Below are 144,179 nucleotides of genomic sequence, written 5' to 3'. Positions count from 1 at the left end.
AGGGGGTACAAAATTGGACTGGGCCAATTTTACTAGTGTGCGAAAGCAAGTCGATCGTGCAATTAGGAGTGCTCATAGACAACATGTTTCCTCTATTCTTGGGGGAGAGCAACCCAAGGCTTTTTGGAGATATGTGAAATCCAGACGGACAGACAACACTGGTGTCCAGATGCTTAAAGTGAACAACTGTCTGATCACTGAGGACCAGGCGAAAGCAGAAGCTCTTGCAAACCAATTTCAACACGTTTTCACCCGGGAAGATGTGGAGCCTTCATCATTTCCAGTCCTTCCGCCCAGCCCATATGCTGATATGCCTGCTATTAAAATTGAGGTTGAAGGTGTCAAGAAGTTATTGCTCAACATTAATACCACAAAAGCAATTGGACCAGATCAGATACAGAATCAAGCCCTCAAGATCGCAGCCGAAGAACTGGCTCCAGTTTTGCAGTTCATTTTTCAACAATCACTTGACTCGGGCGATGTTCCGCTGGATTGAAGGAAGGCCAACATCACTCCTCTCTTTAAGAAGGGTTCAACCACCAACCCAGCGAATTATCGTCCTGTTTCACTAACAAGTACTTGCTGCAAATTGCTGGAGCATATCATTGATAGTAATCTGATGCGTCACGTGAGCAAACATAATATTCTTGCCGACAACCAACATGCATTTAGGAGGCATAGATCATGCGAGTCTCAACTTATCCTGACGACAAATGACCTGGCCAAGCACCTTGACAGTAACGTCATCATGGATTTAGTTGTGCTGGACTTTTCTAAAGCATTTGATGTCATCTCACACCAGAGACTGCTTCGGAAGCTTGACTTCTATGGTATTCGTTCCAACACGAAACGATGGATTTCCAGTTTCCTGACAAAACGTCTTCAGCGTGTGTGTGTGAACGGAAAGTGCTCCAATTGGCATCCAGTGTTGAGTGGTACACCCCAGGGCACAGTACTTGGCCCACACCTATTTTTGCTTTACATAAATGACATCCATGAAAAAGTCGCAATTACGACCAGACTATTCGCTGATGATTCTTTGCTGTACCGTCCAATTAAGTCAACTGATGATGAAGATGCTCTCCAAAAGGATCTCGATACTATGGTCGAGTGGTCACAACAATGGGGCATGCAGTTCAACCCTTCCAAATGTGAAACCATGCGTGTCACCAGAAAGAGGAATCCAGGCGTCACATCCTACAACATACTTGGTGTCACCCTTGAAGAATCCAAACTAACCAAGTATCTTGGCATCAAATTGCAGAATGATCTGCGTTGGAATGGTCAGACTCATGATGCAACAGTGAAAGCAACAGGTGTCCTAAACTTCCTGAGGTGCAACTTTCATCATTGTTCAGCTTCTGTCAAGGAGAAGCTGTATTTCACCCTCGTTAGACCTCATTTGGACTACACAGTTGCAGCTTGGGACCCATACACAGATAAAAATATTTCATCCATCGAACGTGTCCAAAGACAGGCCGCTCGATTTGTTACTAACACCTATGAGAGAGAAGCAAGTGTCACCAAACTTCTGAATTCTCTGGGGTGGAACCATCTCCAAGACAGACGTGAAGCTCACCGTTTGACCTGTTTTTACAAAATGTTAAATGGTCAGCTAGACATAGATCACAAGACCTACACCAACCCCAAACCAATTAGGAGCAGACGAGGGCATTCGATCCAATTTGTGATCCCAGCTCCAAAGACAGATGTGTACAGCAATTCGTTCTTCCCACGCAGAATTAAAGTATGGAATAATCTCCACCAAACTATAGTTACCCAACCAGATGCAACTAAATTTAAAGTAGCACTTTCTTCCCAATAACCCTTTCTGGCTTAATCCCTCCCTTCACCACCTCCAGTTTAAATTCCAGTTGGAATATTTTGGAGGACCAAGTAACCAAGAACCAAGAATGGAGGCATCTAAAAGCTAAGAAATAAGATAAATTGATTATAAAATAATAGTAAACCATAGCATTGAAAGTTCTGGAGAAATAGAATTGGAAGAAACATGATACAACTTGAGTGGAACTTCAGTACTCGGTTTGATTTAATTATAAATAGTGTGGGTATCTTCATGAAATGAACATTGAGAAACAAATGATGATAAAATGTGTAATTATGAAAGCGCACAGGAGTGAAATTGATAATCCGATTGAATGGTACCAGAACAATAATCTCGCTCTCAATGTCAGCAACACCAAGAAGCAAACTATTGACTTCAGATAGGAAAAGCTGAGGATCCACAAACCTGTCTTTATCAATGGGGTGAAAGTGGAGAGTTGATGGCTTCAAGTTCCTGGGCATGATTATCTCTGAAGATCTGCCCTGGGCCCAGCACATTGATGCAACCACAAAGTAAGCTCATTAACGCCTCTATTTTTCATAGAAGATTGAGGAGATGCAGTATGTCAGCAGATACTCTATTGGATCTCTGCAGGTTTATAATGGAGTGAACATTGACTGGTTGCATTATGGCCTGTTTTGGTACCTCCAACACCCAGGAATGAAGATGAATACAGAGAGTGGTAGATGCTGCCTGGTCCATCACAGGTAATGACCTCCCCATCATTGAACGGATCCTCAAAAAGACAGCCAATACCATTAAAGATCCACATAATCCTGCCTATAATCCTCATTTCGCTCCTACCATCGGGAAGAAAGAACTGGAACCTGAAAATCGTGTACATCAGATTCAAAAATAGCTTCTTCCCAGCAACCATTAGGCCCTTGAAAATTATGCAACACTAACGTCAGCAACTATAGACTGCACTATGGACTTTTTTTGTTGCATTAGTATTACGGGATATATTGAATTTTTATTTGAGCTTACAGGCTGGATTTAGTAAGAAATTAAGAATTTCATTGTTCCATTGTTGGTACATTTGACAATTAAATGACTCTTGACTTTTTATGACTAAGCAAAAGATATTTACTAGAATTATACTAAAGCTTAGAACTCATAAACTGTCTGGAATCTAGTGTTCAACAGTCTTTTGGCTTTTCTTTGGTAGAACTGTCTTGAGATATAATATAATAGTACAGATATATAGGCATTTCCATGTTGTTGTGACCTGATCTAAATGCCGTAAATGTATGATAATACATAATCCAGTAGTGAATTTTAGTGATTCAATTATTTAGAATTGTTATGGTGTAGAGCATCATACTTTGGAAATGTTGAAGCAGTATATGCAATTCCAAGAAAACCAAGCATATGAGAAAGAAAGGAGTGGAAAATGTTGCTAACAAACAAATGAGAATGGGAGCAAACAATTAGAACATGTCAAGATGGATTATTGGACCTGAATCACATATTTCTGGATTATATCCCATGCAGTTGAGGATAAAAAAGATCTGATGCTCTGCTTTGGTATTTCTGGGAATCAAGGGAATTGGAAACTATTTGTTTCCATGTGGCAATTTGAGAATAAACGGATTCATGTGCACTTTCATGCAATTTTTAAACCAACTGTATCAGTTAGTGACAAAATTAAACCACTCCTTTCAACCTGAAATCCATAAACAACTAAAGGTTGTGAGTAGACCCCATAGCAAAATGATTAGATTTCAGTTCAAACGAAACATCAGTTGATTTCTGATACTTTGGTCAAATGCACTTGAATAAAAACGGTTTGAAATGGTAGTACAATTTTCATTTCAACAGCCACCTTGCATTTTTTTTTAGTTAATCTGTAGTGCAGATTTTTGGAATCATTGTATTTTTTGCTACCAACAATGTTACACTTCTGGTACTTGTTTTTAACAATGAATTTTATATTAAAAAAAATTAAAACAATTCGGTACTGATGGTTGCATGTATCTTATTTTTTGTCTGACACTTAAACTTCTTTAGTAACTGAAACCAGCTTGCAAGTGAACAGATAAGATAAAGTTAGAATGACTATAGACAATAGAATAATTAATGTAGATTGTAAATAGCTGTGGTCCCAGCACCGAGCCTTGTGGTACCCCACTAGTCACTGCCCGCCATTCTGAAAAGGACCCGTTAATCCCTACTCTTTGTTTCCTGTCTGCCAACCAATTTTCTATCCATGTCAGTACCCTACCCCCAATACCATGTGATCTAATTTGAAGGTTTTAAAAGTAACATAGGCAAATTTGCAGATGACACAAAGCTGGGTGGCAGCGTGAACTGTGAAGCGGATGCTATGAGGATGCAGGGTGACTGGGACAGGTTGGGTGAGTGGGCAGATGCCTGGCAGATGCAGTTTAATGTGGATCATTGTGAGGTTATTCACTTTGGTGGAAAGAGCAGGAAGGCAGATTATTGTTTGAATGCTGTCAGGTTAGGAAAAGGGGAAGTACAACGAGATCTGGGTGTCCTTGTACATCAGTCACTGAAAGTAAGCTTGCAGATACAGCAGGCCATAAAGAAACCTAATGGCACGTTGGGCTTAGCAACAAGAGAAATTGAGGATAGGAGCAAAGAGGTCCTTATGCAGTTGGACAGGGCCTTGGTGAGACCACACCTGGAGTATTGTGTGCAGTTTTGGTCTCCAAATTTGAGGAAGAACATTCTTGTTATTGAGGGAGTACAGCGTAGGTTCACGAGGTTAATTCCCGGGATGGCGGGACTGTCATATGTTGAAAGAATGGAGCGACTGGGTTTGTATACACTGGAATTTAGAAAGATGAGAGGGGATCTTATTGAAACATATAAGATTATTAAGGGATTGGACATGCTAGATGCAGGAAACATGTTCCCGATGTTGTCCAGAACCAGGGGCCACAGTTTAAGAATAAGGGGTTGACCATTTAGAATGGAGATGAGAAAAAACCTTTTCACCCAGAGATTTGTGAATCTGGAATTCTCTGCCAGAAGGCTGTGGAGGCCGATTCTCTGGATGCTTTCAAGAGAGTTTGATAGATCACTTAAAGATAGTGGAGTCAAGGGATGTGGGGAGAAGGCAGGAACAGGGTACTGATTGTGGATGATCAGCCATAATCACAGTGAATGGCGGTGCTGGCTCGATGGGCCGAACGGCCTTCTCCTGCACCTATTGTCTATTGTCTATTGAATTTTAGGTTGGAGATCCTTTGTCAAAACATAAGGGAATACATTTGAAAGCTTCCTTTCAGATTTCAGCTGGGAACCAAAGGGATCTTTATGGATCACAGGTACAGATGATTTTGGAAACCGGAATAAAGGTATAAATTAGTGACGGTTGAAGTGGTTGTATGGATATTACTATGGAAGACTGCTGAAGAATATCATATCATATCTATCATATCATATATCTATATACTTTTAAAACTCTGTCGGTGTATGTCATTTTGCCTTTGAAACGTATTTCCTCGAAAACCAGACGCAAAAACGAGGAGATTTTTACAATTTCGGCAGGGATTTAACATGATTTCAGAAATCCACTCCTCTCTAAATTCGGTCAATTATTTCCCCAGATTTTCAATAAAGTTGTTCACAAAACTCACTTTTTCAAAAATAATCGCCGCTTGCCAGCTGCTAACATCACAATGCCCACATGCCCACCAATCCAGGCCCACCTGCCTCCTGGCCCTGCCCCCCCGCCGCTGTGGATTAATACAGCTGCTGTCAACGCGCATGCGCAGTTTTCCACGAGGCACATTCGCCCACATTTCAAATGGCGCAGAAAGATCGAGAAAGTTCTGCAGAACAAAGATTCTACAGCTCAGCTATAGGATCTTTGTTCTGCAGATCTCGGTGAAGCCCCGCCCCTCCCATCCCCCGCCCACCTGCCCACTCATTCCAGCTGTGGGTTTCCAGAGAGTCAGAAGCCGCTTCTGTCTCTCTGCTCATTTGGCAGCCCACTCACTCGCCCGGCTCCCCTCCACACCCCCCCCGGCTCCCCTCCACACCCCCCCCCCCCACCTCTTCTCCTCTCCTTCCCCCCTCTCTTCCCTCTCCTCTCTACCAAAGATGCTATACCGCTATAGGATCTTTGCTCTCTACCCGTCACAGGGGACGACCTCTCCAGAGAGGCACGATCGTCTGGTCCCCCCGCTGCTTTTCACCGTCCTCAGATCGCTCCGTGCATCGCTCGGGCTGCCGCCCCCTCCCCTCTCCTGTCTTTCTCTCTGTCTCCCCCCCCTCTCTCTCACTCTCCCCACCTCTCTCTCTCTCCCCCTCTCTCTCTTCCCCTCCCTCTCTCCTCCCTTCCTCTTCCCCTCCCTCTCTCCTCCCGTCCTCTCCCCCAACCCCCTGCCCTCCCCCACCCTCCCTCTCCTAAATCCCCCCCACCCCACCCCTACCCCCTTCCCTCCACACCCTCCCCTACCCCCTTCCGCCCATCCCTTCCCACCCACTCTCCCCCCTTCCCTTTCCCCCCTCTCTCTCCTCCTATCTCTCTCACCCCTCATCCCCCACCCCCCCCCCCCTCAGCCTCCCTCCCTCACCCACCCACCCTCTCATCCTCCACTCCACTCCCCTCATCCTCTGTCACTTGCCCTTCTGTCTCTGCCCCTTTCTCTCTGTCTCTCCCCATTCTCTCTCTGCCCTCACTCTCTACCCCCCCTCTAGACGCGCCTGCGAGTTGGGGGCTACGCGTCAGTGGATAGGGCGGTTATGGGGTAAAAGGAGCAAATTAATAATATTAATATAATATCAAGGGGGGTAGTAAGTGTGTGTGTGGGGTTGGTTAGTGTGTGTGATACTGCCCCACCTCCCCCCCTCCCGCAAACGCACGTTGGGGGAACAGACCCAACGGGTCTGCACTTGGTCTAGTATCTATTAAAACTGTGTGTGTGTGTGTGTGTGAGTTTGCATGTGAAACGTATCTCCTTGAAAACCAGACGCCGAAACGGGAAAATGTTTATATATTTCAGTAGAGATTTTCCTTGTGATTTTAGAAATCCACTCTGTACATTTGGTACATTATTTTCCTGACTTTTTTATTGAAATTGTTGACTAATCTGACATTTTTTTTAAAATCTGACCGCTGCCCTGCTGCTGCCGTTACAATAACAGTGACATTTTTACATCTTCTGGTAATAAAATTCCTTATGATTTCAAAAATCCAATCCTCTATACATTTGGTCAATTATTTCCCAAGATATTTACAAAAATTTATGACCAAACTAACATTTAAAAAAAATATTAAGGTTGCTCAGCTGCTGACCTCACAATGCCTTTGCACCTGGCCCAACTGCCTCCTCGCCCGGCCCCGCCCAGCCTGCCATGTTGTTGATTGCATTGTTTTTCATTGAATTGAATGTAATGATTTCTCACTTAACATCACTAATTCTTAACATTGACTTTTAATTTCAAAGACAGTTGAAAAAAAAAAAATTTGCTGTCTTCATTGACAGTTTAGATCGCACCCGCTGTGTGTGTGTGTGTGTGTGTGTGTGTGTGTGTGTGTGTGTGTGTGTGTGTGTGTGCGCGCGTGCGTGCGCGTGTGTGCGCGCGCGGTAGGCTCCTCCCCCAAATGCCATAGAGCTGCCGACATCTTTCGTGCATGCGACGCGTACGTTTCATTCCCAGAACATTCTGAACGCGTGACGCATGGTTTGACGCACCCACCCACCTACCCACTCTCTGTCTCTCCCCCCCTCTCTCTCCTCTCTCTCTCCCACTCTCTCTTCCCCCCTCTCTCCCCCCCCTTCTCTCTCACCCCTCCCTCTCTCCCCATTCCACTCCCCTGCCCTCCCCCACCCTCCCTCCCCTAAACCCCCTCCCCATCCCCTCCCAGCCCCCCTCTCCCTCTCCTCCCCTCTCTCTCTCTCCTCCCATCTCTCTCACCCCTCCTCCCCCACCCTCTCCTCCTCCCCTTCACCACCCCTCTCCCTCTGTCTCTTGGCCTTCTGTCTGCACCTTTCTCTCTCTCCCCATTCTCTATCTGCCCTCACTCTCTACACCCCCCCCCCCCTCTAGATGCGCCTACGAGTTGCGGGCTATGCGTCAGTGGATAGGGCGGTTATGGGGTAAAAGGAGCAAATTAATAATATTAATATAATATCAATATAATATCAAGGGGGGTAGTTAGCGTGTGTGCGGGGGGGTAGTTAGTGTGTGTGTGTGTGTGGGGGTGTTTAGTGTGTGTGACCCCCCCCCCGCACGTTGAGGGGAATAGGTCTAGTATTAAATATTTTTGTAGAATAGCTATGTAAATGGCAGATAAATCACAATCAATATGAAGTTATGCTTTTAGTAGGAAAAATATATGTATTCTTTGGAAAAGTAAAAGACAAAACTAGTTTGGCTGAGAGGTAGAGATTTACCAAATCATATAATTCATAATTTAATGCAGTTTAATAAGGTAGTAAAAAGGTCAAACCCGTTATGATCGTTTTACTACCTTGTTAAACTGTAATAATTATATGATGCATCATATTGATCCGTCTTTGAATTTCCATGAGGAAACATTTTTTCCAATGTCTAATCTATCAAACACGTTTGATGCATTCAAAGAGCAATTTGTTGGAATATTTTACTTGGTGAATTCAGAATGGTGAATTCAGAATGTGGGACTTTGATAACAAAGGATTTGAAGTAAATAAAACTTCTTGAAAGGGAAAATCAGATAAGTACAACAAATAATTGAGAGTGTTAATAGAGTGGGAAGAAATAGAATGGCCAAGGCTTGTATGGATTCAAAACTTTGACATACTCAGCTGAGGCAATTGTACTGGCAATTTTGTGCTATTCCTTCAAAGAACTGGTAAAAAATAAAAACAGCTTTTAAAACAATGTGATGGCAACACAGGCCATTTATGTTAGGAGGCGTACATATGAGGTTACCATCTGCCTTTTGGATGACGTGTGGACTTGTACCTTTTAGTTTCTATTCAACTTCATTTTTCTATCAGCCAAGACATTTCAGTCAAGTGTCCAAATTAGATATTGATTCAATGAGAAAATAAATTAAAAAAATGAAAACTTTCCATTTCCCTCCACTTTGTTTTTGTCCATCATTTTTTAAGATATCAGCAGGTCAGGCAGCACCACTAGAGAACATGAATGTTTTGTGTTGGGACCCTTCGTCAAATCCAGATGGGGCACAGGGAAGAGTGTTGGGGGGGGGGGGGGGGGTTAGTAGGTTAATTACCTGAAATTGGAGAATTCAGTGTTCTTACTGGTAAGTTGTAATCTACCCAAGTGAAATATGAGTTGCTGCTCCTTCAGTTTGTGGCCAAACTGTGGCAATGGAGGAGGCCAAGGACAGGAAGGTCAGTATGGGAATGGGAAAGGGAGTTAAAATGGTTTAGAACCAGGAGATCTAGGCAGTTAAAGTTAAATGTTTGACGAAACGGTTTTCCAGTCTAAGCTTGGTCTCGCCGATGTAATTGAGGCCACATTGGGAACACCGAATGGAGTAGATGAAGTTCGAGGTGTACGTGAATCTCTATTCCACCTGAAAAGACGACTGGGGTCCCTGGATGGATGTGAGGGTCATCCATCCATGGACCCCAGCCCCTGGGATTGCCGGGGAAAGTAGATGGGAAGGAGGTGATTTGGGTTGGAAGGCATGAATAAATCAAGGAGTTGTGGAGGGAGTGAAAAAGTAGAAAGCGGTGGGATGGGAAGATGTGACTGGTGGTGGGATCACATTGAATGTGGCGCATTTCTCGGAATGATATGTTGGCTAATACGGTGAAAGGTAAGGTTCGGGGATCTCTATCCATGTTCTGTCTGGAGGGAGGGGAGCGAGAGCAGAACTATGAGACACAAAGGAGATGTGATTTAGGGATCCAGCTTTGACAGCAGGGGGGAAACCACGTTTACTCAATAAATAATTTAAAGTGTTTAGGTGTTGAGTTGACTGAAATTCTTCAGCTCTGGATAGCAATATTTTTATATTGAAATTTTAGGAAAAATTATAGAATTTCACAATGTTTTCTGGGAACATTGCACTTTTGTAATTGAGGAATATCTATGAGGTATTGAAGTGTACGTGCACCTTATCAACTCTAACCTTATATATGGGGATATTAATATTTAGTTATGATATCACCCTAATTTCCTTTTTTCTCTTGATTAGATTATTCAAGATATCCGGAACCGTACTCTTCATAGTGTTTGCAAACAGAAGACAATGCCACATAGTATCTTGGATTTAACCGCATCCCAACGACGGACTTTGCTAAAACACATCCTAGTTAATGATGATTATAAGTTTTTGTATTGTTATGTACCCAAAGTTGCGTGCTCTAACTGGAAACGTGTTATTAAAGTACTAGGTGGTGCATTGGATAATGTGCACGTGCAGATAAAAATGGACCACAAAAATGATTTGGTGTTCCTTAGCGATTTAAAGAACAGTGAGATTAAATATAGGCTGAAACATTACTACAAGTTTATGTTTGTTCGAGACCCAATGGAACGATTGCTGTCAGCATATAGAAATAAATTTGGAGAAATGTTGGAATATCAAAGGAGATATGGAATGGAGATAGTGAGAAGATATAGGAAAAACATTGGGCAGTCCAAAGGGGATGATGTTTCTTTTTCAGAATTTCTTCAGTATTTGGTGGATGAAGACGTAGAGACGATGAATGAACATTGGATGCCAGTTTACAATCTGTGCCAACCATGTGCTGTGATGTATGACTACATTGGTTCCTATGAACGATTGCATAGTGATGCACACTATGTACTTCAAAATGTTGGGGCCTCGGACAATGTTGAGTTTCCTGAAAGGCAAGCATGGTATAAACCCGTCACGAAGGAGATCTTGCATTACTATCTATGTAAAGTGCCTCGAGAACTTTTGCATCAACTTCTACCAAAGTATATTCTAGATTTTTCATTATATGCTTATCCTCTCCCAAACGTCACACATGAATATTGCCGGCATTGAAGAGCATTGTTTCCATCCATATAGAGGAGAATGTGTTTTGCATTTTAATTTTTTAATTTGCGAAGTTGATGGAATCATTGGCATTCTGATAACATTCTATTGCTGCTATATTTTATTATATATGCTTATAACAGTATAACCTTTGCCTTACTGGGAGGGGATGGATTTGCCCCCAAATCTCATTTCCACCACCAAAGTATGACTTGAAAATTTTCTGTGATAAACTCTTGATACAAATTGACTTGTGTAACTTCCCCAGGATCAGTATTACACTAACTGTTTTTGTCTTGTGTGTTTATTCGCAACAATTTTTGTAGCTCTTTTCATACTTCTATTATACCTCAGCTTGCTGTTCTGTTCCTTTTCCTCTTCATTTATTTAGTTTGCTCTTCAATTTTTTTTTGCTTTTTTAAATTTGGAGATTGCAAATAGCGATGCTATTCCCACTGTGTGGAGATAATTGATTAATTCCACTGGCAATCTTTTTTTTGAATCAGTGGTATTTCTTGCACTTGATCGCTTATTTATAGACAATAGGTGCAGGAGTAGGCCATTCGGCCTTTCGAGCCAGCACCGCCATTTAATGTGATCATGGCTGATCATCCCCAATCGGTACTCCGTTCCTGCCTTCTCCCCATATCACCTGACTCCGCTATTTTTAAGAGCCCTATCTAGCTCTCTCTTGAAAGCATCCAGAGAACCTGCCTCCACCGCCCTCTGGCAGAGCATTCCACAGACTCACCACTCTCTGTGAGAAAAAAGTGTTTCCTCGTCTCCGTTCTAAATGGCTTACTCCTTATTCTTAAACTGTGCCCCAACATCGGGAACATGTATCCTGCCTCTAGCGTGTCCAATCCCTTAACAATCTTATATGTTTCAATGAGATACCCTCTCATCCTTCTAAACTCCAGAGTGTACAAGCCCAGCTGCTCCATTCTCTCAGCATATGACAGTCCTGCCTTCCCGGGAATTAACCTTGTAAACCTACGCACGCCCTCAATAGCAAGAATGTCCTTCCTCAAATTAGGGGACCAAAACTGCACACAATACTCCATGTGTGGTCTCACTAGGGCTCTGTACAACTGCAGAAGGACCTCTTTGCTCCTATATTCGATTCCTCTTGTTATAAAGGCCAACATGCCATTCACTTTCTTCACTGCCTGCTGTACCTGCATGCTTACTTTCATAGACTGATGTACAAGGACCCCAGATCCCGTTGTACTTCCCCTTTTCACAACTTGACGCCATTTAGATAGTAATCTGCCTTCCTGTTTTTACTACCAAAGTGGATAACCTCACATTTATCCGCATTAAACTTCATCTGCCATGCATCTGCCCACTCCCCCAACCTGTCCAAGTCACCCTGCATTCTCATAGCATCCTCCTCAAAGTTCACACTGCCACCCAGCTTTGTGTCATCTGCAAACTTGCTAATGTTACTTTGTATGTCACCTGCAAACTTGCTAATGTTACCTTGAAAACTTGCTGTTACTTTGGAATGACAGAAATTCTAATGTTGCATTACAAATTTGCTGTTCTTGATCACTCTGTATGTATATGGATTTTATGCTTATTTTTTTAAACTGTACATAGAATGCGCTAGACTGTTTCATCTAGATTATGATGTTTTTGCTTGTCTCGCTAATGGTATGGAACATCATGTTTTACAGAACATTGGAAAGTCTAATGTATGTTATATATAAATTTTAAAGACATATGAGTAGCTTAGAATAGAGTTCATTTGGAACTAGTAAGGCTGGTAGCACATTTTATAAAGGTATATTTTTATGAAGATGTTACATTTATAAGTCAAATAAAATATTGTCACCTTGACTATATTAGTTTTTTCACCCACTTGTGTTTTAATTTTAAGTAAGCATTTAACTAAACGTTAATATGACTACCAGGATTTGTTACTACACGTTTTAGTGGGTTCATTGCCATCTTGTAATCAGTGTATTTTCCCAAGTGTTAGCTAGATCAGATATGAAGTAAAATATCAATTGTTTTATTCAAGTATCCAATTCAGTTCTTGAGATTTTTTTACAAAAAGCTGGAATTTTAAATATTTGCAAGTGGCTAAGGTTATAAGAGTAGTGTAGTTTTGTTTCTGTTTCATAAGAAAGCAGATGTATTGATGAAAATATTTGAAAATTTTGCAGTTCCAGGATCCTACCGACCACAGAGGGTTAGTATGGACAATAGGCTGACAATTTATTAATGCAATGTGGGTATCCTTCCAAGACCAATATTTATTACCCATCTGCAATCAGCTCACAATTGGTACACATTTGCTTCAACTCCAGTTCACGACATATTGAAAACAAATTGTTATGTCATTCCATGTTGTGTTCAGGGATAATTATTCAGAATTTGAAGGCCTCTCCCTTTTAAATGGCAAATTTGGAAGTTTCATAAAAGCTGGAGTAACTCAGTGGGACAGGCAGCATCTCTGGAGAGAAGGAATGGGTGACATTTCGGGTCGAGACCCTTCTTCAGACTGGTTTAGATAGAAATAAGCAATTGTTGGCTTTGTCCAATACGTGACATTGTTAAAAGTACATCCTTATTGCAGTTGAAAAGCATAGGAGTTCTGGAGTATTGATTTTTTTCAATTTTTTAAAAGACCACAATTTATTAACTTTTGCGAAGGTGTAAACTCCACGCAGACAGCACCCCAGGTCGGGATCGAACATGAGTCTGGTGCTGTGGGAAGGAAGAGCAGCTGCACCACTGTAGGCTTGAGAGATGCAGACAAGTAGGACGTTGAAGGCAGTAAATGGATGCTTACATTCAATATCTAGGGTATGGAAGAGAAGAGCAACATAGCCTTGTAACTCTCACTTGGAGAGTAGCTAGTAGAGGCTTAAGTTTAAAGTAAGGGGATCTGTGGAAGAAGTTTTTCACACAAGGTGTTTGGAATCGAATGCAGGCTGAGAAAACAGTAATGCTGGCTGCACATAACATTTAATTTTTCTGGGGAAATATTTGAATCTCCAAAGTACAATAGTCTGTTAACTAAATGCATTGAGTATAGTTCACCATGGAATTGGCAGGCCTGAGGGCCCATTTCTGTGCTGAATGAGCAAAAATCCACACTCGTAATTGCAGCGCAACCATGGTCATTTAGCTTAGTTTAGAGATACAGTTGTGTGCAGGGAATCACTGTTTAGGGTTACGGATTAGGTGCAACTCAAGTAATCTGTTTTGTCCAGGATGATCTCAAGCTTCTAAGTGTCAGGTGCTGCAGCAATGTGTAGGTGCCTTTACAGCTCTGAGGACCTGGAATTGATCCTGACTTCCAGCAGCCATCTTTCTTTGTGCAAAGTATGACTAAATTATTTTCCCCATGATTCCCAATTGGCTTCACTTTTACAGAGGTTCCTTGATATTACACTCATTGCACTGGAATTCAAGCTTCTGGGCCATACTTGGGCATCTGTGATAAAATCAGGATTGACCCTGGTGAAACCTCCAGCTGTGGCATCAGCAATTGGTGAAAATAAAGAGCTATATACAACAGTCAACATGCTTCCCATCACATTGCTATGCTTAAAGGATCTGGGTGGAATTAGATAAATAGATTTATCCAGCTTTTGAGGACAGATCAGAACTGGTCAACATCTCACATTACGGCTGAACGCAAGGCTAGCTCTGGAGCAGAGACCTCTAGTCCTACAGTTGTGATTTTATTGAAGATGGTAACAATACATGGGCTCTCCTGGTTAATTAGCTGTATGATTTTAAAGGTCATCCCTACTTTCATATCACTCCATGGATGTGTTTTTTCTCGAATCGTCTTGACTGCTATAGCTGCTTTTCAGATTCTATCTCCAAGCTCATCCTTAAATTTTGTTGATCTGTGCCAGGACTCGGTGTTATGGAATTCCCTGCCAAATCACTGCAGCCATATCATTATTTTTCATTTGAAGGTGTTCCTCACAAACCATCCCTTTAGTCCAATGCTCAAATATCTTGCTGGTTCCCGCACTGCACCTTGCAATGATTTTGTATGTTAAATTCACAATATGGTGGAAAACATATCTTCACTTATTTGATTTGTGACCAGAGAATGGTCAAGGAAAAAAGGGAAATGTCTAAATTCCTGTATAATTGTAAGGCATATGTGAACTTGTTAATATTGGCTAAATTAAAGACACATTAAAATGGAGGATCACTGCACTTGTCAGAATTGCTTAACCCATGTCAGCTAAACTTCACAGGCTTTGATTGGCGCCAGCCAGTCTATGCTCAGACTGATATGCAGGATTGGAAGGAGTCCAGGTGTTCTCCATGTTTCTCTTAAATTGATAACATGTATAGTGGTTTTGCAAACTAACTTTAAATGCATCATTTCTATTGGGTCTCTGCAAAAGTATTATAAACAGTATAAATAATGTTACAAGACAGTCATCCTCTTATTGATGATTAGTCGAACAGTTGAGTCTTGGAGAAATTGTTTGAATCTCGGGGCACATGTTTCAATGTTTGTTCTTGTTAGCTTGCTTCAAGAGCTTTCTTTCTTATACAATGCATGAGCAATAATGTTGTATTATTGGGTTAGGGAAATGTCTGTTATGTATGGGGTTAATCGATATCTGTAATTCGGTTATTAAGAGACCACCCCCGTGTGGTTCGACCCCTCGAGGTCCCGGGACATATAAAAGTCCGCTACCACGAGGCTCAGCATCGATCTTCTGGGAGAACGCTTGGGACTGCGTGAACGTCTGGAGTGTCTCTGTCTGAGCGAGGCCTAGAGGGGTGATCAGGCAGACACGAGGATCGAACCCGTGGTGGGATAAGTACAGTAGTTGATCTGTAATGCACTTTTGGTAAAATAAAGATTAGTTGATTCATGCTTGATTCAGTGTTTTTCCTGAAACTAGGCTGGGGGGAAGCTTAGAAACGAGCAATAATCAAACTACAACAAAGGTCTTGAATGGCCAAATGTTCTTTGCTAACCTCAACAAAATGCTCCATTGTTATTTGTCTCTTTCTTTCATGAGCCTGCCAGGAATTGCTAATTTATAATGAATTGTGGATGTTATTTTCAAATCTTAATCGAATTTATAGGAGTTATGGAAAACAAGTGGCAAACTTACCTTATGCAACACCAGGATATTCCAAAATGTATCACATCTGACCATTTGGAAATGTGACTGCAAAATTGTATGTGGCAAAAATTCTGTAATCAATTCTGGGGATGTTTATTGAGGGAGATAATTACCAGCACACCCAGAATAATTCTCCTGGTCTTCATCAAAATAGCAGAGTTTGGTTTAACATCTCATCCAAAAGGTTATACAATGCTGCTAACTCACAACAATGCATTGGAGTTTCAAGCTAGATGTGACTTTTGGACCCGGTCAGGTTGAACATTTCAGTCTGAGTTGGATTTAGGTTTAAGTTAAAAGATTAGTGGAGAAGACCAATGTGCTACTTGGCCCTTACATAGTCCTACAGTACATAGCCCTTTCATAATTCAATACATTAGGACTTTATTTATCCCAGGATATTTATCAAGTGATAAAAAAACACAAAATACATGAAACATGAAATTCAAGTGACGAGTGAAAAGGCTTGGGGATGTGCAAAGATGGGGGGTTGGGGAAAGGGGGAGTCAGTCTCAGTCTACCCCATGACAGAAGGGGGAGATGTTGCAACGTTTGACAGCCACTGGGAAGAAGGATCACCTGTGGTGTTCTGTCCTGCATCTTGGAGAGCATGTTGGCTAGTTACATCATGGCCTGGTTCGGCAACTTGAATGCGCAGGAGCGAAGAAGACGGCAAAAAGTTGTGAACACTGCCCAGTCTATCACGGGTTCTGACCATCAATGGGATTTACCGGAGTCGCTGCCTCAAAAAGGCAGTCAGCATCATCAGAGACCCACACCACCCTGGCCACACATTCATTTCACCCCTGCCATTGGGAAGAAGGTACAGGAGCCTGAAAACTGCAGTTTCCAGGTTCAGGAACAGCTTCTACCCTACAGCTATTAGGATATTAAACATTACAACCTCAAATAAGCTCCGAACTACATTGACTATTATTGTTTATTTATGTGTATGTATGCGTGTGTGTATATCCACACACTGAACTTTTTTTCTCATTTATTATATTGTTTAGAGTACTATGTTTACATATTCTATTTTACTGCTGTAAGTAAGAATGTTATAGTTCTATCAGGGAAATATGACAATAAAACATTCTTGACTCTTTGCTTAAATGCACTGAAATGCAATCTTTCTCCACAAGAAGTTGTTACTTAATCTATTTTTGGGGCATACAGTGCATTCAGAAAGTATTTAGACCCCTTCACTTTTCCACGTTTTGTTACGTTACAGCCTTATTCATTACACAATACCCCATAATAAAAACGTTTTTTGTTTTTAATTACTTTGTAAAAATTTCTAAACACCTGTTTTCACTTTTTTATCATGAGGTATTGTGTGTAGATTGATGATAAAAAAAAGAATTTAATCCAGTTTAGAATGGCTGTAACGTAACAAAATGTGGAAAAAGTGAAGGGGTCTGACTACTTTCTGAATGCATTGTGTAGCATTGGCTATAGCATGTTAGCCAATTAGAATGCTTAGTAATTATAACCCTGCCTAATTGTAACATTCATAGTATAAGATCCTGCCCGCTGCTTGCTAGTCTGAGTAGCAGTGTGAACATGTGATGACCTGCTGTGTAGTTGATGACCTGAACAATAAAGATGCTTGTGTTTCAACCCGTGTGAGTTTGTACTCTTTACATGGTGTCAGACTGGGTCTGCCCCGCTTCTGTTTATCGCCATTTATTTAGTTTACCAGTTTTTATTTAGTTTACCAGTTTTTATTTTTCATGATTTGGGAAGATGGCTAGCTCTTGTCGAAAGCCTAGCCCGCTTGTGCTTGATTCTGATATCGCCGAGTGATGGAGAATGTTTGAGAAAGATTCTCTCATTATATACGCATCGTTCACCGCAACGATCCCGACGATTTGAAGGCTTCGCTACTGTTGAATTTAGCAGGTCCGGAGGCTATGATCCGCGCTGACTCGTTTGAATTTGCACATGCCCAACTGAATGCGAATGGACAGGTATTGGTGCCAGCAGAATCTATAGATAACTTGATGGTGTTACTGAGAAAGTTCAGAGAAGTTCTATTAGACCTACCGTCTAATAGAATCCTTGAGAGGACAAGATTTATTGCCCGAGTGCAACAGCCTGATGAACCTGTGGAACGATTCATCAGCGACCTGAGACACATCAGTTTTCGATGAAGATTTGATGAAATAACAAATGAGCTTGTTCGAGATAAAATTGTGGGAGGAATGAGTGACCGAAAGCTGCGAACTGAATTATTACGAAATGTGGACCTGACTTTAGATCAGGCTATTCATGCTTATTGGATGGCTGAGACTGTGGCACCACTGGCTAATTATGATAGCGCGAATGCTAATCAACAACTAAATGTAAATATGGCTAGTTACTCTCCGCAAAGATTTCTTAATGCATCCAGCAAGGTTCAGAACATGCCTAACACGAGGTGCACAAACTGTAACTATTTCCACCCCAAGGGGCGCCAATTTTGCATAGCTCATGGGAAAGTATGTCATAATTGCAAAAAACCCAACCACTTTGTTAATTGTTATCGTTCTAGTGGGAGTACAGCTCCAAGGTGCACCTGATTCAACAAGAACAGTCAGATTCAGATTATCATGAACAAGACGAATCTTCCCATGAGAACGACTCTGATAGCTCAGACACTAAGCCTGCCGTACTTTCCCTAAACCTGCGCACCACAGGCAAAGTTACTGATCCTGCTGTGACCACGATGGTCAACAACAAACCACTGATCGCCAAGGTTGATACTGGTGCCCGTGTGAATGTCATGTCACTCAAAGTGTTCAACAAGATAAGAACCACTCAGCGCATGAGAAAAGACCTCCACTTTACATGCTTACGGAGGGTAAATTCTTCACCCACTGGGCAAAGCCCATCTCAAATGTACCATCAATGAACAGACCAAGGACTTGTTATTTTACATTGTTCAGCCATGTTCTGAAACCCTGCTAGGCATCGATGCGTGCCATGACCTGGGTTTGGTCTATTTCGAGCGTGCTGTTCACAAACTCTGTTTGACAGAGGGACCACCAAAACAGGTGCTATCCAACTATAAAGATTTGTTTGACAACCAACTCGGCAGACTGCCTACAACATACAAGATCATTGTCGACCATGCAATCATCCCGATCGTACGTGCCCCTCACCGTGTCCCGCATGGTACACGTGAACAAATACATGATGAACTTAAACTTATGGTCTCCATTGGAGTTCTTGCCGAAGTCAGCGAGCCCTCTGATTGGGTTTCCACCATGGTTGTCACCATAAAGAAAGACAAGAAGGAGTTACGCATCTGCATCAATCCTAAAGATTTGAATAAGCAATCAAACGGCAACAATATCCTATGAGGACCATTGAAGATGTTGCAGCAAAAATCGGTAACGCAAAGGTTTTCTCAGTCTTGGATGCAAAAAACTCATTTTGGAAAATCCCGTTATACCATGCATCATCGGCATTAACAACATTCGCCTCCCCGTTTGGACGTTACCGGTTCCTAAGAATGCCCTTTGGCATCAACTCTGCCAGAGAAGTCTTCCAGCGTGCAATGGAACAACTGTTTGCAGAATTCCCCTGTGCTATCATAGTTGACGACATTCTGGTTTATGGCCACGATGCCACCAAGCATGATGCAAACCTACGTAAAGTACTGGACCGTGCCAGAGACATCAACTTAAAGCTGAACCCACTTAAATGCAAGTTCAGGGTTCCCGAAGTCACTTACGTGGGTCACGTGTTCACTAGCAACGGACTAAAACCAGATCCATTGAACACTGCAGCAATCAACGAGTTGCCGTTACCAACTGACTTCACCAGCCTACAACGATTTCTAGGTATGGTTAACTACCTGGGGAAGTTCATCCCCAATCTCAGTGAACTTTCAGCCCCCCTACGTCAACTAACTCATAAGGACAACTCTTGGTCCTGGTACCCAAACCACCAGCGAGCCTTCGAGACTTTAAAGCTACAGCTCGATAGTGCACCGACTCTGTCTTACTCAACCTCAACCTGCTGGTTACAATCACCTGCGACGCATCACAGTATGGGCTAGGCGCTGCATGTCGGCAGACCTCTTTCAACGGCGATGTTTTGCCGGTATCCTACGCTTCCAGAACACGAACAGATACCGAACAGCGCTATGCCCAAATATAAAAAGAGCTGCTTGCCATGGTTTTTGCCTGCTCCAAATTCAAAGACTTCATTTTTGGCAAAACCTTCACGGTAGAGACTGATCATCAACCTCTGGTTACCATAATGAGCAAGTCGATCCATGCTGCCCCAGCAAGGCTTCAACGCATGATGATGCAGCTTCAACGGTTCGACTTCCATTGTCCACAAAAAAGGTAAAGACATGCACATCGCAGACACTCTATCACGGGCACCACACGCCCCCAGCGAACAACATCCTTATGAACGCGAGGAATTATCCATTCTAAAGGTTTCCTTCGTTCCAACTGACCGCCTTCGCCGCCTCGCTGAACACACTGCCATGGATAAAACCTCCCAGCTGCTAATTTCAGTCATTAAAAGCGGCTGGCCAAACAAACAATCCAACACTCCCACCGAACAAAGACCCTACTTTCTGGTACGTGACGAGCTTGTGCTACAGGACGGAGTGATTGTAAAGGGCCATAAGACGGTCATTCCCCCCCTCTTTACGTAAGGAATACTAGGAGGAGATCCACGGTGGCCACCCTGGCATTGAAGCCACCCTACACCGTGCCAAATAAATGATTTACTGGCCCGGAATGACCAGGTACATTCGGGAAAAAACGGAGTAATGCGTGATCTGCAATAGGCAAGCGCCACACCAGCAAAAACAACCGCTGCTGTCCCAACCGGCTCCACCCCTACCATGGTTGTCTGTGGCCGCTGATATTTTCGACTGGCACAGGAAACACTATTTTGTGTTGGTGGATTCGTACTCGAATTGGTTTGAAATTGATTACCTACCAACCATCTCCTCTGAATTAGTCATCCTCAAACTTCGACACTTCTCCGTATTTGGCGCTCCAGCCCACCTTCAGATTGACAACGGGACACAATTCTCCAGCCAAATGTTCAAAGACTTTGCCAAACGCTGGAACTTTAAACATGTCACCAGCATCCCAGAGTACCCACAGTCCAACGGACTTGCCGAACGCGCTGTTCGCAGCGCTAAACAACTTATGGAACGTTCCTTCCTGGCAAAATCTGATGTCTACCTAGACCTGCTGAATCTGAGAAATATTGCCAGAGACGGTGTTTTAAGCTCTACAGCCCACTCTACTGATGTCCCGGCGGACAAGACCCCCACTGCCCGTGACTCAGGATCACCTAAAGCCTAAAGTTGGGGCTCATCCATAGCCCCACAAAAGAACCACAATCCTACCTTGTCGATGTCGGCGGCACCATCTATAGACGCAACCGTCAACATATCCTTCCAGTGAAGGAACGACGTCCAGCATTCCAGGGTCCTGACGCTCCTCCGCTGAACTTTAAAGTGATCGCTGTTCCAGTCGTGCCAGTGCCTGCAACTGCTACCCCCCACCAGTCCCCGCGTCGGTCTACGTCCTCACCCCCCCTTGTACCCAGTTCACCGGTACCCCCGCGACGGTCTTCCCCTACGGTGTTCCCCCAGAGCCCCGTTGGTTCACCCAGACGTGTCCTTAACTTTTCCGAGGAAAAGGTTGATGAGGCAGCTCCCTACCCTACGTGGTTAGTAAGCCGCCTGATAGATACGGCGACTATGTTTAACTTCATTATTGTTAGATGTAGTGTTTTGCATTTAACAATTTATTTACTTATCGCAGTGATAACGCTGTATCTACTTTTCATCTATAGAAGAAGAGATGTAGCATTGGCTATAGCATGTTAGCCAATTAGAATGCTTAGTAATTATAACCACGCCTAATAGTAACATTCAGACAAATAAAGGATTCAATTCAATTCAATTCAATTCATAGTATAAGATCCTGCCCACTGCTTGCCAGTCTGAGTAGCAGTGTGAACATGTGATGACCTGCTGTGTAGTTGATGACCTGAACAATAAAGATGCTTGTGTTTCAACCCATGTGAGTTTGAGCTCTTTACACATTGTATGTCTATATACCTGGTTTATATACCTATATGGGGTTTCAAAATGGAAAAGGTTCAGGGATTTCTAGTCCACCTCAAGAGGGAAGAAGCAATGGTCTTCCTCCCAAGAGTTAATGATCATAAATGTCACTTTCAGTTTAAATTTATTTTTTCAGAGTTGCAAGAGTTGTGGAGGCTGATACAACCAGGTCTTACAGGTATCAAATGTGTTGTGAAGCACCACTGGAATTGGAACATTTAGGTTTTTCATTGGTCCCCATCCACAGGTTCAAACTGACATGACTGAATTACTTTAGCTTAGTCTAGAGGCCCATCAGCCCACTGAGTCCGCTCCGACCAGCGATCCCTGTACACTAGTTCCATCGGACACATCCTATCCTAGGGACAATTTACAGAAGCCAGTGAACCTACAAACCTGCATGTCTTTGGAATGTGGGAGGAAACCCACACGGTCACAGGAAGAAAATACAAACTCTGTACATACAGGACTCATTGAACCTGGATCTCTGGAATTGTAAGGCAGCAACTCTACCACTGCATCACCGTGCTGCCCTTTAGATAAGGTAGATTAAATGAGGGAATGAAAAAACATTAATCCACAATTACAATAAGTTCAATAATCACCATTTTTATTTTTCATAAATAGATAATTACATTTGGCAAAAGAAATCATGCACTCTGAACTAAATATAAAACAATAAGTATATCTAAAATAGCTCTTAGTAACAAAGCATGCGCTGAAGATATTACTGTTGTAAAAAGTGACAAATAAGAAATGCTTCCTCAGAAAAAGGTAATACCATCATTCATGTCAGTTGCTAAATACATGAAACAGCTGTACCACATACAAGGCAACCAAATTATTATACTTCTGGAATATCACAATTGGCCATCTGTAGTGGGCAAAAGGTGATTTGAATATTTTAGTGAAGAAAGCACATTTTAACAATTTAAATGATCTTCATTTAAATTGTGTAATTCCACAGGGAATTCAATGCACATGGACTAATCAGCAAAACAAACTTGATCTAAAAAATGTGATCAAATTGATACTCATAAATTACTCTCAAAAATTCACTGCTCATTTCCCACAAGCTTATGCTGATCCATCAGTTGTATACAGCCCATCTGTGCATTTATTAAACATGCTGTAAAGATACACGTCTAGAGAATTTTCAAGATTTCAAAATTTGGTTTACATTGTATGGCTGACCATCAAATGATAAATCAACAACAGTTATTAATGAAGGACAATAGGTAGCAAAAACAGTTTTAGATACCGACAGCAGACATCAATAAATAATTTATAGTTAACATTGAAAACCTAATTCAATATAAAAATATCTTTACAGAATAAAAATGTCTTCGCAACCATTTGCAGTAGAATACAGATATTTACAGCACTGTGTGGGCATATCAGCTGAGAGTCTAAGTAGCCCATTTTGTTAGTATGTTTATGAAAGTATGCGAAAAAAATTAAACAGAATTGACCCAATTTTCAGGTTATATAATTTTAATCTCCACAGTTTAAAAGCGAATGTTCGTACTTTCCGCCAGCTTTTTCTTGAACTTTTACCGTAGCAAAAGTAAACCCATTGGTAATGTGGTTCACTTGGCATCACTTTAATATACTGTATTTGATCTGGTGAATTAAATGTAATTTTCTGGTTAATGAATATCTTAAGAAATTTTGAAAATTAGTCAAAATCAATATATAATTGTAATGCTTCAATTATTGCAATATTTAAAATTTCTTGCCAACTTATTGTTTTAGTGCCACGTATTATACAAGAGAAAGGAGTATCAAAGTTATTTATATACATTAATACAGAAAGCCAAAGATTGAATAAGTGCTGAGAGATACACAAAAATGCTGGATTTTCCACCATCTGCAGTTCCTTCTTAAACTCTTAAGTACTGAGAGATGTTCTTTAAACAAATGGAAAAATGCTTGTATTTTAAGAAACTAAAATGACAAAATTAAGGTAGACAAAAATGCTGGAGAAACTCAGTGGGTGAAGGAAATGGAGCGAAGGAAATAGGCAGCGTTTCGGGTCGAAACCCTCTACAAAACGAACGCGTGTGTAGAATGGAATAATGAACCAGCCAATTAATTGAATTATCATGGCTCACTCCAGGCCCCCAAAATCCAATAAATAATCTTGCTCTGAAATCAAATTTACTTTATTTTAAAATTATGCAAACAATGATTAAATTAATACTGTAAAAAATCTAACTTCTGAAAAGCTCTTTTGTAGCCACATTTGTGATTTTCAATTGGATTGCATGGTCTACTTAAAGTAAACAGTTAAAACTGGAAAGAGTTACAAATATCTCAACTTTAAATGACGAATGAGGCAGTTAGTTAGATTATTTAGTTTGTGTTGGAAAAGGTAAGCTATTAACCATTATGCGTAATTGTTTCCATTCTCTGAACTCCTTTCGATCTTTAATAAACATCACGTTATCCAAGCTCTCCTACCCCAGATGTTGGCAATCTTCTCATGGTCTCTCCTGTTAATCCACGTAGTCTTCTCTTGTGGAATACTTCGTGGAGACAGACGGCGATAACGCAAAACAAAACCAAGGATAGGACAATGTCTGAGTGTCACAGCCCTGAGCGGGCGGCAGCTGCCGTCAAAGGCAAGGATGCTGGGATACTACAGTCGAAGATCTCACCAGTGCTAAGATATCCATCATTGAGCAGATAGCATACGCCAACAAAGCAACTGTCATATTCCTGCAGGAGACACTGCGAAACAGTGGAGAAACTCGCAATTCCTGAATTCACACTAGCTACTTTCACACCAAGTAGTAAATATGGTCTGGCCACTTTCATCAGAGATGTCACGGATTGGGCTACAGAAGGGCAGTCTGTAGAAGACTCAGATCTGGAATGGCTTGCAGTGAAGGTTCAGGACGTCACCATCATCAATGTGGACAAGCCTCCCCCAGTGCGTCTGGCTGCAACATCCATACCAGTGTTCACCCCTCATGGGTATACTCAGGTGATTTCAACTGCTACCACACCGAATGGGGCTACTCAAGATGTAATAGGGATGGAAACGGCCTCAGATTGGGCATCTGCCAATGACCTCACGCTTCTGTATGATCCAAAGGAGCCAAACAGCTTCCATTCAGCCCGCTGGAACACTGGTACAAACCCAGACCTAGCATTTGCCAGTAACACAAAGAACCATCAGCCACCAACGTGCCGGGTTCTGGAGAAGTTCCCACGGTCACAACACCGACCATCACTCATCACCACATCACCACAACACCACTGGTTGCACCAACATCGAGCAAACCTGTGAAGCGGTGGAATTTCCGCAAGGCCGACTGGGACAAGTTCCAACAACTTACCAACGCAGTCACCTCGAGCCTTCCTCCCCCAAACAGTACCAACCTGGACTGTTTCTACCAAGACTAGTGCAACATGCTTATCAGTGCAGGCAAGTAAACCATCCCCCGTGGCTACCAGTGGGATTACAATCCATGTTGGGATGATGATTGTCAACAGCTATACGAAGATCATACTGCTGCTGGCACCAAAGAGGATTCTGAAACCACTGCCACTACATTGCTCACATGCTTGGATGGGAAATGACAAGAACGCTGGATTGAGACGGTAGAATCGATCGACTTCACCCACTCGAGCCGAAAAGCATGGCACACAGTCAACCGCCTGACCGGCAGAGCTACATCCAAACCCGGCAAATGCCCAGTGACCGCCAACGCAATCGCATCTCAACTAGTCAAGAATGGTCGATTCACAAACTCTGACCGTGATTTCTCGCGCCAAGTGAGCAAAGAAGTGGCCGAGTCATGGAAAACTGAGAGTGGATACGGACCCAACAATGGATTTCACCTCAGAGGAAATGGCAACAGCACTCAAGATGTTGAAAGCAGGAATGGCCCCTGGACCTGACAGCATATACCCAGAGTTTCTACTACATTCTGGAGATGCTGCTACAAAACTGGATCCAACAGTACCTTTCGACCTCCATGGAGAAGTGCAAAATCCCAAAGATCTGGCGTCATGCAACAGTCATCGCTCTCCCGAAGCCGAACAAGCCAAAGGATGATCCTAAAAGCTACCGGCCCATCTCGCTGCTCTACATCCCATACAAACTCCTTGACAGGCTGATCCATGGGTGTATCAACCCCACCATAGACCCTTGACTACCCCACGAGCAGGCTGGTTTCCGCCATGGTCGATCTACTGCGGACCAGGTAACCTTCCTCACCCAAGACATCGAGGAGTGCTTTGAGGCAAATGAGAAGGCATGAGCTGTTCTTACAGATCTGACAGCTGCCTATGACACCGTGTGGCACTGGGGACTAACTGCAAAGCTACTTTGGGTGCTGCCAGACAGGCGCATGGTACGCTACATCATGGAGATATTAAACCGCAGCTTTGTGCGTATGTCCAGTGAGGGACAGCAGAGTAGGCTACGAAGACTGAAAAATTGCGTCCCACAGGGATCCTTCTTGGCTCTGCTGCTTTTCAACGTGTACATCCATGACCTCCCAGAGACCATCGCTAGAAAGTATGGGTATGCTGACGATCTAGCCATCCTGATGAGACACATAGAGTGGAAGACAATCGAAAGCTCCTTGAGTCAAGACTAGGGGACGTTGGCAGTATACCTACGACAGTGTCATCTAAAGCTGAGAAAAGCCAAACAGCATTCCATCTAAACAACAAGGAAGCTAAGCGAGAGCTAGCTGTCTTCGTTAACAATAGGCGCTTGGACTTCCAAACACCCACTTACCTCAGCGTAAAGCTGGACAGGTCGCTTACATTTCGTCAACACCTGGCTGGTCTCCGCGACAAGGTCATGGCACGTAGTGGCCTCATCCGACGCCTGGCAGGAACAAGTTGGGGAGTCAGTCCATCAACTCCTCGCACCTCTGCTTTAGCTCTTGTGTATGCTCCAGCTGAGTACTGAGTATGGAGTAGAAGCAGACATACTAGCCTGGTAGACCTTGCGAACCATCACTGGGTGCCTTCAACCCACTCCAGTCGAGCAGCTCCCTATTCTTGCAGGCATTCCGCCTACAGGGATCCGAAGGCAAGCAGCAACTCTGGCACTATCTCATCGTGCCATGGACCTAGATCACCTCCTCCATCAGGCTATCAGCAGAGAGCGGAGGCCACCCCGACTGAAGTCCCGTCACCCCTTTGCTCCACATGGAAAGCAACTCCTAGCATTCACCCAGCCAACTGAGACAAAAGCACACTGGATAGCCACAAAGTGGTCACAGGAGTGGAAGGCAACCTCATCTCCATAACACAGCTACATCTCTTCACTAGATAAAAGCTGTCCAGGGTCTGACCTCCCCAGAGGAGCATGGGTGAAGCTCAACAGACTTCATACTGGAGTTGGGCGTTTCAATGCCAGCATGTGGAGATGGGGACTCCGCCATAGCCAACCATGTCATCTCTCAGTGCCCGCTCTACCACCCACCAAATGGAGCTCAGGGCCTGGCAGACATTGACGCAGAGACAACAACCTGGCTGCTCAACACTCGGCTTGAGATTTAATTATTCCTTTGGTTTATTTCTGTTTCATTCGCAAGAAGAAGACACCCCAGTGTAGGCTGATTGCACATTATAAAGATAGCTTGCCCTGGATAGACAACCTCAAAGAACTAAAAGCTAGGACACAAATGAGCAACCTGTACTTCATTGATTAACACTCCAATATGAGCTCTTGTACTAAACTGAGAATATATCTCTTGACCCAAATGAAGGTTGCAATCACCTGCATAAGTGGGGAATGACAGACAGCCCTGCTTTCGACTGCGGACATCCAGACCAGACCATCCCACACATCGTGAATGACTGCTCACTGAGGCTTTTCCCTGGTGGCATCAAAGCCATCCACCCAGTAACTGATGCTGGCCTGGCCTGGATGTCTACCCTTGATCTACAACTTTAGGCTGTGCACGCCACGCGAAAGAAGAAGAAGTGCAAGATTCAATTATCACCTTAGTTCTTTTAGTAAATCGTGTTGTTATCTTTGTAGAGGGTGGGGTAGATCTGTGCTGGGTATGAAAACACAAGAGAGAAAAAGAGAGAGAGAAAGAGAGAGAGAGAGAGAGAGAGATGAAGCAATGGGCAGAGATTACCAGAGAACCGGTTAGCATGTGCACTAGATTAGAATTCCACGTTCTGTGCATTGAATGAATATATTCTGATAATTAATGTTTTACTTAAATGTGGGAAGTATCTTTATTCAGGCCGTCTCAAAAATGTAGAAAAACTTTAATTTAAATAAATGATACATTTAAATTACTTCAGATTTTATTAAATACCCTAAACTACTCACTTGCCATTTAACAGTCAGTGGAACATTCTGATACTCCTTTCGGGGAGCAAGCATCCTGGGAACGACAAAGAGGACTCATTGATGTTCTAAGTGGTGACAAAGAAGTGGCGGTAGTCGAAAGACCATGGTGACGCATTTCCTGGATTGCACGTTCTCTATAGAATCAATAGATAAAAAGACAAAGAGCATTTTATCGTCTGTTAAGACTATATGTGTCCTAGAAATAAGAGATTATTTAGAATAGGTGCTCAAGGGACTATCAAAAATAATGTTTTGTCAACATGTGTCTGAATGCAACACTGACAGCTAAAATATTATAAGTAGCTTTAAGGAAGTAGCCAAATGATTCAGTCACCCAAAGCAACCAATGTAGCAAATATTAGGTCATGCAGAAAGGCAGCTTTCACTATCCAATCAGGATAAACTGCCGTTCGTCAGGTTATTAAAATAGCCTAAAAATGTTAAATAAAGAATGCATATATTTTTCATACTGTACTAGAGACATTACCTTTCAAAACGTTCTGTCGTGAGTTGCCGTTTTATGAGATCAAGCTCAGATTGAAGCTGTGAAGATTTAGTCCGAAGTTGAATTAATTCTCGATTTTGATTTGATCTGTGAAGAGTTAGTAACATTTGAGAAATGGGATACCAGATCATCAAACTTCAAACACAGTGTTACTTTCAGGATTTAATGGCAGTGGGCCTCCATGGAAAACGTGTGAGGAACCAAAATGTTAGTGTTGCCGAGTTTCATAGATTATGCTATTTATTGCTGAAGCTACAGTGTGCTATATGAAAATGACAACAGGGTACTCGTTCTCCCATTAGGTGTCTTTATCCTTCACTTAAGCAACAATTATTAATTAATTTTCCAATAAGAATCCCATACTATTTAATAAGATTCACCCATATTTCAGTTAGAAGACTGCATTTGTCACAATACATTGGATTCTAACCCTGAATGCAGAGGCAGTGCCTTGCTATAGGAGATGCCACCTTCTCACTTCTCAGTGTCACTCATGTTATGTCATACTTTGCAGCTACGCCCACTAGTTTAACAGAAAACTTCTCTGCCCTTTCTCCCTCATTTTGGAGTTACGTGCTAAAATGAAGTTACCTATGCTGTAACGTTAATAAAGTCTTTGGATCTTAATCACTGTGTGTGGCTTAAGTTATTCCAACAGCAGAAGCTCAACAACGCCTTAAAAAACCCCATCTGCAGATACTGAGAATATGAACAAACAGAAGCTGCTGAAATACTCAGGTCAGGAAGCAAAATTGAAAAGAGGAACAGTTTAAAGTTTCAGATTGATGACCTTTCATCAGAATAGAAGATATTAGAAAGGAAACGGGTGAAAACAAAGAATGTCGATGGTAGGTAGGTTTCTAAAATAATTGAATGATGCAAAGTGAGGTTGTGCTGGACAAGAGAAGATGGCGAAGGCTTATTAGATGCAGATCATCTGTCTGGGGAGAAGGAAGTAGAGATAAATGATGACGGGGAAAGAAGAAGAGCTATGAGATACGTAACACTATAAACATTGAAAATGTGAAAAAGGAGAGATAAAAAACTAAATATTCTTTAATTGGAACTGGTTAATTCTAACACATTCTTGAAAGGCCAGGCATCTCGAATTGTTCAATTAATCGAGCCCTGTGATGTCACTTTAATTAGCTATTAAGGCAGGTACAGCAGGCAGTGAAGAAAGCGAATGGCATGTTGGCCTTTATAACAAGAGGAATCGAATATAGGAGCAAAGAGGTCCTTCTGCAGTTGTACAGAGCCCTAATGAGACCACACCTGGAGTATTGTGTGCAGTTTTGGTCCCCTAATTTGAGGAAGGACATTCTTGCTATTGAGGGAGTGCAGTGTATGTTTACAAGGTTAATTCCCAGGATGGCGGGATTGTCATATGCTGAGAGAATGGAGCTGCTGGGCTTGTACACTCTGGAGTTTAGAAGGATGAGAGGGCATCTCATTGAAACATATAAGATTATGAAGGGTTTGGACACACTAGAGGCAGGAAACATGTTCCTGATGTTGGGGGCTGGATCAAAAAATGTATTAAATTATTAAAAAATAATATTTACTCTACAATAAAACAAGTCAGAACCCACCACCATAATACAATACAATATCATGTGGAATATTACAGTGATCAGACAATCAAAATAATGAAATGGCTCTAAAGAAGTCTGGGTAATGAAAGGCACACCATACTGCACGTGTTCTGTGCTTTCTTTAAGTTGACAGAACTCCCTTTAAGATGCCACACAAGTGCTTATAAAGTTATAAGGAAATTACAAATGGGTTCAGCAAAACACCAGATTTCTACTCCTGTAATGCAAGCAGCATCATTTTGGTAAGCTAGAGTAAACGACTATAAAAGAACCCTGACAGCTAGCCACACCCTCTAGCAAAACCACATGTCAAAAACTATGAATGTTCCCAAACCTTTCTAACTTTAAAAATTATTTCAAAGTTATTAAAAATTGCTTTTAATATTTTCCCATAGAAACAAGGAACTGCAGTAGCTGGTTTACAAAAAAGAAGTCAGTGGGTCAGGCAGCATCTCTGGAGAACATGGATTTTTCTTCCTATTAATATATTCCTCGCAGAAATAAATGCACGGCTCTGCCAATTTAGCAAACACCAGGTTGCTTGAGGGGTTGACGTGCTTCCTACTCCACCCCCCCCCCCCCCCCCTCCAAATGAGTGATGGTGCCTACAACTCTGTGCTCCTACTTAGGGCTCCATTAGAAATCCAGCTTTCAAGGAGAAAACAAAAAAATTGCAATTGTGAAACCATTCAACATTTCTCTGCAAAATTTGGCAATTATAACTTGAAATTATGTCCAATGAAGCAAAGCAGTATTTTTTCATTACTTTTTGAAAAACGATGCACCTCAAATTTTCAATATTTTTAGAATGAGTAATTCATAATTTTTTTAATCAATTCAAGCAGCCTTTTATTTGAGAGAAGTATGCAAAAGCAATCGGTATGTGGACGTGCAGGAATCTTTGCCAGTGGCTTCAGGATATCCAGACTAGACTAAGCATGTACAGAATCCTGAAGTTGCTGTCAGCTTCAATATGCAATCGTAGCAAGCACATGCTGTAATTTTAACAACAAATTTAAATTGGATTTACTACTATGTTTACTGGATTTATTACTTTTGCTGGTATGACAAATGCAATTTATTTTGTGAAATTGAATACAAGAACATGCTCTAATTGATTTTATAAACTTGCATGCCTTCCATTTAAAAGAGCTTCTAATGTTCTCCAAACAATGGATTTCAAGCACAGCTGGTTTAACTCTGAGAAATGCGCTCAGAACCATTTAAGCATTTGGACAAGTCTGTTAAATCATAATATAACCGGCTAATGGCATTAAATAAGAACCACGTACACTTTGCTTTCTGCTAGAGATAGCTTGTCTCCAAGAAGCTGTATCTCTGATTCTATTTCATGCTTGTTCAGGTGACATTGAAGCTCCTTTTCTCGTGTTGATGTTAATAATGTCTCAAGATTCTTAATAGTGACCCGTTCACTATTCAGTTGTTTCTTTAGAAGCTCATTTTCAGACTTTGAATCTTCCAGTTCACTTAAAGTCTGTAAAGATGTTAGAATTTTTTTTCTCAGTGTACAAAATTGCACAATCTATCTGATTCAGCCATTCAAGGGACGATTAAGCAAATCAATCAACATCTTCACTGAATTATCACATAATACTATGTTCTGGCAAAATTAGAATAACATTGAAACATAATTATGTGTAAGCAATTTAGATGGCACATGAGATAATGTTACACCTAGATAGATCAGGGATTATGGTCAACTTGATAGGAAGTTCTCAAAACCAACAAGAAATCTGGAAGGTACACAAAATTGCTGGGGAAACTCAGCGGGTGCAGCAGCATCTATGGAGCGAAGGAAATAGGCGACGTTTCGGGCCGAAACCCTTCTTCAGACTGATGGGGGGTGGGGAAAGAAAGAAGGAAAAAGGGGGGAGGAGGAGGAGCCCGAGGGCGGGCGGATGGGAGGGTGGGAGGAGACAGCTAGAGGGTGAAGGAAGGGGAGGAGACAGCACAGGCTAGCCAAATTGGGGGAATTCAATGTTGATGCCATTAGGCCGCAAGGACCCCAGACGGAATATGAGGTGCTGTTCCTCCAATTTCCGCTGTTGCTCACTCTGGCAATGGAGGAGACCCAGGACAGAGAGGTCGGATTGGGAATGGGAGGGGGAGTTGAAGTGCTGAGCCACCGGGAGGTCAGGTAGGTTATTGCGGACTGAGCGGAGGTGTTCGGCGAAACGGTCGCCCAACCTACGCTTGGTCTCACCGATGTAAATCAGCTGGCATCTAGAGCAGCGGATGCAGTAGATGAGGTTGGAGGAGATACAGGTGAACCTTTGTCGCACCTGGAACGACTGCTTGGGACCTTGAATGGAGTCGAGGGGGGAGGTGAAGGGACAGGTGTTGCATTTCTTGCGGTTGCAACGGAAAGTGCCCGGGGAGGGGGTGGTGCGGGAGGGAAGGGAAGAATTGACGAGGGAGTTGCGGAGGGAGCGGTCTTTGCGGAAGGCAGACATGGGGGGAGATGGGAAGATGTGGCGAGTGGTGGGGTCACGTTGGAGGTGGCGGAAATGGCGGAGGATTATGTGTTGTATTTGCCGGCTGGTGGGGTGAAAGGTGAGGACCAGAGGGACTCTGCCCTTGTTGCATGTGCGGGGATGGGGAGAGAGAGCAGTGTTACGGGGTATGGATGAGACCCTGGTGTGAGCCTCATCTATGGTGGCGGAGGGGAATCCCCGTTCCCTGAAGAACGAGGACATTTCCGATGCCCTGGTATGAAATGTCTCATCCTGGGAACAGATGCGGCGTAGGCGGAGGAATTGGGAGTAGGGGATGGAGTCTTTACAGGGGGCAGGGTGGGAAGACGTGGGAAGACGTCCAGAAATCTGGAATCCAATATTAAGAGCCAATTCAATTGGTGAGAGTTTGTAACTTGCATTGGTTATTGGCCAGGACTATAGATGGAACAGTTGGGATATATTGCTAAATATACCACAAAGCAGGTAATTGTAATGTCAAGGATGTCTCCAATTGGTTGCAGGACATTCTCAAGAGGGAGGATGAGTTGTACACATTGGTAGAGAAAGGGACAAGCTCCCGTGGAGTGAATATAGGGCATGAGATAACTAGCAGATAAGATAAAGGAGAATCAAAAGACATTTTATGTTTATTAAGGTAAAAGGGATAACTAGTGGGAGAATGGTGCCCTTCAAAACCAAAATATTCATCTACGCGAGGAGCCACTAGAAGTGGGCAATGTGCCTAATGAATATTTCTCCTGTTTTTATGACAGAGAAAGATATGAAGATGAGGGAAGTTGGGAAAGTTAATGCGATGTCTTGAGCACGGTCAGTATTACAGCTGAGGAGGTACTGGATGCCCTAAAACGTATGAAGTTAGATAAGTCATGGATTTCTAAGGACACTGTCGTAAGCTAGAGAAGAAATTGCGGGATCCCTGGCTGGAATATATGAATCATCATTAGCCACAGATAAGGCGTACTGGAAGAATCGAGGGTGCCTAATGTTTTAGTTTTAGAGATACAGCATGGTAACAGGTAACACCTGGTCCGTGCCAACCATTGATCACTTGGGCACTAGTTCTATCCTACACACTACGGGAAATATACAGAAAACAATTAACCTATCTAACCTGCACATCTTTGGACAGTGGCACAAAACCGGAGCACCCGGAGAAAACCCACGTGGTCACAGGGAAAATGTGTGAACGCCGCACAGACAGCACCCATAGACAGGATCGAACCTTAGTCTCTCGTGCTGTAAGGCAGCAACTCAATCGTGGCGCTACTGTGCCGCTCTAATTACCCATACCCTAGTTCTACCCTACACACTGGGGACAATTTACAGAAGCAAATTAGCCTACCAAACCTGCACATCTTTACAAAGTGGCATGAAACCGGAGCACCGGGAAAACAAATCCACGTGTTCACAGCGAGAACGTACAAACTCGGTACAGACAGTACCTGGAGTCAGGGTCGAACCCGGGTTTCTGGCGCTGTAAGACAGCAACTGTACCGCCTCCCCACTGTGTTGTCCTATGTTGTGCCTCTATTTAAGAACGATTGCAAAGAAAAATCCTGGGAACTATAGACCCGTAAGCTTAACATCTATGGTAGACAGGTTACTCGAGAGAATTATGAGGGAATGCTGTTTTTGAAAATTAAGAACGTTAATGAGGGCAAGGCTACAGACTTGGCCTCTATGGATTTCGGCAAAACCTTTGATAACATTCCACAATGTAGGCTGCTTTGGAAGATTCGATCACATGGAATCCAGGGGGAACTATCTAACAGGACACTGAATTGGCTTAATGGTAGGAAACAGGTGGCTGGAAGGTGAATTTTCTGACTGGAGACCTGTGGCTGGTTATGTGCTTCTGGGATTGGTGCTGGGCCATTGCTGTTTGTCATCTATATCAACGATCTAGGTGAGAATGTACAAGACATGATTAGTAAGTTTGCAGGTGAACTAAAATAAGTGGCATCGTAGTGAGTGTAGATGGTTACCAAAAATTATCGTGGGATCATGATCATTGGGCAAGTGGGCTGAGGAATGGAAATTGGAATTTAATTCAGATAAATGTTAGGTGTTGCATTTTGGGTTGTCACACCCAGGCAGTTCCTTCACAATGAACTGTAGGGGCAATGTTGTAGAGCAGAAGGATCTAGGGGTACAACTGCTGACAGAAAAGATTAAGGAGAATCGTATGAGATTTTATCAAGGACAAAGGAATAACTAGAGAGAGAGAAAAAAAAAATACAAATACATAGTTTCCAGAAAATGGTGTTTCAGGTAGATATAGTGGTAAAGAAGACTTTTGGCACTCTGGCCAGTTACGGACTTGAGTATTGTGTTCAGTTTTGGTCACCCTGCTATAGGAAAGATGCCATTATGCTGGAATGAGAACAGTGAATATTTACAAGGACATTGCCTGAACTTGAGTATAGCGAGAGGTTGGGCAGGCGAGGACACTTTTCCTTTGAATGCCGGAAACTGAAGGCAACCTTACAGAGATGTATAAAATCATGAGGGAAATAGACAAGGTGAATGCATATTTTTTTCCCCAGTGCAAAGGAATCAAGAACTAGATGTCATAGGTTTAAGGTGAGAGGGAAAACATAGGATCCAGACGGACATTTTGTTTTTCAAACAAAGGGTGCAGGGTGTGTGGAATGAGCTGTCAGAGGAAGTATCTGATGCAGGCACAGCAACATTTGAAAGACATTTACGTAGGTGAATGGATCAGAACGATTTAGATGGATGTGGGCCAAACACAGGCAAATGGAACAGCATGGACGATTTGGGCCTAAGGGCCTGCATCCTTGCTGTATGGCTATGAATAAACCTAGGAAACACACCAGCAACATATTATAGGTCTCAATGATTATGGTAATTTTAATTTAACATATAAAGATCTTAAATTAATTATTACGAATATATCATCAAGCCATACCCTTTCATGTTCCATATTTCTAGTAGTAAGTTGCCGTGACAGAGAGTCCTTATTTGAATCTAGTTGGGCGCACAGTTCTCTGATTGAGGAACAGTCTCCTAACATGCGGCATTTCTCAGCTTGTGTCTGTCGCAGTTCTTCCTCCAATTTGGACATGCTTTTAGCAGAATATGTAATCTCCTTCTCATAAGCTTGTTGGGCGGATATGTGCTAATTTAAAGAAGAATTTGCAATAACGTACACAAGCATGCATATACTTAGCACATTAATCTTGGTACATGTGTAATCTTTAGAATACTTTTACTTTAACTTGCTGACAGCTTATTACTTCATTTAAAAATGAAGCAATTAATAAACTATTTCAAAAGTATGACCATCTATTGAGTAGTTCCTGGGAAGTCATCCCATCTCAAAATGCAGGCAATTTATGGCAAACCTTAAACATGTTCCAAAAAATTAGGGAAAACACAGCCAATAATAGAAGACATTTGTAGTGTGAATTAATAAGGAGCTCATAATAGGAAAAAAACATCAAGATACTAAACAATTGAAAGTATGCTTGAAAACATATACCAATGGGTCATAACATTTCCTCCAACTTGACCCAAAACATTGGTTCCTCTCAGGATGATTGCTCAGTCTCTTGTTCTACTCTCTGTACATCCACGACTGTGTCGCTAATTTCAACACAAACTTGATCTTTAAGTTTACCAATAGTATCACTGTTGTAAACAACACACTTGTGGTGAGTCAACAACACTTTTTGAGACAAAGTACAGAATATAAATTGAGATCCTTGGTCAGTCATGGCGTCAGGACAACAACCCAACCTTTTATATCAGCAAGGGGATGAACACAACCATGTCCTCATCAACAGAGCTGCTGCAGAGATGTCTGACAGCTTCATATTACCTAACCTGGACCCTTCCACTTATGTGGTGGTCAAGAAAACCCGTCAACATTTATTCTCTTAGGCATCTGAGAACATTCAGCTTGTCCACAAGATTTCTCTCACGCTTCGACTGCTGTACTCTAGAAAGTATTCTTAAGGAATGCATCTCAGCCTGGTGTATGCAGCAACTGCTCTTCTCTTGACCACCTGAACCTACACAGAGTGGTGAACACTGCCATCACTTCCTTTCATCCAGTCCATCTCCACAATGTGTTGCATCAGGAATCTGGAACCGTAGTTATGGTTGCCTGTCACCCTAGCCATTCCTGTTTTCTTTGTCAATCTGGAAAAAGATACAGGAGCAAAGAAAGCCTAAATGTCCAGAATTAAGAATAGCTCCTTCTCACTACTTTTATACTCCTGAATCCAACATCTCTTTCGTACCCTTTTTTGGGAAGTGCTGCCAAGTACTCTTACTCTACCTCATTCTGTCATTATATTTTAATATATTTTGCACCACTTCAGATTTCACTGCAATCTTGCCTCTGCTTGTTTGCACATGTCATTTTATTTATTGGTCCATTTACTGTATATATACTGTATACCCTGTGAGGTGCGTGTGCACAATGAATTTCACTGCACAATGGTGTACATTACAATAAACCAATCTAATCATTGAAGTTAGAAAACTTGACAGGTTGAATCAAGAAGTAGAAACAAAGATCCACACAAAGTGCTGGAGTAACTCAGCGGAGCAGGCAGCATCTTTGGAGGAAAATGATAGGTGACGTTTCGGGTCGGGACACATCTTCAGATTCCTTCTACAGGGTCTGAAGAAGGGTCCCAACCCGAAACGTCACCCATTTATTTCTTCAAAGATGCTGCCTGACCCGCTGAGTTACTCCAACACGTTACGTCTATCTCAGGTTCAATCAATGTGTATTTGAACATGTATGGCTTCTGCTGCAAATAACTATTTCAGTCGACTGCAATTTCCTGACAGTAGTACTTGGACTTTAAACCCTTATCCGATTAGCCAAAATTAATTTTTCCCATCAATTGGAATCAGCATTACTTGTTAAAGGAAGACTTATTAAATTCTGCTTTGCTCTGCAGTAATGATTTAAGCGAAAATAAGACTGGTTTTAAAATGGATCCACAACATGAAATATGTACTGACTTGTAGATACTGTCTAAAGGATCTGTCATTTAATAGTCGCCAATTCCCATTTCTAAATCACAAGGAAGGAATCTTAAATATAATTTAGATGTTGGTGTTTATTATGATTTTTTCACAATGACTCAACATGAACCAGTGTTACATGCTAGTGTAAAGTAATATGTTAGCTTAAAATATTTAGAATTTACAAACTTTACTTATATACCTCTTGTATTTCTCTTTCTAGCTTGATCACTCGCTCCTCATGATGTCTCCTCTCTGTATCTATAGACAGTAACTCCAAACGAATTGAATTGCTCTCTCCCTCTGCCTGATGGGCCTTATGCTCCCAGTTTTCAGCTTGGTTAGTTGCCAGTCGGTATTGCTCCAGCATGTGATGAAGCTCTTGTTCCTATTATTTCACAAAATACATATCGTGTTAATACCTCAAGACTGAAGAATACATATGCAGACTTGATTAGCACAGGTGTCAGAGGTTATGGGGAGAAGGCAGGAGAATGGAGTTAAGTGGGGGAGATATAGCAACCATGATCGATGGGCCGAATGGCCTAATTCTACCAATGTACAAATATAGAAAATATTGTTATAATTTCCATGATTTAAAAAAATAAAGCAGGGTTAATTTAACAAAAAACCCTGTTATCCTTCTTCTTCCAGTGTTGTCAACCCACAATTGGCAAGCATATATTGCGAGGACAATACCCTAGCTATTTAGGCAAAGCCTTGAAAATACTTGTGTTACTTATTTAATTTATTCCTTTTTGATAAACAAATGATTCTCGTTCCACCACTTTTTTTGATGAATGACTGATCATAACTACTTGATAGATTATGATCTAACATTTGCTGTCTGAAAACGTGCTGGAACCAGACTTATTTTGCTACATTCAAAAAGTCATTGGGGTACATATATTAATATTCATAGACATTTCTTCTGGCTTCTCACAAAATCCAATCAGGTGCAGGCAGGAAGTATAATTTATATTTCAAACATTTATATCAGGTCCGGGGGGGGGGGGGGGGGGGGGGGGATATGTCACGTTTTCTCATTTATTTTAATCAATTCATACCTTGGCAACCATTAGGCTCTCTATTCTTGCTACCTCATTGATGTAGTTATGTACTCTTGATTTCAAATCATCCTTTTCATGTAAAGCTTGGTCTAGTTCACTGTTGATTGCCTAATAAGAAAATTAGTGAAGATTTTCAATGAGATACAACCTGATTAATGCAGATACAAAATGCAAAATGTTTGCTAAAACCAAAATAATGTTTTAAATGTAAAGCTGTTTGAATGGCATCAGACTGTAGATCTTATTTCATTTATATCTAGATCAACTCGTTTACAAGATAGTCTCTCTGCCAATTGCTTCAAGTTTGAACGTCCGCTGATTACAATATTATGTCCAACAAGACATTTCAAATAAAAATGTGGATGCCGTTAATGTATGCAAATGCAATTGCAATACCATTTGCTGTTATTGAGCTTAAAATATCAGTGAAAGTCCACTGAGTTCAGCATCACAATGAAACCTCGCAGGCCTGGTGTTTGTGATACGAGTGACCAGGCTCCACTGTAATGATACAACCATACATCTCATTAGGACAATTTTATAATTTAGCACACTCCGGCTACTTTAATTTTTATAGAGTTGGTTGCAATTCCCATCTTCAAGGGAATTCAGGCCAATATTTCACGTTTGTGAAAATCTTAGCAGTGATTAGTTCTTATTCTCAGGAACACAAAACACTCCAATGAATGTATTGCTGTCCTGAGATATTGATCAGCTGGGCAAGTGAGCTGAAGAATGGCTAATGGAATTCAATGTAGGTGGAATTCAAGTGTGAGGTGTTGCATTTTGGGAAGTCAAACCAGGGTAGGACCTGTACATTTAATGGTAAGACACTGGGGAGTGTTGTAGAGCAGAGGGATTGAGGAGTACAGGTGCAGAGTTCCTTGAAAGTGGCATCACAGGTAGATAGAACAGAGATAAGTATTTTGGATCGTAGGCCTTCATCAGTCAGGATACGGAGTATAGAAGTTGGAATATTATGCTACAGTTGTACAATATGTTGATGAGGCCACATTTTGAGTCACCCTGTTATAGGACGGATGTCATTAAGCTGGAAAGAGTGCATAGAATATTTATGAGGAAGTTGCCAAAACTCAAAGGCCTGAGCTATAGGGAGAAATTGAACAAGCTAGGACTTTATTCCTTGCAGCGCAGGAGGCGAAGGGGTGATTTTATACGTGTATAAATTTATACAAGTGTATAAAGTCATAAGAGAAATTGATAGGATGAATGTACTGAGTATTTTACCCAGGGTAGAGGAATCAAGAACCAGAGGATGTAGGTTTAAGGTGAGAGGGGATAGATTTAATAGGAACCCAAGGGATATTTTTTCACTTGGAGGGTGGTGGGTATATGGAACGAGTTGCCAGAGGTGGTGGTTGAGGCAGATACAACAATAACATTTAAAAGACATTGGGCGGGTACATCGATTGGAAAGATTTTGAGGGATATGGGCCAAATGACTTAGATGGGCATCTTGGTCAGCATGGACGAGTTAGGCAGAAGGATCTGTTTCCGTGCTGTATAACCCTGTGTTGTTGCGTGTAATGTTAGCAACAGCTCACTGTAGTTCCTGGTTACCACATTATTCCCACCAACAGCTATCTCCAACATAAACGTGAACCACACAAATGTTATCTTGATTTTAAATCAAAAGCAGCATGAATGTTTTGTGCGCAAGTGTTGAATTAGGAGTAAGTTTCAATATGCAGCCTTGGACAGGAACTGAGTTATTCAGCACACTACTTCCCACTTGGGAAGAGTTTATTTAAATCATCAGTAGTCTGGTGGGGGAGGATGGGCGCAGGGTGAGGAGACTTGCGGACTTTCAAGGTCACTCGGGGCTGATGCAGCCAATTACGACTGGAAAGCCCCTAAGAACACAGCAATTTCTCTATAGGGTGCAATGAACAAGCTGTGTTCACTAAAATATCCAATCTTCTCAGTGTATTTTATTCAATTAAGGCAACTTCATGATTTGAAACAATTTTACCTGGAGTGAAAAGGGGAATGTTTTTTAAACTGTGTCAAAGGAGGAACTTGCATTTATGAAAGCCAAACAAAACTCGTAATCTCCAAATGCTGGATATCAGAAACACTCAAGAGATTAGGCAGCATTTGGAAAAGAGAAATAAACATAACAATTAATGTTCCAGCCGCGATACTTAATTCAACAATTTATGCTGTAGTTCATTTATAACAGGTTTATTTTAGTTTATACATTAGCACACAAATGCTAGGCATTTCCTTCAGCTCTGCATTTGACAGGTGTGTTTGTGCTTTCTCTCCAATACCCTTCATTAATCTATTAACCAGAAACACCGTCAACAACTTACTTCCCACAGTAAGCCTGGCCTCGCCCTCTCAGAGCTATCCCCTCTGTCCTAACCATGCCTCTACCACTCTCTCTTCAACTTAAAACAAAATTTTCTCTCTTCCGACAATGGATTTTTAGCCTAAAACGTTAACTCTGATCCTCTTTACACAGATGTTGCCTCACGTTTCCAGAATTTTCTGTTCCTACCCTATTTAAATTGCTTGTTTTATGCCGTTAGGCTGTGTGCCCCAAGCACTCTACAGCCAATAAAGAATTGTCAGACAGTTGTCACTGTTATGATGCAATTGCCAATTTGGGCACTGATAAATCTGAAAAAGATTAGACAAATGGGCCGGCACAGTGGTGCAGCGGTAAAGCTCTTGCCTCACACACCAGAGACCTGGGTTCAATCCTGACTCCAGGTGCTGTTTGTGTGAAGTTTGACATCATTAGGTGCACAACTTAACACTGCGGAAATACCAGCGATGCTACAATGAATCACTTGTTGAAGAGCCCAGGCAATTTCATAATGTGTATGATTTCACACAGAAATAGGTGGGGATGAAATCTACCCTTGGATAGCTTATATGCACAATTTTCACATTCAAAATGTTTGTTAATGGATCCAATTCTTCACCACTGGGTTTTGTATAAGTGATGTTTAAAATGTCATAATTAAAAAAAACCAATTGCATTACGTAGCTGTGAGTTCACAATTCACAGCAAAATATACAAACCAGTCAAAAGATCATTCAAGGGAAGAGGTCTGACAAAACAGACTTGAGCATTGATGTGGCTTATCAAGGGCCTCTGTGGTCAGGTACATTGAGGAATTCGAGGGAAATTTGGTCTTTACTGTCTATAAATGAAGCAGCTCTAAATGAGTGGGAAGGTAACTCTGGAAAAATACTTTGCCCTTTATTCTAGTCTCAAATATTTTCTAAGGTTCAATATAGCAAAAGCACATTTAAGATAAAATCAAGAAAGTATTTCATATTAACTTAAATAACAGATTACAGGTTGAAATAAGAGACCTTTAGGTTAGTTCTAGATAAATGTATCGACCCAAATAGACTTTCACCTGTAAAACTGTTTTCCATCATATACTATGGGCAGCAGTGTTATACCACTATCAGATTTGCACCTTAGTGGGATTTGGGGTGCAATCAACTACAATGATTTGAATGTCACATTCATAGACTATTATATCAAATTTATCTAGCAATCTAACTTAGGATGAAGGAGAAAATTAAGTATTTTATCACCTCTAGGTACTTGCATCCAATGCAAAAATTACAATGAATACACAATTAAGCACTCATAAAGCAGGAATAAAAGTATATTTTACCAAGTCACTTAAATCTAAAAGCCAATTGAAAATTGAATACTGTATTGTGAACATTTTTAGATGAAAAGTATGAATAAGAGGTACAACATTTTGACGATTTTGACAATGATCTCAGTAAATGATTCATTTATACTCATTATTGAGTATAGAAGATGGGAGGTCATGTTGCAGTTGTAGAAGATGTTGGTGAGTCTACATTTAGAGTATTGTGTTCAGTTCGGGGCATGTTGTCAAACTGGAAAGGGTTCAGAGAAAATTTACAAGGATGTTGCCAGGGATAGAGGGTCTGAGCTATAGGGAGAGGTTGAGAAGGCTGGGACTCTATTCCTTGGAGCGCAGGAGGATGAGGGATGATCTTAATGAGGTGTATAAAATCATGAGAGGATTAGATCGGGTAAATGCACAGTCTCTTGCCCAGAGTAGGTGAATTGAGAACCAGAGACATAGGTTTAAGGTGAAGGGGAAAAGATTTAATAGGAATCTAGGGGTAATTGGGGTAACTTTTCATACAAAGGGTGGTGGGTGTATGGAACAAGCTGCCAGAGGAAGTAGTTGAGGCAGGGACTATCCGAACATTTAATAAACAGTTAGACAGAACATGGATAGAACTGGTTTAGAGGGATATGGACCAAACACAGGAAGGTGGGAGTATTGTAGCTGTGACATTGTACACTGTATCACTCTATAAAGAACACAAATGCAAATGCTGAAAATCTGAAATAAAATCACCCAGGATAGAGAACATTTGCGAAATGACAAACAGGTAATCTTTCAGGTTCACCTTCTCTGTCACACGCGGATTTTCACACTTCTAGTTCTGATGAAGGGTCTTTATTCCGAATCATTCATTTCTTTCATTACTCCAAAGATACTGCCTAGGCTGGTGAGTGCTTCAGCCTTTTCTGTACAGATAATTCATTTTACCTGATTTTCCCTTGTCATTTGAGCCAAGTCATCTTGCAAGCAACGATTTTCTTTGTAACCATTATCTCGAGACTGTTTTACTTGCTCCAGTTCCTTACGAATGGAATCATGCTGACGACGCAAGGAATTTATTTCCCGGTCTCGGTTACTCAAAGTGTCGTTCAAAAGACTATTGAGAAATTAAAATATTTTGTAACAGAAATATGTCAATTAAAGGGAAAAAAACACGAGCCTGTATACCAATTCTATTATTTCAACAATTGCACTTACTCTAGTGCAGATTCCAGTTCAGTCACAGTAATCTTCATATTATTTAAGGCCTTTTCCTATCAAAGAAAAAAGTGCATTCATCATTTCTACACACAAGATTACTACACCAGCAGTGCTCAGATCCTCTTAGCTTTTTCTGCACGAAGTAGAAACTGTTAATTTTATTACCGTGTTCAATTCTCAAGCCTTCACTATTACATAGAAACATAGAAAATAGGTGCAGGAGGAGGCCATTCGGAGCTCACCTCAGTCCTAAATGGCCTCCCCTTTATTCTAAGTGTGCCTCTGGTTCTGGACCCACCTAACATTGTGAACATTTTCCTGCATCTAGTCTGTCCAGTCCTTTTATAAGTTTCTATAAGAATCCCACTCATCCTTCTAAACTCCAGTGAATACAAGCCTAGTCTTTTCAATCTTTCCTCATATCACAGTCCCGCCATCCCAGGGATCAATCTCGTGAACCTACGCTGCACTGCCTGAATCACAAGGATGTTCCTCAAATTAGAAGACCAAAACTGTACACAATACTCTCACCACAGCCCTATACAACTGCAGAAGAACCTCTCTACTCCTATACTGAAATCCTCTTGTTATGAAGGCCAACATTCCATTAGCTTTCTTCACTGACTGCACGCCAACTTTCAGTGACCGGTGTACAAAGACACCCAGGTCTTGCTGTACCTCCCCCTTACCTAACCTAACCCCATTGAGATAATAATCTGCCCCCTTGTTTTTGCCACCAAAGTGGTTAACCTCACATTTATCTATATTGTACTGCATCTGCCACGCACCTGCCCACTCACTCAACCTGTCCAGGTCACCCTGCTACCTTCTAACATCCTCTTCACAGTTCACACCGCCACCCAGCTTTGTGTCATCTGCAAACTTGCTAGTGTTGCTCCTAATTCCCTCTTCCAAATCATTAATATATATGGAGTGGAGTGCGGCCCCAACACCGAGCCTTGCGGCACTCCACTCACCACTGCCTGCCATTCACTCCTACTCTTTGCTTCCTGTCTGCCAACCAATTTTCTATCCACGTCAACACCCTACCCCCAATACCATGTGCTCTAATTTTAGTCACCCGTCTCCCGTGCGGGATCTTATCAAAAGTTTTCTGAAAGTCTAGATACACTACATCCACTGGCTCCCCTTCATTCATTTTACTTGTCACATCCTCAAAAAATTCCAGAAGATTAGTCAAGCATGATTTCCCTTTCATAAATCCATGCTGACCTGGACTAATCCTTTTACTGCTATCCAAATGCCCCATTATTACCTCTTTAATAATTGACTCCAGCATCTTTCCCACCACCGAAGTCAGGCTAACTAGTCTGTAATTCCCCTTTCTCTCTCTCGCTCTTTCTTGAAAAGTGGGATAACATTAGCTATCCTCCAATCCACAGGAACTGATCCTGAATCTATTGAACATTGGAAAATGATCACCAATGCGTCCACTATTTCTAGAGCCACCTCCCTGAGGACCCTGGGATGCAGACCATCAGGCCCAGGGGATTTATCATCCTTCAGTCCCATTAGCCTCCCCAATACTATTTCTCGCCTAATTTAAAAAAAAATCAGTTCCTCTGCCCCCTTAGATCCTCTGTCCTCCAGTACTTCTGGGAGATTGTTTGTGTCTTCCTTAGTGAAGACAGATCCGAAGTACCTTGACTATCCCATTTTGACAACCTCCCCCCCCCTCTCCCCTTATTAGTGAAATGTCTGGCATAGAAGAATTTTACATTTTATATATAAAGGTATTACACCTAATCTAGTGAAGATATTTAGTGCAAATTGGTTTTACAACTGATTGCACCAACCTTTTTGGGAAAAGAATAAATAATCGAAGTGCTTTAAATTCAGCAGTGGAATTCAGATTTCACACTCTTCTCTTGGTGCTAACTCTTTATTACCATAATATAAAGGAATCCTATGCCCAGCTCTACTCCCATGGCTTTATTCAAGTGTAAAAAATTGTACTGTCACCAGAAGGCACCGTGGATCAACTGCCCTCTACATAAGCAGAATCAAAAGGAACGTTTGAAAAAATATTAATTAACCATTTGCATTTCCTGTAGTATGAAGGATAATTTTTTTAAAAGGATGTTTTTTCCCTAACACACTGAAGTAGCATTAGATTATATTTTTGTGAACTCATTGGAAGACAGTAACAGTGTAGGGAAATTTATTTTGCAAAATAGAACAAAGATTATTTTAATTCTGAGTTGTGCATTCTACCCTCGCCTCAATTATTTCTTGTTCACGCTCAGAAAGTCTGCATTGTTGCAGACAAAAATGGGCAAGTTAAAGATTTCTGAAGTTTTTTTTAATGCAGATAGTGGCAGATACCTGGAATGCATTGCCAGAAGTAGTGATGGAAACAGAGACGATAGTTGTGCTACGTCCTAGGCACATAAATCCAAGGGACCGGAGAGTTATGAATGCAGCCAGAAGGATTAATTTAATTCGGCATGATGTTCAACAGACATGTTGGGCTGAAGAGTCCTGGTTCCTGAGCGATACTGCCCTATTAATATTCTAATATCAAACTCCTGTCTCTTCCCTCAGGACTATTTCAATTTGTTTTGTTCAGCACAAGTCCACAGTTTTCTCTTTAATCAAAAGTTAATCGTCTGTGTTGCAGTTGAAGTTTGAAATTCATTATTAGAAAATAGAAGGACATTTAATCATTGATGCATTAAATACGTCATGAAGGAAAGACAGACTTGAAATTCTATACTTCTGTTCATGGATTCATGTTTCCCTGAAACACCTTACAGCTAATAATGCAATCTTGAAGTCTAATCACAAATGTAATGTAGGAAAATGTGACATCCAATTTTCACTCAGCAAACCCCCAAAGATATATCTTGTACATAATGATAAAGAACCAAATAAACGTACCTTATATTGAAAACAAAGCGATTAATTTTGGTCAGGATGCCACCAATAGTCCTTGCTCATCTTTCAAATAGTATAAAGCAATATTTTATCTCAGAGGGTAGCAAGGACGTGTTTAACATTATATTTAAAGGCAATAGCACTATGAGTACAGTACTGTACGTCTTGCAATGAAAGTATTAGCCTAGATTTTTGTGCTCGGCACTACTTGAAGTGGAAACGTTATTATCAATGGTGAAATGCTTCAATCACAAATCCAGCAAATCATCACCCCCATCAGGAAAGAGGAGGATACACCAGAGGACATTAGGAATGCCCATCTTCAAAGAAAGACGTCCGGCCATGGTAATTACTAAGGGGTCTCTTGGCAGTGTGCCTCAGGGAATGACATTGCCACGGTACTCCTCAACCACTGCCCCCAGTGGCAAAAGAACTGCTCAGCAAATCATAATGCGGATTCTGTTCAGCTCCATGAAGGAGGAAGGACTGACTGTGGAGTAGCCTCCTCAAATTTGGCTGCCCTTGGACATTCTTATGTTTGCACCATGACTACAAACAAGCCACTATACAAAACCATCTCAATGAAAACTCATCATTGCTCCAACAGTTTCCTCCACCATTCTTGCTATCACATTCAGAACTAATATGAAGTTGTTCAATATACACCAACTAACCTCCGCAGTTAAGAGGCATTATTCAAATGGCATTTGTATTTGGCATTTGTATTTGTGTATGCTTGGCAATCAAACACCAAGTCATTGTCAACTCGAACACTGAATAAGAAAGGATGGGTCTTACACTCAACATCAACAAGACCAGGATCCACTAACAACTGTCCCCATTGCCAATAAAGGTTCACAGCAAAATCCTGGAAAACATGGACTACTCTTCCTACTTCAAGAGTTTCTTGGGGACTGCAAATGATGAAGAAATTCACCAGTACCTTCAAAGTATCAGCACAGCCTCTAGTGGCCTGAGGAAAAGATAATTTAAAAATTAAGACTTGACTTGTCACTAAACTCATGGTTAACTGGGCAGTAGTGATTCCTCCATTCTCCTTACAACAGGCAACTCAAGACACTGGAAACTATGCATGCTACATAGAAACATAGAAAATAGGTGCAGGAGTAGGCCATTCGGCTCTTCGAGCCAACACCGCCATTCAATGTGATCATCCATAATCAGTACCTGCCTTCTCCCCATATCCCTTGATTCTGCTAGCCCTTAAGAGCTCTATCTAACTCTCTTTTGAATGGATCCAGCGAATCGGCCTCCACTGCCTTCTGAGGCAGAGAATTCCACAAATTCACAACACTCTGGGTGATAAGTAAGACAATGTCAGCACCCTCTCCCTGGCCAAAATTCCTTGCATTAATAGCCTGATTACTCATAGCTGACCACACTGGGCGGGCCACATTGATCACATGCTTGATATCAGACTTCTTGAAATAGATCCTTTACTCAAGCTTAGTTGTAGGAGATAAACAGGCAGAGGAGAAAATTGAGCTTCCTTGAAGTGCAACCACCCTACTGGTTTCTGGGAATCACTGGGCCATGACCATTCTAAGTGAAGGAGGAGTTTTTGGAATAGTATTGAGAACCTCAAAGCCATGCAACGAAAGCATACAGAACCCGCATGGCACAAGACTGTCCCCCTTACAAACTAACCAGAGCAAGAAACTGCAGTTCCAACATTGGACTCATTAGCCACTTTGGAACACAGAACCTAAGTGGAAGTAAGATATTTTCAGTCTTTGTCTAAGATGACTGAGGCATGGTTGAGCACAAACAAGTTAAGTAAAGGGACAACATATAGAAACAAGGAACTGCAGATGCTGGTTAATATACAAAAGGGCACAAAGTGCTGGAGTAACTCAGCAGATCAGGCAGCGATGTTGCCTGACCTGATGAGTTACTCCAGTATTTTGTGTCTTTTAGGTAAAGGGACAACTTTTTTGTCAATATGATTTTTATGAAAGTTTAACTTTAGCAACGACCGGCAATCTGCCAGTTATTATGATACATGTTTAATTAATGTTGAGCGGATTCCTGTTCTAAATGAAGATTCATTTAAAAATGAAATGCATTTACCCTGTTGGCAAGATTATCTTCTAAAGTTGCAATTTTTTCAGTTTTGTCATCCATAGCTTCCTGCAGGCAATCCTTTTCTTGGTCCAGAGCAGATATTGTACTTTTTAATAAGCTGACCTCTTCTTGTTGAACAGAAATTTGCCGACTGAACTCACCTGTGCAATAAAATGCAAAAATTATCAAAGACAATTGCGTGAATGCCAGACATCAAATGAAAACAGAAAAATGTTGGAACCCAGCAGGTCCAGCAACATCTGCAAAGGAAAAAAAAGATACTAATTAAGGCCAATGATCTCAAGAAAAAAAATATTAGATTCTGTGCAATCATCCTTCAACAATGGCCCAAATGTTTTGGGAAGAAGCTGTCTGAATTTGCTACTCCCTTGACTATCAGATCAGCACTCTGCCCACAAATTATTGCTGTTGTTGTTTGTCACTTGTTCTTGACAAAGACCATGACACATAGTCTATGGTGTTGCCATGTGTACAGAGGTTTTAACCAATCTGGGCTTGAAGATTCCTTGCACACATGTAACAAAAGTGAAGGGATGATGTAACATTAGTGGCTCTTGATTTTAGAGATTCTTTTTTATTCTTTGTTTTCTCCATTGTACCTTCTTCACACAAATAAGAATCAATTTTTATGCAGGTACGCCAAACAGAACAATCCGATGCTTGTTGTTCTTAGTGTTGTGTCAATGTTGAAAGTGAAACTCTTCAAAAATATTCCAAGAGAGTCTTTGAATCTCTTTTTTCTTTTCCACAGACAGCATCACATGCTAGGACACGAATTAGTCCCATTCACAGATATGCTTTGACAGTTGGTTCAACCACGCACCCTCTCCGAAACATTTATCAATGCCGTTAAATAATCGTTAATGTCCCTAAGGTTTAGAAACCTCACAAATATTACAATATTAAAATTTTAATTTATTTAAGAATATAATCATTAGAACAGTCAAATACATTAAAATGAATGTCTAATTAATATGACATTAGGTAATTTTGATCATTTTTACCTAGCCTTTCTTCATGTCTGCCAATTCGATCTTGAAAAGTTTGCAGCTCCTTAGATTTCATTGCTAATCGATGCTGCATATCTGCAAGAGATTTCTCCAGGTGTTCATTCTGCAACCTGAAGCATTAATACAAAGCAGTTTTTATTAGCGAAGCTCATTTATTGATAGCCACAGATATGTTTTTGATTATATAATTGGCGTTGAAGGATTTGCCATTTTAATTTGGGAATTTGGTCTTTAAAATGATGAGAGGGATAGACAGAGTTGACGTGGATAAGCTTTTCCCACTGAGAGTAGGGAAGATTCAAACAAGAGGACATGACTTGAGAATTAAGGGACAGAAGTTTAGGGGTAACATGAGGGGGAACTTCTTTACTCATAGAGCTGTGTGGAATGAGCTTCCAGTGAAGGTGGTGGAGGCAGGTTCGATTTTATCATTTAAAAATAAATTGGATAGTTATATGGACGGGAAAGGAATGGAGGGTTATGGTCTGAGTGCAGGTAGATGGGACTAAGGAAGAATACGTGTTCGGCACGGACTAGAAGGGCCGAGATGGCCTGTTTCCGTGCTGTAATTGTTATATGATTATATGTTATATGGTTAATAAGGTCTCTGACCCATAAAATAGAGGCAAAATCTTTTCACTAAATAATTAGCATTTTTTGTTATTTTTCTTTCCATCATGCTTCTCTGAATGCATTTGAAAAACCAGCAATCCATCAATTTGACACATCACTGAGTAGACAATGCAGGAAAGTGACTGAAAATACATGGTAAAAGTCTTGATTATTAAATGAAAACCTTATGGTTTAATATTAAAAATTAAATATTTAACGTAGAATGCTTGGACAGACCAATTAGTTGTTTATATCAATGATTTGGATGAGAATGTACAAGGTGTGGCCGCACCTGGTGGTAGGCCACGGGCAGAGCGAACCCGCGGCTCTGGAGGGAGGAGTTAGGTGTCGGTGTGGGAGGCGCAGGTCACGGGGTTGACCCTTGGGGGTATTTAATGTCGGGGAATGCCCGTGCCCATTTGAGGAGTAGGGAGCAGCACTATAAAAATAATAAATACGTTTCGTTCACACAACTTCGTGTTCCGACTGATTCTTGGCTGGGCTCTTGCGAGCCCCGCTATACTAGTGACCCCGACGTACAGGAGTGTAATTCTGGAAACAATTTCTGGGAAAAAAATTGTACCTCGCTCAACTCGCCGCTGCCGCCTACGAGGCTGAATGCAACGCGGTCGCCATGAAGCTCCCTACATTCTGGACCTCGCAGCCGCGGCTATCTTTCCGACAGGCCGAGTAGCAGTTCCGCATCTGCGGCGTAACAGTCGACGAGACCCGTTACCATTATGTGGTAAGCGCTAGGAAATGCTACACTTGTCGCTTTACCTCCCCCCTTGACTCCATTCAAGGACCCAAGCAGTCTTTCCAGGTGCAGCAGAGGTTCACCTGCACCTCCTCCAACCTCATCTATTGCATCCGCTGCTCTAGGTGTCAGCTGATCTACATCGGTGAGACCAAGCGTAGGCAACGGCCAGGAAACGGCCGGTCGGTTCGTGCCTTACCTGGATATTCCAAAGTATACAAGCCTCAAAGAGCTCGGATACTCAACATGAGTGGGCTCAGCAACCGGAGGTCCTCAGCCCTCATGAGCGAGATGCTCACGCTCATGGGCGACCACCAGCCTTGCCTTTTATTCAAATTTACTTTCTTGCAGCAGTTGCCGCGCGACATCCGCCAGCAGCTCTTGGGAGAGAGCTTTGAAGGTCCTCTGAGGCTAGCGGCGCGCGCCGACGAGCTGTGGCTGGCCGACCAGCAGGAAGTGGGTGTTCTGGAGGTCCTGGACCGGATCGATACAGCGCCCTGGAAGGCACAACGGCCTAGGACCACGCCCACCATGAGGCTCCGCGGAGCCGCAGACCAGACAGGCTGCGCAGGAGCCAGGAAAAAGGATGTTTAAGAAGGAACTGCAGATGTTGGAAAATCGAAGGTAGACAAAAATGCTGGAGAAACTCAGCGGGGGTGAGGCAGCATCTATGGAGCGAAGGAAATAGGCAAAGTTTTGGGTCGAGACCCTTCTTCAGACTGATGTGAAGGTGTGGGAGGCGGAAAGAAGAAAGGAAGAGGTGGAGACAGTGGCTGAGGGAGAGCTGAGAAGGGGAGGAGAAAGTAGGGATTACCTGAAATTAGAGAAGTCAATGTTCAGACCGCTGGGGTGCAAACTGCCCAAGCGAAATATGAGGTGCTGCTCCTCCAATTTACGATGGGCCCCACTCTGGCCATGGAGGAGGCCCAGGACAGAAAGGTCGGATTCGGAATGGGAGGGAGAGTTGAAGTGCTGAGCCACCAGGAGATCAGGTTGGTTATTGCGAACCGAGCGGAGGTGTTGGACGAAGCGATCGCCAAGCCTACGCTTGGTCTCACCGATGTAGAGCAGCTGACATCTAGAGCAGCGGATGCAATAGATGAGGTTGGAGGAGGTGCAGGTGAACCTCTGCTGCACCTGGAAAGACTGCTTGGGTCCTTGAATGGAGTCAAGCGGGGAGGTAAAGCGACAAGTGTAGCATTTCCTGCGGTTGCAAGGGAAAGTGCCCGGAGAGGGGGTGGTTCGGGTGGGAAGGGATGAATTGACCAGAGAGTTACGGAGGGAGCGGTCTTTGCGGAAAGCAGACAGGGGAGGAGATGGGAAGATGTGGCAAGTGGTGGGATCACGTTGGAGGTGGCGAAAATGTCGGAGGATTATTTGTTGTATGTGATGGCTGGTAGGGTGGAAGGTGAGGACAAGGGGCACTCTGCCCTTGTTACGAGTGGGGGGATGGGGAGTGAGAGCAGAGTCACGGGGTATAGAGGAGACCCTGGTGAGAGCCTCATCTATAGTAGAAGAGGGGAACCCCCGTTCCCTGAAGAATGAGGACATCTCCGATGCCCTGGTGTGGAACACCTCATCTTGGGTGCAGATGCGGCGTAGACGGAGGAATTGGGAGTAGGGGATAGAGTCCCTACAGGAAGCAGGGTGGGAAGAAGTGTAATCCAGATAGCCATGGGAGTCAGTGGGTTTATAGTAGATGGCGGTCAGTCGTCTATCACCTGCGATGGAGATAGTGAGGTCAAGAAATGGTAGGGAAATGTCGGAAATGGTCAAGGTATATTTGAGTGCCGGATGGAAGTTAGTGGTGAAATGGATGAAGTCAGTGAGTTGTGTGTGGGTGTAGGAGGTAGCACCAATGCAGTCGTCGATGTAGCGGAGGTAGAGTGCGGGGATAGGGCCACGATACGCTTCGAACTAGGATTGTTCGTCATATCCTACAAAGAGGCAGGCATAGCTAGGGCCCATGCGTGTGCCCTACGCCTTTTATTTGGAGGAAATGGGAGGAGTCAAACGAAAAGTTATTAAGGGTAAGGACCAGGTCCGCTAGGCGGAGGAGAGTATCAGTAGACGGGGATTGGTTGGTTCAAAAAGGATGAGGTGCTTTTACCACCAACGCTGGGGTTCAGCGGCCCGCCAATGCTGCCAGCCATGTTCGTTTCCGGGAAACGCCGGTGCTGGCGTGGTGGCCGGCAGGATCCATCGCCTATATGCCTGGGACCGGCGCTCGGGGCTCAGGTTCTTGGTGGACACCGGGGGGGAGGTCAGTGTTTAAGCTGGTCCCCCCCCCCTTAGCCGCTGCGAACGGCAGTTCCATCCGCACTTGTATTGTCCGCACTATTCCGATCATCTTTGTCGAGTGCCACTTCACCTGGCCATTCGTTTTTGCAGACGTGGCCAGCCGCTGCTGGGCACAGATTTCTTGCAGGCGCAATCGCTCCTGGTTGACGTGAGAGGGCAATGCCTCGTCCACGTTTTGACGTTGGAGGAGATCTCCTTGCGTCCTACTGCATCCGCCGTGCCAATCCACAACTGGCCGAGTTTCTGGACATTGTTACCTCGCAGTTCGACTCGGCCAGCCCGAGACATGGTGCCATGCACCATATTCTCACATCAGGTCCACCGCTCCACGCCCGCAGGCTTGTCCCCGACAAGCTCCTGATAGCGAGGGCGGGGTTTCGAAAATGGAGGCCATGGGCATCGCCCGACGCTCCAACAACCCATGGGCCTCCCCGCTGCACACGGTGCCGAAGGGCTCCGGTGACTGGAGGCCTTGAGGTGACTACCGCCGCCTGAACGAGGCAACAACGGCCGATCGTTATCCCATTCCCCACATCCAAGATTTCTCAGCCCATCTGGCCAGGGCTAAGCTATTTTCTAAAATTGACTTAGACCGGGGATACAATCAGATCCCCGTGCGACCGGAGGATGCCCCGAAGACGGTTATTATCACCCCGTTCGGTCTTTGAGTTCCTGTAGATGCCCGTTGGTCTCAAGAACGCCGCGCAGGCCTTCCAGCGCCTGATGGACACCGTGGGGCGCGCCTTGATTTCCTATTTATTTATCTAGATGACATCCTCGTGGCAAGTCGCTCGCGGCAGGAGCACTGCGCCCACTTACGTTTATTCTGCCAGCGCCGTAGTGAACACGGTGATTAACCATGGCAAATGCCAGTTCGGCCTCTGGGCCATCGACTTTCTGGGCCACCGGATGATGCGGCACGGAGCAGTGCCTCTACCGCACAGGGCTGAGGCAATCCGCCAGTTTCCCCGGCCTTCCACATGCGGGGCCTCCAGGAGTTCGTGGGCATGGTAACGTTCTACCACCGGTTCTTGCTGGCGGCCATTCTTTCAGTTGTAGACTGGCAAGAGGCGGGAGGTACAATGGGACGCCATCGCCGTGGCGGAGTATGAAGGGCAAAGGAAACCTTGTCTCGGGCGACCATGCTCGTACATCCGCGGGCCGACGCCCCCACAGCCCTTATCGTGGATGTTTCAGACTCTGCGATCGGCAGCCTTCTCGAGCAGTCAGTCAACAGCCAATCGCAGCCTCTCACCTATTTAGCCGCCAGCTGAACCCTTTGGAACAGCGCCTTGCAGTGCGGCATTTCCGGTATTTCCTGGAGGGCTCGGAATTTCGTAGCCTTCACGGACCATAAGGCCCTCACCTTCGCATTCCCCAAGGCCTCAGATCCTTGGTCCGCCCGCCAGCAGGTGCCAGCTAACATTTATTTTGGAGTTTACAACAGACGTCCGACACATCACCGGTAAATCTAAGCTGGTTGCAGATGCCTTGTCCCGCCTGGCAATTGGAGCAGTTCTCAACCCGGCCTCTGGATGACTACTCCGCCTTGGCTGCGGCGCAGCTGGCGGACGAAGAGATGCCAGTGTACTGCACCGCGATCTCGGGTTTGGTGCTGGAGGATGTGCCGTTGGGCCCCTCGGGTGGTCCCATCCTGTGCGACGTGTCCACGGGCCAGCCGCGGCCTGTTGTTCCAGCCGCCTGGCACCATCGCGTGCTCGATATCATCCACGGGCTAGCCCACCCATCTATCCGGGCGGAAGCAAGTCGGTCACTGGGCCTGGGCGTGCATTCTGTGCCAGACATCGACGGTACATCGACACCTCCGGGCGCCGGTTCAAGATTTTACAGTACCACACTGGCGGTTCGACCACGTGCACATTGACATCGTGGGGCCACTGCCTCTGTCCCGGGGATTTTAGCACCTGTTGACGGTGGTGGACCGTTTTACGCGGTGGTCGGAGGCTATCCCGCTAATGGAGATTTCCGCCCGGTCGTACGCTCGTGGCCTCGTGGCTAATTGGATTGCCCGCTTCGGGCAAAGAGTTTATGTGGAGTTTGAACAAGCAGCAACAAAGAGAAGCAGGGAGAAGAACTGATTGGCTGAAGCCCGTGGGGAAGGTGAGTGGGTCATGGGGGAAAAACAGTTTAAAACTGATGAAATTGGTTTGTAAATTGGTAAATTAGGCAATTTATCAGTCAATATAAGCAAGGCTGCTCTAGGGGAGCGGCATTGTGAGAAAAGTGTGAGTCTTTGGCTCGAGAGTCTTCGGCGAGGAGTCTGAGGGAGGACGCCACACCAAACGAAAGAAGGAGATGTCAAGCAAGCTGATTCAGTGTGATGCTTGTAGTATGTGGGAGGTCAAGGACACTGCTGGTGCCTCTGGCTGCTACAAATGTGAGAAGTGCATCCCGGTACAGCTCCTGAATACCGTGTTGGGGAACTGGAGAAGCAAGTGGATGACCTCAGGTTCGTCCGAGAAGCTGAGTCGTTCCTCGACGGGTCCTACAGTAAGATTGTTACACCTAAGGTACTGGAAGAGAGAAGGTGCGTGACGGTGAGAAAGGGATAGAAACATGGAATGCAAAGGTCCCCGGGTGTTGTACCTCTTGTGAACAGGTTCACCCACTTAAAAGGGACAATAGACGTTAACACACTGAGCGGCGGACTGGCTTGCGAAGCAAAACATACTGTTGAGCCAAAACCAAAGAGGCCAACGTCAGGCAATGCCGTGGTAGTTGGAGACTCCATTGTGAGAGGTACGGACAGGGGATTCTGCGGCAACAGACGGGATTCGAGGATGGTGTGCTGCCTCCCTGGTGCCAGGATACAGGATGTCACGGACAGACTGCAGAAAATCCTCAAGGGCGAAGGTGAACAGCCGGAAGTTGTAGTGCATGTTGGTACAAACGATGTCGGAAAGAGGGGATGAATATTCTGCAGCGTGAATTTAGAGAGCTCGGAAAAGTGCTGAACCAGGGTGGTTATCTCCGGTTTGCTTCCAGTTCCTCGTGCTGGACAGATGGTTTTAAACTAAATAAAGGGGTGGGTGGGGGTGGGGGGTGTCAAATGGGATTGTCAAGGACGGAATTAAAGGGAAAGGGAGTAAAAGGATAGTTAATGACCCCAGAATTAATGGGAAAGAAAGCACACAAAGGGATAGGAGAGTATGGCCAAGTGTAATAGGGATCGATGTGAAAGGTGAGATGCGTAAGGAATTAAAAGTATTGTATTTGAATGCGTGAAGTATAAAAAGTAAAGTAGATGAGCTTGAGGCTCATGAAGTAGAGGTTGGTAGATATGACATTGTGGGGATTACCGAGACGTGGCTGCAGGAGGATCGGGCCTGGGAACTTAATATCTAGGGATATACATCCTATAGAAAGGATAGGCAGGTGGGCAGAGGAGGGGGGGGGGGGGGTAGCTCTGCTGGTGAGGGATGGATTTCAATCCCTTGCGAGGGAAGACATAGGGACTGACGAGGTAGAGTCACTGTGGATTGAGTTGAGGAATTGCAAAAGCAAGAAGACACTAATTGGTGTTATCTACAGACCCCCAAATAGTAGCCCGGATGTAGGGTGTAAGTTGCAGCAGGAGTTAAAACTGGCATGTAACAAAGGTAATGCCACTGTGGTGATGGGGGATTTCAATATGCTGGTAGACTGGGGAAATCAGGTTGGTTCAGGACCCCAAGAAAGAGAGTTTGTAGACTGCCTCCAAGATGGATTCTTAGAGCAGCTTGTAATGGAGCCGACCAGAGAAAAGGCAATTCTGGATTTAGTGTTGTCCAATGAACCAGATTTGATAAGAGAACCCGAGGTAAAGGAACCACTTGGAGGTAGTGATCATAATATGATTAGTTTTAATCTGCAATTTGAGAAGAAGGTTAAATCGGAAGTGTCAGTGATGCAATTGAACAAAGGGGACGATGAAGGCATGAGAGTGGAGCTGGCCAAAGTAGATTGGAAAGGGATCCTAGCAGGAATGACGGTGGAACAGCAATGGCAGGGATTTCTGGGCATAATCTGGAAGACGCAGGGTCATTTCATTCCAAAAAGGATGAAAGATTCTAAGCGGAGTAGGAGGCAACCGTGGCTGACAAGAGAAGTTAGGGATAGAATAAAACTAAAAGAAAAGATGTATAACACAGCAAAGAGTAGCCAGAAGCCAGATGATTGGGAAACTTTCATAGGACAACAGAAGGAAATAAAACGGGCAATACGGGCTGAAAAGATGAAGTACGAGGGGAAGCTGGCCAGGAATGTAAAGAATGACAGTAAAAGCTTCTTTAGATATGTTAAGGGAAAAAGAATAGAAAAGTCAAATGTGGGTCCCTTGAAGGTAGACACAGGAGAAATTATTATGGGGAACAAGGAAATGGCAGAAGAGTTGAACAGGTACTTCGGATCTGTCTTCACTGAGGAAGACACAAACAGTCTCCCAGAATTACTGGAGGACAGAGGATCTAAGGGGGTAGAGGAACTGAAAGAAATTTTCAATAGGCAAGAAATAGTATTGGGTAGGCTAATGGGACTGAAGGATGATAAATCCCCTGGGCCTGATGGTCTGCATCCCAGGGTCCTTAGGGAGGTGGCTCTAGAAATAGTGGACGCATTGGTGATCATTTTCCAATGTTCAATAGATTCAGGATCAGTTCCTGTGGATTGGAGGGTAGCTAATGTTATCCCACTTTTCAAGAAAAGAACGAGAGAGAAAACAGGGAATTACAGGCCAGTTAGCCTGACTTCGGTGGTGGGAAAGATGCTGGAGTCAATTATTAAAGAGGTAATAATGGGGCATTTGGATAGCAGTAAAAGGATTAGTCCAAGTCAACATGGATTTATGAAAGGGAAATCGTGCTTGACTAATCCGCTGGAATTTTTTGAGGGTGTGACAAGTAAAATGGATGAAGGGGTGCCAGTGGATGTAGTGTATCTGGACTTTCAGAAATGCTTTGATAATGTCCCGCACGGGAGACTGGTGACTAAAATTAGAGCACATGGTATTGTGGGTAGGGTGTTGACATGGATAGAAAATTGGTTGGCAGACCGGAAGCAAAGAGTAGGAGTGAACGGGTCCTTTTCAGAATGGCAGGCAGTGGCGAGTGGAGCGCCGCAAGGCTCGGTGTTGGGGCCACAACTGTTTACCATATATATTAATGATTTTAAAGAGGGAATTAGGAGCAACACTGGCAAGTTTGCGGATGACACAAAGCTAGGTGGCAGTGTGAACTGTAAAGAGGATGTTAGAAGGTTGCAGGGTGACCTGGACAGGTTGAGTGAGTGGGTAGATGCGTGGCAGATGCAGTATAATATGGATAAATGTGAAGTTATCCACTTTGGCGGCAAAAACAAGGGGACAGATTATTATCTCAATGGGGTTCGGTTAGGTAAGGGGGAGGTACACGAGACCTGGGCGTCCTTGTACACCGCTCACTGAAAGTTGGCGTGCAGGCAGTGAAGAAAGCTAATGGAATGTTGGCCTTCATAACAAGAGGATTTCAGTATAGGTGTAAAGAGGTTCTTCTGCAGTTGTATAGGGCTGTGGTGAGACCACATCTGGAGTATTATGTACAGTTTTGGTCTCCTAATTTGAGGAAGGACATCCTTGTGATTGAGGCAGTGCAGCATAGGTTCACAAGATTGATCCCTGGGATGGCAGGACTGTCATATGAGGAAAGATTGAAAATACTAGGGTTGTATTCACTGGAGTTTAGAAGGATGAGGGGGTTCTTATAGAAACATATAAAATTATAAAAGGACTGGACCAAGCTAGATGAAGTAAAAATGTTCCCAATGTGGGGCGAGTCCAGAACCAGGGGCCACAGTCTTAGAATAAAGGGGAGGTCATTTAAGACTGAGGTGAGAAAAAACTTTTTCACCCAGAGAGTTGTGAATTTATGGAATTCCCTGCCACAGAGGGCAGTGGAGGCCAAGTCACTGGATGGATTTAAGAGAGAGATGGATAGAGCTCTAGGGGGCTAGTGGAGTCAAGGGAGATGGGGAGAGGCAGGCACGGGTTATTGATAGGGGACGATCAGCCATGATCACAAAGAATGGCTGTGCTGGCTCGAAGGGCCGAAAGGCCTCCCCCTGCACCTATTTTCTATGTTTCTAATAGATTCAGGATCAGTTCCTGTGGATTGGAGGATAGCTAATGTTATCCCACTTTTCAAGAAAGGAGCGAGAGAGAAAATGGGGAATTACAGACCAGTTAGCCCGACTTCAGTGGTGGGAAAGATGCTGGTCAATTATTAAAGAGGTAATAATGGGGCATTTGGATAGCAGTAAAAGGATTAGTCTAAGTCAGCATGGATTTATGAAAGGATAATCATGCTTGACTAATCTTCTGGAATTTTTTGAGGATGTGACAAGTAAAATGGACGAAGGGGAGCCAGTGGATGTCGTGTATCTAGACTTTCAGAAAGCCTCTATAAGGTCCCGCACGGGAGACTGGTGACTAAAATTAGAGCACATGGTATTGGGAGTAGGGTGTTGAAATGGATAGAAAATTGGTTGGCAGACAGGAAGCAAAGAGTAGGAGTGAACGGGTCCTTTTCAGAATGGCACAGGCAGTGGCGAGTGGAGTGCCGCAAGGCTTGGTGTTGGGGCTGCAATTGTTTACTATATATTAATGATTTGGAAGAGGGAATTAGGAGCAACACTAGCAAGTTTGCAGATGACACAAAGCTGGGTGGCTGTGTGAACTGTGAAGAGGATGTTAGGAGGTTGCAGGGTGACCTGGACAGGTTGAGTGAGTGAGCAAATGTGTGGCAGATGCAGTATAATATAGATAAATGTGATGTTATCCACTTTAGTGGCAAAAATAAGGGGGCAGATTGTCCCACCACTCGCCACATCTTCCCATCTCCCCCCGTCTGCCTTCCGCAAAGACCGCTCCCTCCGTAACTCCCATGTCAATTCCTCCCTTCCCTCCCGCTCCACCCCTTCCCCCGGCACTTTCCCTTGCAACCGCAAGAGATGCTACACCTGTTGCTTAACCTCCCCCCTCGACTCCATTCGTTCCAGGTGCGACAGAGGTTCACCTGCACCTCCTCCAACCTCAGCTATTGCATCCGCTGCTCTAGATGTCAGCTGATCTATATCGGTGAGACCAAGCGTAGGCTTGGCGATCATTTCGCCGAACACCTCCGCTCGGTTCGCACTAACCAACCTGACCTCCCGGTGGCTCAGCACTTCAACTCCCCCTCCCATTCCGTATCCGACCTCTCTGTCCTGGGCCTCCTCCATGGCCAGAGTGAGCAACACTGGAAATTGGAGGAACAGCACCTCATATTCCACTTGGGAAGTCTGCATCCTGGTGGCATGAACATTGAATTCTCACAATTCTGTTAACCTTTGCTGTCTCCTCCCCTTCCTACCTCCTACCTCAACCCTCGGGCTCCTCCTCCTTTTTCCTTTCTTCTCCCCATCTCCCCCCACCCCCTATCAGTCTGAAGAAGGGTTTGGGCCCGAAACGTTGCCCATCTCCTTCGCTCCATAAATGCTGCTGCACCCGCTGAGTTTCTCCAGCATTTTTGTGTACCTCCGGGCAGATTATTATCTCAATGGGTTTAGGTTAGGTAGGGGGAGGTACAGCTAGACCTGGGTGTCCTTGTACACCGGTCACTGAAAGTTGGCGTGCAGGTACAGCAGGTAGTGAAGAAGGCTAATGGAATGTTGGCCCTCATAACAAGAGGATTTCAGTATAGGAGTAGAGAGGCTCTTCTGATGTTGTATAGGGCTCTGGTAAGACCACATCTGGAGTATTGTGTATAGTTTTGGTCTCCTACTTTGAGGAAGGACATCCTTGTGATTGAGGCAGTGTAGCGTAGATTCACGAGATTGATCCCTGGGATGGCGGGACTGTCATATGAGGAAAGATTGAAAAGACTAGGCTTGTATTCACTGGAGTTTAGGAGGATGAGGGGGTTTCTTATAGAAACATATAAAATTATAAAAGGACTAGACAAGCTAGATGCAGGATAAAATGTTCCCAATGTTGGGCGAGTCCAGAACCAGGGGCCACAGTCTTAGAGTAAATGGGAGGCCATTTAGGACTGAGGTGAGAAAAAACGTTTTCACCCAGAGAGTTGTGAATTTGTGGAATTCCCTGCAATAGAGGGCAGTGGAGGGCAAATCACTGGATGGATTTAAGAGAGAGTTAGATAGGGCTCTAGGCATTGGTGGAATCAAGGGATATGGGGAGAAGGCAGGCACGGGTTATTGATCAGCCATGATCACAATGAATGGCGATGCGGGCTCGAAGGGCCGAATGGCCGCCTCCTGCATATATTTTCTATGTTTTTATGTTTCGGGGTTCCACTGGACATCACAACTGACCAGGGTGCCCTGTGTTGGCCCAACTGCTGGGGACGCAGCTCCACCATTCAACAGCGTACCATCCCCAGTCGAATGGGTTGGTGGAGTGGTTCCACTGTGTCTGAAGGACGCCCTGAAGACTCGCCTCACGGCCCAAGAGGATGGACGAGTTGCCATGGGTCCTGGTGGGGATTCGGACTGCCCTCAAGGAGGATTTGTCATAGTCCTTGGCGGAATTAGTGTATGGCGCTCCGCTCACCGTCTCTGGGGAGTTTGTCCCGGCCGCTTATGGGCCCCGGGAACTGCCGTCATCTGTGTTGGTGCGCTTGTGGGGGAGGGTTGGCGCCCTGGCTCCCGTCCCGACGTCTCGTCATGGGGTGGTCCCATCCCATGTGCCACCGGCACTGGTGGACTGTCCGTACGTCTTTCTGCACCGTGACGCCCACAGGTCGCCCTTGCAGCGCCCATATGAAGGTCCCTTTCAGGTGCTGTGGCACGGGTACACGACATTCGTCTTGGACATGGGGTACCGGCAAGAAACTGTATCTGTGGCTCGTTTAAAGCCAGCCCATCGGGACCTGAGCAAGCAAGTACAGGTGGCTTAACCTCCCCGTCGCGGGCGCCCGCCGTCCCGGGTCCCCTTGAATTATTCTGGACCAGGCAAGTCCCCTGTGCGTGGGGACGTATCTACGCGATCTGGCTGCCTCGTTTGGCATCCCGTCCGTTTCGGTGCCTCTGGTTCGGGGAGGGTTGGGGGGGGGGGGGTACTGTGGTAGGCCACGGACAGAGCACACCCTCGGCTCTGGAGGGAGGAGTTAGGTGTCTCGGTGTGGGAGGCGCAGGTCAGGGGGTTGACCCGGGGGTATTTAAGGTCGGGCAACGCCCGTGCCTATTTGAGGAGTAGGGAGCAGCACTGTAATAATAATAAATATGTTTAGTTCACACAACTTCGTGTTCCGACTAATTCCTGGCTAGACTCCTGCGAATTCCTGCTATATTCACAAGTTTGCATGATTCGCAAGTTTGCAAATGACACCAAAGCAATATCTTGATCCAGCAGGTGGGCTGAGGAATGGTTATTGAAGTTTAATGCTGATTAGTGTGAGGGATCTCAGAGTGCAGGTGCATAGTTTCTTGAAATTGGGGTAGATAGGATGGTCAAGAAGGCTGTTGGTACATTGGCCATCATCAGTCAGAGTATCAAGTACAGAAGTTGGGAGGTTATGTTACAGTTCCAAATCAATACCTTCTGGTGCACAGTGGTGGTGGTCTTGGTGAGCTCATGCTCCCCAGACCAGGAATATCTAACTATGAAGTGCCGTCCCTGCTACCTGCTACTGGAATTCACCCCAGCTATTGTGATAGCAGTCTCCATCTCTCCCCATGCTGAGGTCAAGTTTGCCCTGAATGAACTGTACTCCATTACCAATAGCCTTGAAACAAAACACCCCAAAGCTGGGGACTTCAATCAAGCCAACCTGAAAGGTGTGCTATCAAAATGCTATCAGCATATCTCGTGCCCACCAGAGGCCAGAACACCCTCGACCACTGCTACACATCCATAAAAAAACACCCTCTGCTCCATTTCCAGGCCATATTTTGGGAAATCTGATCATTTAGCCGTGCTTTTCTTCACTGCCTTTAAACAAAACTGAAGCAGGAAGATGAGGCAGCAAGTTGTTCAGTGCTGCTCTGCGGAAACTGGTTACATCCTACGCGACTGCAGCCAACCAGAATGAGTAGGCCACTGGCGTGACTGGCTCCATCAGCAAGTGCACAAAGGAGTACATGCTGAAGAAGACCATCCATGTGTTACCCAAACCATGGATGAACCTTGAAGTCCATTCCCAGGTGAAGGCCAAGTGTACAAGTCAAGCAATCCTGAGCAGTACAGGAAAGCTCGCTACAATCCTCGCAAAGCCATCAGGAATGTCAATCTACAAAGCAATCAGGAATCCTGAACTGGCGTCACATACTCTTATGCTGTTTACCACCTGGCCCACATTGCTTTACTTGTATTGTCTGCTGTCTGCCCTCCTTTCACTGATCGCTATGCATCATTGGGATTATTTTTTTCCACATGATCTCCTATTCATTGGGCGCTTACAAGCTGAAACTTAAATAGTTTAATTTACCTTTGGTTTCATCTTTTTGAGTTGCCCAGGCCTAAGAATATTTCTGTCAATGAGGCCGCTGAGTATAAATAAAGGTTTCACCAAATGAGCCAGGGCAGAGGCAAGCAATTAATCCCATTCCTCAAACGTTGGTTTCTGGACATTCTTGCTCTCTAAGTCCCATTGAACCCCAGTCTGTAATACCTTCTCTAAAATAAAATATCACAAAACATTTTTCTTTCCATTGATCTCCAAGTCCGTTGTCATAACGGCAGCAAGAAATTAATAACTTAATGAAAATAACTCATGCAAAAACTCACAAGGCATCAACTATTATACAATCTGTTAATTCTGTTATATCTTTGATATAATTTTACTTTAATTTCAACCATCCTGGCATTTTCTTTGCATTGTTTATTTCGCACTATTTGCAGGTCCATCTACTTCGTAACATGTAAGTATACCCTATCACTATTTCTGGATAAACAGTGTGCAAATTCAGTGCAAAATAAACATACAGTTCTTTCATACTTTTTAATATTCTTCAGTCATTGAAACCAGCACAAAGGTTTGGCCAGCTGAGTGACAAGAGAATCGTCCCACTTTGTGAAATGTTGAGACTTTCATTTCTATTCATATATATTTATAGCTTGCCAGCATGGTGGTTAACGTAAATTGTTAACAGCCCTATTGCACACAGTCATACCAGATGGAGCACACATACTGTATTATGTGGACCAGGACTCTTGCCATCTGTTATTCAGTGTTATGGAAATAGGATAGTTTTATTTTTACTCTCGATATCTTGAATTGCATTTGAGAGGTTAGTGCGTGGGTCTAGAAAATGGAATAAGGTGCTGTCAACAACTAAAACAACTAAAGATCATTAAGCTATGAACTTCACATTTAATTTGTGTGTAGTTACACAAAGCTTTTTAAACTTGATATTGCCATCGTGATACCTAATTCATCTATTTTGCACAGTTCAAGATTATTCTGAGAGAAACGTCCAGTTAACGTCAAGCCCTAATCAAAACACATAGTGATGGAGGAACTCAGCAGGTCAGGCATCATCCAGTGGGAGTGGTCAGATGGCATTTTAGGTCGGGAGAAGGGGCTGTCCATTCCCTCCTCAGATGTTGTCTGACCTGCTGAGTACTTTGAACAAGATTACAGCATCTGCAGTTTCTTATGAATCAACATTAAACTTTATTTTGATTGCTTGTATTCAAGCTCAAAACTGTCAAAAACTGTCTTTAGCAATGCACCATAATTAATCATAAATTAATTTTGTGATCTAAAACCTCTCATCATAGACACAGTACAAATCATGAGTGTTACTTCCGAGCACAAGGTAGGTGATTATTTTTGAAACAAAGTACAATATGAATAGCCTTGTTAAATATATCTGCTTAATCTTGCTTAGATTTAATTTTAAGTGTCATTATGGGTTAAAGATAGCTCTTTTGCCCAAATCAAATCACAGCACCAAGTGAGATAATCTCAATAACTACAATGTCTTTTGAAACTTTCCAGGTGAATAAAGGAGACTTTACAGTAGTTCAATGATGAACAGGGGTTGTCTTCCTTTTGCTTAATATTTATCAATCCAACAATACCACTGAAGCAGATCAAATGATATTCATATTCATTGTATGCAAATGAACAACTATGCTGGTTTATATAACAACTGCACTTCAAATAATTAATTTGCTGAAGTATTTTGGAAGAGCTTGCAAAAGTTAAAGATGTTATGTAAATGCAACCTTTTAATTTTATAAAGCAATAGTGTCAGAAAGTGCTAGTTTATTAGAATTCCAGGGTTACTACTTACAGGGGTTGTCTTTCCTTTTGCTTAATATTTTGCTTCAGTCTGAAGAAGGGTTTCGGTCCGAAACGTCGCCTATTTCCTTCGCTCCATAGATGCTGCTGCACCCGCTGAGTTTCTCCAGCATTTTTGTGTACCTTACTACTTACAGTGTTCACTTACAATGCATACATTTATGGTTTACTATATAACTGTTCATTGATTGCACATTATCTTGTGAAAACAGTGACACGTTCTTCCCATGACCTGCGTGGGTTTTCTCCGGGATCTCTAGTTTCCTCCCACAGATGTAGGTTAATTGGCTTGGTATTATTGTAAACTATCCCTAGTTTGTGTAGGAGTGTTAGTGTGCGAGGGTCACTGGTCAGCGGGGATTCTGTGGGCTGAAGGGCCTGTTTCCACGCATTATCTCCAAAACTAAATTATATACAGCATGGGAACAGCCCATCAGACCAACTTGTTCATACAAATGTTTTTTAAAAGTTGTCATGGTACGTGCAACTACCATTTCGGCTGGTGGGTAGTTCCATATACCTCCCACCTTCTGTATGAAGAACTTGCCCTTCTGGTGTTTGATTAAACACCTTCACTAGCACACGCCGGCATCATTTTTTTCCCCTCCTTCCTGTACTGACTGCATATTCCGGAGGAGGCGCTGTCCTGAACGGCTGCCTGTCCTGCAGCTGTCCGTTTTTTTCCCCTTCTTTTTTATTATTTTTAGTACGTTGAGTGTGTAGTCAGGGGGCCTAATCTTTTTATGTGTGGGGGGTGGTGGGGGGGAAGGGGGAAACTGCTTTTCGAGTCCCTACCTGGTCGGAGGGGTTGCCTTCCTCCGAGCAACGACTTCGACCTGTCCTTGCGGCCTACCAGTGGGTCCTGGAGCGACGTTTCCCTGAGGGGACCTGGCCAGAACATCGGCTTTGGCGGCAGCGCAGAACATCGGCTTTGGCGGCGGCGCAGCGCTAGAGCGCTATTGCGGAGCGGGCGATGCCTTTCCTGGATCGCCGCGCTGGGACTCCAGTATGCTGGGACCGCCGATAAGAACATTGTGGAGCCGCGGTTCTGTGGAGCGGCCAGCTGCGACGTTGAACTTTACATCCCGGAGCCTGGGATCTCTTGCTGTGATCGCCAGTGTGCGGAGCTCCGTCCGGCGCGGTCTGTTGGCTTGGAAGCCGCGGTCTTCGGTGGGAAGGCGGCCGTTCCTGGCACCCCAAGCCGCTGGGGGTTCTCCCGACGCCGAAGCACCATCACCCGGCGAGAACATCGGGCGCCGTGGCGGCGACTGTGGAGGCCTCAATAGGCCCGACTTTGGGTGGACAAGAGGATGGGGACTGGACTTTGTGCCTTCCCCCACAGTGGGAATCACTGTGGGGGGATGTTTTTGTGTTGAACTTCTTTTTGAATCTATGTTGTATTTTTATTAGTGTGCTGCAAGGACATCAGAATTTCCCTGAATAAGGGGATTAATAAAGTTTAATCTAATCTAATCTAATATTAGAGTTATTGCCAGGTTCTGAACAAGTCCTTTCTTGTTTTTTATAGCTCTCTCATTCCTGTAGTTTAAGGTTTTTTCAATTAACAACTTAAACCTAAAGCTTTTACTTTCCTTATCAGGCATACAATCTGCGCCACTAATAATCATGTTGGAGAAGCTACAATATTATGCATGAAAGAAAAAAATTATGAAGCTTATGTCTGGCTCATATTTCCATGCTGCTAAGCAAGTTGTTCACAAAGGTATAAAGAGGAGTTTAGATGCTATACAAGCAGGGATCTGACAAGAGAAGGAAGTGCGAATAATGAAATAATTGACTACATACAGGAATAGATTATATTGCACGCATAACCAATGCGTGTTGTAGCTGAAATCTTGCACCATGGGTAAATGATAGAATGCACAGCTTCTAGTTTAAGGTAAAGTCCCTGTCCCACTGTACGAGGTAATTCAAGAGTTCTCCTGAGTTTTCCCGATTCGAACTCGGAGAATTTCCGTAGCGGGTCCGTGGGAGTTTGTGGATGTCTCGTACCGGCTCGTACAAGTAAAAAGTTTTTAAAAATTTCATCACGAGTATTTTTTCTTACTCGTGGGCATTTTTTGCAGTGATGAAGAAACGTCACGAGTTTACCGGATGTCCCGAGTACCTACCGTTAGCATTACGAGACATCCACGAACTCCTACGGACCCGCTACGGACATTCTCCGAGTTCGAATCACAGGAAAACTCGGGAGAACTCTTGAATTACCTTGTACAGTGGGAAAGGGGCTTAAGGCCCTCAAGGGCAAAAGGGTGAAACTATACAAAAAAACCTGAACCAAATAGTGACAAAAGGCAAACAAACCTTCCATCCAAATTTGTTATTGTGCTTGATGATTTGTGTCATCTTCAATCAATTTATGAGCTCCATTGTGCAAGTCAGTTTCGAACAAGTTAATTTGGCCGCCACTCTCAACCAAAGATCTCCTCTAGTATCTTTGCTCTCAACTAATTCATCACTAGGGAACGTAATTATGTTGCAATGGATACTCAATGTAACTTCAAAGATATTATTTGTCTCACATTTATGTTTGACTTTCTGAGATTTGGTGGAATTTATTGGCCAAGAATCTATATATAACAGAGATTAACTCAGGAAATTAGCATTGGCTATTTCAGGGCTTACCTACAAATGCTAAACCACAAAAATAACACTCACCTAAATGAACTCAGCTCTGCCTTCAGGTGAGAAGCATCATCATTTGATTGCAAGAGTTTTTGTGACTGAAACTTGGTCTTTTCTTCAAGTGTTGCTATATCTTCCATTTGTGTTGTTACTTTCTTCTTGAAGGCAAAGCATTTATTATCAAGCTGTAAAAAATAAAATACACTTTAACTATTTGCCTTTGTGGACCACTCTACATTTAAACAAGGCATCTCACAAGATACAAGAATCTGGAAAAAAAAAAGTAATTTGAAAAGGTTGGCCTGCATTTTCCCAAGAAGTGCTGGTGGTTCCATGAAGAATAACTGTTGGTTCTCATAACAGGCAAGAAGCTAAGGGGTCCTTCAAACCACAAGAGAAATCAACAATGTGAAACCAAAGGTGCAAAAAATGTAAATGATTAATATCTCGTATCAAGAGCTATCAAGCAACAATACACATATAAGCAGTTATTGTGTATTAGACAATGAATGGATATCTTTTCAATTAAAATAACAATTGATGCTTTCTTCACTATAATTAGTGGCAGTTGAATTTGAGACTATCACAAATTTGAAAATGTCTTCACTTGATAAGGCAGCCTTTACAATAACAGACACGATGTGATACAATATAACTTTATTTATCCCAGGAGGGAAATTGCCAATTTTACACAGCCACACACGTTACACAGCCAATGTTAAATAATTTCTACATTTGCATCTGTACTATTACAACGTACTGAAAATATGGACAATTTGTTTTAAATTCAAGAGAGCTGATCCTATAAGCATCCTACAGTGCACTTGTTTTTGAACACCCAACGTGGGTGAGTTGCAACTCATGGAGCAGGTGCTATCAGTCCCCAAAACTGGCAGCATTACTATGTTGCTTAGGATACAGTCCAAAGCCCCATACCTTGGAGTTGAACGGCCACATCTGCCCCAGCCATCACAGGCAGTCACTGAGCATTGTCCCTCACTGTGCAGTGATGACATTACATTGTTGCAAGAGCACTAGAGGAGAAGCGAATCTTCAACGATACTCGACAGGGCAAAGCGCAGCAGCAGACACGAGTTTGTGCCAGTGTCAAAGGCATAGCAGCTCTATTAACACATGCAGTAATTATGCTTTTTAGCATTGTTTTAATGAGCACTCACATCCAGGAGAACATACCCTATACACTTAGCAAGGTACCAGTTTAACAGTGTTCTAGTGTATTGATTTCAAATATTTTTTATATTTTAATTGTTGATAGCTTTTGTTCACAAAGCACAACAGGTCTGTCATTCTGGGGCAGGGGCAGGGGCTCAACTTGTGCTCAGGGAAGCCCAACAGTACATTTTACAATCATTTGGGAGTTGGTTTCCTTGTGGAAGCCACTTGCTGGTGCCTGTACCAAGGAATAGCGGAGTCTAAGAACTGGCAACTGACCAGCTAGAGAGGATTGCTGATCAGTAGGTAGGCTCTAAATGTGGTACACAATAATACTGGGTATTTAATGGCGGGGGTTCAAACACAAATGTATCCTGTGAGGTGGCACCTGACCGGCAAATAATACAGCTGAGAAAAATAAGGTTACTCGTATGTGTGTGGGGGGGTAGGGGTGGGGTGGGGGGGAGGGGGTAACTTTAAAATCTCTCCCTGCACGGGAGACCCGACCTTTTCTTTGTTGGGTCTCCGTTGTCGTTGGGGCTGCAACGTGGAGCGGCCTCCAACAGGAACGACCTGGGGTTCCAGCTGCGGAGCTGCCGACTACTCACCTCACCGTCACGGGGCTGGCCGAGTCCGGAGCGGGTGGAGCGGTGGTGGAGCGCTGCAGCGACCCGACGCCCGGAGATTCGGAGGCTGCAACTGCGGGTTTGGCGGACGGCGGCACTGGGAGCCCGCGGGTCCCTGCTAGGAGACCGCTTTTCGGGGCTTCCGCAACGGCGACTTCTCCCGCCCGAGTTGCAGGGTTGAAGAGCACCTGGAGCGGGGCCTTACAGCACCGCCCCGCGCGGCTTGGAATGGCCGCGGGACTTTGCGAGCGCACGCCGGGGGCTCTAACAACAAGACCCGGTGTGCGACCTTGCATCACCCGGCGTGGCTTTAATGGCCACGGGACAATCGCCATCGCCAGCCGGGGGCTTTGACTTTGACTCTGACTCTGACATCGGGGGGGAGAGTGCAGTGGAGAGATAAGTTTTTTTTGCCTTCCATCACAACGATGTGATGGATGTTTGTGTAAACTGTGTTGTGTCTCGGGTCTTTTTGTTTTTGTAATGTATGGCTGCAGAAACGACATTTCGTTTGGACCTCAAGGGGTCCAAATGACAATAAATTGAATTGTATTGTATTGTATTGTATTGTATGACATGACAATTATTTCTTAATGAAACTCAGCTGAGATAGTAATAAAAAAACAGGGCCCATGTGAGTATAAAATTTGGAAGTGAGACCCCAGTGAGTTTAAATGGAAGTGTAGGAAGGAACTGCAGTTGCTGTTTTTTACCGAAGATAGACACAAAGTGTTGGAGTAACTCAGCGGTCATGCAGCATCTCTGGAGAGAAAGGTGGGTGATGTTTTGGGTCGGAACCCTTCTTCAGACTCTTGACCTGTTGAGTTACTCCAGAGCCTTGTGTCTATCTTGAGTTTAAAGGGAATGTGGGAGTGGGGCCTCAGTGAGTTTAAAGGGAATATGTAAGTGGGGTTGGATGCCAAACATTGTGATTTCTGAACACCAAAATTATAGTTTTAGTGAAACAATTCCAGAAGATTTCCCCTACTTGACTCCAGCATCTTCCCCACCACTGATGTCAGGCCCTGGGGATTTATCGGCCTTCAGTCCCATCAGTCTACCGAACACAATTTCCTGCCTAATGTGAATTTCCTTCAGTTAGGGGAAATCTTCTGGAATTTTTTGAGGATGTGACTAGGAAAATGGACAAGAGAGAGCCAGTGGATGTAGTGTTCCTGGACTTTCAGAAAGCATTTGATAAGGTCCCACATAGGAGATTAGTAGAAAATTAGGTCACATGGTATTGGGGATAGGGTACTGACATGGATAGAAAATTGTTTGGCAGGCAGGAAACAAAGAATAGGGATTAACGGGTCCCTTTCAGAATGGCAGGCAGTGACTAGTGGGGTACCACAAGGCTCGGTGCTGGGACCGCAGCTATTTAAAACATACATTAATGATTTAGATAAATGATTAAAAGTGACATCAGCAAATTTGCAGATGACACAAAGCTGGGTGGCAGTGTGAACTGTGAGGAGGATGCTATGAGGATGCACGGTAACTTGACAGGTTGGGGGAGTGGGCAGATGCATGGTAGATGCAGTTTAATGTGGATAAATGTAGGTTATCCACTTTGGTGGCAAGAACAGGAAGGCAGATTATTATCTGAATGGTGTCAAATTATAAAAGTTGTCATGGTGAAAAGGGGAAGTACAACGAGATCTGGGTATCCTTATTCATCAATCACTGAAAGTAAGCATGCAGGTACAGCAGGCAGTGAAGAAAGCTAATGATATGTTGGCCTTCATAACAAGAGTAGTTGAGTACAGGAGCAAAGAGGTCCTTCTGAAGTTGTACAGGGCTCTGGTGAGACCACAACTGGAGTATTGTGTGCAGTTTTGGTCTCCAAATTTGAGGAAGGGCATTCTTGCTGTTGAGGGAGTGCAGCGTAGGTTCAAAAGGTTAATTCCCGGGATGGCGAGACTGTCATATGTTGAAAGAATGGAGCGACTGGGCTTGTATACACTGGAATTTAGAAGGATGAGAGGTTATCTTATTGAAACATAAAAGATTATTAAGGGATTGGACACGCTAGAGTCAGGAAACTTGTTCCCGACGTTGGGGGAGTCCAGAACCAGGGGCCACAGTTTAGGAATAAGGCCATTTTAGGCCATTTAGAACGGAGATGAGGAAAAACTTTTTCACCCAGAGTTGTGAGTCTGTGGAATTCTCTGCCACGGAAGGCAGTGGAGGCCAATTCCCTTGGATGATTTCAAAAGAGTTATAGATAGCGGAGTCAAGTGATATGGGGAGAAGGCATTAACGGGATACTGATTGTGGATGATCAGCCAGTGAATGGCGGTGCTGGCTCGAAGGGCCTACTGCACCTATTATCTATTGTCTAAACCAGTTTGTTGCATTGCAAGATAGCTTTATATAACATTCTCCACCGCTCGACTTTATGTACAACAGATGTTCTTTTTAGTGGCCATTACAGTATAAATTCTGTGTTAAAGTTTTTAGAGGATAAAATACATTCAAGGTTATTCATGAAACCATCATTAACATTGCATTCCTTAAGATACTTACTTCACATACTTTATTTTCTAAATGTGATATCTGTTGCTCCATCTGTTTCGTGTTTAAATCGGCTGTTTCTAGAATGGCCTAGTAAAAAAAATAAAATGAACATTGGTACAATTCAAACTAATCCATTACATTTTCATTTTTGAATAAAATTTATCTGTACTCAAGATTAGGAAAAAATATTTCCACATCAACTTTATTTAAAAACTTTTAGATTTTAGACTTTCCATGTATCAATTTCTGTGTTAATTATGGGGTTAAGTGGGACTGCCAGATCTAGTTTGGCTCAATAATATGCATCAGCAGTAACCATAAAAGGGTATTGACAGCGCTGATCTATCTCCCATTTATCAAGCCATGTATTCTGTGACTTCTCAGGAACCATACAACCTGTGCGTAAGATAGACACAAAAAGGCCATTCTCACGTTGCGAGTTGACACAAGAGGTAACCCGAGTTAAACCTCGTGGTAATAACGTACGATTAGCTTACGGCATTCGTGAACGCAACGTAGTGCATCGTGGCGCTAACGGCAGGTACTCGTGTAACTTGTCGACTCTTGCAAAAAATCAAACATGTTTGAAATTTTCCACGAGTCAATTTTACTCTTGTGGTTAAGAATTGAAACATTTTAACTCGTTGTAATAACGTAGTGGCACGTGCGTTTACCTTAGTGTATCGTGAGTCTACCGTGGGAACTCTTTAACTCAGCGGGCAGGCAGCAGCAGATTGTGGATCCCTTCAGTTTATCAGCGACAATCATCTGCCATAACGCGAGAGAGATCATGCACTGTTGTAGATCTCCTTTGCACGTCGGTGTTTCTGTTTTTCTCCACTCATTGTTGGACCCCCTGGGAAACTGAAGGGAGCGACTGCCCCGGTGCGACTGGCATCGACCTGCTGGCATCGTCGACGTGAAGACAGTGCAAAGCCCCCGCGCCGGTGCAATGGGCGGGGAGCTGGAGGGGGGAGGGAAGGGGTCACACACATGGCCGAGAAGCAGAGGGGTGTAGGTGGGGGTGGTGATAGATAGGGCCAACAATGAGTGGAGAAAGACAGAAACATCGACGTGCAAAGGAGACCTACAACAGTGCATGATCTCTCTCGCGTAATAGCAGGTGATTGTCGCCTGCCCGCTGTTTCTGACGCTAAAGCCTTGGGATCGTTGCCCTTCGTGTTGGCGTGGAGGGGGAGGGGGGTATTGTGCTGTTTGATCGCCCCCTACTATCCCAGGGACAGGGAGACACAGCGGCTTTTGAGACTGGTGGGCAATCACTTCCAAAGTTCTGCCCACACAGTCAGTACACCTATCCTACACTTGTCTCCCGCACTAAGATCACCCCGCAGAGAATGATCCCAGCCTAACCCAAGAGCCATGTCACCCCAGACAGATTAATGACGCCCCTCCCCCCCTCCCACCCTCTCTCCATCTCAACTCACGCCTGGGCACCGAAGCAACTCAGGAGGCGAACCCTGAGTTCCGTCTCACAACAATCTGATGTGCACATCCGTCCACATTCAAAGATTTAATCTCCCGTCTCCCCGCAGTGTGTAGACATGGCAGTAAATTCAATTAAAACATATCAAACCTGTGTGTTTCAAACAAATCATAAGTATAACTGCTCTGGCACTGGATGGTGCGCATTTTCCCTTTGTAGGTCACATCAATAGATGCGGCCGCTCTGAATTATATCTTTAAAACAAAGCCACATGATGGAGAGGTCTTCTTTAACACTGTTGCTTATTAAAACATAACACTGTTGCTTATTAAAACAAACCTTCAATCAGGATTGGCTCAAGAGTAACTCGGGAGACGAACTTGGAACATCGCAGAAATGACAAGTAAACGGCAAACTTGTCATATCCGTGGGAACTCGGTTAAACTCTTGATCATACACTTGCAATCTCGTACACAACCACAAGTCTTTCACTCGGGGTACCTCTTGTCTCAACTCGCAACGTGAGAATGGCCTAAAAGTGTTCGAGTAATTAGCAGGTCAGGCAGCATCTCTGGACAAAGTTTGGTGCAAACTCTTGAAGGGGTTGTACCCACTAGAAACTGAATTTACAAACTTGTTTTATGCACTATCCTTCAAACAACAGATGCAGTTCATTCTGGATTTCAGCATAGATATCAGCAGATGCACTTCCTTGTGTTCCTATTCTGGATTTAGTGCCTTTGACTGTATCATCTTGTAAACCAATGGGTATTTTCACTTGTAAGTATAGCAGAATTAGTGCTTCTTGTAGTAGTAGAGAAGGAAGATGGATTGTGTTGTATTGAAGGCCACAATCATCTCTGATCCCTCTCACCCTGGCCACATACTCTTTGAAGCACTTCCCACTGGAAGGCCACTCTGGACTGTCAAAGCCACCAACAGCCAGACATATAAACAGCTTTGTTCCACGAGCAGTAGCTCTACTCAACAGCCAAAAGTCTGTAGCTTCCTTTTGCTCTGCAATATTTTATTTCTTTCTTCAAGTGTTTAAATTATGTTTTACTTTTAATTGTCTACTATATATCATGTTGTTGCAAAGCACCAAGGCAAATTCCTTGCATGTATACATACTTGGCTAATAAATGTATTCAATTCAATTCAAAAATACAATTCTCTAAAAGCCTTGTCAGAATATAGAAACATAGAAAAAAGGTGCAGGATGAGGCCATTCGGCCCTTCGAGCCAGCACCGCCATTCATTGTGATCATGGCTGATCTTCCCCTATCAATAACCCGTGCCTGCCTTCTCCCCATATCCCTTGACTCCACTAGCCCCTATAGCTCTATCAAACTCTCTCTTAAATCCATCCAGTGATTTGGCCTCCACTGCCCTCTGTGGCAGGGAATTCCATAGATTCACAACTCTCTGGGTGAAAAAGATTTTTCTCACCTCAGTCTTAAATGACCTCCCCTTTATTCTAAGACTGTGGCCCCTGGCTCTGGACTCGCCCAACATTGGGAACATTTTTCCTGCATCTAACTTGTCCAGTCCTTTTATAATTTTATATGTTTCTATAAGATACCCCCTCATCCTTCTAAACTCCAGTGAATACAAGCCTAGTCTTTTCAATCTTTCGTGATATGACAGTCCCGCCATCCCAGGGATCAATCTCGTGAACCTATGCTGCACTGCCACAATCACAAGGATGTCCTTCCTCAAATTAGGAGACCAAAACTGTACACAATACTCCAGATGTGGTCTCACCAGAGCCCTATACAACTGCAGAAGAAGAATGCCTGATATTTTAGTGAATCGATGAATTCAGAGAAAAATATGCTCAACAAAAATATGGAATATAGTGCAAATGCAACCTCTTCAGAATTAAAACATTAAATTGGATAAACATTTACTATGATAGAAATTTTGGAACATAAAGAATTAAATTAAAACCAATGATCCACGTTGTCTAATAGCATGATATCTAAGGAAGGTCCCTCTGGTGGCCATTAAATGTAATTTTTTGAAGATTCAAAAAATATCCATGCACTTTCCCAATTTAAATTGAACGTTTTTATTCGCAATCACAACGTTACAGCTGTTCAGATTATGATAATTTACCTTTGTGAAATTCACAAATCACTAACAAAAACTGAATACAAATTACAAAACAGCAAATTTTGTCAAATTGTATTTATTTCAACTTGCATTTGTTGATGCTTAATTAAAGCATAAAATATGTTGATTTTTCTAATAGCTATTTTCCCCCCTCAAGCGTTTTCCACATTATTTACCTCCCATGATGTCTGAAAGTTTAAGTGCTACTTGTCAATCTCAATGGATGTAAAATTTGACATTTTACAAAGATTTGAAACGGATAATTTTCTAGTAATGCAATGCAGGAGTCGTCTTGATTTATTCTTTCATGGGACATGGATATAAAGAGTTATGGTGTTTAATCCCCATCCTAAATAATGTTTTTTTAATTTAAATAACAATTCAGCAATTTCATTGTTTTCATTACTGACAGTCGCAGGATTTTCTGTATTACAAATGTATTTATATTACTAGAATTTAAATTCACCAGTTGTCCACTTGAGATAGGAACTTATATCTCCCGATCAATATGCCAGTTTCACGCAACCACTCTTAGATTAATTACCTTCACTCTCTCCCTCAATCCGTCTCTCTCAGCTGTCATTCTCTTCAGTTCTGCTTTAGCTTCTTCCCTTTCATCTTCCACACGCATTTTACATATTGGTGATATTAGTACTTCCTTTTTTAATTTGTTCAATTCATCTTGATTCTGGAATCAATTCCCATTTCAGGATATTATAGAATCAGTACTTTTCAAATCAAATTATATAAATTGTTTATTAAAGCTAGCATCTTAACATGCAAAATGGTGCACAGTATTGCTGATGTACAATGGATGTAAATGGTCCCTTGGGAGTTGAGGCACAGGGCATATTGCATCCATTGTTCCCTGTAATAAGCTGTGGAAGAGTTTGATATGCTGATATCTGGACAACAAATGTGGGCTTGAGTTATTAAAAAAAGAAAATCACAATATTTAAATTTTGACATTAAAAATTGTTCACATTCACACAATTCTTTCAGAGAGGCTGGGATCCTGAAACTATGCGGCATTGTTAGTTCATCGAAAGGGAATGCACGTTAACACAGGGCTAGCTGTTGGTAGCTGCCGTGCATTCTTATTCACAAAATATAAACCACAACTTCTACATCTACAAAATTTGGATCCAACTTTCACTTGCTGTTAAACCACATAGGATTTAACTTTCAGAACTAAACAGAGTCCATGTCAACCACCAAATTACTAGCCAGGATTGAAATAATTTGTGAGGATGACTGTGTATTACTGGGAGTTTTGTTAAATAAAACACTCTCCTTCAGGACTCTCCCCTGTGGCGACCAGCAAATCCTGTATGCCGTGAGATGGATTGTGGTGCAGAGAAAAATCAATAGTTGGCTTGCAGCCAGGGACAGTAATAGAAAAGGAGAGAGAGCAGGGAGAAAGGACGGAGGGAGGAATTGCGGGGAGACTGAGGGAGGGCAGAGGGAAGGAGTATGGAGGGCAGAGGGAGGGAGAGCAAGAGGGAGGGAGAGCAAGGGCAGAGGGGGTGTAAAGTAAGAAACTATCTTGCTGCAAGTCTTCAGAACATTGATGAGATCAAAACGAATCTACTGTGTGCATTAGATACAAAATAAAGTTATCATTTATAGTTAAATTATAGTTATAGTCCCTAAAATGAATGATGAGATCTCATGAAACCAAGTGTTTGATGGCTTACCAAAGGCTTTTCACAGATCTGAACATCCTTAGTCATGATCTCTCATGTGCCTCAGGTGCAAGCATGGTGTGCAAGTTAAAAGTGGCATACTTTAGAAAATAAGCGACCAATCTGTTTATAATTGGACTAATTATGATAAGCAAGCTTAATGGATATACAGTATTAACAAATATAAATGTAAAATTCACATTTACCTGTTCATACATCATAAGCAATTTGTCTCGCTCTGACGTCAGCACCTTGACATTTGATTGGATCTCTGCCATGTGTTGCTCAAATTTGTCGAGCACTGACTGCAACTCATCCCGTTCTCTGATAACTTGCAACAGTTCAGAACTAAGGCTGCTGCTCTGTAGTAGGAAAAAAACATTGTATTAATGCTGGCATTAAGTATGGTTTCTAAAAACATAATAACCAAGATCATCTGGGCTTCAGGCAGTGTCCATCGAAGATTCCACAACACGCTGATGTAATTTGACAGCGCGCCACTGCCAAAGGCTTTTGAACGATTTTGTGAATGTCTCCCACAGACTAAGAAATTGAAGATTTATTAACAAATTTTATCAGTTAGAAAAAAAGATATTGCTGAATTAGAATTGGAACAAAGGTAATTATTGAAACTTCAGAAAAGAAGAACTTACATTTCACTTTTACTCTGCTGCCAATATAAATAATGAACAATTTGTCACACCTCGTTAGCACGGTGACATGTGTCAATCTACTGTTGCCTATATCTGTCTGATTGTACTTGGGTAAAACCTGCTAAATCTCCAACTTTTTCCAACTGAAAATCATTGGCTTGAAATCCTAGCTCTGGTTCACACACCATAAAGACTGTCTGATATGCTGATATTTTATATTTTTATAATCAGATTTTCAGCATCTGCAGAATTTTACTATTATGTCTACATTTAAATTGTTTTCATTTCCATGAATGCCTATTATTCCTCATTAAAAGAATCAATTTATTTTACTTCACATTCCTTGCTTTCTGTTTCCCTTGTCATTCGCTTTCATAACCACATTCCCTTCATGAATAACCATCTCCAACTCCTGATTCATTTCACAAGGTTAACAATTGAAATTCCATCCTTTGTAATTCAGAACCTCCCCTGATCACAGGTTTACATTTGAATCTATGATTAGGAGCAGGAGGGAGCACTTGGCTCACCAAGTCTTCTCTATTTTGACTACAACTTCAAATCCACGTTCTCATCTACCAGTGGTGGATTTCCATCCCTTGGCTTCTTCAGCCATTTGAAGAAGAGTTACAATGACTCACAATCCTCCCAAAAAGTAAGGTTTACCTCCCCCCTCGACTCCATTCAAGGACCCAAGCAGTCGTTCCAGGTGCGACAAAGGTTCACCTCTATCTCCTCCAACCTCATCTACTGCATCCGCTGCTCTAGATGTCAGCTGATTTACATCGGGGAGACTAAGCGGAGGTTGGGCGATCGTTTCGCCGAACACCTCCGCTCAGTCCGCAATAACCTACCTGAACTCCCGGTGGCTCAGCACTTCAACTCCCCCTCCCATTCCCAATTCGATCTCTCTGTCCTGGGTCTCCTCCATTGCCAGTGAGCAACACCGGAAATTGGAGGAACAGCACCTCATATTCCGCCTGGGTTGCTTGCGTCCGGATGGCATGAACGTTGAATTCTCCCAGTTTTGCTAGCCCTTGCTGTCTCCTCCCCTTCCTTAACCCTCGAGCTGTCTCCTCCCATCCCCCCCGCCCTCGGGCTCCTCCTCCTCCCTTTTTCCTTCCTTCTCCCCCCCACCCCCCATCAGTCTGAAGAAGGGTTTCGGCCCGAAACGTCACCTATTTCCTTCGCTCCATAGATGCTGCTGCACCCGATGAGTTTCTCCAGCATTTTTGTGTACCTTCGATCTTCCAGCATCTGCAGTTCCTGCTTGAACACTTTGTCTACTCCACTGCGATATCTCCTCAAGGTATGCCTACTTTGAAGAAGTTCTCCTCCTCTCTCCGGAGACAGTTTCACAACCTCCTCTCTAACTGCACACCCTCTGTGATCCCCCCTGCCCTCCAACTGTACGACCACATCCTTACCCAGACTCGATACCACAGCCACATTTGCTTCCTCGGGGCCTGCCTGCGCCTCCATCTCATACCCCATGGTTTCCAGCTCCAGTTCCCTACCTCCCAGTTCGGACCCCAACCGGACCATCGGTACCGACTGGCTATCCACCGGCATACCCAGCAATTCTCCAACCGGGCACTGAGATCCACCCTGGTCACGATGCGCCGGCACCAGCAGGACCTCACATCGACACTCCCTGAACTTCAGGCCTCACTAACCCATACCTGCAACGGACCCCAATTATATTTCATCCGCCGGAAGATCCACCTCTTCAATCAAAAATTCCTGGCCTACCTTAACTCCACCAAGGACCTTAAATTATCCCGCCTCCAGGCCGCTCCTGACGCCCCGCGGCTTGACCACCAGCAGACTCCAGGCCCCAACTCTGGTCTGCATCGCCTGCCTGAGTCCCGCGACGCCATCTTGGCCACGGGGAGCGCTTCAATACTCACCAGGACGCCGCCTTCACCGACCTCCACATCGATGCCGCCGCCGACCCTCACCTGCCTACCGATGACGCCCAGCCTCGCCGCTTCTACGGTAACTTGGACCCCCTCCCCATCGCTGATTCCTCCGACCCTCGCCGCCCTCCGGGACCGCCCAGCCTCATCGCCGCACCGGGCCTACCCGACATCGCCGCCGCACTGGGCCCATCCAGCATCGTCGCCGGACCGGGCCCACTAAACATCGCCGCCGCACTGGGCCCACCTAACATCGCCGCCGGACCCGACCTACCCAACATCGCCGCCGGACCCGACCTACCCGGCATCGCCGCCGGACCGGGGCTCCCCCAACATGGCCGCCGCAACGCACCCGACTCATCTCGCCGCCCCGCCGACTATCCACCCACCGGGACCTCCCACGCATCGCCCGCGGACCCCGACTCAACTGCCATAGGACTCCGACCATCGGGTCCGGTGACCCGCGCCACGGGACTCCGACCATCGGGTCCGGTGACCCGCGCCACTGGACTCCGACCACCGGGTCCGGTGACCCGCGCCACTCCACCCCCCTCCAGCAACCCACAGCCGTCGCCTTACCTGGAGCCTGGACTCTGCACTGGGCCTGGAGCCTCCACGCTGCTCACTCCCACTCTCCTGGGCTTAACTCCACTGGGTCCTAGTGCCCGTCTGCCCAGCCTTGCTAACCTCAGTGGCTGTTCCACTGACTCTCCCCCATCCCCCTCCAACTATGTCACCCCCGCTCTTCCCCACCCACATTACAGCCCTCTCACCCCCCCACCCCCTGACCACCCACCACACCTCCAACACCCACAACCCCCCCCCCCCACACATCGCCCCGTCCCCAGTCCACCCACCTGCCTTCCTCTGGCCCCAACTCCCATCCCTGCCGGGTGTTCACCATCCCCCCCGACCTCCCCCTCTCCCACACCGAACGGTCTGTCCTCAGCAGAGGTCTTACCTTTGTCCCCCTCCGTCCCCATCTCAATGAGTTCCGCGCCCACCATGACTTGGAGCGCTTCTACCGTCGCCTCCGCCTCACAGCGCACTTCCATGGGAAGGAGTCCTCGCCCCCCAATGATGACCCTTTTTCCCGTCTCCAACGCACCCCCTCCTCGTGGAACCCCTCTCGTAAAGTCCCGGCTCTGGAACTCTTTATCCAGAACTGCCGCCGCGACGTCAACCGCCTCAACTTCTCCACTCCCCTGTCTCACTCCAATCTCTCCCCCCCTGAACGCACTGCCATTGAATCACTCCGCAAAAACCCAGATTGGGTTATCAAACCAGCCGACAAGGGAGGTGCCGTGGTAGTCTGGCGCGTCGATCTCTACAAAGCTGAGGCCACGCGCCAACTCTCGGACACCTCCTCCTACTTACCCTTGGACCATGACCCCACTGACGAGCACCAGGCCACCATATCTAGCACCATCACCGACTTCATCAATTCCCACGCCCTGCCCGACCAAGCTTCCAACCTCATCGTTCCCCAGCCCCGCACGGCCCGTTTTTACCTTCTCCCCAAAATCCACAAACCCGGCTCTCCCGGCAGACCCATTGTCTCTGCTTGTTCGTGCCCCACCGAACTCATCTCCACATACCTTGACTCCATACTATCCCCCTTGGTCAAATCCCTTCCCACCTATGTTCTAGACACCTCAGACACTCTCCGCCGCCTCCGCGCATTCCACTCTCTAGGATCTCACCCCCTCATCTTCACCATGGATGTCCAGTCACTCTACACCTCCATCCACCACCAGGATGGCCTCAAAGCCCTCCGGTTCTTCCTCGACCAGAGGAGCAACCTATACCCAGCCACTGACACCCTCCTCCACCTAGCGGAGTTGGTCCTCACCCTCAACAACTTTACGTTTGACTCCTCCCATTTCCTCCAAACACAAGGCGTAGCTATGGGCACACGCACGGGCCCCAGCTATGCCTGCCTCTTTGTCGGATACGTTGAACAATCCTTGTTCAATACGTACCAGGGCCCCATCCCCGACCTCTACCTCCGTTACATTGACGACTGCTTTGGGGCCACCTCCTGCACCCACACACAACTGACTGACTTCATCCACTTCACCACCAACTTCCATCCGGCACTCCAATACACCTGGACCATTTCCGACACTTCCTTACCATTCCTTGACCTCACCATCTCCATCGCAGGGGACAGACTTCTGACCGACATACACTACAAACCAACTGACTCACAATGGCTATCTGGACTACACGTCTTCCCACCCTGCCCTCTGTAAAGACTGCATCCCCTACTCCCAATTCCTCCGCCTACGCCGCATCTGCTCCCAGGATGAGACGTTCCACACCAGGGCATCGGAAATGTCCTCGTTCTTCAGGGAACGGGGATTCCCCTCCGCCACCATAGATGAGGCTCGCACCAGGGTCTCATCCATACCCCGCAACACTGATCTCTCCCCATCCCCGCACTCGCAACAAGGGCAGAGTCCCCCTAGTCCTCACCTTTCACCCCACCAGCTGGCAAATACAACAAATAATCCTCCGCCATTTCTGCCACCTCCAACGTGACCCCACCACTCGCCACATCTTCCCATCTCCCCCTATGTCTGCCTTCCGCAAAGACCGCTCCCTCCGCAACTCCCTTGTCAATTCTTCCCTTCCCTCCCGTACCACCCCCTCCCCGGGCACTTTCCATTGCAACCGCAAGAAATGCAACACCTGTCCCTTCACCTCCCCCCTCGACTCCATTCAAGGACCCAAGCAGTCGTTCCAGGTGCGACAAAGGTTCACCTGTATCTCCTCCAACCTCATCTACTGCATCCGCTGCTCTAGATGTCAGCTGATTTACATCGGGGAGACTAAGCGGAGGTTGGGCGATCGTTTCGCCGAACACCTCCGCTCAGTCCGCAATAACCTACCTGAACTCCCGGTGGCTCAGCACTTCAACTCCCCCTCCCATTCCCAATCCGACCTCTGTGTCCTGGGTCTCCTCCATTGCCAGAGTGAGCAACACCGGAAATTGGAGGAACAGCACCTCATATTCCGCCTGGGTTGCTTGCGTCTAGATGGCATGAACGTTGAATTCTCCCAGTTTTGCTAGCCCTTGCTGTCTCCTCCCCTTCCTTAACCCTCGAGCTGTCTCCTCCCATCCCCCCGCCCTCGGGCTCCTCCTCCTCCCTTTTTCCTTCCTTCTCCCCCCCACCCCCATCAGTCTGAAGAAGGGTTTCGGCCCGAAACGTCGCTTATTTCCTTTGCTCCATAGATGCTGCTGCACCCGCTGAGTTTCTCCAGCATTTTTGTGTACCTCCCAAAAAGTAATCTATTCTCCATCTTAAATTTGCAACCCTTCATTTTTCACCAATGACCACTAGTTCCAATTCTATGCACTGTACACTAGATATATTCTCAATATTTTCTCAGGTAACTGAAGAACATTTGCCACCCTTTTGTATTTAATTCCCCAAGCAATAAATTATAATATTTTGTTTGTTTTCTGAATTATTAGCCTGTTGAAAATTATGCACTTGGGACACCCAGAACACACTGGATAACGGAGCGTTTCTTCTTTTTGTATTCTTCTTGCAAAAATGGACAATTTTCCATATCATACTCCATGGATGGTGGGCGGCGCGACTCACGTCGCAGCGGCCTCTGCAGTCCGTCTGTCTTTTTGTTGTTTTTTGTCTCGTTTGAATGTAGTTTTTATTTATTTTTTTGTGTATGTGTGTTGGTGTGTGTGGTGGGCGGGGGGCGGGGGAAACTTTAAAAAATATATCCCCTGCACGGAGAACCCGACCTTTTCTCTGTCGAGTCTCCGTTGTCATTGGGGCCTAGCACCGTGGAGCGGCCTCCAGCAGGAACGACCTGGGGCTCCAGTCGCGGAGCCTGCGGACCTACTCACCATCGCGGAGCTGGCCGAGTTCGGAGCGGTGGTGGCGCGCTGCTGCGACCCGACCCCGGGGATTCGGAGGCTTACCGCAGGTCTGGCAGACAGGAACACCGGGAGCCCGCGGGTCCCTGCTGGGAGACCGCTTTTCGGGGCTTCCGCAACGGCGACTTCACCCGCCTGAGTTGCGGGGTTGAAGAGTACCTGGAGCGGGGCCTTACATCATCGCCCGGCGTGGCTTAGAATGGCTGTGGGACTTTGCTAGCGCCCGCCGGGGGCTCCAACAACAAGACCCGGAGCGTGGCCTTGCATCACCCGGCGTGGCGTTAATGGCCGCGGGACAATTGCCATCGCCCGCCGGGGGCTTTGACTTTGACTCTGACATCGGGAGGGGAATTGGGGAGTGCAGGGGAGAGATAAGTCTTTGCCTTCCATCATAGCGAGGAGGAGATGCGCTGTGATGGATGTTTGTGTAAATTGTGTTGTGTCTTGGTTCTTTCTTGTGTGTATGACTGCAGAAACAACATTTCGTTTGAACCTCAATGGGGTTCAAATGACAAATAAATTGTATTGTGTGTATTGTGTATTGTGATTTGCCAGAAATCTGCCATCTCTTTAAATCTTTGCTTTTGGAGCTTCCTAATGTGCTCTTCATGACAAGCTTCTCCAAGAATCTCAGTTCCTCAGAGTGCAGCTATACTACTTCCCAAGATTCATACACAACCTTATACACTAATATAGGCAAGCTCTCAGACTCTCTTTTTTAGCAGTGTTTATTATAATGTAATTTTGCAGACCATTTCTGATTTTATCACTTCCGGCTGTCTGCCCACCACAGCCTCCAACCTTATTGTTCCCCAGCCCCGCACGGGGTTTTATCTTCTCCCCAAAATCCATTCTCTCCAAACAGACCCATTGTTTCTGCCATCTTGATCTCATCATCTCCATCACAGGACATAGACTATCGACTGAGGAAGCAGCATCTATGGAGCGAAGGAAATAGGCAACGTTTCGGGCCAAAACCCTTCGTCAGGGTGGGTTTCGGCCCGAAACGTTGCCTATTTCCTTCGCTCCATAGATGCTGCTGCACCCGCTGAGTTTCTCCAGCACTTTTGTCTACCGTCGATTTTCCAGCATCTGCAGTTCCTTCTTATAGACTATCGACTGACATCTCTATCAACCTACTGACCCCCACAGATACCCAGACTACACTTCTTCCAATCCTGCCTCCTGCAAAGACTCTAGCCCCTACTCCTAATTCCTCCATCTATGCCGCAGCTGCACCCTTGCCTTCCCTCTCTCAGTCCCTCTCCCACTCAAATTCTCCAACTAGTTTGACTGTCCTCCTGATTAATTTTACTGATTGTATGCGTCATTGTCACCTTCTCTTCAGCAATGAACCATTCTATATTCCCATGATCACCGTCTGCTTTAATCTGTCATTTTCACTTTACCCTTACATATCGCGTGTCCCTCTCCCGGCTCTCAATCTGAGGAAGCGTCTCGACCCAAAACATAGCCCATTCCTTCACTCCAGAAATGTTGCCTATCCCGCTGAGTTACTCCAACATTGTGTCTACTTTATTATCATGGAGTTGTGCTACTCTGCAGATGCATTTCATATTATAGTACGTACTACCCATCAACAAATTTATCAGACTCTTTGGGTATCAAGGACTAAGCTTAAACAACTTAAGTATACCAATATCATTAAGGATACTTCATCTCCTCCTCTTTGATTTGATTTTATCTTCCTTTCCCTTCTTGGATGAAAACACAACTAGACCCATTTACCACCAATGAAGTCCTTATGTTGCAAGTCACCAGCCCTTAACTGGGGCAGTCCCACTAGTGGAGACTCCCACCTGTAAACAACTCGTCACATTTTCTCTATCATTTCCTGTAAACTCTGGGTTTTAAGTATTATACATATCCATAATTGTTAAGACTGTTTGTAATGTCATTAATTCATTGGTATAGCAAGTTGTACATCACTTCCAGAATACTATTAATAAGCTAAATTATCGCATTTGAGTCATCTTGAGAAATACACTCAGAGTATAGCTTTTATACAAAAAACATTTCTAAATTTACTTTCCTAGTACACATCGAGATAGAATTCAAGAATATATAATAGATATTACATCCATGTAATTTTGGCTTTTTAAAAATTATAACCCACGCTATCATCAATATCTATTATGCAATTTGATACCTTAACAGGTGTAATACGTGTTGGGCTTCGCCCACGTCTTGGAGAGCAGATTGGGCTGTTTCTTCCGGATACCAAATCCTGCAGGTATTCTACTTCAAATTTGTAATAATCCCTTTCTTCTTCTAAAGTCTTTATAAATTTGTCTAGACGAGATGGTGATGTATCCCCTCTTAGAATACCATGCTGTGCTCGCATTCTCTCCAATTCTACCACTATTTCTCGTTCTGAATATTGTTGAAAACATAAAGAAGATCAGGTTATCTGAAACAGCAATTGAGAACCCATGTATGTTATCATTGTTCAAAATATGTCGAACAGTTTGAAAACTGTCCATATTCACTCGTTGAATTGATAGAAATATTACCAGCATAAACACTGCACAATCCAAATGACAAATGTTCCAATAAGTGCTCAGATTTTCTTTTGCCTGTTCCAAAACTATTACCTGCTCTAGGAACTCAGATTTTACAAAGTGAAAAAGGACCTCATAGCTACAGCCAGAACTGTGCTGCACCCCTACTAAACTCATGGAATAATATGTCATGGCAGGTTCCCACACAAGGCTTGCCTCATTCTTCCTAACTTTGACACTCCAAGTGAATCTGCTTCTATGCATGTAATTGAAATAAGGAAACTCGTAGAGAATGAACAATAAATTTATTTTCTTATGGAAATTATGAAAAATGTCACTAAGTAAGAAAGTGTTAATTTGACTCTATTACTACCTTCTGGCTTTGCCCCTCAGCATCCAAAACTCTCATTTTGATGGTGTATATAACACAAAGTAGACTGCATATTGCAAAACCAAAATATCATGCAGGCAACCCCCATTTCAAAGCTGTTCAGGTCATTGGAATTTGTAAACCACTACGCAAAAAAAGAGAATAAAATTCACTCTTACAGGATTTATTTAGGGGTAAAAGGAAAAAATTGTTTATGTTGTATTTCTTGATGCATGCACAGATGATGCAGATTTGTTAAAGAAAATCATGAATAGGACCATTTTCTAGAAATGCAAACCTTCCAGAACGAGTCATCTGAATTCTTCTTTAATTTACTCTCCCTTATTCAAAAATATACTCAGATCTTCTTCAAAATCATACCCAAAACTGATTAGGGAGTTATCAACTTTACAGGAGTTTATTATCTAGAAATGTGCATGCTAAAGAAAGGGTTAGGATCATCTCAATTAAATTGAATAGTGCCCATATAGCAGGTCATGACCATATAATACTACATGGCCATGCAATAGATATAGAGTTGCCCATAGACTTCTCAGTTTTATTTAAAAAGAACAAATAAGGTACTGTAAGCACACATTCCTCAAAACACTACATCTTCCTCTTTTCAGGAGAATTTTCAGGTGGGGGGGGGGGGAGAGAAAGAGAGGTATTTTTCTCTTGCTATATCTTCTGACACTATGCCTCCGACTATGCCTTTAATTAGCAGTGACTAGCCTTTAGATTTGCTTCAGCTTCTGCAAGACTCAGTTATTGAATTTTATTTTTCTCATCACCATTGTGGCTCCTAAAACCTAGAAAGCTGCATGGATATATTATAACTTGAAGATTTCCAAATGTTGCGAAGACCAACGTGAAAATTCAGTTCATGCTTCTGTCTACAAATCCTTCGGAGAAAATCAAGGGAAATCACTTGAACCAATGTGAGTTTCATATAGCAGTGAACTAGACATATGCAAAATGATTTAAATATTCACTTTACGCCTGTATGTTATTTCCTTGCATGAATATTCAAAATGAGAATACATTAAAAAAATATTTTCTAGGTTCTATTTCCTTGCAGCGTTGAAAAAGGTAATCATGTGATTTTTTTCTTCAGTCAAAAACAAATGTGAGAATTCTTTATTACAAAATGATATCCAGTATCCAGAAAAGGGGGGGGATTTATTAGATCCATATGAGGCATGTTAGGGAAACAAATTTCAAGTGCTTTGGGATATCTTATGCAAGTTTTACTATACCTAGACTACTCAGGCATTTTGTACAATCTGCAAACTACTAATAAAGGCATTAATTATGAGATGAAATTGAAATTGCTGCACCAGGCAGGTTATACTGAAGGAGAAACTAAGTTAACATTTTTGTTCAATTAACGTTCACCAGGGGAAATGTTTGAACTGCCTAGATTTTTCAATAAAAAGTGTTATTTCACATCTCAAGCACCTGCCTTATTTTATTTTTAATTGCTGTTCGGATGGTTTCAATGATATGCACAGGATCAGGACTGAAAAGGTTGTATTAAATTAACTTATGTTTTACACTTTCTATTTAAGAGAGAGATAGATTTAAGAGAGAGTTAGATAGGGCTCTAGGGGCTAGTGGAATCAAGGGATATGGGGAGAAGGCAGGCACGGGTTAATGATTGGGGACGATCAGCCATGATCGCAATGAATGGCGGTGCTGGCTCGAAGAGCCGAATGGCCTCCTCCTGCACCTATTTTCTATGTTCTATGTATGGCTCAATCTCATAGGCAACTATGCAGACAAAATTAAGTTGATAATCAATCAGACACATTTTACATAAGGTTATTTTTAGTTAAAATACATATCATCAAGGCATTTTCTTAGAAGTTTAGAAAGAACACTGAAATATATTATAAGAAATGATCTGCATTTAGCAGTTTCAACCTTAATATTTCCTATTTCAATGGACACTATTAGGAAAATGATTCTTCAATGTTTGTTTTAGATCAATAGCTACCTGTGGCCACTTGTTCATCAACCCGTTCATGCAGCCTTTGCTTTTCCTTCTTTAGTTGATTAAACAAATCATGAAGTGTTTGATTTTCTTTGGTTTTACATTGCAGGTCGTCTTGAATTTTAGCATGAGTATTATGTGTTGCAGTCAATTCCTGGAACACATTAAACATTTAGAAATGAGTTCAATGTTCTTACCAGTAATTAATTAGAAGTATTTCATCATGGATTTCATTAAAATATCTACCTTCACCAGTAAAATCATAATGAGTAGAGAAATGTCCACTAATTTGTTCTGACGTTGCTTTTATTGAGCTATAGAGACAATGCTGTACGATTCTATGAACATGATTATTAAAACGGTCATGTTGCGAGTAATTGTTTAAAATTTGCTCCCATCCTAATAATGTATAAAATTATGTAAATAATTAGTTTGTCACTCCCATATTGCAGCATCTGCAAATGTTTCCTGGTTACATAAATGCAGCATTCAGCCATTTGGCAATGCACTATTTATTAAATAAAAAATGCAAGATTCCCCCACAACTCCAAATCTCAGGACTTCAAAATAACATTGTTTTTTATGAAAAGCTGACTTACTCTGGTCAGTCTAGCAATTGTTTCTTCAAACCCTTCCAATTCTCTATGCTGTTTCTGGATTTCATCCTGCAAATATAAAAGCAAACTACTTACTAAAAATGGCAGTTCTTAAGGTGGAGTTCAGGAGCTTGGTTGGGAAAGTATTTTGAAAATGCAACAAAAAAGCAAATTGTTGCAAAAACCCAATGGGTTAAGCAGTGTCTGTGGAAGCAAGCATATATTCAACATGTCAGATTGAGAGCCTGCATCTGAACTGAGTGAAGAAGGGAGGTAGTCAGAGTAAGGGGTGGGGGGCAGGGTGAGGCAGAAACTGGCATGGGATAGTTGTAATCAGGCAAAGAGGGGGATAGTCAGGAGGTGGGGAGGGTAGAAGTAAATACAAAGCCTGTTATGTGATCCACCCAGCTTTTCCCACTCACGCTTCTTCCCAATCCCCTCCTCCACCTGGTTCTGTCGGCCCATCATCCACACAACCCGTTGGATCTCCTAACCCCTCCTCCTCTGGGTCTTTCTGTTCATCATCCCTCCCTTATCCGATTCCATTTATCACCTTCCTTATCAGATTCCAAAATTTGCAGCCCTTGGTTGTCTCCACATCATCTTCCAGCCTGACTCTACGCCCACGCTCCCCTCCCGGCTCCATCTACCAAATCAACCCTCATCGCCTGATTCTACCCAGATCCTAACAGCTACAGTTTCACCTCTCCCCATTAGCTCTTTATACAACCATCTCCCCACTACACTGACTCCTGATGCAAGGCCTCGAGCTGAAATGGCAACTATCCCTCTGCCTCAGGTGCTGCTTAATCTGCTAAGTTTTTCCAGCAGTTTGGTTTTTGCTCCAGTTTCCAGCATCGCCAGTCACCGTCTTCAAGGTGCAACAAAAGTTTGAAAAATGGCTCAGTGGTGACAAAAGCAAGGAAAAGTCAGTTTGCAAATACTATGGGGATAATTATTCATAACATTATTCAGTGTTCATCAAACATAACTTGCCCCATGCAGACAAGGGAAAAGATTCAGGTCTAAATGATGCTGTTATGAAGTTTGCAAAAACGGAGCAATTTTCAGTCAGCATCACTAATTCAAACTTTGATTAAGGTCTTTGATGACGCAGCAAATAATGCTTTGGCCTGGAAACTCCTGGCACAATACCTTGATGACCTGTCTCAAACAACCAGTCATCTTGATGTTAACAATGACTACCCACAATTTCCAGTTACTTCGGTGTTAGTGCGGCACTTTGATGCCACGCACTGCAAAATGATATCCTGATTTCAAACAGTTACTCATACTTCAGTTATCTAATTATTTTATACACATTTGTGGCGAGGCTGAAATGAACAGCAACTTAGTGGAACCCAAACTAGGCATCAGTGGGATGTACATAAATAAAACAGCATATCAAGTAAATCATGAACAGATATGAAGTTAACTACAGCCTGACCTGCTACATCTTATCTACATCTTATCACCTTGCAACCTTTAGGTTTATTTGTTGATGTTTTCATTTTTAATTGTCCTCATTTCATAGCATTTATGTTCCTTTTTGTCCTTTAAAGCATTCACATTTCTAACAAAGGCTTTAGGTATCAGCCTTATTGGTGGCCCCAGCTACTCCCCACCATGCATGTTCTCATGTTCCCCATCTCTCTCAACACCCACCAGACCTCGCTTTGGCCTCCGTCTACGCACCTGCCCTCCTCCAACTCCAACCCCGACCCTTGTCGTGTCTTCACCCTTCCCCCCCGACCTCCCCCTTCCTGAAATGGAAAGCAGGCCTCACTTTAGTTCACCTCCCCCCCACCTCAACGGGTTCCGGGTCCGCCACGACGTAGAGCTTCCGTCGCCTCCGCCTCCATGCCATTTTCTACGGGAAGGAGTCTTCACCTCCTAGTGATAACCCCTTCTACCGTCTCCACTGATCCCCTTCCTCTTGGACTCCCCAGAACGGGCTTCTACCCTCTCCAGACCTCTTTATTTCCAACTGCTGACATCAACCCTCAACTTTTCCACTCCCCTTACCTACTCTAATCTCTCCACCTCTGAACGTACAGCACTCCGCCGAGGTGCCGTGGTAGTCTGGCGCGCTGACCTCTACCGGGCTGAGGCCAGGTGACAACTCTCAGACTCCTCCTCCTACTTATCCTTGGACCATGATCCCACGGACGAGCACCAGGCTTTAAACTCACACCATTTCAGATTTCATTACATCCAGCTGTCTGCCCTCCAAAGCCTCTAACCTTATCATTCCCCAGCTCCGCATGGCCTGATTTTATCTTCTCCACCAAATCCTCTAACAGAACTGCCCTGGCAGATCCATTGTTTCTGCTTGTTCATGTCCCACTGAATTAATTTCCACACACCTCGACCATCCTATCCAATCCCTCCCTCTCCGGACCAGTCTTACTAGTCTTAGTCCGACTACATTTTATCTCTGTTTGCTTTGTTGTTACCGTCTGCCAACTAACAATGATGGAATATACACTTCCTTATCGATGTAGCTTCCACTCCCCTGACATCAGTCTGAAGAAGGGTCTCGACCCGAAATGTCATCCATTCCTTCTCTCCAGAGATGCTACCTGTCCCGCTGAGTTACTCCAGCATTTTGTGTCTATCTTCAATTTAAACCCTCATCTGTAGTTCCTTCCTGCACACTTATATCTCTTGAATTGGTTATGTGTCAGATTTTGTAAAAACTTTTTATATTTTATATATATTTATATACTGTTAACTGTTCAAACAAAATGTTTTTATTAAAGCAAAATAATCTCAAAAATACTCACTAAAAAAAGAAGAAAAGATAACCTCAGCTTGTGTACAGTATTAGTAACAAACATAATTTTGGAACATTGACCTTAAACATATTTTGTTAAGCAGTAAATTTATTTTATGCTTATATAATAGAGGAAACCAACTTACAACCCTGAACTTAGCTAATTTTTCTCGAAGTTCTTCTATTTCTCTACACTGTCTTTTGGTTTCACCCTGAAAATAGTAAATGAGAAATCCGCATTAATCTCTCTCCGCACAATTAAAATATATATAGATTTTCCTTGATAAAATGTCTAACAGTCAATTGCAAAATGTTCAACCAATATTTATCCAATTTCCATTCTTTAAACTGTAGCAACTAACTGATGCAAATTCCACACATTGATTGCTCATCTAATGAGCCACAAAGATGTCACCAGCACTAAATTGGGATAAATGACAGCACATTCTTTGTACTGAAACACTTGTCCTCATGGCCATAATTCCAGTTCTTCCTTTTCTCAACTTCTCCATTTCTGCAGATCACCCGTTATTGAAGATCTACTATAAAAATGTTTGAGTCATACAGCTATCTGGATGCTCTAATTTCACTTTCTAAATGAGGCTGAGTGGATAGAGCGCTGGGAGGAGGAGAAGGAGGCAATGGTCAGCGGACAAGCCACCACCGATTGCAAGTGCAGCAGCAGGTGAGGGAGGAGGGAGCCCCTTGGTGACCGAGCACATCTTGTCTGTGGCAGCAGCCTGAAGAAAGCGCTGTCTCCAGAGGCTGCAACATGAGCCACAACAGCAGCCATATCGCCAGACCATGCAGTGGCTGAAGAAGGGCTGGCTGGTGCAGTCAGTTGAGGTGGGGTCAGAAGCCGGGACTCAAAACAGCAGTGGGTGGCTTTGGCAGGTCTGTCCGCTATTTCCAAAATCCATTCTACAGTGGTCTGTTAAAATGAGGTTTTACTGTACACATATTTAGGCAAATCAAGAGTATTCCACTAACTTTCCAACAGTGCCTCAGAACATGGAACGTCATTTAACAATCAGAAGCAAATCATGGGCAAAATACTTAAACTAAAATTGTGATTTTTAAACTGCAAAATACAGGACAACAAAGTATTTAGAAATAAATTACTCATTTCAGAATAAGTTACATTTCTGTTGAAGTCAGCCTATCTTTTACATTGAAAAGCATTAAGGCGGATAAATTCATACGGCCTGATGGGATCTATCCCAGGTTATTGAGATGCAAGAGAAGAGATTGCAGGGCCCTTATCAAAGATCCTTGCATCTTCTCTCACCTCAGGCAAGATCCTGGAGAGTAGCCAATGCCATTCCTTTGTTTAAGAAGGTAGGTAGAGAGAAACCAGGGAATTATAGGCCAATGAGCCTTACAACAGCAGTAGGGTAACTATTGAAGGTAGACAAAAGTGCTGGAGAAACTCAGTGGGTGAGGCAGCATCTATGGAGCGAAGGAAATAGGCAACGTTTCGGGCCGAAACCCTTCTTCAGACTATTTCAGACTTCAGACTATTTCCTTCGCTCCATAGATGCTTAATCACCCGCTGAGTTTCTCCAACACTTTTGTCTACCTTCCATTTTCCAGCATCTGCAGTTCCTTCTTGAACAGGATAACGATTGAAGTGGATTCTTCATGATAGTATTTACTCGCATTTGGAAGAAAATGGGATATTCGAGAGTCAGCTCGGCTTTGTCCACAGCAGATCATGTCTTACTAACGAGCTTTTTGAGGAGGTGATGAAGATGATTGATGAGGATGGGGGAATTACTGTTGTCTACATGGATTTTAGTAAGGCATTTGATATACCACATGGTAGGCCGATCCAGAAGTTTAAGATGCATGGGATACATGGTGACTTGGGGGTTTGGATTCAGAACGGGTGTATTCATAGAAGACAAAGGGTAACATGGTGGAAGGGCATTATTCGGACTGGAGATTTGTGACCACTGGTGTTTGCTCCAAGTAAGAATTTCATTTTTCCGTTTTCGATACATATGATAAATAAATATTCTTGACTTCATCTTGACTGTAAGGATCTGCGCTGCATCTGTTTTTGATGCACATAAACGACTTGGAGCTAAAGGTAGATGGGGTGGTTAGTAAGTTTGCAGACAATATCAAAATCGGAGGAGTTGTGGTCGGTGAGGAAGAATTTAATCCAAGCAAGTCTATCATAAGATTATAAGCGATAGGAGCAGAATTAGGCCACTCGACCCATCACGTCTGCTCCGCCATTCAATCATGGCTGATCTATCTCCCTCCTAATCCCTTTCTCCTACCTTATCCCCATAATCTCTGACATCCGTACTAATCAAGACAACTATGGGACAACTATATAACGAATGACCAGATCTTTAACAGTATTGAAGATCCAAGTTCATAGGTCCATAAAAGTGGCAACACTCAGGGCATTGAGTATAACAGTCAGGAAATTATGGGGGAAGTTTTATAAAACTTGGGTAGGCCGCATTTGGAGTATTGTGCGCAGTTCTGGTTGCCCCATTACAGGAAGGACATGGAGACTTTAAAGAGGGTGCAGAAGAGGTTTATTAGAATGTTTGACCTGATTAGAAGTTATTAGTTGAGAAGAGTTGGAAAAAGCTAGATTATTTTCTCCAGAGCATTGGAGGTTGAGGGAGGACTTGACAGAAGCATATAAAATTATGAGTTGCTTAGATGGATTAGACAGTCAGAAACCTTTTACCAGAGTGGAAATGTCAAATAATAGAGCGCACAAGCTTTAAGGAAAATGTGGGACAATTTTTCTTTAAAAGCAGAGAGGTGTTTTGTGTTAATTGCGCTGCCAGGGATAGTGCTGGAAGAAGATATGACAGCTACATTTAAGAGGTTTTAAGATAGGGGCAGGAGAAATGGAGAGATATGGATCACATGCAGGCTGAGGGGATTAATTTAACTTGGCATCATGTTCGACGCAAACATTTTGGGACAAATAACTTGTTCTAATGCTATACAGTTTTATTTTCATTGGACCAAAATATATTCTCAGGGGTAGGAATGATCATGGATTCAAATTCATAATTCTAGGTATATTTTATAAATCAGCTCAGTCTAAAAGCAAAGATAAATTTGTATTTCAAGATTTCTATAGCTATTCAAAATGTTAAGAGCTTTATTTTTTTTTTGAGTATCGGGACCACAACTGTGTATAAATTTGCGTACCTTTGCTTCTTTGATTTCTTTATCAGCAATTTCCAGGGCAATTTCTTTATCGCGTTCTAATTGTTGTGCCAAATGGTCAATCTCATTCAATTCATTACACAAGTGTTCGTTTTTAGTGCTGAGGTTTACAACCTCATTTGTTGCCTCGCTTTTTTTCTCCAGAAGTTCCTTCATCTGCTTCTCCAGATCACAGTTAGTTCTCTGAAGATATTCAACCTGCAATTTGAGGTTCAAAATAAATTACTCTCAAGTATGTTCTCCATACCATAATGCGAATGCATGTTTGAATTAATAGAAGTTCATTCTCCTCTCATTATTATTCCCCTTTATCCAAAAATCTTTCCCCAGTTACAAATAGCAACACCAATCTTTACTACCACTCCTAAGCAGAATCTCACTGACTACTTTTTCACAGGTAACTGGTCAGACAGTATGGGCAGGCAAGAAACTAAGAAACGCAGTACCTTGATCGTCAGCTTAAAAACGAAAATATATTGGGACAGAGATTAGATCAGAAGATCGGCACATAGATAAACATTTTGGCCACCAAGGCGGCATCACCCTTTTACAACAAACCTTCGCAATTCCCATTGGTTACTCTCCCCATATTCTCAGCAACTCCCCCAGATTCTATCATCTACATATTAGGGGCAATTTTAGTGGCTGAATAACCCAGCAATCCGCGCATCTTTGGGAAGTGGAAGGAAAATTAATCAGCTGGAAGAATTCCCCACAATCACAGAAATGTGCAAACTAGTCAGTATCTGAGGTAGTCTGATCCCCAGATGAGGTATGCTTCTACTAGTTATGCCACAGTGCTGCCAAAGTGAGCATTCTTGCGATTAGGTAAATTCCCCCTTATGAATAGAGTACTTAATCAGATTAACAATCATCTTATCATGCCAATTCCATCAATATCTCTCAATACCCGCATGATGAAATAAGTATATTTTATAATTAAAGAGTACAATCAAATCATCCTCTAAACTAGCAAACTAGTTAAACTTAGCAAACTAAGGATATTAATTCACACCTGGAGGTTTAAGTGTGCTATAAGGCGTTCATTGCTCTTGTTTTTAGCTTCAAGAGAGATAACATCATGAGGCCGACCACCTTCCAGTGATCGGTTCAGGCGCTCTATTTCCTCATCTCTTGCGTCAACCTGCAAAGGAATATCCAAAGATATTATATAAAACAGGACACAATTTAGTGACTTACCCCAATTTAGAACATCAGCTTGTGGACCAGCCCAGTCCTTAGCCATAACTATTTTAAAACTAAAAGATTTGTCCACTGACACTTCAGTCACTTGCCCATCCCAATTTCCTAGAAGTACGTCAAACTTTGTCCACTATCTTGTTGGGCCTCCCACGTATTGGCTAAGTAAACTTTCCGGAACACATTTGAGACATTCTAAAGAACTAAAAATTGACCTTCTTATACTAAAGTGTGGATTACACAGAAATTTGCAAAGAACTGAAGAAGCCATCTGTACAATAACAACTGATTCTTATTTTGATAAATATCTAAATCAAGCAAGAAACCTGTGAGGACAGCTGATGGAAACATAAAATGATTCTGCACTGACATAGAGGAGAGGCAGTGTTGAATCTTATCACCCCATTACATACATAGAAACATAGAAAATAGGTGCAGGAGGAGGCCATTCGGCCCTTCGAGCCAGCACTGCCATTCATTGCAATCACGGCTGATCGTCCCCAATCAATAACCTGTGCCTGCCTTATCCCCAGATCTCTTGATTCCACTAGCCCCTGGAGCTCTATCTAACTCTCTCTTAAATCCATCCAGTGATTTGGCCTCCACTGCCATCTGTGGCAGGGAATTCCACAAATTCACAACTCTCTGGGTGAAAACGTTTTTTCTCACCTCAGTCTTAAATGGCCTCCCCTTTATTATAAGATTGTGGCCCCTGGTTCTGGACTCGCCCAACATTGGGAACATTTTTCCTGCATCTAGCCTGTCCAGTCCTTTTATAATTTTATATGTTTCTATAAGATTCCCCCTCATCCTTCTAAACTCCAGTGAATACAAGCCTAGTCTTTTCAATCTTTCCTCATATGACAGTCCCGCCATCCCAGGGATCAATCTTGTGAACCTATGATGCACTGCCTCAATGCCAAGGATGTCCTTCCTCAAATTAGGAGACCAAAACTGTACGCAATACTCCAGATGTGGTCTTACCAGATCCCTATACAACTGCAGAAGAACCTCTCTACTCCTATACTGAAATCCTCTTGTTATGAAGGCCAACATTCCATTAGCTTTCTTCACTACCTGCTGTACCTGCACGCCAATTTTCAGTGACCGATGTACAAGGACACCCAGGTCTCGCTGTACCTCCCCCTTACCTAACCTAACCTAACCTCCTAACATCCTCTTCACAGTTCACACTGCCACCCAGCTTTGTGTCATCCGCAAACTTGCTAGTGTTGCTCCTAATTCCATCTTCCAAATCATTAATATATATGGTAAACAGTTGTGGCCCCAACACCGAGCTTTGCGGCACTCATCTATCTATAAAGGGCCTGTCCCGCGAGCATGCGACAAGCGCGACCCAACATGGTCGCTTGAGCCATACGGCCTCGCGGGTCCCACTTCGATCGCCGGAGCCGTATGGAGTTGTGCGGAGCTGGTCCCGACATCGCGCGGTGCTCCGAAAAACTGACACTGTTCAAAAATTCCACGCGGCAACGGCCTGCCGGCCCGCAGCCGCCTCAACGCCGTACGCACCGCGTCACAACGCTGTACGCAGCGTCTTGACGCATTGAAAAAAATGTCAAAGAAGAGGGTGAGAGCTGGTCTGCCCATGAATATCAAGACAAAGGTTATGTAATGCAGATTGTTTAAAGAATTCAAAGCAATGATTAAGTGGCGATAGTGGAATAATTCAGTTTTTCCAGGAGCCAGTATAGAGAATTGGGAGACATAATAAGCAGAAGGACAAAATAACACGCTTGATCAAAATAATTAATGTGACAATCTAAAAGATTATTAGTTTTCTCAGTAGTAATGTAAACCAAATGCAGCTTACGTGCTCCCTCAGAGCCAAAAGACATATTTTAGACACATGATGGAAAGCAATGGAAAAGACAGCAAATAGAAGGAAAGAAGTGGATTTGATCAAACAATCTACTAAAATGTCTCTAAACAGATGTGGATAGCCATTGTGAAGGGCTCCTTTGGACAGCACTGGGCTATGCAGTTAACAAGAATCAACGCTGTCGCAGAATATACTGAAATATACTGAAGGAGCATCCACATCAGCAAACTTTATGGATGTTGATGTTTGGTGTTTGAAAAAGGGGAAGTTATCTTTTAATGTTGAAAATTCAGATACAAACTTGTCATCTATAATAAACTTGAAAATTCAGAAACAGACTGTGAATATGGATTTTTTTAAATGTTGGCTTTTGATGTGATACTTCATAAATTATTTTAATTGATTCTTGCTAACTGTAAATAATTCACTTTGATAATATGTAACAATATATTTTATGCTCCAAAGCAATTCCAATATAACTATCTCTATTATTATAAAACTCAGATTTTGGATGTGGATGTATTTGTGTGTGTCTTGTTTGTGTGAGATTCACATCTCCTCGAAAACACGTCGTGCTAACGGTGACATTTTTACATATTCCGATAGAGATTTACCTCATATTTCAAAAATCGCCTCATCTGAAAATTTGTTTAATTATTTCTTGAGTTTTTTTATTAAAATTGCTCATAAATCATAGATCTTTTTTAACGAGCTAATGACGTCACAATGGCTCTGCTCCTCGCAGACAGCTGCGCAGTTTTCAAAGCGCAGCCTGCTGGCCGCTGTTTTTACACGCGCTGCGAGGTAGGTTAACTCCACCCCCCCCCCCCCGACTCATAGTCATTTTGTCGTCTCCTGCTCGCAGTCAACTCGCACTCGGCCGGCCGTCCGCAGCGCCCCACACCACCTGCAGCCCAGCCGCCCTCCGCGGCTCTGGATTGAAGCCGCTGAACACACAGTAATTTGTTTGGACTTCCGAGATCCCGCGAGGTCCTGAGGCCTGCCGCCCGCTCGACGAGTTCAAGTTCGCCCCTCCCTCTCTCTCCCCCCCTCCCCCTCCTTTCTCCTCATCTCCCCCTCCCCTCCTCTCCCCCTCCTTCCTCCTCTTCCCTCACGCCCCCTCTTCCCCCCACACTCCCTCCCCCCTCCGCCCCCCCTCTTCACCTCCCTCCCCCCTCCACCTCCACCCCCCCTCTTCACCTCCCTCCCCCCTCCACCTCCACCCCCCCTCTTCACCTCCCTCCCCCTCCCCTCCACCCCCCCTCTTCACCTCCCTCCCCCTCCCCTCCACCCCCCCTCTTCACCTCCCTCCCCCTCCCCTCCACCCCCCCTCTTCACCTCCCTCCCCCTCCCCTCCACCCCACCTCTTCACCTGCCTCCCCCTTCCCCCCCACTGTCTCCCTCCTCCACCCCTTCCCCCTTCTCCCCCCCCTTCCCTCTTTCTCTGCCCCACTCTCTCTGCCCCTCGAGATGGGGCGGGGATGGGGTAAAAGGAACCAATGAATAATATTAATATAATATCAAGGGGGGTGGTTAGTGTGTGGGTGGGGGGTGGTTAGTGTGTGTGCGATGCCGCAGGCCGTCCCCCCCCGCAACCGCGCGTTGAGGGGACGGGACTCAATTGGGCTCCCTTGGTCTATTCAACAGTAAGCCAACACACGATTACGTATTCACCATTTTGCAGATTTAAAATATACTTCTCAAAAATGTCATTTTTAGTATATAAAATATTTAGATTCAGAATCCCCAACATCGTTCTCTTAATTTTGAAAGTAAATAAAGTAATAATATATTAAAAATATTTGTCTGATTGTTACAAAAATATAAATAGCTAGCTTTCAAAGACTTTACTTCCACAAGTAAAAATTCCCAATTCAAATAATTCCGCAGCTTAATTCTATCATTAGGTCAGGACATAATGGTTCAATAAAATCCAGCTGATGTAATATTCAGCAAGCATTAAGGAATCTGGAAAAGGAGAATGAACGGGGCCACAATTTTCCTGTCTGTAAGTCGACCACAAAAGAAACCAACGAAAAGGCTACCCACTGAATGTGGATATGAGTGTAAACTCAACCAATATTTGAGCTGTATTTTCATATGAAAGTGGTTATAAAATCTACAAGAACAATGGCTTATATAGGAATAAGCCTGGCTAAGCTACAATGGGGTGAAGAGAGAAAATAAAGAATGGATCATCGCTTGGCCGTGGGACAGATTTGTTAACATAAATAATTTAATATTTTCCATATCTCAGCCATAAAACTATCACATCTGAACACACGTTTAAAGTATTCTGTGAATTAAATACTGAACTCTTATTAAAGAATGAAACCAGGAATACGTTAGCAATCAGCTGAATGGAAAATAAAGAACCACGTTTGCTCAGCTGAAAATAATTAATTTTAAATAAAAACCACACTTAAGTTTGCATGCTCTCACCTGTCTCTGAAATTTTCTCATACCGCGATCTGATTTATCCAGTTCAGCCTTGAGATTATTAACTGCATCTTGAAGACCCATTATTCTGGTAAATCATGAAAATAAATCAAAAGTAAACATCACATAAGGATTATTTGCATCTGAGTGTTAGTGGAAGAACAGTTAAGGAAAGATTTAATTAAGAAAGTAAGATTTATCGGACACAAATAAAAGTAAATTGAATGTTAGGTCACTTATGGTGAAATGTTATCTCAAATATGAAATTAATTCTCTCCAAAGACTTTGGTTGCTGGGTCAACTAGAGATATACAAATTTATATATGCATAAGAGTACAAACACCGTTTTGGGTTAATGTACAAAAGAGAATTAAAATTAAAGCTAACAATCACCAAAACATTACCTGGTGACTCTTTTTTTAAGCATTTCATTATGGTCTTTCTATTGTCTGGGTCAGAAATCTCATTGGGAGGCAGCAAGACATTCTGATGGGGAGAGTGAACATCCAGAGATTGCAGCCCGTATCATCATCATCAAAGGTTTCAATAGAAAATGGGAGGCTAACGTGTAGACTGAGTGTAAGGAGTAAGGAAAAAAAAAGCAGGATACCAAAAAAATATATATTTTTAAAGAGAAACAGTGTAGAACAGGCTCTTCATCCAACCGAGTCCACGCCGACCATCGATCACCTATACATGTTCTATTTTATCACACTTTCGCCTCCTAAGCACTAGAGGCAATTAACAGAAGCCAATTAACCTACAAACCTGCTTGTCTTTAAGATGTGGGAGGAAACAGCGTGAGCTCCCAGAGAAATACCCACAGTCACTGAAAGAATGTACACACTCCGCACACAGAACCCGTATTCAAGATCGAACCCTGATCTCTGGTGCTGTGAGGTCGTAGCTCTACCGCTGCACCAATGATATTATCTCTGGATTTCTCCAATTGCCATGTGTATAGGAACCAGAGGATAATGCAAGGTGGACTGAAGAACTGGTGCAGGTGGGAGAGCTTTAGTTCAGAGGATACTAGGATCAGTTGTGGAGAAGATGGGACCTGTGGATTGCACCTCCTCGGCAAGACCATGCTTAATATCCATACAGGCAGCTGTTCTCAAGCTGTTGGGGGCGAACTTTAAACTAGTTTTGCAGAGGTTGGGAAGCTGGGTAAAGATTCAGAAGAGAGTAAAGGAGATACATAACTGGAAGGAAGAAAGTTGAATTGATAGGAAAAAAATACAAATTTAACAATAAAGGAGTGTGAAAGTGTGAAACTATATCCAAAAAACACTCAATTGCAGAAAGCAATATTTGAACAAAGACGTGGAATTAATTCAGAAAAGTTTGTGGTAATGCAGATTAGGTGTGCATCAAGTCAAGAGAACACAGACAGAAGAATACCCAGTGACAAAAGAATGTTAGTTCAGAAACCCTCATTACTGTTCAAAAATAACTTAGATATGTGGGGAGATTATGTGTTCGGCACGGACTAGAAGGGTCGAGATGGCCTGTTTCCGTGCTGTAAATTGTTATATGGTTATATGAATATAGAGAAATAAATTGCAAAGCCATAGTCTAGTGTTAGAAGGTGGGATTAAATTCAGTGCTTCCTCGAAAACACTCATGGAATTGATCCTGTGCTATAAATGTTTTGTATGACGCTAGTTTGGTTTAAAAAAAAATTATCAGTCATGGGTGAAAAAATAACCGAGCCAGTCCCAAATGTTGGCTACAGTAGAAAGTTACAAATTTCAATGCTCCTATCGAGGTGCTTTGCAACTTCACCCAAAGACCATGAGACAAAGGAGCAGAATTTGGCCATTTGGCTCGAGTCTACTCTGCCATTCATTCATGCTTGATCTAATTTTCCCAAAAGTTATTGCCTTACAGTGCCAGAGACCTGGGTTTGATCCTGTCTACAGATGTTGTCTGTACGGTTTGTACATTCTCCCTGTGACCACGTGGGTTTTTACCAGGTGCTCCGTTTGCTTCCACACTCCAAAATTGTAAAATATTTGTAGGTTAATTGGCTTTGGTAAAAATTGTAAATTGTCCCTAGTGTGTAGGATAGTGCTAATGTATGAGGATCGGTGGTCGGCGCAGACTCGGTGGACCAAAGGGCCTGTTTCCGCGCTGTATCTCTAGTCTAAACTAAACTAAGAAATTAATTCCAGATTCACCAACCTCTGGCTAAAGAAATACTTCCTCATCACCATTCTAAAAAACAAGACAGTCTCCAAACTCTGTAACCAATCAGAAACTATTTCCTCCAGCAGTCCTCTCCAAAAATTTGGAAACTTCAGTCAAATCAACCATCTTTTTAGATTCCATATAATAAAATTCAAAAATCTCAATTTACATAATCAGGTGTCATTGTGGTAAATCCGGTCTGTATTTCATCTAATACCAACAGAGCTTCCTCAGCTTGCAGACAGAGCTCCTCGTGCTGCTTAAAATGTGGTGCAACCAGAATTTTAGTAATCTCAAGATAAATTCTATCACCTTATATTCTAAGTAATAGGGCCCTTTACTTTTCTAGTCATCCTCTGCATTTGCCCATGACACTAAGAACACAGAGGTATGGATTTCACTCTGGAACATCCCCTACAGCTTCCAGCACTAACCCCCTCCTCATCCTCAACAACCACATCACTTTGGACTTTCAAAACTGTTAAATGTTGACCATTATGTCCTATCTTTTTCAAATTCAAACTGAATGATCAAAGCAATTGACTACAAATAACAATCTATCAATCTCCATATAAAAGTTAAAACTGAATTTCACTTTGCTATCTCTTCAAGACGTTGATTATAAATATCTTAAATTCCATGATCTTTGTCGTACATCATCAGTAATATCCCCCAAAATGATTTTTTCCCAGGTTAATTGTCAGATTAATAATGTGCCTCAGTTTCATGGCGTTCATTGAACCATCAATTAGGACAGGCAGCTCCCAATAAAGGCAGGCTACATGGAAAATTTACTAATATCAGTCTGCCTCTCTTAAAAAACAATCTGTAACGTTACCATCACCCAATTTATTTTTGATATTACCATCTCCATTTGCAAGTGTAATAAATGAACTGCAGATGTTCTCATAAATCACGTCATCACCTATGGTCTACCAGGATGCAATTGATCAATGTCATTGTTTTCAAACCACACAAGGCTGTAAAATCCTCACCTGTGGCCATTGTGATGACAACAAACGATTTTGGAGACAAATACAAACAAAGCCAAGCTCATTGATCAAGTCCTCAATTTAGTGGCTTACACATTTTTTCATGCTGGGGCATACTATTCAAAATTAATAATGCCAGAAAGATCATCTGAGCAGCCTCATTCTAAGACTATTAATGGTTTTGTGACAGTTGACACAATTTACACATCTGAGAAAAAAAGTTGTAAGAAAGTCTCTCTCCAGAAATTTGGGTAGAAAATGTTGGCTGATATTTCAGTTTAGTAAATGAGGGAATGGTGCACCATCGAAAGACTTGGCGTTAACAAAGAGCCTCGTGTTCTCAGTTGAAATGATCCCATGACATTATTTAGAAGAAAAGCTGGAGTTGCCTTCAACCACTATTTATCCATCAGTCAACATTATTACGTCATTATATGGTATTTAAATACTGCTGTTTGTAGCAGCTGCTGTGCACAAACTGGTTGCCATGTTTCTCATGTAAAGGGTTATCATAGAGTTTCATAGCTTTCTGCCCCGAGTTTGTGCCTACCATCAAGCATCCCTTTACACTAATCCCATTTTACATTGCCTAGATTTTACCACTCACTATACACTTGGGCAATTTACAGTGGCTAATTAACCCACCGCCTTTGGAATGTGGGAGGAAACCCCGTCAACTGCAAGAACGTGCAAATACAGACTGCACTGGGGGGGGGGGGGGGGGGTTCAGCAGCGAACCCAGGAAACTGGAGCTGCGAGACAGCAGCTCTACAAGTTGTGCCACTGTGGTGACAATTATGGGATATGCTGTTAGGATACGTCTTTCTATTGTATATTTAGGAATTATTAAGTATATTTAGGGAGATTTAATTTTATGGCTGTACTCCCAATTTCTTACTGTTCTGTGAAGGTGCTGGTGATTTATCTTTAATCCTCAGGAAATGTGTATGGCAAAGACAATTAAGGCATTGCAGAATTTTGAACCAGCAACATAAAGTATAATTTACTTTAATATCATGATGCTGTATGATTAAAATATATTACTCCCATGCACCTTCTTCCTTTGACTTGAAGATGGTGCGTTTGATAAATAAAGACCTTAGCATATGTCTATTATGAATTTTAAACATAGTACTCTTTGGATAGAGCAGACAATTGTTTAAGTTAGGGAATGAAATGTTAATCAAATGTAAACATTTCTTGACACACTTCTTTGTATAATTTAAATAGGTGGAGTCACTTGCCGAAGAATATCTATACAAAATAGCTATGGTAATTACCTGGCAGTTCCAGCCATATTTCTGATCAAAAGTCATCCAAGGATGCTGATGATGGGACTCTCGGCATTGATGCCCATTAGAGGTTGATTTTTTTTGGTGGTATGGATGCCTTGCCCACAAGCTGCAAACATTATTTATTACTTTAGCCCAATCACTGCCGTTGGATAGCAACCATTTTATTTATTCCACTGCCCTCACATTAAGACTATGATATAATTCTCTTGGCTTGTACTAGACTTCAATAATAGCTTGAAACAACAACTACTTAATGTGTCTGATATAATTCTGCGTGCTGCAATAGCTCTTCCAGATAAAGATTGAAATTAGCATTCCGTAGCATTAAGGGAAGTCACATATACCTCACCAGCATTGTCTGGATCAGACTGTTATGAGGTTTGAAAATGAGTACTGAAAATTTTAAGTATCAGCAATTGGATTATTGCTGAGTAATGGCTCTCTGAATGCACTGTTAAAAACTCCTTCCATAATTTGGTGGCAATTGGGAGTAGGGAAAACAAGGTAATAATAATTCATTGTATATTTTCTATCCTTTTGTGTCATGGCATGGCTAGACAAGTTCTGCAAGTAAGAATGTTCTTGTTCCGTTTCAGTACATATTCAGTACATATTACAATTAAACACTATTGACCCGACTCTTAACAATTGCTGGACAACTGTCAAACTGATGCTAGAATTGTTGATGTAACAGAATTGCTTAACTAGGAGCATAGCTAATTCTTCTAGACCACTCCCATAATGTTATCAACATTTGTAGCCATTGATGTGTCCTGTGCACTTACTGTGCATTGATATTAGAGAGTGGTCAACTTAAATAAGACTCAGTAACATTTTTAAGTGAAGATCGTTGTAAACATTTCAGTACTGTCCTTCTCACTGTCCGAGTGCTACCGACTGAACCGTAGATGATACTATGCTCTATATGCTTGATTACCCAAATTCCTTAGAATCATTTACCAATGCACCTATTTTAAAGATTCAACTTTTCTACCAGACTTTTCTTTTGAACTGAGATATTGTAAGTTCAGTGTTCCTTATTTTGCAATTAGAATTAGGTTATTATTCATATGCCCTATTATGTAAATTTTATCCACATTACTTTAGGACAGTCATTAAATTTTAATCTGTAAACTAATATTAAAATTAAGTATCATTTTACACTCTCTTAATAAAAAATAAATGTATTAAGTTCTATAATAATTGTATAGCTTTAGGAATTACAAATTATAAATACCTATCATCAGCCACATTCAATAGGTCCAGATAGTAGGGATCTTCAGTATGAATTTGTGGCGCTGATGCAATCCCTGATGGAGGAATTGACTGATCAATTTGCATTCGCTGTCGGCGAAATGGGATAGTGCGCCTTTTGCCACCTGCAAAATAAACAAAAGTCAATTGTTCTGCACCAAGGTTATTAAGATCTCACCTCATTTGTTCGTGTTTGATGTACGTACGTTCCATGCTTGGTCCTAAACTAAAACTGATTTATTGTTTTTTTTTTAACTTTTAGCCGCAGAATTGAAATAATTATGTCCAATAAAATAAATTAAACCAGCACCAATTAATTTGGACATTTCTACCGTTTGACAACATTTTGACTGTGATTTCAATAGACCTGATTACAGGAGTATTCAAAGTTCCTGGTAACTGGGTTACATAGGTCTATTTGTTCTATGATGTCATTTTATGACCTAACCTTCAGTGATGCAATATTTTTATCAACCATTTGGCGAGAGACATGTTAATGTGACGTCAGTGGCTTGAACCTTCTTCAAAAATGCCAGCAATTCCATGTAGAACAGTCAGCATTTATCTTTGTAACTGTGGAAGGTCATGAAGTTCTAAAGTTCTAAAATACCCCCTGATCCCTTGTGGCTAAAGGGATCAGGGGGTATGGAGAGAAGGCAGGTACAGGATACCAAGTTGGATGATCAGCCATGATCATATTGAATGGCGGTGCAGGCTCGAATGGCAGAATGGCCTACTCCTGCACCTATTTTCTATGTTTCTGTTTAGTTTAGTTTAGTTTAGAGATGCAACATGGAGAAAGGCCCTTCGGTCTGTCCACATTGACCATCGATCACTGTACATCAGTTCTTTATTATCGCACTTCAGCATCCTACACAGTAAAGACAATTTACAGCATCCAATTAACCAACAAATCTGCACGCCTTTAGAATGTGGGAGGAAACCATAGCACCTGGAGAAAACCAATGCGATCGCAAGGAGAATATACAGACTCTACGCAGACAGCACCCAGTCAGGATTGACCCCAGGTTTCTCGCGCTGAGGCAACAGCTCTAACGCTGTGCCATTGTGCTGCCGCAAAGTCCCAAATTTATACACAGTTGATTGCCGAGAATTTCTCAATTGTACTTTAAAGTTGGGCATCAATCGAGTTCAGCTAGTGAGTGCTAATTCCCACAAGGTTCCAAAAAACATTGGGAAATGTACTGATAAACCTATGCCAGCTTAGACATAGCGCAAGAGTTGCAAATTGTGCATTTGGAAAAGTATTGGCTCTGAGGATGAATGGTTAGAGTAATGTAATTTACAAATTTTTACTGTTGATGTACAGCTAATCTGAAGAAAATGAGGCTTGATTTATTTTAAATGTTTACTTTTCAAGAATACACATTAGTATGGTTAATTTTTAATTTGTACTTGAGTGCCTTTGAATGTTTAAGACATTTGCACATGTCCTGACGGTGACACCCTTAATAGCCAGTAAACTGGTGACAATGCTTAACTGGCTGTTAAATTAATTCTGTGGTCCAGGCTTGCAACTGAGGATCAGAAAGACAAGCATTGAGCTGTGAGGCGCCTTTCTAATCAGCTGAAGCTGGCCCATCCAAGATGTTTGCAATGTGGGATCTGCTATGGGTACTAACACATTTAGTGGCAGTTGGCTCAACAACACATGTAACAACCATATCTTTCAATGGCCACTATTGTAAAGTCCTATTTTTGTAATCTTTCTGGTCTATATTTTATGCTTATAAATGTTTTCTGCACTGCCTTTGCCCAGGGCTACAGACAAGCATTTACACCTCTTCCCTTTTATCACAAAACATTTCATTAAGGCAGCTTTAAAATTCTTTCGTAAGAAAAAGTAGAATATACCACAGATTGCCAACAATTGTGCAGTGTGGTACAAACTTTCCCAGAGGATAATCTGAGGTTGATCACGAGTGATCAATTAAATGGATATTTGGCTGAACTCGGGTGCCAAATTCTACCATCTACTTCTTTGGTGACCCTTGGACTATCCTTGATCAGACTTTGTTGGCTTTGCATTGCACTAGATCAGGGCTCGAAATTAACGGTTGCCCGGTTGCCACTGACCACTCAAAGTGCCGTCGGGCAACCTAAACGGCGAGTCATTTTGCCCGGCTTGGCAACTTGGTTTATACCGAAGATAGACACAAAAAACTGGAGTAACTCCGCGGGTCCGACAGCATCTCTGGAGAAAAGATGTTTTGTGACGTTTTGTGTCGGCGACGGTTGTTAGAAAGATGCTAAGTGTGGCATGACAGAAGGTCAGAGCGAATGACGGGCCCCGGACAGCAGCAGCGGCAATGGCCCCATCTACTCCTCCTCCTGCAACCCTGCCTGATAACGGCCGCTGCTGCCACTCCGCCAACGGCGCTTTCAAAACAGACCCTTGGAGGAGGGAGGTGTCGGCCAGTGGCTGAAGTAGAGTAGGGGGGGGGGGGGAGATTGAGCGCGGTGATTGGAGGGAGACGAGCCAAAACATTCTCGGCAGACCTGCACCGCAGCCAGGATCGATCCCGGTCTCCGGCGCTGCAATCTCTGCCGAACCGCCACTGGACCCATCCCCGTCCCCACCCGAGAGCCCACACCCCCCCTGGGGGTGGCCAGAGACGTCGGGAGTCAGATGGGAGCGGTGCCCCACAGCCAGCGCAGAGAAACAGCGCTAAACCCAGCTCACTCTGCCTGTCCCTGTCTGGATTGAGACAGGGCTGCAGGCGAGACCAAAGATTATAGAGGAGCTCCTCAATTATCTTTGGGCGAGACAGGCACAGTTGAGCTGCATTTAGCGCTGGATTGAGCCTCCGAAGTCTCGTGCGTGTGTGTGAGTGTGCGCATGCGCTCGCGGCCGCCAAGATATTCTGTCCAAAGTTTGATTCTGTCCGCGTATTTTGATTGCGATTTCCGTGCCTGACAGGTGTTGTCCGAGGAGTGCTGGCCTTCCTTCCCACCTCTGCCCCATCCTCTCTCTCTCTCTCTCTCGTACGCCCCCTTCCACTCCCTTTATCCCCTCCCCTCCTCATCTACTCCCCCCCCTCCCCCATCTATTCATCCTGCACTGATCTCCCTATCCACCTCGCATTGATTCTCCTGCCACTCCCCATCAATCCTACACTGGTCCCCCAATTCATCCTGTACTGACCCCCCTTCCCATCCATCCTGCACTGCTCCACCCCTTCATCCTGCACTGCTCTCCCCATCTATCCTTCACAAATCCCCCCAATTCAACCCCACTGATATCCCCCGCGCTCTCCCCTCTATACATAGTTCCCCCCCCCTTCTCAAGCCCCCCCCCCCCATCACCACCACTCCCCATCTATACATCCTGCACTGATTCAGACACCCCCCCATTGTGCTGGAAATGTCTTCAGAGCTAACATTGACTATGTTTGATAACGGAATGCAATCAAATATGTTTTAATTCCCAATGTTATTATTTGTTTTAATCCATAAAGATGGATTCATTAAATTGTGAACACGTGAAACATTAAAACCGCAGTGTTCAAAAGGGAACTGCAGATGCTGGAATATCGAAGGTACACAAAATTGCTGGGGAAACTCAGCGGGTGCAGCAGCATCTATGGAGCGAAGGAAATAGGCGACGTTTCGGGCCGAAACCCGGGAGTGGTGGTGATGGGGGGGGGGGCTTGAGAAGGGGGGGGACTATGTATAGAGGGGAGGGCGCGGGGGATATCAGTGGGGTTGAATTGGGGGGATTTGTGAAGGATGGATGGGGAGAGCAGTGCAGGATGAAGGGGTGGAGCAGTGCAGGATGGATGGGAAGGGGGGTCAGTACAGGATGAATTGGGGGACCAGTGTAGGATTGATGGGGAGTGGCAGGAGAATCAAGCTAAAACCGCAGTGTTCGACTGTCACTGACACGTTATTACAGAATTCATTTTAATGGCAAATCAATGCTCTATATATGGAGTATCAGTACTGTAGTTATTTAATGAGCAACATTCACAACTTTACGTTGGATTTATCCAGGTTGTACTTCTACAATCAGTCATATACATCACAAATTTGGTCAGGAGATATTTCAGTTGAAATTTTAACGTTAATTCTGAAGAGGGAATGATGGAAAAAGTGTTTATCACCAATTAAAAAAAATAAAAAATTGTTGCTTACAAACTGGGTATCTTCATTGCCACATACATCTAATCTGAATATCCGGTAATGTGGCGTCTTGACACCTTTAAATATATTACCGAAAGAACATTTGCTGCATTTATGTCCTTTAGCCATCTCTTGTCAGTTAGTGTAATGTTTAACCTGTCACATGGGTATAGTCAGTTTTAACAGCTATTATCATAAAATGCATTTAGAAAATTCCTTGCAACCTGTATATTTTGTTGTGGATAAATTATGTGGGAAGCGAGAGTGTTTCTGTACCAATAGCAATAACGACCCATGCTATGGCCATGTCATGATAACTTTCGGTCCTTCACAGAAACCATGCTTGCATCAATCCGTAGTGTGCATGGTTAAGCATATATGTTATCAAGGTCCAGGACTTATTGACACAGGTTGATCATATGCTGAATAATCCAACCACATTTTTGTTTGGAAGTGGAAAGAAATAATAAAAATTGCATTAATTGCAATGTGTAAAAAGAGTTGAGATACCGTATTATAATTTTGCTGCATGTCATTGTGGTATATATCATGTCTTGAATGGTGAATATGTTAGTTTGTGACTTTAAGCAGAAATAATATGTGAATGCTTCATTGAGCATAATTCCGACTAGTAACTACGCACTTCGTCCGAGCACACGTCATGCAAGCCGTCTTAAATGACCACCTAAACTGTCATTTGGCAACCTAAAAAGCTGACAAGGTTGCCCGGCTGGCAACAGGGAAAAAAAGTTAAGCGAGAGCCCTGTAGATGTTATTCCCTTCTCATGTATCAAAACACTGTAAATGGCTCGATTGCAATCATGCAGTCAATTGCTGACTGGATGGCACGTACCAAAAGCTTTTCACTGTACCTCAGCGCACATGACAATAAACTAAACTGAAATTCTACATAGTTACCAAACAATTGAAAACATCCAATCAGCATAGAAGCAGTTTACCACTGGCCCTCATAATTGCTGGACCCTGACTGCACAGCATGATTGCTCCCCAGTCTGGCCCTGTGGTTGTACTACCGTTTGTGGCTGTATGCTTCATGGCAAAGGCTTCACAACGGTGAGTGCCATGAATACCAAGTAAGCTTCAGACACCACCACAGCCTTCAAGATAGCCTGATGGCCTAAGTTATCAAAGGCTATTTTAGATTCCAAATGTCTCTGATGACAAATAGAAACATATTTAAATAATTAAAACTCAAATTATTAAGAAAAATATAACTTCTAAATTAATTTGAAGCCACAATGCACATTTAACATCACAAGCATATATTGAATAAAAAGAAAAATACAAAGTTATCTTTTCAAATAAAGCCAATGACCCTGGGATCCTTCTGGATACGCTAATAGTAACTGGCATAAAGCTGAGCGACCAGGAACAAAGTATACCCAGTCTCTCAACTCAGCGCAACCAATAGATAGTTGAAGAAGAAGGAGTCTGAAGAAGGGTTTCGGCCAGAAACGTCGCCTATTTCCTTCGCTCCATAGATGCTGCTGCACCCGCTGAGTTTCCCCAGCAATTTTGTGTACCAACCAATAGATATCCTTGAATGTATGCTCTACAGCAGGCTGTGCCTTTCTGCAGAACTAGGGGTGGCACGGCGGTAGCCTTACAGTGCCAGAGACCGGGGTTCGATCCTGACCACGTGTGGAGTCTTTACTGAGTTTGTACCTTCTCCCCGTGACCTTCATGGCTTTCCTCCCACACTCCAAAGATGTACAGGTTTGTTGGTTAATTGGTTTTGGTAAAATTGTAAATTGTCTCTAGTGTGTGTAGGATAGTGTTAGTGTGGTGGATCACTGGTCGGCGCGAACTCGGTGGGCCAAAGGACCTATTTTGACGCTGCACCTCGAAACTAAACTATTGACAAACTTTCCGACTGCTCCAGCCCATTGTGGAAGAATGTAGTGGCCATTTGGCTTATTTTGTGTGTCATTAATTATGGCATGTGTCTTTAAATTTTAGACTGCCCGTTATTATGTGGGTGGGATTTATTACGTATTTAGGGCGTGTTTGGAGCTAGGTTTCTTGCACAGAAGCTTAGTTTTTAGTTTAATTTTGCACTCACATGGGGAAGCTTAGCTCTTCGACCATGTGACATATAACCGAGACACGAGGAGTTTTCTAATGTTTAAGCGATGTGCTGAAGTTTGACGAAGATTAAAGTGTACGAGTCGGAGTATAAGGTTGTATGTACCTTATTGTTTTTCTTCAACAATAAATAAACTATTAATCAAAAGACTGTTATGAAGATTTATCTGTGAAGAAGCTCTGAAGGTCTCACGGAGTGCTCACATGCATATTATGACATTCTCCTTAACCATGTCGTTCAACTTAGTGGCTAGAGGGAGTAATCACTTGAACGATATAAACATCTGTCGCTATAGTCAACTCTTTTTTTAAATTGAAAGATACACATGGAAACAGGTCTATCGGCCCAACGTGTCCACACTGACCATCGATTGCCCATTCACATGAGTTCTCTGTTATTGCACATTCTCATCCACTCTACACACTAGGTTCAATTTACAGAGGCCAATTAATCTACAAACCCCCATGCTATTTTGATATGGGAGGAAACCGGAGCACCCAGATGAAACACAGTCACAGGAAGAACGTACAAACACCACACAGACAACACACTAGGTCAGGCTGGAACCTCGGTCTCTGGCGCTGTGGCACAGCAGCTCCACCAGCTGTGCCACAGTGCCACCCTTTTTCATTTATTTACCATTATTAAAATAGCTACAGTGCCCTCCATAATGTTTGGGACAAAGACTCATCATTTATTTATTTGACACTGTACTCCACAATTTGAGATTTCTAATAGAAAATATCACATGTGGTTAAAGTGCAGATTTTAATAAAGGCCATTTTTATACATTTTGGTTTCACCATGTAGAAATTACAGCAGTGTTTATACATAGTCCCCCCATTTCAGGGTACCATGATGTTTGGGACACAACAATGTAATGTAAAGGAAAGTAGTCATGTTTAGTATTTTGTCGCATATCCTTTGCATGCAATGACTGCTTGAAGTCTGCGATTCATGGACATCACCAGTTCGTCTTCTTGCGTATGGCGTGCACAGCCTAAAGTTGTAGGACAACTTGTTCTATTTGATCTTATTTGATTGTGCACGCCAGGTTAATTACATTCGTTGAAACAAGGCAGATCACGTGAAGGTTACAATCTTCCACCCCATCACCAGTTCAAGGTTCACATTTATTAATTTCACTGTACCAATTAAGGTACAGTGAAATGAGTTACCATGCAGCCATACAATTAAAATGAACACAATACACAATAGAATTTAACATAAACATCCACCACAGCATTCTTCTCAGGTGATGCTCTGCCAGGCCTGTATTGCAGCCATATTTAGCTTGCTTGTTTTGGTGGCTAGTCCTCTTCAGTTTTCTCTTCAGCATATAAAAGGCATGCTCAATTGTGTTCAGATCGGGTGATTGACTTGGTCACTCAAGCATTTACCTTTTTTAACTTTGAAAAACTCCTTTGTTGCTTAAGGATGTTTGGGATCATTGTCTTGCTGTAGAATGAACCGCCGGCCAATGAGTTTTGAGGCATTTGTTTGAACTTGAGCAGATAGGATGTGTCTATACACTTCAGAATTCAGCAGTTGTATCATCAATGAAGATAAGTGAACCAGTACCTTCAGCAGCCATACATGCCTAGGCCATAACACCCCCACCACTGTGTTTCACAGATGAGGTGGTATGCTTTAGATCTTGGGCAGTTCCTTCTCTCAACCATACTTTGCTCTTGCCATCACTCTGATATGAGTTAATCTTCATTTCATCTGTCCACTAGACCTTTTTCCAAGAATTGTGGTTGCTCTTTTAAGTACTTCTTGGCAAACTGTAACCTGGCCATCCTATTTTTGCGGCTAACCAGTGGTTTGTATCTTGCAGTGTAGCCTCTGTATTTCTATTCATGAAGTCTTCTGCGGACAATGGTCATTGACAAATCCACACCTGACTCCTGAAGAGTGTTTCTCATCTGTCGGACAGGTGCTTGGGGGTTTTCCTTTATTATAGAGAGAATATTTCTGTCATCAGCTATGGAGGTCTTCCTTGGCCTGCCAGTTCCTTTGTGATTAGTAAGCTCACCAGTGCCCTCTTTCTTCTTAATGATGTTCCAAATAGTTGATTTTGGTAAGCCTAAGGTTTGGCTGTTTTCTCGAAGTTTTATTCGTGTTTTTCAGTCTTATAATGGCTTCTTTGACTTTCATTGGCACAACTTTGGTCCTCATGTTGATAAACAGCAATAAAAGTTTCCAAAGGTGATGGAAAGACTGGAGGAAAGAGTGGGTGCTGAGAGCTCTCTTATACCTCCATTAAGGGGGCAATTAAACACACCTGAGCAATTACAAACACCCGTGAAGTCATGTGTCCCAAACATTATGGTGCCCTGAAATGGGGGGGACTATGTATAAACACAGCTGTAATTTCTACATGGCCAAATCAAAATGTATAAAAATACCCTTTAATAAAATCTGACAATGTGCACTTTAACAACATGTAATGTTTTTAATTACAAATCTCAAATTGTGGCGTACAGAGGCAAATAAATAAATGATGGGTCTTTGTCCCAAATATTATGGAGGGCCCTGTGTGTTAATGCACATGAATGATAGCTTGGGTTATATATAATGAGACTACGTTACTTCTTTGAGAAAAGAGAAAAAACATTTTCCCTAATCCTATTATTGATAGGAATACGTAACAGGCCATATCACATTCAGGTTTGCTCTGTTAGTTATAGCAATGTTACAAAATTTTGAGATTTTAAAAATCAAGCCTGCAATTTATCCCATCAGATAAAGCATAACAATAAGTTTAATTTGACACCTAATTCACTTTCATATCTCAAGTATTTAAAAAGTTATGGCCATTTTCATACTGGGAAATGAGCATCTTGTTCCCTATTGATTTTCTATGGATATATCAAAAAAGCTGTGATCGTGAACAGTCAAAAGCCGAGAACTTTCTTAAAAATTAAGAGAACTGAGTGAAATTTTCAGTTATCATAGATTGAAGCATTCTGAAACAAATATAAAATAATCTTACTTGGATGACCTGAAATTAAAGCATATAATTAGTTAGTTACCTAATGGTAGCTAATTTCAGACTTCAATTACTAGATCTAAACATCTATCCATTTCTTAATAAATGATTAACATTTTTAAATAGCCTAAATGTCCAAATAATATTCACAAATAATTCACAATAAAACATGATTTTTAAATCTCATTTACATTAATTTATAGACCAAATGGAAGGAATTTAGTGTTCAATTGCTGTAAATAAATGCCCATTTAAATCAGCTTTCTAGTGGGATCCTGTGGAACGCGCTGGTTTAGAACGTTCACATTGCGGTAGATTTGTGCCCCAAATGCCCAGAAAAATACTGCGCGATATAATGGGCCCAAATTGAGCTACTCGCAATATTAAACTTTGTATAAAGGGATCTTTAAAAGCCCTTTTTAATGTAAAAATATACAACCTAACTTCTGCTATTTGCTTTATGAGACCCAGCGGTTGGTGGCGGTCGCGGGTTTAGAGATGGATTTTTAAACTACTATAACTATTATACGAGGCCTTTAAAACTAATAATAGCTTTTGCGACGGGGACTTCCAGCGATTTTTCGTTAATAATTAACTAGGCTGAACATCTTCGATTTGAACAGCCTAGAGAAAATCGCGTTTTAAACCCGCCCCCTCTAAACGGCGCCAAAATCGCGCACACCCTCAGCGGCAGATTTTCAAAGACGCTTCAGGTAGGCTTTGCAACATACCTATTAGTTAGCAAGATCATGGCATGTTTTAAATTAACCAATCAACAACAAAATAGTAGTAAATCTCAAGATAGCTGGGTCAGCAGCATCAGAGAATGAGGAATTTTCCATTATTTTCTGTCTTTACTTCCAAGTCAAATGCTCTTTACCATGAAATGTATTGTGGATATAACATTCTGAGATGAATCAACAACTCCCCCCCCCCCCCCCAACTCCACCTAAGGCAGTTGGCTGTGAACTGTTTCCTGACTGTGCCAGGCTTCTTGTTCCATCATTGATGCAACAAATTAGGTAACCATTATTCCAAAATAAAGGTCCAGACGTTTGCAGAGGTCTGTCAAAGTGCAGATAACAGATATGTAATAAATCAATTGAGGCAGCATTTTAACTTTCCTCCTCCTGTAGATACCAGAACGTACATAATGACATGACATGCAAAACAAACTAATATAAATTTCACGTTACATTTTGCTGTTTGCAGCCATAATTCCAGTTCATAACAGTTAGTACATGATACTACAGCCTAGCAGCGCATTGATACATACTAAATTACTGCAAACTTATCACAGACGTACTTTGAAAATCATGAAAACTGCAAATAGCAGTAACGTTACCTGGTGTTTGTACCACTGCTTGTAGATTTTTCTCTTGTAACTGCTGAATCTTTTCAGTCTTTGCTTTGCTCTCCTTCTCCAGTGATCGTACTTTGTGTACATACTGGTTATTTAAGAATTTCAAATCTGCAGTGTCATGCTCTAATTTTCTAATGGTGTATTTTAAATCTTTAATACAGAGGAAAGATAATTTAAACAAAACGTACATCACATAATAGAGCTGTCAGTTTATTATTATGTTTATTTATTATGTCAGAGAACACAAGAAACAGTGGAGAAATGACATGAGAATTTGCAATCGTTTTATTAAGCAGTTTACTTCGATATTCAGATTTTAAAAAAGTCAATTAATCTGGGACCATCACACAAGAACATTAAACTGGCTACCATGACAGGAAACGAAGTACAAGGCTTTTTTACACCTTGAAACTTCATGAATGCTTCCCCAACATGTTGCACCGTAAATGTGAAGACTAAAATTAAACATCAAATATCTAGATCACTCCAGGTCTACGCTGTTTTTATGAGTGGGCTTACACACTGGATAATCAAGCCCAAGAACCAGCTGGCATTTATATGCACGCCAACATTAAACTGCACATGAACCATACGTAACTGTTTCTTATAAACATAATTCAGTTGAAAACCACAAATTGTCACTGAACTAACAATATTTTTAGATGGCAACACAAGGACATTGACTAAATCTAAATTGTGATAAATATATATCCAAAAATGTACAACTTTTACTGCATATCAGGAATTTCTGCGTAACAAGCCACCTCAGCTAAAGTAACATATTTAGCAGGCATGCCTTCTGTTGTTATTCCCATGGGAACGAGATGCAGACAGACCTCATCACCTTAGTGTTTCTGGACTGATAGCAGAGTTATAATATGCACATATATTTAAATAACTGCTTTTAGCATACAGTGCTCTCCATAATGTTTGGGACAGAGACCCATCATTTATTTATTTGCCTCTGTACTCCACAATTTGAGAGATTTATAATAGGAAAAAAATCATATGCAGTTAAAGTGCACATTGTCAGATTTTAATAAAGGCCATTTTAATACATTTTGGTTTCACCATGTAGAAATTACAGCTGTGTTTATACATAGTCCCCCCATTTCAGGGCACCATGTTTGGGACACATGACTTCACGGGTGTTTGTAATTGCTCAGGTGTGTTTAATTATCTCATTAATGCAGGTATAAGAGAGCTCTCAGCACAGTCTTTCCTCCAGTATTTCAATTACCTTTGGAAACGTTTATTGCTGTTTATCAACACGAGGACCAAAGTTGTGCCAATAAAGTCAAAGAAGCCATTATGAGACTGAGAAACTGTTAGAGACTTCAGCCAGCTTAGGCTTACCAACATCAACTGTTTGGAACATCATTAAGAAGAAAGAGAGCACTGGTGAGCTTACTAATCGCAAAGGGACTGGCAGGCCAAGAAAGACCTCCAAAGCTGATGACAGAAGAATTCTCTCTTTAATAAAGAAAAATCCCCAAACACATGTCCAACAGATGAGAAACACTCTTCAGGAGTCAGGTGTGGATTCGTCAATGACCACTGTCCGCAGAAGACTTCATGAACAGAAATACAGAGGCTACACTGCAAGATGCAAACCACTGGTTATCCGCAAAAATAGGATGGCCAGGTTAGTTTGCCAAGAAGTACTTAAAAGTTCAACCACAGTTCTGGAAAAATGTCTTGTGGATAGATGAGATGAAGATTAACTTATATTAGAGTGATGGCAAGAGCAAAGTATGGAGGAGAGAAGGAACTGGCCAAGATCCAAAGCATACCACCTCATCTGTGAAACACGGTGGTGGGGGTGTTCTGGCCTGGACATGTATGCAGGGCTCGAAATTTTCCTGTAACGCCTGAGTCATTTTGCCCGGCTTGGGACTGCAGATACTGGTTTATACCGAAGATAGACACAGGAGTAACTGGAGTAACTCAGCGGGTCAGGCAGCATCTCTGGAGAAAAGGAACGTTACGGCAACGGCTGTCGTGCGGGGCAAAGATATTAGGTGCGTGGTGACGAAGGGTCGGGATGAATGATGGGCCCCGCACAGTGGCAGCAGCTCCACCGCCTCCTCCTCCCTCACCCCGCCCGCCCAAATAGCGGCCGCTGCTTGCAAATCTGCTAACGGCGATAACCGCTTTCAAAACAAGCCATCTCGCACGGGAGGAGGGAGGGAGGGGGAGGCCTCCTTCCGCCATCTGAAGCAGCTGCACCAACGATCCTATAGCTATAGGATCCTTGAGCTGCACCGCTCGGCCCCGCACCTTGCTGTTGGCTGGCTGAGGAGGGGAGGCGGTGGCGAGGAGATCCCAACCACCTCCCCCTTTGGCGGCGGACAGGGATGGCCAAGGCAGCGGGGCGATGTTGTCCGAGGAACGCTGACCTTCCTTCCTCTCCACCTCCTCTGCCCCTCCCCCCCCTCTCTCTCTCTCTCTCTCTCTCACTTGTACGCCCCCCTTCACCACCCCCCCTTATCCTCTCCATCCCGCACTGATCCCCATTCCCGCCTCTATTCAGTCCTCAGTGACATCCCCTGTGCTCCCCTCCCCATCTACCCCCCCCCCCATCTATTCATCCTGCGCTGATCACCCTATCCACCTCGCATTGATTCTCCTGCCACTCCCCCATTCATCCCGTACAGACCCACCCTCCATTTACCCTGCACCTATCCCCCCCATCCATTCTGTAGTGATCTACCCATTCATCTTTTACTGATCCATCCATTCATCCTGTACTGATCCCCTCATTCATCCTGTACTGATCCCCCATTCATCGTGTTCTGATACCCCCATTCATCCTGTACTGATTCCCTCATTCATCCTGTAGTGATCCCCCATTCATCCTGCACAGACCTTCCGATCCACACTCTACTGACACCCCCATTCATCCTGTGCTGATCCTTCCATTCATCCTGTGCTGATCCTTCCATTCATCCTGCGCTGATCCCCCCATCCATCCTGTACTGATCCTCCCATTCAAGAAGAATGGGGGGAACAGTCTGAAGAATGGTCTCGACCCGAAACATTGCCTATTTCCTTTGCACCATAGATGCTGCCTCACCCGCTGAGTTTCTCCAGCATTTTTGTCTACCTCCATTTATCCTTTACTGAACCGCCCATTCATCCTGTACTGACCCCCCCCCCCCAGCCATCCCATACTGATCCCCCCCATTCAAAAACACTGACATCCCCCGTGCACTCCCCTCATAATTTTAGATACTCCAACCAACATGTACTAATTCACCTGCCTCAATCCATCCATTCCGCACCGATTGCCTTCTCAACCCCCCCCCCCCCCCCCGCCATCTATCCATCCCGCACTGATTCACACCCGCCCCCCCCCCCCCCTCCTTGACCCTATTGTGCTGGAAAAGTCTTCAGAGCGAACATTGCCTATGTTTGATAACGGAATGCAATCAAATGTGTTTTAATTCCCAATGTTATTATTTGTTTTAGTCCATAAAGATGGATTAATTAAATTGTGAACACGTGAAACATTAAAACCGCAGTGTTCGATTGTCACTGCTACCGTTGACACGTTATTACAGAATTCATTTTAACGGCAAATCAATGCTCTTAATATGGAGTATCAATACTGTAGTTATTTACTGAGCAACATTCATAACTATATGTCGGATTTATCCAGGTTTTACTTCTAGTCGGTCATATACATCACAAATTTGGTCAGGAGATATTTCAGTTGAAATTTTAACGTTAATTCTGAAGTGGGAATGATGGAAACAGCGTTTATCAATAATTTTGTTTTAATCTGGTGCGTACAAACTGGGTATTTGCATTGCTGTTCACAACCCGTACATCTAATATGAATGTCCGGTAATGTGGCGTTTTGACACCTTTAAACATATTACCAAAAGAACATTTGCTGCAGTTATGTCCTTTATCCATAGAAACATAGAACATAGAAAATAGGTGCAGGAGTAGTCCATTCGGCCCTTCGAGCCTGCACCCCCATTCGATATGATCATGGCTGATCATCCAACTCAGTATCCCATCCCTGCCTTCTCTCCATACCCCCTGATCCCTTTAGCCACAAGGGCCACATCTAACTCCCTCTTAAATATAGCCAATGAACTGGCCTCAACAACCTTCCGTGCCAGAGAATTCCAGAGATTCACCACTCTCTGTGTAAAAAATGATTTTCTCATCTCGCTCCTAAAAGACTTCCCTCTTATCCTTAAACTGTGACCCCTAGTTCTGGACTTCCCCAGCATCGGGAATAATCTTCCTGCATCTAGCCTGTCCAACCCCTTAAGAATTTTGTAAGTTTCTATAAGATCCCCCTTCAATCTTCTAAATTCTAGCGAGTACAAGCCGAGTCTATCCAGTCTTTCTTCATATGAAAGTCCTGCCATCCCAGGAATCAGTCTGGTGAACCTTCTCTGTACTCCCTCTATGGCAAGAATGTCTTTCCTCAGATTAGGAGACCAAAACTGTACGCAATACTCCAGGTGTGGTCTCACCAAGACCCTGTACAACTGCAGTAGAACCTCCCTGCTCTTATACTCAAATCCTTTTGCTATGAATGCTAACATACGATTTGCTTTCTTCACTGCTTGCTGCACCTGCATTCCTACTTTCAATGACTGGTGTACCATGACACCCAGGTCTCGTTGCATCTCCCCTTTTCCTAATCGGCCACCATTCAGATAATAGTCTACTTTCCTATTTTTGCCACCAAAGTGGATAACCTCACATTTATCCACATTATACGGCATCTGCCATGCATTTGCCCACTCACCCAACCTATCCAAGTCACCTTGCAGCCTCCTGGCATCCTCCTCACAGCTAACACTGCCCCCCAGCTTCGTGTCATCCGCAAACTTGTTGCATTCAATTCCGTCATCTAGATCATTAATATATATTGTAAATAGCTGGGGTCCCAGCACTGAGCCTTGCGGTACCCCACTAGTCACTGCCTGCCATTGTGAAAAGGACCCGTTTACTCCTACTCTTTGCTTCCTGTCTGCCAGCCAGTTCTCTATCCACATCAATACTGAACCCCCAATACCGTGTGCTTTAAGTTTGTATACTAATCTCTTATGTTGGACCTAGTCGAAAGCCTTCTGAATGTCCAGATATAACACATCCACTGGTTCTCCCTTACGCACTCTACTAGTTACATCCTCGAAAAATGCTATAAGATTCGTCAGACATGATTTACCTTTTATAAATCCATGCTGACTTTGTCCAATAAATTCACCACTTTCCAAATGTGCTGCTATCCCATCTTTAATAACTGACTCTAGAATTTCCCCCACCACCGATGTTAGACTAACTGGTCTGTAATTCCCCGTTTTCTCTCTCCCTCCCTTTTTAAAAAGTGGGGTTACATTAGCTACCCTCCAATCCTCAGGAACTACTCCAGAATCTAAAGAGTTTTGAAAAATTATCACTAATGCATTCACTATTTCTGCGGCTACTTCCTTAAGTACTCTGGGATGCAACTTATCTGGCCCTGGGGATTTATCGGCCTTTAATCCATTCAATTTACCTAACACCACTTCCCGGCTAATCTGGATTTCACTCAGTTCCTCCATCTCATTTAACCCCCGGTCCCTTGCTATTTCCGGCAGATTATTTATGTCTACCTTAGTGAAGACAGAACCAAAGTAGTTATTCAATTGGTCTGCCATGTCCTTGTTCCCCATGATCAATTCGCCTGTTTCTGATTGCAAGGGACCTGCATTTGTTTTAACTAATGATGTCCTTTGGCCATCTCTTGTCAGTTAGTGTAATGTTCGGTTTTAACAGCTACTAGACCAAGTGCAGACCGTTGGGTCTGCTCCCCCAACGCAGCCGTTCCCTACCTGTAGCCCCCACGGGAGACGTGGTCCTCCAACTCAAGCGGCTCAGGAATCAGCAGTGCGGCTGTTTTTAAATGGCGTCTTTGAGGCGAGATGCGGGCGCCAACAGCCATTATGGTCGCTGGCCAGCAGGAGGAGACAAAATCAGTGAGTGGGGGGGGGGGGGGGGGGGAGAAGGATTTTATTAAAAATGTGTACATTTAATGAGGAGTGGATACTTGGAATGAAAAGTTAAATCTCTACCGAAATGGAAAAAAACCCGGCGTTTCTGGGTCTCACGTTGGCATAGCAACGAATCAAAGGCTGGCAGCCACAAGTCAGGCAGAAACACACACACACACACAGCCAGCCGGCAGCCACACAGTTTTATATATATACTAGACCAAGTGCAGACCCGTTGGGTCTGTTTCCCCAACACGCGTTTGCGGGGGGGCAGCGGCATCACACTCACACTAACCACCTCACAAACACACAGAGGGGGGGAGAGGGAGACGGGGTGGGGAGAGGGGATGGTGTGAAGAGGGGAGGGAGGGGAGAGGGGGAGGAGGAAACGGGAGAGATTTGGGAGGGAGAGGAGAGTGGAGTAGAGGGAGAGAGAGGGGGATGGGGAGGAGACTGGGGAGTGGGAGGAGAGCGGGGAGGGCAGGAAGGGGGGGGGAGAGGAGTAGGAGTGGGGTAGCGGAGTGGTGCAAGAGGGGAAGGGGTGGGGAGGGGAAGGGGGTGAAGAGGGGTGGGGAGGGGGAGAGAGGGGGTGAGAGGGGAGGAGGGAGAGGGGTGAGGAGAGAGGGGGATGGAGAGAGGGGGATGGAGAGGGGGGAAGTGGAGGAGGGGAGTGGGATGGGGGAGGGGATGAGAGAGGGGTGGGGGAGGGGGAGAGAGGGCTGGTGGAAGGGGAGAGAGGGAGGAGGGAGGGGAAGGAGGGAGAGGGGGAAGAGTGGGGAGGGAGGGGGAAGAGTGGGGAGGGAGGGGGAGAGTGGTAGAAGGAGTGGTGGAAGAGGGACAGAGGGGCAGGGGGAAGGGGGCGGGGGGAGAGAGGGAAGGGGGTGGGGTTGAGAGGGAAGGGGGTGGTGGAGAGAGGGATGGGGTGGGAGGAGGGTGAGGGGTGAGGAGATGGAGGAGGAGGAGAGGGGAGGGGGAAGGTGAGAAAGGGAAGGGGTGGTGGAGAGGGAAGGGGGGGTGGGGGAAGAGAGGGATGGGGTGGGAGGAGGAGGTGGAGGAGAGGGAGGGGGTGAGGAGAGGGAGAGGGGGAGGAGAGGGGGAGGAGAGAGGGAGGAGAGAGGGATGGGGGAGGGAAGAGAGGTGTGGGGGAGGGAGGAGAGGAGGGAGATGGGGTAGGGGGGTGGGGGAGAGGGAAGGGGAGTGGGGGAGAGAGGGATGGGGGTGGGAGGAAGAGTGAGAGATGGGGAGGGGGAGGAGAGGGAGAGGGGTGAGGAGAGGGAGATGGAGAGGAGGAGAGAGGGGTGGGGGAGGAGGAGAGAGAGGTGGGGGAGGAGGAGGAGAGAGGGGTGGGGGAGGGGGAGGAGAGAGGGATGGGGAGGGGGAGAGAGGTGTGGGGGAAGGGGGGGATGGGGGAAGGGGGGTGGTGGAAGAGGGACAGGGGAAGGGGTGGGAGAGGGGAGGGAGAGAGGGGTGGGGGACGGAGAGGGAGATGGGTTGGGGTAAGGGGGAGAGAAGTGGAAGTGGGGAGGGAGGGGTAGGGGGAGTGGTAGAAGAGGGACAGAGAGGTAGGGGGAAGGGGGCGGGGGAGAGAGGGAAGGGGGTGGGGTAGAGAGGGAAGGGGGGTGGGTGAGGGAGGGATGGGTGTGGGAGGAGGAGGGGGAGGGGGAGGAGAGGGAGAGGTGTGAGGAGAGGGAGATGGAGAGGGGGAGGAGGGAGGAGTAGGGGAAGGGAGGCGAGAAGGGAGGGGGAGGGGGAGAGAGGTGTGGGGGAGAGGGGAGGGAGGCGAGGAGGGAGATGGGGTAGCGGGTAGAGTGTGGATGGAGGGGGAAGAGTGGGGAGGGGGTGGGGGGTAGAAGGGGGGTGGGGGAGAGAGGGAAGGTGGGGGGGAGAGAGAGAAGGGGGGTGGGTGAGAGAGGGATGGGGTGGGAGGATGAGGGGGAGGAGAGGTAGAGGGATGAGGAGAGGGAGATGGAGAAGGGGAGGAGAGAGGGATGGGGAGAGAGGGATGGGGGAGGGGAGAGAGGGATGAGGGAGGGGAGAGAGGGATGGGGGAGGGGAGAGAGGGATGGGGGAGGGGGAGAGATGTGTGGGGGAGGGGGGAGGAGGGAGATGGGGAGGGGAGGGAGGGGGAAGATTGTGGAGGGAGGGGAGAGGGGAAATAGTGGGGAGGGAGAGTGGAAGGGGGAAGGGTAGGGACAGTCCATCTATTCCCTATTCCCTATCACCCCCAATCCTCTTTCTCTATTCAAACACACGTGATGACGCGCTTCGACACAGGCTGCGGGGGTGGGTGGGGGGGGGGGGTGGAGGGGCTGGGGCTGCTGCAAAGGCATATGTAAATGGATCCATTACGATTGGGCATCTGTGAGCATTGGGAATTGTGACATCACACGATGGAACGTTCACCACCATTCTATGGGTGAGAAGCTGTTTTTTTTGTTGAAATTTGGGGGGGGGGGGGGAAGAAGGATTTTTTTTTAAATGTGTACATAAACACGACGAAATTTAATCAGGAGTGGATACTTGGAATGAAAAGTGAAATCTCTACCGAAATGGAAAAAATCTTGGCGTTTCTGCGTGTGATGATGCCGTAGCAACGAATCAAAGGCTGGCAACCACAAGTCAGGCAGAAACACACACACACACACACACACACAGAGTTTTATATTATAGATAGATAGATAGATTACAATAAAATGCCTTTAGAAATTTCCTTGACATGGTCTGAATTTATGGAACTATTACAAGCATAAGGTGCAATAGTAATTTAAAATATAAATGGTACCAGGAGCTGGTAACGGGGGGTATAAAATAAATTTTAAAAAACACGGTTGGTATATCCTTTTTTGCGGAGTTTTGTGTTACAATAGAGCGATTGTTTTTCCTTTTTTTTTCTTTTCTTTCTAGGTCTTATTTCCTTTCTTTACTTCCTTCTCTAACTTCTTCCCTAAGAGGCTTTCTTTTCCCAACACTTTCCTGCACCTTCACGATTCTTGCTCATTCCTTACTTCTTTTATTTCTACCTTTTTTAAAGCTCGAAAAACGAAGTGGTGCAACAAATGTAATAAGATATATGTGATGTGTATTACTGTAATTTACTGTACTTCTAATAAAAAAAAAATTAAAAAAATTTCCTTGCAACCTGTATATTTTGTTATGGATAAATTATGTGGGAAGCGAGTGTTTCTGTACCAATAACAATAACGACCCATGCTATGGCCATGTCATGGTAATTTTCAGTCCTTCACTGAAAACATGCTTGCATCAATCTGTAGTGTGCATGGTTAAGCATATATGTGACCATGGTCCAGGATTTATTGACACAGGTTGATCATACGCTGAATAATCCAACCACATCTTTGTTTGGAAGTGGAAAGAACTAATAGAAATTGCATTAATTGCAATGTGTAAAAAGAGTTGAGATACTGTATTATAATTTTGCTGCATGTCATTGTGGTATATATCATGTCTTGATTGATGACTATGTTTAGTTTGTGACTTTATTTGAAGCAGAAATAATATGCGAATACTTCATTGAGCATAATTCCGACTAAAATGACCACCTAAACTGTCATTTGGTAACCTAAAAAGCTGCCAAGGTTACCCGACTGGCAACAGGGGAAAAAAAGTTAAGTGAGAGCCCTGGTATAGTTGCTGAAGGAACTGGCTCACTTATCTTCATTGATGATACAACTGCTGATGGTAGTAGCATGATGAATTCTGAAGTGTATAGGCACATCGTATCTGCCCAAGATCAAACAAATGCCTCAAAACTCATTGGCCGGGCGGTTCATCCTACAGAAAGACAATGATCCCAAACATTCTGCTAAAGCAACAAAGGAGTTTTTCCAAAGCTAAAAAAATGGTCAATTCTTGAGTGCCCCCAAAACAAGCATAAGCTAAAGATGGCTACAATACAGGCCTGGCGGAGCAGCACCAGAGAGGACACCCAGCAACTGGTGATGTCCATGAATCACTGACTTCAAGCAGTCATTGCATGCAAAGGATATGCAACAAAATAATAAACATGACTACTTTCATTTACATGACACTGCTGTGTCCCAAACATTTTGGTGCCCTGAAATGAGGGGACTATGTATAAACACTGCTGTAATTTCTACATGGTGAAACCAAAATTTATAAAAATGGCCTTAATCTGATAATGTGTACTTTAACCACATGTGATTTTTTTCTATAACAAATCTAAAATTGTGGAGTACATTGGCAAATAAATAAATGATGGGTCTTTGTCCCAAACATTATGGAGGGCACTGTAAGTGGTTGATGGTATTTAATAGAGAAATGTGAGGTGTTGCATTTTGGGGAGTCTAACGGGCAGGACCTACACAATGAATGGTAGGGCTCGAGGGAGTGTTGTAGACACATCAGATTTATGCGCGAAGAAAACAGTAATATTTGTTAAATACTTTGAGAATTTGCCCATGCTGAGTTTGCAGCCCACCAATACCTTTGATCTGTTGATCTGACTCCTCTTTTAACCTCAGTAATTCCTGATGCAGTTTGTTGTTTTCCTGGACAAGACGTGCATTCTCAGTTCTGTATGGCTCAAGTACAGAGTCCAAGTTCCTGCTCTCTTTTTCTGTTTTTCCAGATAATAGCTTGGCATTGCGAAGGCTTTCTGTAGTGTGCACCAAATCACTGTAACGTAATAGCACATTTACATAATGTTACACACTGATGGAAATATTCCCCGATTCAATCCACTGTGCCAACTTTTACCGTGGCAACACAGGATGCAAACACCTCTCACTGTGATGCTAAATGACTAATCACTTACTCAGAAACAGTTCTAAACTCTCCAAGAGGAAACAACCTGTGGTGTCAGTCTTTCAGAATATTTCATACTTCACCATACTAATTACAATTCCTCAACTCCAGCAAGTATAGGTCTCAATAATTTCTCTTTATAGGGTGTAGTGTAAGGGTTAAATAGCCAATTTCAGCTAAAATGTAAAATGAAGTTATCAGCTAAATTAGCAGCTTGCATTCTAAGCCCTCCGAAAACAAGATTCAAACGCACTATCTCCCAGAATTAACCTTACATCTGTCCATGCCTGGGAACTTACAATGCCTGAGAAATCACACCATTCTATGGGAAAGCGCAGCTTTGGTGTACAAAACACAACAGCAATAGTTGGGCGGACCTTGTACGCCCCACTGCCGCTAGTAGTGCAGAAACGTTGTAGACAACGGGGGCTTATGATTGGCTCGGGGAGGGGGCAGTGACACAGTCTGCTCAGATTAGAAATGCCATAAAGGATGGTGTTGGGTGCCCTTTCGAGGAGTGAGCCCCAGCCATGCACCGTGGCGTGAACGGTGCCAGGTGATCAAGAACAGAAACTTGTACATCGTGCTGTAATGTGATTGCGAGTGTGTATGGGGATATGTGAGTGTATGTAGGAACATCCTGCGCCATACTCTGCTGTGTACTCGGGGTTTGCGAGTGCGTACGGGGATATTCGGGGATACGTAAGTGTATGTGCCTTATTTAGTTGTGTAATAAAATACATATTGAATCAAACTCTGTTGTCTGAATCCGGTGATTTATTGAACACAACACATAGGGAAAACCACTCATCCCAGCAATCAGTCTGCTAAAGCTAAACCTCACATTTTCTAAGGAACAATATCCTTCAATACTTGCAAAGATCAAACGGTTATGCGATGCAATAATGTCATGAGATACCCTGAGGAAAAAGAACATAAACAATGCCATCTCTAGAATAACAAAGTTGAAACAGATATATTAGGAAAGGCCAAGTTCTTCAGAAAAAGTGTAGATGCAGAAATTCAAGAAAGCATTCTACAGCTCTAAAAAGACATAAGATTCAGCATCAAACAGTCAGAATGACAAAAACCCATAAAGAGGTACAAAGCAGAAAAGATACCTGCACCATCCCAGATAAAAGATTTCTTGAAAAACTTGCTAGTTGAAATCATACATGTACGAAGTAGGATCTTTAAACATAAATCACTCTGCAAACCCTTATTTCAGATTCAGAAGTTGGATACTCAACTGCTTCTCTAGCTCCTTAAATGTTAGAAATTTAAATTACCTCCCAACACCATAATTCCACTCTGATCACCTCCTCTCTTTCTTCTAATGAGACAGCAATTCCCAGCCATAAACCTCAACTCTCGCCTTTTTCCCTTTCTACGTTTCATCCTCCTCCCACTCACTGTCATTTTTTTAATGCTTCCCTGCTACAATCTTCACCACTCCCTCTGCATTTCCCACGACAATCCTATCCCTCTTTAGTCTTTCCTTAACTAAAATGTTTTTGTGCTTACTATCAAGGGATACGGGGAGAAAGCAGGAATGGGGATACTATTTCTGGATGATCAACCCTGATCATATTGAATAATCAACCATGATCATATTGAATGGCGGTGCTGGCTCAAAGGGCCGAATGACCTACTCCTGCACCTATTTTCTATGTTTCTATTTACTAACATCTGTCGTAATATTTTTTCTCTGTGGAATGAATCTGAGAAACGTGTAACAAGGTACAAAGACTTTAAAAAAAAAACCTGAAAAGCTTTTCCACCAGGGGGAGTGTGTCTATCCCGAGGGGCTGCCTGTATCCAAGTTGATCTAAACGTTTTCGTAGGTTTACAAACTTTCGTTCGGAAGTGGTGGTCATGACAAGAAACGTTTCACTGCAAATTCAGATAATTTTCCTAGATGTAAGAGACATAAGGTAACAGTGATCAAAATAGGTGGTGACAAAACATTACAGTTATATGAACCTTGTGGAAGAATTCCATACTGGTGTGAGTGTATAGCAAGTAGAGACACTACATTCTCCATGTTCCATCCTAACCACCACAGAAAGAATTAACAAATGACAGTAAGGACATGACATTGAACTTGCAACAATGGGAAAAGTATACAGAACAATAGGCGAGTCTAGAACACTGGAGTCAGACAAAAACAATTGTCTCCAGAAAACTATATTCATTTATTAACCGCTCATTGGCTAAGACCATACAATCAATAAAAGGAGATTGCTAACTTTTATATTCATCAAACCAGTCTGTGACAATACCTTAAATGCAGAAAGGTTGTTGGGGACGCAAGAAACTGCAGACGCTGGGATATTGAGTATAAAAACCAAACATATTGGTGGAACTCAATGAGTCAGTCGGAATAAATGGAGGGAATAGACAGACGGCTTATTTATAATAGAACTATTTATTTATATATTGCCGATTTATATAAAACTTTAATAGTACGTTATCAGATTATTTCCCTAATGGGCAACTCCCCTTGAATACTTTTACTTGTTACCTTAAATCCATGCTCCAACCTTTTGACCTCTCTGTTAAGGTATGTTTCCATTCTTTCTGGCTTCATACATAATTTCAATACCTCGATAAAATATCCTGGCATGTTCTAATGACATAAATACCCATATGGCCAAACTTACATTTAAGTTAAACTTCGCCAGTCCTGATAACATGCTTGTAAGTCTCTTCTGTTCTCACTCCAGAGTTAACACATCTTGTAATATGATCATTATAACTGGATGCTGTACTCAAGCTGCTGTCTGATGTTTTATACGATTCTTGCATGACCCCACAGATCATTCTTTTTATGCCTTATTCGATAAAAGTCTGTCCTGCTACCTTCAAGAATCTGTGAACATATACCCCAAGGCTCTTTATCGAATTAATTTATCATTTTGTATCTGGCTTACTTGTCCTGCAAAATTCATTACCACATGCTTGTCTAGACTGAATTATTTGCATCATCTTTCCTTCCATCTAACCGATCCAATGATTGCTTCCTCGGGTCTACAACTCTCAACCTTGAAACTACACTACCAATTTCATTAACACTCAAATTTCTTAACTCTGCCCTTATATAATATAATAATAATAATAACTTTATTTATAGAGCACTTTAAAAACAACCACTGTTGCAACAAAGTGCTGTACATGACTAATCATGGACAAGAAATTATTACACGACAATAAAAACATTAAAAGAAAGAGTAAAAATAATAACATTAAAAACATTAAAAGCACTAAAACAGGAGCAAAGTCTCAAGCAGTGTCAAAAGCCAAGGAATATAAATGTGTTTTAATACTGGTTTTGAAGATGGACAGTGAGGGGGCCTGTCTGATGTGCAACGGCAAGGTGTTCCAGAGTGCCGGAGCAGCAACAGAGAAGGCTCTATCCCCTCTGAGCTTCCGCTTAGACCTCGGTACCTCTAGGAGCAGCTGATCAGCTGACCTGAGGCACCGGGCAGGAGCGTATGGATGAAGCAGCTCAGAGAGGTAAGTGGGGGCGAGCCCATTTAAAGATTTAAAAACAAATAAAAGAATTTTAAAATGAACTCGAAAGTACACCGGAAGCCAGTGGAGGGAGGCCAGAATTGGCGTTATGTGCTCCCTCCTTCGAGTTCCAGTCAAAAGGCGAGCAGCAGCATTTTGAACCAACTGGAGACGAGCCAGGGAAGATCGAGCAACTCCAAAATAGAGTGCGTTACAGTAATCCAGCCTAGATGTAATAAAGGCATGGATTACTGTTTCAAAATGCTGCAGCTCAAGAATGGGCTTCACCTTTGCCAGCTGCCTTAAGTGAAAGAAGCTGGACTTAACCACCGCGCCTATTTGATGATCTAATTTAAAATCACTGTCCATCCTAAAACCCAGGTCCAAAACTGTTGGCTTCACATACCGTGCCAGGGGACCCAAGTCAACAAGGGGAGGGTTCACGGCAGCCATTGGGACCAAACAAAATCACCTCTGTCTTCTTTTCATTAAATCCTAGAAAGTTTAAGGCCATCCAGGACTTAATGTCCTCAAGACATGACAGAAGTGATTTGACAGAAAAGGCATCTTCCTTCCTCAGCGGCATATATAGTTGGCTATCATCAGCATAACAATGAAAAGAGATGCCATGCTTTCTAAGAATGGAACCCAGAGGAAGTAAGTACAGTGAGAAAAGCAGGGGCCCTAAAATTGAGCCATGTGGAACCCCATATGACAGAGGAGCGGAGGAGGATTCAAAACCAGCAAGGCTTACACACATAAGGTACACAAAATTGCTGGAGGAACTCAGCGGGTGCAGCAGCATCTATGGAGCGAAGGAAATAGGCGACGTTTCGGGCCGAAACCCTTCTTGGCTTACACACATAGTTCTGTCTGCCAGATAAGACCTGAACCATCCCAGGGCACTGCCACAAATGCCCACTAGGTGCTGTAACCGAGATATTAAGATACCATGGTCCACTGTATCAAAGGCGGCAGATAGGTCCAGCAGGACAAGAACCACATAATTACCAGAATCATTAGCTAGGAGGATGTCATTAAAAACCCTTAGCAATGCTGACTCTGTGCTATGCATAGTTTTAAACCCAGACTGGAAAACCTCCTGAATATTATGCTCGTCCAAGAAGAGTTTTAGCTGAGCATAAACAACTTTCTCCAAAATTTTAGAAATAAAGGCAACTTGGAGATCGGTCTAAAATTGGCCAGAACAGTTTGATCCAGGCCAGGTTTCTTAAGTAGTGGTTGCACTACTGCATGTTTAAAACTTACGGGGACAACCCCAGAACACAAGCTGCTGTTGATAATGGCAAGAACCGACTGCCCTATACTAGGGAAAACCTCTTTAAAAAGATGAGGAGGGACAGCATCACAAGGGGAACCCGATGGCTTAATATGGCTAACCACATCCTCTAAACACGACAATGTCACAGGCACAAACTTATCCAATACCACCAGGCATGGGACAGAAACAGAGGGGTCAGAGGCAGGAGCTGAAATGAGAGCCCTTATGGAAACAACCTTATTAATAAAAAAGTGCAGGAAGTCATTGCACATTTCAGACGATGCTTCCAGACAGACAGGCTGCGGGGCATTTAGAACAGAGTCAATGATTTTAAATAGCACACGTGGGTCGTGACGCTTAGACACAATAATGTTTGACAGGTATTCTCTTTTGGCCTCTTTAACAGTGTTCTGGTAATGACGCCAACAGTCCTTTAGAATTTGAAATGAAACCTGCAGCTTGTCCTTCTTCCACTTGCGTTCAGCTTTGCGACACTCCCGTCGAGCTGTACGAGTTACGTCACTGAACCAGGGCTCGGATTTAGCTCTAGGCTGCAAAGTTTTTAATGGAGCCACAGAGTCCAGTATAGTTCTGCAGGAGGAGTGAAACCAAGAACTAATCTCCTCCGTATCAAGAGAAGTGGAAGCAGAGGGGGCACAGAGCTGATCGAAAGCAGCAGAGAACTGGCCAGCAGCAAAAGGGTTAAAAGTCCGACAGCGCCGAGCAGAAGCGCCAGGTTTAACTACAGCACAGGAGAAACCAACATCAAATAATACAGGCATATGATCAGAAACCACACTATCACAGATCTCCAAATTTAACACAGACAAGCCATGAGAAAGAACAAGGTCTAGTGTATGTCCATGTTCGTGTGTCGGACCAGACACACACTGCACAAAATTAAAAGAGTCAATAAGGCTTAAAAAGTCCTTCACCAACGGCTTATCAGGACAGCACACATGTATGTTAAAGTCCCCAACCATAAGGACACGATCATAGTTGGGCATAATCCCAGCCAGAAAATCAGAGAAGTCATTCACAAAGTCCTTATGATATTTGGAGGGTCGGTAGATGACAGCGCGAAGCACCGGGTCGGAACGACCCACCTCAAATAAAGTAGCTTCGAAGCTGGAGAACGAGGATGATATAGCGCACTGCTTGCATCTAAAGTTATTTTTATAAATAGCCGCTGTTCCTCCTCCACGGCCCGACATCCGCGGCGAGTTGAAATAAGAACAGCCAGCCGGTCAAAGTTCAATAAGAGCGCTGCACTCACCAGGACCGATCCAAGTCTCTGTCATTTAATAGAACAAAAAGCTGCCTACCTAGGTTTGTCCATATTACAAATATATTCTGCACTGCAGATAGCACAATAGAAACATATTGACAGACTAATAATTAAAAGTTGTAGCAAATGGAATTTAATACAAGCAGAAATGAAATTTTATAAACGATGAAAAGCTGAAAACAGTGCATGACGAAGATAACTTGCACATACATAGATCATTACAATATGGACAAGAATACAAAGAGGTATAGGTTATACTGTGGCCATACAGTGCAGGTTACACATCACCTGTTCTATTCACAGTTCCATTCACCTCAGGAAATACAATGAACTGCCGATGCTAGTTTACAAAACCTTTGGGTTTTCTACCAAGATACTCTGAATATTTACATTCACATACAATGAATTATGTATTTCACAGTATCTCTTTGCAATTATTGTAGGCCTCAGTGTCGCTTCCATCAAATAAATATTCTAACGTTTTGAGTAATGTAAATGAAGATAGTGATAAATGCCAACACATTACAGAGCAGAAAATCAGGCCCTTCATTCTATATCATCCATACTGTCCATGTTGTCTATCCATGCCAGTACTATTTGCCTGTTTTTGGCCCATATTTCTCTAAACCTATTTTATCCAGTTACCTGTCTGAACGTCTTTTAAATGTTGTGATTATACCCATCTCTACAGCTTCTACTGACAGTTTGTTTCATATACCCACCACCCTGAGCAAAATGCTGCCCATAAGGTCCCTTTTAAATCTTTCCCCACTCACTTTAATTCTATGCCCTCTAATTTTAAGCTCCCCTAGCCCATGACCATCCACCCTGTATATGCCTCTCATAGATTTACATACGATTACCCTCTTCAGGTTTGTACATTCCAGGGAATAAAATCCTAGTCTCTCCTTATAACCCAAGCCCTCCAGACCCAGTAACATCCTTGTGAATCTTTTCCACGTTGTTTTCAGCCTAAGGACGTCCTTCCTATAGCTGGATGACCAGAACTGCGCGCAATACTCCAAGTGTGGTCTCACCAATTAATAAAACAGGCGCAAGATGACATTTCAACTCCAATATTCAGTGCACTGACCAATGAAGGTGAATGTCTGGTTCACCACCCCGTCTACCCGTGTTGCCACTTTCGGGGAATTGTGCACCTGTACTCCGATGTTTCTGTTTTATAACACTGCCCAGGGACCTGCCATTTACTGTGCAAGCCCAGCCTTGGTCTAACTCACTACAATGCAACCTCACACTTGTCCAAGCTCACTTCCCCAGTTCATTTACATCTTGTTATGATCGTATAAGGGGTTGGACAGGCTAGATGCAGGAAGATTGTTCCCAATGTTGGGGAAGTCCAGAACAAGAGGTCACAGTTTAAGGATAAAGGGGAAATCTTTTAGGACTGAGATGAGAAAAACATTTTTTACACAGAGAGTGGTGAATCTGTGGAATTCTCTGCCACAGAATGTAGTTGAGGTCAGTTCATTGGCTATATTTAAGAGGGAGTTAGATGTGGCCCTTGTGGCTAAAGGGATCAGGGGGTATGGAGAGAAAGCAGGTACAGGTTACTGAGTTGGATGATTACCCATGATCATATTGAATGGCGGTGCAGGCTCGAAGGGCCGAATGGCCTACTCCTGCACCTATTTTCTATGTTTCTATATAACCTTCTGCACTGTCAACTCACCACTACACTGCCAACGTCAGTGTATTTTACAAATATACCAACCATGTTAACAACACTTGGTATTGAGTATAGTTGGGATATGTTAAAGTTGTATAGAATGCTGGGGAGGAGACATTTGGTGTACTATGTTCAGTTTTAGTCACTCTGAAGGATGTCATTAAGCTGGAAAGAGTGCAGAGAAGATGCAAGCTTGTTGCCAGAATTATAGAAGCTGAGCTAGAGGGCAGGGTAAGACCTTATTCCTTAGTGCGCAGGAGGATGAGGGCGATCTTATAGAGGTGTATAATATCATGAGGGGAATAGATAGGGTGAATACACAAAGTCTTTTACCCAGAGCAGAGGAATCAAAAACCAGAGTACATAGGTTTCAGGTGAGAGGGACAAGATTTAATGGGAACCAGGGGCGTCGGAGCGATGGCTGCCTTGTCGGCAGTCTGTTCGTCTTTTTTACATTTTTTGTTATTTTTTAGTTTGTAAAAAGTTTTGTTTTAATGTTCTTCGGTTTGTTTTATGTGGGGGGAGGGGGAGGGGATCGGGGGAAACTTTTTTTCAGGTTCTTCCCTACCCGGAGATGTGATCAATTTTCACATTCTCCGGGCTCTGCGGCCCACCATCGATGGAGCTGGAAGCCTCCTCGTGATCCCCACCGCAGGGCGTGGACTTAACATTGGAGCTGATCCCTTGCCTGGGATCGCTCCCACCGCGGAATCAACATCAAATGCTCGCAGTCTTGGGTGAGGCCGAGTCGGGAGCTCCAACGTCGCGGAAGGGTCACCAGCCCCGACGCGAGGTTCGATCGCCTGGCGCGGGGGAGCTGACATCCCCCCGAAGCAGGAGCTTGATCGCCTCGACGCGGAGGGCCCGAATGCCGCCGGCTACGGGAGTTAAGATCATCCCGTCAACTGGGGCTCGAGGCCCACGACCGAGGAAGAACTAAGGGAAGGACTTGAACTTTATTTCGCCTTCCATCACAGTGATGAATGTGTAGGAGTCACTGTGGTGGATGTTCATGTTAAAATGTGTTTTTTAAGTGATCTGTTACTTTTAATTGTATGACTGACCTGGCCAATGAAATTCCTCGTATATTGCAAAACATACTTGGCGAATAAAGTGTGATTCTGATTCTGAACCCGAGGGGCAACTTTATCACTCACAGGGTTGCGGGTATATGGAATGAGGTGCCATCGGACAAAGTTGACAAAGGTACAATAGCAGCATTTAAAAGCTACTTAAGATAGACACAAAAAGCTGGAGTAACTCAGCGGGACAGGCAGCATCTCTGGAGAAGGTATGGGTGACATGATAGATACATGGATACAAAAGGCTTAGCGGGAAATACGCCAAACGTGAGCAATTTGGATCAGCTTAGATGGGACAACTTGGTCAGCAAGGACATGTTGGGCCAAAGGGCCTGTTGTATGACAATACAATCATCCAAATCGCTGATGAAGATGACAAACAGAGGACCCACCACTGGTCACAGGCCTCTAATCACAATAACAACCATTTACATAGAAACATAGACATAGAAAATAGGTGCAGGAGGAAGCCATTCGGCCCTTCGAGCCAGCACTGCCATTCATTGTGATTACGGCTGATCGTCCCCAATCAATAACCCGTGCCTGCCTTCTCCCCATATCCCTTGACTCCGCTAGCCCCTCGAACTCTATCTAACTCTCTCTTAAATCCATCCAGTGATTTGGCCTCCACTGCACTCTGTGGCAGGGAATTCCACAAATTCACAACTCTCTGGGTGAAAAGGTTTTTTCTCACCTCAGTCTTAAATGGCCTCCGATTTATTTTAAGACTGTGCCCCTGGTTCTGCACTCGCCCAACATTGGGAACATTTTTCCTGCATCTAGCTTGTCCAGTCCTTTTATAATTTTATGTTTCTATAAGATGCCCCCTCATCCTTCTAAACTCCAGTGAATACAAGCCTAGTATTTTCAATCTTTCCTCATATGACAGTCCCGCCATCCCAGGGATCAATTTTGTGAACCTACGCTGCACTGCCTCAATCACAAGGATCTCCTTCCTCAAATTAGGCGACCAAAATGGTACGCAATATTCCAGATGTGGTCTTACCAGATCCCTATACAACTGCAGAAGAACCTCTTTACTCCTATACTGAAATCCTCTTGTTATGAAGGCCAACATTCCATTAGCTTTCTTCACTACCTGCTGTACCTGCACGCCAACTTTCATTGACCGGTGTACAAGGACACCCAGGTCTCGCTGTACCTCTCCCTTACCTAACCGAACCCCATTGAGATAATAATCTGCCCCCTTGTTTTTGCCGCCAATGTGGATAACCACACATTTATCTATATTATACTGCATCTGCCACGCATCTGCCCACTCACTCAACGTGTCCAGGTCACCCTGCAACCTCCTAACATCCTCTTCACAGTTCACACTGCCACCCAGCTTTGTGTCATCCGCAAACTTGCTAGTGTTGCTCCTAATTCCCTCTTCCAAATTATTAATATATATGGTAAACAGTTGTGGCCCCAACACCGAGCCTTGCGGCGCTCCACTCGCCACTGCCTGCCATTCTGAAAAGGACCCGTTCACTCCTACTCTTTGCTTCCTGTCTGCCAACCAATTTTCTATCCACGTCAACACCCTACCCCGAATACCATGTGCTCTAATTTTAGTCACCAGTCTCCCGTGCGGGACCTTATCAAAGGCTTTCTGAAAGTCTAGATACACTACATCCACTGGCTTCCCTTCATCCATTTTACTTGTCACATCCTCAAAAAATTCCAGAAGATCAGTCAAGCATGATTTCCCTTTCATAAATCCATGTTGACTTGGACTAATCCTTTCACTGCTATCCAAATGCCCCATTATTACCTCTTTAATAATTGACTCCAGCATCTTTCCCACCACCAAAGTCAGGCCAACTGGTCTGTAATTCCCAGTTTACTCTCTCGCTCCTTTCTTGAAAAGTGGGATAACATTAGCTATCCTCCAATCCACAAGAACTGATCCTGAATCTATTGAACATTGGAAAAACATCACCAATGCATCCACTATTTCTAGAGCCATCTCCCTGAGGACCCTGGGATGCAGTCCATCAGGCCCCGGGGATTTATCATCCTTCAGTCCCATTAGCCTACCCAATACTATTTCTCGCCTAATGAAAATTTCTTTCAGTTCCTCGACCCCCATTAGATCCTCTGTCCTCCAATACTTATCCAAATCAAGTTTTATTCTGCACAACTGCAGTTAAGTACAGTTTCACTATTTCTTTGGACATAACTATATTAAAGTGAATCACTGAATAAAACGTCCATTATAATACAGCGTGGAAACAGGCTGGTCGGCCCAACTTGCCCACACGGACCAACATGTCCCATCTACACTGCTTCCACCTGCCTGCAGTTGGCCTATATCCTCTAAACCTGCCCTCTCCATGCACCTATCTAAATGTTTCTTAAATGTTGCAATAGTACCTGCCTCAACTACCTCTTCCGGCAGATCATTCCATACACCCACCACACTTTGTGTGAAAAAGTTAACCCTCTGGTTCCTATTAAATCTTTTCTCGCCTCACCTTAAACTGATGTTCTCTGGTTCCCGATTCCCCTACTCTGGGCAAGAGACTCTGGGCATCTTCCTGATTTATTCCTCTCATGATTTTGGTCCTGATTTTGATGCTTGCAAAAGTTTTCTGCACATCATAGAGAATTGTCTAACTTTTGAACCACACTACCCTAACTCACTGCATGGGCCATTGACAAAAAAACATTATTTTGATGGGCCAATGAGAGCAAGCTGGTGAATGGGCATTGATCTGAAACTGCCATTGCTTTTCCCTCCATTGATGCAGAGGAATCTACATTCCAACACTTTTTATTTCAGACTTTCAGTTGGAACTGCTCTGTGCTTCGATGATGCAAGCTGCCCTGGGGAGATGACTGTGAAGGTGTTCTTTACAATTGATTGGTTCAGCAGACCACTTAAGACAACATTAGGAGTTGTCCATCGGAAGCAAAATACATTTTTAAATTTTCCATCTTTACATCTCCTTCGCACTGCTGAAAGTAATATATGTAAAATATTGTTAGAAGGGAGCAAGGCAGCTGGTATACAAACACTTGCTTCTGTGTGACAGCAGCTGCCCTAACATGGCATTTGTTTTTTTCAAATAGTTTGATGAAACAATTCAGCTTCTGTTCACTGAATTCCTGTGTCTGGCAGTATTATATGGTGGGTGGCAACAAGAGTGTGAAAGTTAATATTCAAAAATTTGTGTCAGTGCATGCAACATACAAATTTATAAAAACACCATTAAAACAGCAGACAGGCACAAAATGCTGGAGTAACTCAGCGGGTCAGGCAGCATCTCTGGAGAAAAAGAATAGGTGACATTTTGGGTTGCGACTTCATCAAACCAGCATTTGCAGATCCTTCCTACTCATGAAAACATCACATTGCTTCTAATCACAGCTGGGCCAAAGATCTTGCACATATTCACAGATGAACTACACAATAAAACCTGTTGATGTTCTATGCTTCTTTCAATTACAATTTAACATTCACACTTGTCCAGGTTAAATTTAACCTGCCATTTCATGTTACATTGTCAAACAGCCTATCAGCCTATCTACGATTTGGTCCAAAACATTTCTATACATCAAACAGCAGAGGTCTTAGTACTGATCCCTTGTAACACAGCTGCTCACAGATTTGCAGTCAGAGAAACATCCCTCCACCATTAATAAACACAAAAAGCTGGAGTAACTCAGCGGGTCAGGCAGTATCTTTGGGGAAAAGGGAATAGGTAACGTTTCGGGTCGAGACCCTTCATCAGACTGAGTCAGGGGAGAGGGAAACGAGAGATATGAAAAGGTACATGGAACAAATCCATTAAAGATATGCAAAAGAACAAATCAAAGCCAGCAACAATGATCACGGAAAGGTGGGCCCCACAATGGTCCATTATTCACTGTGGAGAAGGCAATAACAAGTGCCCATATCTTCCTATCTCCACCCCTTTCTGCTTTCCGCAGAGACCGTTCCCTCCGTAACTCCCTGGTCAACTCGTCCCTTCCCACCTAAACCAACCCTTCCCAGGTACTTTCCCCTGCAACCGCAGGAGATGCAACACCTGTCCTTTTACCTCCCACCCTCGACTCCATACAAGGACCCAAACATCTTTCAGGTGAAGCAGAGGTTCATTTGCACCTCCTCCAACCTCATCTCCTCCATCTGCTGTTCCAGGTGTCAATTTCTCTACATCGGCGAAACCAAGCGCAGGCTCGTCGATCGTTTCGCTGAATACCTCAACTCAGTCCATCTTGACCAAGCTGATCTCCTGGTGGCCCAGCATTTCAACTCCCCCTCTCAATCTGACCGTTGAAGGAACAGCACCTCATATTTCCTTCGCTCCATAGATGCTGCTGCACCCGCTGAGTTTCCCCAGCAATTTTGTGTACCTCATATTTCGCTTGGTGAGTTTACACCCCAGCATTATGAACATTAACTTCTCTAATTTGCTCTCTTAATTTCCCCCCTCCCCCCCATGTCAGTCATCCCACTAGTCCCACTGTCTCCGCCTACATTCTTTCTCTGTCCTACCCCCTCCCCTAACATCAGTCTGAAGAAGGGTCTCGACCCGAAACGTCACCAATTCCTTCTCTCCATAGATGCTGCTTCACCTGCTGAGTTTCTCCAGCATTTTGTGTCTACCTGTGATAACGAGCGATACAAACAGTGAAACTCAGCAGGACAACAGTGAAACTAGTACGATGACTAGGGTGGGGAAGGGACGGAGAGAGAAGAGATACATATTACTAAAGGTAGAGAAATCAATATCATACTGCTGGGTTGTAAGTTGCCCAAGCGAAATATGAGATGTTGTTCTTCCAATTTGTGGTTGGCCTCACTCTGACAATAAAGGAGGTCCTGGACAGAAAGGTTAGTGTGGGAATGGGAAGGTGAGTTAAAGTGTTTGCCAACCAGGAGATTGTGCAGGCCAAGGCAGACTGAACAAAAGTGTTCTGCGAAATGATCACCAGTCTACATTTCATCTTGCCAATATATAGGAGTCCAAAGGTACTTTCCCCTTCAACCGCAGGAGATGCAACACCTGTTCTTATACCTCCCGACTCAACACTGTGTCCACGGATGCCAACAGTCCTCTTACATGAGGCAGAGGTTCACGCACCTCCTCCATATAGTTAATAGTGGAGGGATGTTGCTCCGACTGTCAGTCTGTGTGTGTGTGAGCAACGTTGTTCCACATGGATCAACACTGTCCAGCTTTTAGTGTTTGTCTTCCAGCACCCTACATCTGCCAGCGCCCTGGCTTGTGTTTACATTGCTGGAGTCCCTTCGACTCCCGAAGCCCCGGCATTTCCTGCTGAGGTCCGTCCGCCTGTGACTGCCTAACCTGGGCGGCTTCAGCTACGACAGCTCGGCGCTTCCCTCCCCCCCCCCTCGCTGCCCGGACTGAGGCCCCGGACCCTCCGCCCCAGTCCCCCCGCCCGAGGGGAGCGGCGCTCCCGCTGCACCAACCCCAGTGGGGGAGAGGCCGCAACGAAGGGCCGACAGGCAGCCGGCGGAGCGAGGGCCGGAGCCCCGGGATAGAACCGCGGTCTCCGCCCCAACCCAACCCCGGGCTCTGTCCGGGGAAGACAGAGGGTGGTGGCCGTCCCGTCCCCTCTTGTCTTGTCCCGTCTTGTCTTGTCCCCTCCCGCCTCCTCCCCTCCGCGGTTTGAGCAGAGACATCCCTCACCTCACCGTCGCCGCCGCTGCTGCCGCTGCTGCTGTCACCGGCCCCGCCCCCTCTCCGTCTCCGTCACCGCGGCAAGTCGTTTGAAAATGGCGCGCACCGCATCCGGGCGACCGCGAAACCGCGCCGCAGCGCCGCCCGGCGGAGGCGTGGGGTAACTACACTCGGTTCAGCGCCGCCCGGCGGAGGCGTGGGGGAATTACACCCGGTTCAACGCCGCCCGGCGGTAAAGGGGGAACTGCACACGACCAGTGGCGCCATCCAGTGGTGTAAATGGAAATTACACCCGGGGGCAACGACGCTATCTCTCTATATATAGAGATATATCTATATATACCTACATATATATATCTATATTACTAAAAGTCTGATCTTGACCACTTCCTGTTGTTCTGTATATTGATTTTATAAAAAACGCTACCACTTACGGCTGTGATTTTTGGCCATCTTACTCAGAGTCCCCTTCCGCTGCGCAGAACAAGAGGATTTTTCCCATCGATGAAAAATAAAAGAGTTATTAGTGTTTAAAATGTTTTGAGATTCTCTCTGCTGAAGGCCATGCCCCTTCCGGAGGGACTATAAAACCCGGAAGTGTTGAGTGCCTCAGTCAGTCTGTGCAAGATGGGGGATGGAGAGGGTCACGTCTCTCGTCTGAGCTGTGAATAACACTGAACACATGTCTACTAAACTGTGAGTGTGGTTTTACTGACCTTGAGTGCCCTTAATTTGGTTTTGAAAATGAAAATGTGGTTGGTTTGAAATAAAAGCACTGCAAATGGTTGGTGGCGGTTGGTTTTAAATGAAAGCACAGCAAATGGTTGGTGGCGGTTGCTTTGAAATGAAAGCACAGCAAATGGTTAGTGGTGGTTGGTTTGAAATGGCAAATTATTAAAAGTCTAAACTTGACAACTTCCAGATAAAACGTTACCACTTATGGCGATTTTTGGCCATCTTACTCAGTCAACCTCCGCTCATCAGTTGTAGAGGATTCTTCCCATCATTGAAAAATAAAAGTGTTATTAGTGTTTAAAAAATGTTGAGAATCTCTCTCCTGT

General features: G+C 43.6%; 2 protein-coding genes across 8 annotated transcripts in view; one reads left to right on the top strand and one right to left on the bottom strand.

The window, feature by feature from the left end:
* chst14 (carbohydrate sulfotransferase 14) overlaps positions 1-11,428 on the top strand; it is a 17,130-nt gene extending 5,702 nt beyond the window's left edge. The window contains exon 2 of the mRNA XM_033029164.1: positions 9,981-11,428. Within this exon, the coding sequence (XP_032885055.1) occupies positions 9,981-10,799 (819 nt within the window). The 3' untranslated portion in view covers positions 10,800-11,428. The remainder of the gene's footprint in view (positions 1-9,980) is intronic.
* An 11,165-nt stretch (positions 11,429-22,593) lies between these two features.
* Positions 22,594-143,240, bottom strand: cep135 (centrosomal protein 135). Of its 7 annotated transcripts, none has more exons than XM_033029025.1 (26): positions 143,128-143,240; positions 130,371-130,520; positions 128,287-128,477; positions 117,802-117,969; positions 107,195-107,336; positions 101,481-101,565; positions 97,011-97,139; positions 95,978-96,193; positions 90,016-90,081; positions 89,420-89,570; positions 86,699-86,922; positions 78,256-78,411; positions 76,909-77,052; positions 72,815-72,892; positions 68,520-68,671; positions 49,887-50,002; positions 48,868-49,022; positions 43,876-43,931; positions 43,606-43,774; positions 39,014-39,124; positions 38,149-38,334; positions 35,872-36,081; positions 31,734-31,936; positions 28,829-28,933; positions 28,321-28,475; positions 22,598-23,627 (listed from the first exon to the last, which is right to left on the bottom strand). In XM_033029025.1, the coding sequence occupies exons 2-25, from the start codon at positions 130,481-130,483 to the stop codon at positions 28,328-28,330; spliced, it is 3,474 nt and encodes a 1,157-aa protein (XP_032884916.1). In that variant the 5' UTR covers positions 130,484-130,520; positions 143,128-143,240; the 3' UTR covers positions 22,598-23,627; positions 28,321-28,327. The 7 variants fall into 7 exon arrangements, with proteins under 7 accessions (XP_032884949.1, XP_032884941.1, XP_032884916.1 ...); XM_033029032.1 differs by having other exon boundaries at positions 28,325-28,475; XM_033029077.1 differs by having other exon boundaries at positions 130,371-130,499; positions 143,128-143,233.
* Positions 143,241-144,179: the final 939 nt, after the last annotated feature.

Source organism: Amblyraja radiata, chromosome 1 (assembly GCF_010909765.2).
Source record: "Amblyraja radiata isolate CabotCenter1 chromosome 1, sAmbRad1.1.pri, whole genome shotgun sequence".
NCBI lineage: Eukaryota > Metazoa > Chordata > Chondrichthyes > Rajiformes > Rajidae > Amblyraja > Amblyraja radiata.
The sequence above is the reverse complement of the archived record's forward strand: the minus strand, read 5'-3'. Positions and strand labels throughout refer to the sequence as shown.

What these genes read in the sequence shown, in the direction of transcription:
- cep135 (XM_033029025.1), bottom strand. Translation starts at nt 130,483, where the DNA reads ATGACCACCACTTCCGAACGAAAGTTTGTAAACCTACGAAAACGTTTA. An exon ending in CACGTATTACACCTGTTAAG is followed by an intron (nt 78,412 to 86,698) that starts GTATCAAATTGC and finishes TTCCTACTACAG; the next exon opens with AGCAGCAGCCTTAGTTCTGA. An exon ending in TCTCTAGCAGAAAGCAAAGT is followed by an intron (nt 28,934 to 31,733) that starts GTACGTGGTTCT and finishes AACTCTTCACAG; the next exon opens with ATCAAATCAAAATCGAGAAT.